Below are 144,179 nucleotides of genomic sequence, written 5' to 3' on the forward strand. Positions count from 1 at the left end.
TACCTCATTTTTTCCACATCTCATTGCAAGCAGGCAGCCCCACAGAGTGACAAAATCCTTGTGAAAATGCCACAAATGTGCCTGGAGGTGTAGGAGGTGTATAGGAAATGCATACACAATCCCTTATTTGCAATACCCAAATCCCCAAATCTGTGAAAAACTGCATTTTATTCTTAACCCATTTGGTGGCAAAACCTGATCTGGACTAATGGGAGGCTATTTATAAATCCTTGTTTAATGTACTTGGTTAAAATATTTATTGTTTTGTTGCAGAAATATTAATCCATGTAATTATGGAGAGTTGCCCTGCTACTGCTGCAGGTCTTTAGGCAACATATTGCTTTTCTAAAATAGGAAGAATTGTGAGTTCTGACACTTATCAGGCCCCAGAGATTCCTGATATGTGGTTGTGAACCTGTGTTCATGCTTTCCTAAATGTCTGGCATTTGAAAGTATGCCTAAAAAAAAATTAAAAATTTTTTTTCCTGGTAACTACAATTTATTTTAAGGACTTTTCCAGGAAGAGACTCAATTTTACGATCTGATTAAGATCAAGCACAGCAGGCCAAGCTGAGGAGGGCATGCATGAGATGCCATTCTAAAACACAGGGCGTGCATAAAAGTCTACATACTGAACAATGAGACCACCCCTTCCCCAACCTTCCTTTTTTGTTGTTTCCAACAGTGCTGGCAACACTGTTGGAGATTATGAGATTTCCCTAGTCATGAGATTAGTCTATGATTAAATTTAACAGCCTAAGAGGAAAGGCCTCTTATGAGATTTCCCTAGTCATGAGATTAGTCTATGAGATTTCCCTAGTCATGAGATTAGTCTATGATTAAATTTAACAGCCTAAGAGGAAAGGCCTATAGATATTGATATTTACAGTTCTTCAAATAAAATGGAGAGATTATTTTCAATCCCCCTCTGGTAAGGCCCACCAGTCCAGCAGCCCTGCCCAAGCACACAGAGCTTCTGGTCAACTTTTTAGTGTATCACTTTTCTTCTTTTTTTTTCCTTCTCTCTCTCTCTTTTTTTTTTTTTTTTTGGCCGTGTGGCTTGCGGGGTCTTAATTCCCTGACTAGGGATCGAACCTGCGCCCTTCCCAGTGAAAGAGTGGAGTCCTAACCACTGGACCGCTGGAGAGTTCCCAGTGTCTCACTTTTAAATTTAAGGTAGAGATCAACTGATATCTGAGAAAGTTTGAAACATGAAAGAAACCAAAAGAGACAAATAACAACAACAACAGCAACATAAAAGTATCATAGAGACAAGTGAAGATATTCCATTAATAAAATAAAGACTGAAATAAAAGGAGTATTCAGAGAATAAGAGAGAACTCTTGGAAATTAAAAGTATGTTAGCAGAAATAAATGAATCGGGAGAGGGTTTGGAATATGAAGTTGAAATCTTATAGGAAGTCAAACAAAAAAAGGCTATGAAGTGAAAAATAAGAAAGGATCATTCTAAGAAGTTCAACATCTGAATAGTAGGACTTACACGGAATGTACACAAAAGGAATTAATCAAAACACACCACATGGCTCCATGGTTCAGGTGTGAACAACAATTTATCTGGTCATAATAATGTAACTTCTGATGCTGACTTAATAAAAAAACAGTCTAAAGCTATTAGGAGAATGTGGGACGGAGAAGAGTTATGTGGGGTGTGGCAAAAGAGAACTAAATCCTCCTGTTCTGTAATAGGAAGTCAGTAGATAATATCTAACATTGAAAAAACAGAGCCATATAAGCATGCTATTTAGACGCACTGATGTAACCCCAGAAATAGATAAAGGAGTTGAAAGTTGTTGCATTTGAGCAGCAGAAATTAGGGGGGTGGAGGGGTGGGACAGGGCCTGAAATCACGTATGCAGAGGGCTTAGCGTCGCCCCGCATATCTGCACTGGCACCAGAAATAAGCACAGTCAAAATGGAGTGGCTGTTCGCTACAGACGATATAGTGACAACACGGTCAAAGTTCTGAGCTAGAGCACCCTCCTTTGAATACTTTGCATACGGCAGTGGCAGAAGAACTTCCCCTTTCTGGTTCTTTGAAAATAACTTCCTACGCCATTTCTCTTTTTGTCAGAACCTGTGTATTCAGTGCTCAACTCAAATTTAATTTCAGCTCTTTTATTGAAAGAGCTTGGCCTAGCTCTCCCCTAACCCACGGAAATAATCCATGAAGTCTGCTGATTTTAACAGAAGTTCTTACAGCATCTTGGGTGTAGTGCCTTCTGATTGGACTGCAGGGCTCAGCAAACTTGTAGTGACCCAGATCCTGGAATGTTTTAGGCCCAAGGATTGATAAAAACTCTTAGCTCACTTAGCTTCCAAGTCCAAACACAATCAGAACAATTGCTCACATCTCAGATAATGTGGATTGATGGATCCAGGGTTAACAGGATTATCTTTTACCCCAAGGCTCCTGTGTGCTTGTGGTGATTGCCCATTTCAGCCGGGGACCTGGGGCCAGGGCCCTAACTCTGTGACAAGTTAACCCATTCTCTCACTCAAAACTGAGTCCTTTAGTAATGGTCTTGCCAGGAGGATACTTACCAGTGGGGATGCTAGGGTGTGAAGTTCTTAGTGTGTGTTCTTGGCTCATTTTATGAACTTCTTTGGATCTGGGTGGGGTCTCTAAATCCTGGCTCTGGTCTGGGGTCAGGGCCTCACACAGTGTACCTCTGAAGGAAATGCTTGCTGGGGGCATGAGGGAGTTCATGAGGACAAGGCAGCCTCTCATGTGTCTGCTCTCTTCCTTAGAGTCATGTTTGGGTGCTTCTGGGTCTGACTGAGCAAAGAGGAGGAAGGGGATTAGCTGAGAAGCTGCCAAGGACTATAAGGTGTGCAGAACTTGTGGGCAGGAGTGATGGCAGGGGGAGATCAAGCAGAGAACAGACCCTGAGTATGAGGAAGGAGGTGGGTGAAACTTCGGCTGAGGGAGAGTAGTGAAACTACATCTTGATGTCAAGCCAGTGACCCTGTAGGAGGGAGGTCAGGGAGCAGAAGTGGTGTCCTGCATTAAATGGGTGCTGTATTAAGACTACAAGGAAGCACATGAGTCCATAGGGGGCTCAGAGACAAGGGGGATGCAAGAAGACCCTGGGATCGAATGTGTAGCACTCGTAGGGTGATAGGAAGTGTTGGCATAAGCCACTTCATAGAAAATTCTTATAATACAATAGAAAAACCTGAAGTTTCTACAGCTCTGCTATTGTTTATTTCTCATGTTTCTGCAATGCACAAGATACACTTGCAATCCAGAACTGTCCTTTCCCGTTACCTCATCTATTAAAAGCCCAGCCACAATGTTTGGAAGAAAGTTAAAAAAAAAAGGCTTTTGAGCAGCCACAATAGATGGCTAACGCCCTATCACAAAGCCACGCACTGGATCATGGGAGAGCCCCTCTGGTCTCACAGCCCCATACGGCTTTTAGTGAGTCAGAGGCAGCTGGGACCCTTGGGCCGGTCTAAACCAAGCTCTTCAGAGGTCTATTGAAGGGATTCAGGGAATGCTTACAGGAACAAAAATAGGAAGTACAGACGAGCCTCAAAGCCACTGGAAAGTTCCTAACCATCCGCCTTCTCTGGGCTGCACGGTTTCCTGTTTGCCTCTCCGCAGGCCTCTGCCCTGTTCTCTTTGTAAGACCAGCTTCCTTTCCTTCTGCAGGGCCTCGCAACCCCATCACCTGATCTTGTGCATGGCATTTGCTTCTCATATTGTGCCCACTACCTTTCCTTTAAGGGAACTGGGTCTACCGCCAGTTCCCTTATTTATGGGTGAGTTGCTTTCATTTGTTTGTTATATTGACGTATAGTTGATTTACGATGTTGTATTAGTTTCTGGTGTATAGCAGAGTGATTCATCTATATGTGTATATATATATATCCTTTTTCATATTCTTTTCCATTATGGTTTCTTAGAGGATATTGAATATAGTTCCCTATGCTATACAGTAGGACCTTGTTATTTATCTATTTTATATATAGTAGTTTGTATCTGCTAATCCCAAACTCCTAATTTATCCCTCCCTCCCTCACCCCCCTTTCCTCTTTTTTTTTTTTTTTTTTTGCGGTACACGGGCCTCTCACTGTTGTGGCCTCTCCCGTTGCGGAGCACAGGCTCCGGACGCGCAGGCTCAGCGGCCATGGCTCACGGGCCCAGCCGCTCTGCGGCATGTGGGATCTTCCCGGACCGGGGCACGAACCCGTGTGCCCTGCATCGGCAGGCGGACTCTCAACCACTGCGCCACCAGGGAAGCCCATTCTGCCCATTTTTTGATTGGGTTTTATTTTTTGTTCTTGTTGTTATTGAGTTGTATGAGCTGTTTATGTATTTTGGAAATTAAGCCTTTGTTGGTCACATCGTTTGCAAATATTTTCGCCCAGTCCATAGGTTGTCTTTTCCTTTTGTTTATGGTTGCCTTTGCTGTGCAAAAGCTTATAAGTTTGATTAGGTCCCATTTGTTTATTTTTGCTTTTATTTCTATTGCCTTGGGAGACTGACCTAAGAAAACATTGCTGTCATTTATGTCAGAGAATGTTTTGCCTATGTTCTCTTCTAGGAGTTTTATGGTGTCATGTCTTATATTTAAGTCTTTAAGCCATTCTGAGTTTATTTTTGTGTATGGTGTGAGGGAGTGTTCTAATTTCATTGATTTATGTGTGTCTGTCCAGCTTTCCCAACACCACTTACTGAAGAGACTGTCTTTTCTCCATTGTACACTGAGTTGCTTTTAGGTCAGAATTCCACCCTTTGTCCATAAGCAGAAGCCCAAGTGTGTGAGTGGGTGGGGTAGCAGCAGGGTAGGCAGGTAGAATGACTTGCCTATTTGAGTAATATTGGAGGTCTACAGGCCATCTTCCAAAGGATTTAAGAAACACTAATGGGACCCTGCATTTCCTCATTAGTCTGCAGATTTCTGTGTGGCTGGAGTGCACGGTACATGGGGTGGAGTGGTGGGGGGGCAGCTGGGAAGGAACATGAGATTTGGGTCCCCAGGGTCTTTGCCTGGGTCACAGGGCCACAGAAATCCATTCAGTCTGTTTAGACAAATTACTCGGGGAATTATCCATTTCTCACTGAAGGTTTGGCCTAGAGCAAAAGGCAGAGGCTGGCTAGAGAGAGATGGAGAGTGGGGACCTGCTTTGTGTTAATGAGGCAGGTGGGTCACCAGCCCCGTAGTCCCCCCATCCCGGGGGCACTTTGCTCCTCTTCTCTGGGGAAGGCTCTTTACTGGCAGCCTCCCAGGTGGCCACCAGCTCAGCTCTGTTTGCAGGTAGAGACCTCTTCCTGGCCTGGCCCACTTTCCCCACAGTGACTCTGGCTCCTGGTGTTTTGTTGGCATTAATTATAGACAGCAGCAGAGTGCCCAGATGCCACAAGTGACTTTTTATTTTTCCATCTCACCTGATGCCTTTGTTGTTTGCTCTATTCTGCCCTGAATCTTTGTGAAATCTTGACATTTGCAACCCCTCAAATGGCTCACTTCACCTTTAGTTTCATCTGATGTCAGTTCCCGTAAGCACCTGTGGTCTCACGGGATGGCTCTTGTTTCTCTTAGCATCTCAGGGTCTCTTTCTCCTGGACACCATCCTTGCATATTACCACTCCTTCTCTCTTCCTTAGTGGATTTCTCACTTTTTCCCTCTTTACCAATTCTTACTTATGCACACCCCCCCACCAAAACTTGATTAGGGGAGCTCATTTTCTCATCATAGATCTTGTCTTAACCTTGGGCTGAGCTGAGTGTGAGCATGAAGTATGAAAACTCAGACTCCCAGAACTCTAACTCATTTCCACTAGAAACGTTACACACGGTGAGCAAGAATGTGTGTGAGGGAGGGACTGGAGGAGAGGAGCATTAGAAGAATGGGCAGAGTTTTCCACTGCTGGGAGTTTATATGGTATAGTAGTCCTGGAGATAGCCTGCCAAGACTGTTCAAAAGCCTGAGAAATTTGGAAACTTTTTGACCCTGCAATTTGATTTCTAAGACTGATTCTTAAGGAAATAACCATGGATTTCCCCCAAAGATTTAGTTTTACGTACTATTTGTAATATGCAAAAAAAGTTGAAGATGACTTAATTGTCCAGGCTTTGAGCACAGGGGCATATACTACAGCTAATCAAATGATGCTGCAGAAGGCTACTAAATCATGTCTAGCTTTATTGGATCCTTGTAAAAAATCTGGATAACAAAATAAAACCAGGAAGGGGGGACTTCCCTGGTGGTCCAGTGGCTGAGACCCCGTGCTCCCAATGCAGGGGGCCAGGGTTTGATCCCTGGTCAGGGAATTAGATCCCCGCATGTGCAGTGAAGATCCCTGCATGCTGCAACTAAGGCCCAGCACAGGCAAATAAATAAATAAATGTTAAAAAACAAAGACCAGGAATGGTGTGTTATCTGTAGTCATCTGGGGAGGAGAAGAGTGGGTGACTTTTTCCTTCTTTTGACAATTATATTTTCTAAAATTTTTAGATTAAACATACGTTTCTTTGGCACTAAGAAAAACAACAGTTGCTTTAAAAACAAACGCTATCCACCCAGCCAACCACAATAATACACAGGTTGAAAATTTAGGTTCAGTTAAAAATCTTCCTCCAATAAATTCGGAATTGAATTCACATTTGTAACATTATAAACAAAATACTACAGGTCAAAGGGAGACCAAGTTGGATGCATTTGTTAATGGACATCAGTTGTCCACAAGCCTTAGATAAACACAAGACTCAGGGCCAGAACTGTTGCTTTCTTACCCTTGCTTTTCTTACCAATAATAGCAAGTAGCACAAGGATTAAGTGATTGTAGTAGAGTTTGCTTTGCTTCATCTGCAGCTCACTCTGAAATTGCTCAGCCCCAGAAGGGGTAGGTCTGGGGGAACAGATGGCCAGGTTGAGCCCTGGGAAGGAGGCTGTAGTTCTGGAAGGGGTTCTGAAGTGGCCGGAGTGACCAGGGGTGGGAGGAGCGAGGGTGTTTACCCTCCTGCGTGTGTTAACATATGTGCCTCTGATGCTTAGCTGCCAACTTGGCTTTGTTTTCTTTTTTAACTTCCTGCAGGCAGAGTAGAGTGAACTGTGTAGAGATCTGCAAAGAGCAGCTTAGAGAGAAGCAGTGAAGTCCTGGACCGCAGCTGAAATGAACTGGTCCACTTGAACCTGCCCAAGCCCTGGGGCAAGGCCTCTGTCCCAGCGCTGAGGTAAGAGCACTCGAATCCCAGCTTGGGGACAGAGAGGGCAGAATGCCTCCTGTTGTGGGGTGGTGAAAACCTCCTCTTCTCAGGCTCAGGAAAGAAGGGGCAGTCGTTTCTGGTTCAAACCATCGGCTTCCATCTCAGCCCAATCGGAGGCAAGGTCATTTGGTGGCTAAAGAGGTTTTGATTTTTCAGACTAGGTCTTTTGGAATCTTAACAGGATGTTGTATTTTTTCAATTGCTGGTGAAATTTGAACTCCAAAGGGAATGAATTTATCCTCCAGGTAAGACTGCACCAGATTCAGGGGAATGCTTAACGTTGGTGCAGCTGCTCTGTTCTGCAAGGGAAGTCAAACTTTCAGGAAACACACACACACTCTCTCTCTCTTTCTCTCTCTCCTATCCAAGGAAGATAGAGTGACAGAAATTACGTGGGGAGGTTGTTGGAAAACATTCCATTAAGCTCACTGAAAAATGACTTTAAGGGACATCCCTGGTGGCACAGTGGTTAAGAATCCACCTGCCAATGCAGGGGACATGGGTTTGACCCCTGGTCCGGGAAGATCCCACATGCCACGGAGCAACTAAGCCCATGCGTCACAACTACTGAGCCTACTCTCTAGAGCCCGCGAGCCACAACTACTGAGCCCTCATGCCACAACTACTGAAGCCTGTGTGCCTAGAGTCCGTGTTTCGCAGCAAGAGAAGCCACCGCAATGAGAAGCACGCGCACTGCAACGAAGAGTAGCCTCAGCTTGCAGCAACTAGAGAAACCCTGCACACAACAACGAAGACCCAACACAGCCAAAAATAAATAAATAAAATAGAGGATACAGGGCATGCAGGTCTTCAAGAGCCTGGCTCAGGTTCTTTTCCATGGCCATGGCAGGCTCCTTAACATCCAGGGTTTTGCCCAGTTCATCTTGGGACAGCTTTTGCATGTCCTGGAAGAGGGCACAGTCACTGTGCTGGTTTTGCATCGTCAAGAGATGCTGGGCGCCCTCAAGCTTCTCCACAGCGGACTCGTGGAAGAAGTGACCCACACCCTCCAGAGCCGCATCCCTGAGGGAATATAGAAGCCCAGAGAGAGATGGCAGAGGAGTAAGATGTGGAGATCACCTTCCTCCCCACAAATACATCAAAACTACATCAACATATGGAACAGCTCCTACAGAACACCTACTGAACGCTGGCAGAAGACCTCAGGCTTCCCAAAAGAGCCGTGTGGCTGACAGGGTCTTGGTACTCCAGCCTGGTGTCAGGCCCGAGCCTCTGATGTGGGAGAGCCGAGTTCAGGACATTGGAACACCAGAGACATCCTGGCACCACGTAATATCAATCAGCAAGAGCTCTCCCAGAGATCTCCATCTCAGTGCTAAGACCCAGCTCCACCTGATGGCCAGCAAGCCCCAGTGCTGGACATATGCCAATCACCTAGGAAGACAGGGACACAACCCCACTCATTAACAGAGAGGCTGCCGCAAATCATACTAAGTTCACAGACACCCCAAAACACACCACTGGACACAGCCCTGCCCCCCAGAAAGACAAGGTCCAGCCCCATCCACCAGAACACAGGCACCAGTCCCCTCCACCAGGAAGCCTACACAACCCACTGAACCAACCTCACCCACTGGAGGCAGACACCAAAACCAACAGGAACTACAAACCTGCAACCTGTGGAAAGGAGACCCCAATCACAGTAAGTTAAACAAAATGAGAAGACAGAGAAATACACAGCAGATGAAGGAGCAAGGTAAAAACCCACCAAACCAAACAAGTGAAGAGGAAATAGGCAGTCTACCTGAAAAAGAATTCAGAGTAATGACAGTATTTTGGAGAGTAAATCCAAAATCTTGGAAATAGAATGGAGAAAATACAAGAAATGTTTAACAAGGACCTAGAAGAACTAAAGAGCAAACAAACAATGATGAACAACACAATAAATGAAATTAAAAATTCTCGGGATGGAATCAATAGCAGAGTAACTGAGGCAGAAGAACGGATAAGTGACCTGGAAGATAAAATAGTGGAAATAACTACTTCAGAGCAGAATAAAGAAAAAACATTCTAATTATAGGGGTCCCAGAAGAAGCAGAGAAAAAGAAAGGGCCTGAGAAAATATTTGAAGAGAGTATAGTTGAAAACTTCCCTAACATGGGAAAGGAAATAGTCAATCAAATTCAGGATGCACAGAGAGTCTCATACAGGATAAATCCAAGGAGAAACACACAAAGACACATTAATCAAACTATCAAAAATTAACTACAAAGAAAAAAATATTAAAAGCAGCAAGGGAAAAGCAACAAATAACATACAAGGGAATCCCTATAAGGTTAACAGGTGATCTTTCAGCAGAAACTCTGCAGGCCAGAAGGGAGTGGCAGGACATATTTAAAGTGATGAAAGGGAGAAACCTACAACCAAGATTACTCTACCCAGCAAGGATCTCATTCAGATTCGACAGAGAAATTAAAACCTTTACAGACAAGCAAGAGCTAAGAGAATTCAGCACCACCAAGCCAGCTTTACAACAAATGCTAAAGGAACTTCTTTAGGCAGGAAACACAAGAGAAGGAAAAGACCAACAAGAACAAACCCAAAACAATTAAGAAAATGGTAATAGTAACATACATATCGACAATTACCTTAAATGTAAATGGATTAAATGCTCCAACCAAAAGACATAGGCTGGCTGAATGGATACAAAAACAAGACCCATATATATGCTGTCTACAAGAGACCCACTTCAGACCTAGGGACACATACAGACTGAAATTGAGGGGATGGAAAAAGATATTCCATGCAAATGGAAATCAAAAGAAAGCTGGAGTAGCAATTTGCATATCAGACAAAATAGACTTTAAAATAAAGACTATTGTAAGAGACAAAGAAGGACACTACATAATGATCAAGGGATCGATCCAAGAAGGAGATATAACAATTGTAAATATTTATGCACCCAACATAGGACCACCTCAATACATAAGGCAAATGCTAACAGCCATAAAAGGGGAAATCGACAGTAACACAATAATAGTAGGGGACATTAAAACCCCACTTTCACCAATGGACAGATCATCCAAAATGAAGATAAATAAGGAAACAAGCTTTAAATGACACATTCAACAAGATGGACTTAATTGATATTTATAGGACATTCCATCCAAAAACAACAGAATACACTTTCTTCTCAAGTGCTCTATTCTCCAGGATAGATCATATCTTGGGTCTCACATCAAGCCTTGGTAAATTTAAGAAAATTGAAACTGTATGAAGTATCTTTTCTGACCATAACGGTATGAGACTAGATATCAATTATAGGAAAAAAAATGTAAAAGATACAAACACATGTAGGCTAAACAATACGCTACTAAATAACCAAGAGATCATTAAAGAAATCAAAGAGGAAATCAAAAAATACCTAGAAACAAATGACAATGAAAACACGACGACCCAAAACCTATGGGGTGCAGCAAAAGCAGTTCTAAGAGGGAAGTTTACAGCAATACAATCCTACCTCAAGAAACAAGAAACATCTCAAAAAAACAACCTAACCTTACACCTAAAGCAATTAGACAAGAAGAACAAAAAAACCCCCGAAGTTAGCAGAAGGAAAGAAATCATAAAGATCAGATCAGAAATAAATGAAAAAGAAATGAAGGAAACAATACCTAATATCAGTAAAACTAAAAGCTGATTCTTTGAGAAGATAAACAAAATTGATAAACCATTAGCCAGACTCATCAAGAAAAAAAGGGAGGAGACTCAGATCAATAGAATTAGAAATGAAAAAGGAGAAGTTACAACTGACACTGCAGAAATACAAAGCATCATGAGAGATTACTACAAGCAGCTCTATGCCAATAAAATGGACAACCTGGAAGAAATGGACAAATTCTTGTAAAAGCACAACCTCCTGAGACTGAACCAGGAAGAAATAGAAAATATAAACAGACCAATCACAAGCACTGAAATTGAAACTGTGATTAAAAATCTTCCAACAAACAAAAGCCCAGGACAGATGGCTTCACAGGTGAATTCTATCAAACATTTAGAGAAGAGCTAACACCTATCCTTCTCAAACTCTTCCAAAATATAGCAGAGGGAGGAACACTCCCAAACTCATTGTGCGAGGCCACCATTACCCTGATACCAAAACCAGACAAAGACATCACAAAAAAAGAAAACTACAGGACAATATCACTGATGAATATAGATGCAAAAATCCTCAACAGAACACTAGCAAACAGAATCCAACAGCACACTAAAAGGATCATACACCATGATCAAGTGGGATTTATCCCAGGAATGCAAGGATTCTTCAATATACACAAATCAATCAATGTGATACACCATACTAACAAACTGAAGGGTAAAAATCATATGATAATCTCAATAGATGCAGAAAAAGCTTTTGAAAAATTTCAACACTGATTTATGATGAAAACTCTCCAGAAAATAGGCATAGAGGGAACCTCCCTCAACATAATAAAGGCCATATATGACAAACCCACAGCCAACGTCGTTCTCAATGGTGAAAAACTGAAACCATTTCCTCTAAGATCAGGAACAAGACAAGGTTGCCCACTCTCACTGTTATTATTCAACATAGTTTTGGTAGTTTTAGCCACAGCAATCAGAGAAGAAAAAGCAATACAAGGAATTCAAATCGTAAAAGAAGAAGTCAAACTGTCATTATTTACAGATGACATGATACTTCACATGGAGAATCCTAAAGATGCTACCAGAAAACTACTAGAGCCAATCAATGAATTTGGCAAAGTAGCAGGATACAAAATTAATGCACAGAAATCTCTTGCATTCCTATATTCTAATGATGAAAAATCTGAAAGAGAAATTCGGAAACACTTCCATTTACCATTGTAACAGAAAGAATAAAATATCTAGGAATAAACCTACCTAAGGAGACAAAAGACCTGTATGCAGAAAACTATAAGACACTGATGAAAGAAATTAAAGACAATACAAACAAATGGAGAGATGTACCATTTTCTTGGATTGGAAGAATCAACATTGTGAAAATGACTCTACTACCCGAAGCAATCTACACATTCAATGCAATCCCTATCAAATTACCACTGGCATTTTTCACAGAACTAGAACAAAACATTTCACAATTTGTATGGAAACACAAAAGACCCCGAATAGCCAAAGCATTCTTGAGAAAGAAAAATGGAGCTGGAGGAATCTGGCTCCCTGACTTCAGACTATACTACAAAGGTACCGTAATCAAGGCAGTATGGTACTGGCACAAAAATAGAAATATAGATCAATGGAACAGGATAGAAAGCCCAGAGATAAACCCATGCACATATGGTCACGTTGTCTTTGATAAAGGAGGCAAGAATATGCAATGGAGAAAAGACAGCCTCTTCAGTAAGTGGTGCTGGGAAAACTGGACAGCTACATGTAAAAGAATAAGATTAGAACACTCCCAAACACCGTATAAAAAATAAACTCAAAATGGATTAAAGACCTAAATGTAAGGCCAGACACTATAAAACTCTTAGTGGAAAACATAGGCAGAACACTCTATGATATACATCACAGCAAGATCCTTTTTGACCCACCTCCTAGAGAAATGGAAATGAAAACAAAAATAAACAAATGGGACCTAATGAAACTTAAAAGCTTTTGCACAGCAAAGGAAACCATAAACAAGACAAAAAAACAACCCTCAGAATGAGAGAAAATATTTGTGAACGAAGCAACTGACAAAGGATTAATCTCCAAAATATACATGGAGCTCATGCAGCTCAATATCAGAAAAACAAACAACCCAATCCAAAAATGGGCAGAAGACCTAAATAGACATTCCTCCAAAGAAGATATACAGATTGCCAACAAACACATGAAAGAATGCTCAACGTCATTAATCATTAGAGAAATGCAAATCAAAACTACAATGAGGTATCACCTCACACCAGTTAGAATGGCCATCATCCGAAAATCTACAAACAATAAATGCTGGAGAGGGTGTGGAGAAAAGGGAACCCTCTTGCACTGTTGGTGGGAATGTAAACTGATAGAGCCACTATGGAGAACAGTATAGAGGTTCCTTAAAAAACTAAAAATAGAACTACCATACGACCCAGCAATCCCACTGCTGGGCATATACCCTGAGAAAACCATAATTCAGAAAGAGTCATGTACCTCAGTGTTCATTTCACACTATTTACAGTAGCCAGGACATGGAAGCAAGTGTCCATTGACAGATGAATGGATAAAGAAGATGTGGTACATATATACGATGGAATATTACTCAGCTGTAAAAGAAACGAAATTGAGTTATTTGTAGTGAGGTGGATGGACCTAGAGTCTCATACAGATTGAAGTAAGTCAGAAAGAGAAAAACAAATACCGTATGCTAACACATATATATGGAATCTAAAAAAAAAAAAAAAGGTTCTGAAGAACCTAGGGGCAGGACAGGCATAACCACCCAGATGTAGAGAATGGACTTGAGGACACGGGGAGGGGGAAGGGTAAGCTGGGCCGAAGTGAGACACTAGCATGGATATGTATACACTACCAAATGTAAAATAGATAGCTAGTGGGAAGCAGCACAGGGAGATCAGCTGGGTGCTTTGTGACCACCTAGAGGGGTGGGACAGGGGGGGTGGGAGGGAGGGAGACGCAAGAGGTGAGAGATATGGGTACATATGTATATGTATAACTGATTCACTTTGTTATAAAGCAGAAACTAACACACCATTGTGAAGCAATTATACTCCAATAAAGATGTTTAAAAAATAAATTGTTGGTGACCTGAAATTGGCTATAGTGGGAAAATTGATACCACAGAAATTAGCTTTTGCTGCAAACCAGGGCTTTTTTGTTTTGGAGATTCAGATTACCAGCACACCTCTGGTTCCAGTGCTTGCTCTACCCCGGACATGCTGGGAGGCATGGGGCAAGTCCCTTCACCTGTGCATCCCTTGATTTCTCTTCTGTGAACAGTAGGTGCTCAATAAGCATTAGTTGAATAGATGAATAAGGCTGAGGTTCTGTTCTTATTATTCCATAAGTTAAGGTCCCATAAGACAGTGAACATGAAGTGTTTTTCATATTGTGAATTTCCCTTCCTGTGGAGGGAGGGCTTTAATTGATTGGTGAGCCTTTTGTGTATTGATGAAGTGAAGTTGGCTGACACTTCCCTTTTTGGCTCTCGCCTCTTGGGAAATCTGTGAATTACTGACACCCTTTCATAAGGGCAGATGAAAACTCTCCATTTACTGACCGACATCTGGGGCAAATTTCCTTCCTGGAAAAATCAAGAAGTCAAGAGTAGCGTGAAAAGGAAGCCCTGGCCCTGCTGGGTATGAGAGCCTGGGCTGAAATCAGAGCTTTGGACTCAAGCTTTGATGGTGGGGTGGGGGTGGAGGAGGAGGGGCAGGTTCAGCGGAGCAGGGGCACTTCCTGCCAAATGTGAATGTTAAACAAAAGCCTCTTTCTTCAAGGCCCTGCTGTCAGCAGATTAGCGCTAATTAAATTAGCATAATGGAGCCCCCGCCTCTGCCCTCTCCCTCTGCTTTTTTCTGAACCTTCTGGCTCCTTTTCCCAACCTCCTTTAAGTATCTTGAAAGAGGGGATGGGGAGAAGGCAGGGCATCAGTTAAGCACCAGTGTACTGTGTGGAAGTGTAGTGTGTAAAATTACAGAAGTGGAAAGGACTATAGGGGCCACCTGGTGCCACACTTTCATTTTAAGAAGCCAGTTCACACAGCCATGGTTATCGGTGCCTGAGGTGAAGGTGTGTGCTCCAGGGGAGGGAGGGACATGGGCTGGTGAGACGGGCACTGCTCCTGAGGCCACTTGCTCACGGAACCTTTGCGTGTCCCTGGCACGGGGACATGGGGGTGTTCTCCAGGTGCCAGCCCTGTGTCCCCCTCCTCAGCCCCTCCCCTGTGTCTGCTGCCCCAGCCCCAGTGCGCTTCATGACGTGCCCCTCCAGTGCACTTGGAGTTAAGTCTTCTTCCTCATCAGAGGCTTGGCTTTCTAGGTCAGTGAAACCAATTGAGAAGATGTTATCTGAGGATATTTAAAGTATATATACACAAGGAGGGGTAGAGAAGGGCGTTGACTGATCTCACAGTGGTTCCAGGATCTGTGCTTGCGATCTGGTCTCTAATTCTGCAATGACCTACCTAACAAGGTGGGTATTTCTATCCCCATGTGGCAGATGTAGAAACTGCGTCTCAGAGGTAAAAGAGACTTACTTGCCCAAGATTTCACAATTCAAAAGTAACAGAGATGTAAACTAAGCCTGTCTGTGCCCTCTGCAGCTTCTCAAAGTTCCTGAGTGTTCTTTATAGTAAGTACTTGCCCCCCAGTACTTGTTCCCCCAGGCTCCTTTCCCTCATCTCTGAGCTATGGGAACAGCTGCAGCTCAAAGTGCTCGGAGTTTTATGAAAAGCTTCACTGTTCCTTTCAAACCCCAATGGCTGTTCCCTGTGCAGTAACATAGCATCAGAGTGAGGGAGCATGCATAGAGTGCTGAAGTGTAGTCCCCTCATTCATGGGATGCCCCAGGCAGTGAGGAGGATTCTCCTGGCCCCAGGCCTCTCAGACAGTGAGAAGTGGGGGGGGGGGGGGCGCTTCTCGGCCTCTGTACTCTCAGTGCTCTTTGCAGGGGAATGTACCGAGTTAGGTCTGTTTGGTTTTCCTCCATGTTTAAACAAGAGATTATTCCTCTGGTAAGAGGGATTTAATTCAGTTTTATAGATATTTACTGAAAGCCTGCTGTGAACCCAGCCAAATATCCTGGCCTGTTTGGGCAAGAGATTCTGGCCCAGCCTTGGGCACATGGATGTGACAAGGGACACGGGAGGAGCTGCCTACATCAGAATATGAATTAGGGCTGAAAGAGTTCCTTGGAGAGCTAGTAGGTTGGCCTTCCCGTCTTATATCTGAGGAAGGGGGGCCCAGAAAGGGAAAGGGCCTTGTCTGTGACACAAGTGGAGCTGGAGTCTGTTCTGAATGTCTGGTCAGGGTCTGTCCCACCAAACCACTCTGGCTGTAGAGGGAAGAATGTTCAGGGGAGGAGGTACAGCCCGCTCTCTGCCTTAGCCTGTCTGGCCCAGTACTTGTGATGGGCTGGGCTTGCCTGTTAGAGGAATTTGTGGCAATGGCAACCCAGCAGGGAGAGGGTGTCATCTCAGTGATGCCGGAGATCCCCTGGCATCCCAGTGATTCTTTCAGATTCCTCCTCGAGGCCTTGCTTAGGACAGGGGTCTTCACGCTGGAAAGTCACTATTGTGGGAAGGCATCACAATGCAGAGAAGAGTGCCCCAGCTTTGAAGACGTTTGATCTGGGTTTGAGCCTGGCTTGACCGTAGCTGCATGACTACCTCGCCCTTCTGACTCAGTTTCCTCATATGTAAAATGGGCTGAATAATACCTACTTTGAGTGAAGATTAAAAATTATTTTTATAATGTTCTTCCCATAAAGTAGATGCTTATTAAATGATACCCATTTTTTTTCCATGCAGCTCTATTAAGGTATAATTGAGAGACAAAAACCTGCATATATTTAAATTGTACAATTTGGTGAGTTTCGACATATGTATACACTTATGAAGTTCTCCGCACAAGTCAGGTTAATGAGCATAACCATCAACCCCCCAAGTTTCTTCCTTCACCTAATCCCTCCCTTCTGCCCCTCTCTATGTCCTGCCTCCCATCCCTAGGCAACCACTAATCTGCTTTATTGCTATAGATTGGTTTGCATTTTCTAGAACTTTACATAAATAGCACAATACAGCATATGTTTTTCTTACACTCAGCATAATTATTTTGATATTCATCCATGTTTGTGTATCAGTAGTTCATTCCTTTATTGCTGAATAGTGTCTCACCATATGGAAATACCAAGATTTGTTTATCCATTCATCCGTTGACAGAGTTTTGGGGTTGTTCCCAATTTTTGGCTGTTAAAATAAAGCCTATATATATATATATATATATATATATATTTGCAGCAACGTGGATGGACCTAGAGATTATCATACTAAGTGAAATAAGTCAGGCAGAGAAAGACAAATATCATTTGATATCACTTACATGTAGAATCCAAAAAAATGATACAAATGAACTTATTTACAAAACAGAAATAGACTCACAGGCATAGAAAACAAACTTATGGTTACCAAAGAGGAAAGTGCGTGGGGAGGGATAAATTAGGAGTTTGGGATTAGCAGATACAAACTACTACATGTAAAATAGATAAACAACAAGGACCTACTGTATGGCACAGGGAACTATATATATTCAATATCTTGTAATAACCTATAATGGAAAAGAATCTGAAAAACAATATACATATATATATACATATACATATAACTGAATCACTGCTGTACACCCGAAGCTAATACAACATTGTAAATCAACTATACTTCAATAAAAAGGTGTTCCGTTTGAAAAAAAGCCACTATAAGCATTTGTGAAAAATCTTTTGTGGGGCATATGCATTCTGTTTGGGTGAATACCTAGGAGTGGAATGGCTGGGTCATATGGTAGGTGTATGTTTAGCTTCTTAAGAAGCTGCCACGCTTTTTTCTAGAGCAGTTGTACCAGCTTATACTTCCACCAGCAGCGTATGAGAGTTTCAGGTGCTCCACTTCCTTGTCAACACTTGGTGTGGTCAGTCTTTTTAGTTTTAGCTATTCTAATAGGTGGGTAGTGATAGCTCATGGGTTTATTTGCATCTCTCTGAAGATTAATGATGTTGAGCATCTTGTCATGTGCTTATTTGGCATCTGCATATCTCCTTTGACGAAATGTCTGTTCAGATCTTTTGTTCATTAAAAAAATTGGATTGTCTTCTTATGATTGGATTGTAAGAGTTCTTTACAGGGAAGCTTTCAGGATGCAAAGGTATGTGACTTGGGTCTTAAAGGAAATTATAAGTGAGCTAGGCAGGGGAAGGGCAGTCTAGGTAAAAGTTTGTATGTGCAGAGGCACGGAGATACAGAATGTCATGGTGCATACCAAATTGTAAGTCATTTGATTGGAGCCCTGGGATTTTTGGAGTAGAAGGATATGGGCTGGAATCCCAGATGCCCTCTCACTGGCTGTGCACCTCGTTTATTTATTTATTTTTAACTTTTAATTTGGAAACAATTATAGATTCAGGGGGAGTTGCGAAGATAGTACAGAGAGGTCTGGTGTATCCTTCATTTAGTTTCTTCCACTGGTTTCATCTTATACAATTATAGTACAATATCAAAACTAGGAGTCTGAGGTTAGTACAACTGTGTGTGGAGCTGTGTCATCTTCTCATATGTTTAGATTAGCGGAGCCACCGCGGTAATCAAGGTATGGAACTAGTCCTCCACACAAATGTCTCTCTCGTGCTACCCATTCATCATCACGCTGGCCCAGCCCTTTCTCCCTTTTCCCATCCCTATAATTTTGTCATTTTGAGAGTGTTCTGTAAATAGAGTCATATGATATGCAACCTTCTGAGACTGGCTTGTTTTCACTCATCATAATGCACTTCAGGTCCATCCGGGTTGTTGAGTGTACCAATAATTTGCTCTTTTTTACTGATGAGTGGTATTCCGTTGTATGGATGGATCACAGTTTCACTATTGACCTAATGAAGAACATTTTAGTTGTTTCTAGTTTTTGACTATAACAAATAAAGCTGCTATCAACAATTGTGTACAGGTTTTTATGTGAACATAAACTTAATTTTTTAATTGATTTTTAAAAATAAATTTATTTATTTTTGGCTGCGTTGGGTCTTTGTTGCTGCGCGCAGGCCCTCTCCAGCTGCAGCAAGCAGGGGCCACTCCTTGCGGCAGTGTGCGGGCCTCTCACTGCAGTGGCCTCTCTTGTTGTGGAGCGCGGGCTCTAGGCGCGCGGACCTCAGCAGCTGTGGCTCGCGGGCTCGAGCACAGGCCCAGAGGTTGCGGCGCACAGGGCCCAGTTGCTCCGCGGCATGTGGGATCCTCCCAGACCAGGGCTCAAACCCGTGTCCCCTGCATTGGCTGGTGGAGTCCCAATTACTGTGCCACCAAGGAAGCCCATATAAATTTAATTTTTCCAAAAAAACAGAAGCCCAAACATTTTTTCTGTATTTTTCCAGGATAAATGCTGAGTTGTATGGCAAGTGTATTTTTAACTTTTTAAGAAACTGCCAGATTGTTTTCTACAGTGACTGTATGGTTTTCTGTTCCCACCAGCAGTGTAGGAAAGATCCACTTTTTCCATGTCCTCATCAGCATTTGGGGTGTCCTATTTTAATTTTAGCCATTCTAATAGGTGTGCAGTGGTAGCTCATTGTGGTCTTCATTTCCATTTCTCTAGTGGCTATAGTTGTGTGACTCTTAGCCTTTCTGCTCTCAGGTCAGGTCGGCTGTATGAATCTAGACTCCAGCCTGTACCTTTTAAGTGTGAGAAGCAAAAGGCCCTAGTGCTGATAGCCCCTTCCCACCATTTCTGGAGCTGCCCTGGAAGGCTGGCTTCCCTTGTTTTCTGATCCAGTTAGCCGGCTACAGGATCTTCCTTCATTGTCCTGGGTGGCTCCAGGAAAGTGATATTTTATAGAGCTGAGTATTTCTCCAGGGGAGGTTTTTTTTTTTTGTTTGTTTCCCATAGAGGAGCAAACAACCTGTAAGTGTTGATTTTTTACCTCCACCCTGTCCCTCCCTGGTCCCTGTGTGCCAGCATCTGTACTTACTGGCAGCTGAGCTGGAGAAACCTCTGGAGCTGACCCAGGATGACTTTTCTCAGTGTTTGGAGGTCTGAGGTGCCAGGGGAAGCTGCCATGGCCTCGGGCCCTCCCTGTGCCTACAATCTTCTCTTCTTTTCACTTACAGATCGAGAGGCAGCTTTAATGCGCTGGGGAAAATAATAATGGTAGCTGAGAATTATATAGCACTTATGATGTACCAGGTACTAAGTGCTTTATGTATATTTACTCATTTAATTCCCACAACAACCTGACAGATCTGGGTTCCAGGTGCAGAGCCTCAGTTTCCTCACCTGTAAACAGGGCGGTAACAATCCCTAGTGGATAGATTGGGAGGGCTAAGTAGGGGTGGTGTAGTGACTTACCCCCCTAGAGAACACTGGTTCCCTCTCCTCTACAGGGGCCCTTAACAATCGTGAACACCCAGCTGTACTGCCGTGCTGCACTGAAAGAAAGTGGGTGTCTGTATCCCTTGCTCCACTTCAGTCAAAGATGAGTGTCCATTCACTCATTCAGCATCCAATCAACTTTAAGAATGAGCACCTACTGTGTGCTTGCTTCTGTACTAGGCACTGTGAGCCCCAGACCTACAGTCCTTGACCTCATGCAGCACGTGGTCTACAGAGAGAGACAAATATGAATTTAATAATAACACAACTGAGTGTAAACTCATGAATTGTGGGATTTCTGTAAAGGCAATTCTCTGGTGCTGTGTGAGTGAACCAGTCTGACATCGGAGGATGCGTCCTCGGGGAAGTGATTCTGGCTTGGAGTCTGATTCCTTAGCCTTGATCTACTGCAGAGGCCCATGTGGAATGTTCTATAGGATCAGCTCACTTTAAGCTGCGTCCTGACTATAGACTGACCTGATGCCTGGCCATCCCAGTGCTCTCCCCCCCATAACAACCCAGACTATTCCATGAGGTTACCCATCCCCAACCATTCACAGCTGCTGCTGACCCCATGGGGACCGAGACTAAGCTCAGGGCCACACCTTACAGGGCTGGGTCATCCTTTTCTGTTGTTTCTTTGTTTTTGAATGTGCTCATGACTCAGTCAACTTATTACACAGTGAGCCACCGTGGTAGAGTTATTCGTCAAACAGATTTTTTAAAAACCATCTTTATTGAGGTATAATTTATATTCCATGAAATTAACTTGCTTTAAGTGTAAATTCAGTGATTTTTCGTAAATTTACTGGGTTGTGCAACAATTACCAAAATCCAGTTTTAGAACATTTCCATCATTGGTTGGGTCATCTTCAAATGGAAAAGGCAAGGGATTATTTTTCACGGCAATAGCTCCGTAACTCCTTTTTATGGAATTAGTTCTGTGCTCCCAGCAGGAGGATCTCATTAATTAATTCAATTAGTATTTACTGAGAGCCTGCTGGAGCCCACAGCTGGGCTAGGTGCAAAAGGCAATAAAGAGAGAAACAAGTGGAGATGGCTGCTTCCCTGTGGCTGACAAGCTTCCTATTGAAGATACATTGTTAAATGTAACCCACCTGCAGCTTACAGTTTGCTTGTGGCTGCTGCAGGGCAGGTGATTATTTTCTACCTTGTGGCTAGTAATTGATGAGGCAAGGGCCTTGCTTTTGCATTACCTGCTATTGTACTGAAATTATTGGCCAAGCAGAAGGAGGGAAGTGTACTCTCCAACATCTGCAAACTGCTGTAGGCGTTGGCAAGCCTGGATGCAGGATCTGGGAAGAGAGGGGATTGGATTGGGTGTGCTGTTTGCAGTGCGAAGATTCGACAGGTGGACTTGGGGTGAGCGGTGAGGTGTACTGAAGGAGGAAAAGAGTGCGGGGAAAGTCAGGGAGTTGCGGCTCACCAGGTGGCCTACAGCTTAGGGGTGCCTCTGCGTGCAGTGGGGTGTTGCTTGGAGGCGTGGCGGTAAGGCGGGAGTGCAAGCTTGGATGCTAGACTGAGGAATTTGGACTTGGTGGAGCAAACAGGGAAGATGCTATTTTAAGTCTTGGAGGAGGGCTGTGACTATTCAGAGCTGGGCTTGGGAGAGTAATCTCGCGTGAGCTGAGAGATGGGAAGTGGGCATGGGTTAGGAGGCTATCGAGAGCGTCTTAACGTTAGGTGACGTGGACCTGATGCGAGCAGGAGAAGGGCGGCAAGGAAAAAAGAAGTGGGTGGGAGAGAAGATCCTGCCAGGTAGGGGAGAAAATCTCTCTGTCCCAACCCCTTCTCCCAGGTTCCATACCTGCCTTACCCAGCTGCCTTTTGCACTTCAACCAACCGCTCAGGCTCAGCCTGTCCAAAGCCCCCTCCACGTCATGCTTTCCCCTTGCCTGGCGTACTTTTCTCTCCCTGTCCCATTCCTCTTGCCCAGGAGGAAGGAGAGGAGCCAGAAAGAAGCGGAACGCTGTCCCTTTGGAAGGCAGCGCCGTAGAAGGTAGCGGCAAGAGATTTCCAGGGAGGGAGGTGCCAGATGCGAAGGAGGTGAGTGAGTGCGGGCGCTGAAGACGGGCCAGGGACTCAGGTACTCGTGTGAGGCGAGTGGGGTGCCTCGGGTGCAAAATTTAAGGAGGCACTGGGTGCCAACCCGGCTTGCACAACCCTGAGAGTGAGGGTCCTGGACTAGGTTCCTGGAGAGAACCGGTAGTTGGGAGGACGCCGGTGACTTTGGAGAAAGCATTAGCTTTCAAAAAGTTAAGGACCGGGCTTCCCTGGTGGCGCAGTGGTTGAGGGTCCGCCTGCCGATGCGGAGGGCACGGATTCGTGCCCCGGTCCGGGAGTATCCCGCGTGCTGCGGAGCGGCTGGGCCCGTGGGCCACGGCCGCTGGGCCTGTGCGTCTGGAGCCTGTGCTCCGCAACGCGGGGTGGGGGGGCAGTGGGAGGCCCGCGTATCGCAAAAAAAAAAAAACCCAAAAAACCCAAAAAGTTAAGGACCAGGTGTGGAACGGTTTCTTCAGAAGAACACCTTCCATAGGAAGCTTCCTGAAGCTGTCTGGGGGCCTGCCTGTCTGCTTTCTCCCCACCCCAAGACAGCCCCTCAGTGTCTCCACGGACTCTCTAGGCTTCCTGGAGCACAATGTGAAGACCACTGATTAAGCCTAGCCCCCCATCTTACCAGAGAATTCTGAGACCCAGAGAAGTACATGACTTTGTCCAAGGTTACACAGGGAGGGGTGACCTTAGGGGTCTTCTTTACTTTGATTTATCACCTTCCGTTGCTTTAGCTTCTCTTTTCATTGTTCCTCCCAATCTCCTCCTCCCTCTTCCAACTGTGAGAATTGGCAACAGTTGATATTCAAGGACTCATCTATATTGGAGGACTGAGGGCTAATTCTGAGAAGTCTGTTTCTAGAGTGCCTGCTGCCTACCAAGCACTCTTGTAGGGGCTTTCCCATTCATTATTGTATTCATATAAGGACTTTCAAAGTACTTGTCATTGTCCCATTTTCCTGATGAGAAGACGGAGGCTCAGAGAAGACAAGGGCTGGCTTAGATTTGCATGGTTACTAACTGGTGCTGCCGGACCCAGAGCCCGTGTTCTTCCTCCACCACGTATCTCTTTAGTTATTCATACAACTGAGTGCCTTGAGGCCAGGCACTAGTTTGGTGCTGGTATGGTACAAAGGAGACAAAAATCCTGCTGAAACTTATTCTGCTTGTCCCCCTGCTTGTGCAGGGGATTGACCTGTGCTTCTTAAGGTCCGCTGCCTCGGGGTCTCTGGGCTGCCTGTGGTGGCTGCTGTGTTTGGGGCTGTTGCTGAGATACTGTCCGCGGCCTAATTCATTCCTCAGCCGTGTCTCACGGACTCCTTTCTCTGTGCCTCTGGGTCACTGAAACATTCCACTGAAATCACTCATAGGTGACATAGGCAGTTTATTCTCCAAGGAACACGGTTTCCCCTACATTTCTTAGCTTTTATCACCAGCCATTTCCTTTGGCCACCACCCGTGTAAAGAGCTCTGACTCAATCCCATGACTTAGCCCTGATAAGGCAAGTTATTTTGGCCTCCTCTGCCCTCAGCCCCAGTGAGAATTTGGACTCAATGTTTGCACTTCTCGCTTTAGACTGTTTGTCAGAGTTTGTGGAAAAAGCCATGTATTATTAATGCCTTGGCCGGGAATGGCTGTGCCCTGCCAGGTTGTCATGTGAGCCCTCTGAAAAGCCCTAGGCTGCAAGGCCCCAAGCTCTCCTGGGCCCAGGGGCTTTGGTGGGAAATGTGATCCTATCCTACAGAAACTGCAAACAGCCACCGAGGGTAGAGAGGAACTTGGAAGGGGTGGATCGGGGTCTCACCCAGGAATTCGTAACTGCTTAGAGAGTGTCTCATGGGGCTGATTCCATTCTGCTTCAGTGGGACCCGCGGTTTGTTGAAGGTCTTTTAGTCTGATGTCCTCCTCCCCCATAAGACAAAAATGAGCTGATTTAAAATCAGCTAAGTAATATTAAATATTAAAATCAGTTGAGTAATATTTAGAGATCTGTCTTACAGTGGGTGATATGCTGGCCACTTGAAATCAGTGATGTAGTTTTAATCCTCAGAACAAGTCTTTGAGGTGGCGCTTGTTATCTCCATGTAATGGATGAGAAAACCACCTCTGAGATGTCAAATGAATTACACAAGGTCATGCAGGTGGTAAGGAGTAGAGATGGGATTCGAACCCTGGTCCATCTGGGCCAAAAAGCTCATGTTCCTTTCAGGACATCGTGAGCCAGCAGACATAAAATATTTCCCTGACCTCCTCTGGTTTATCCCTATAGTTGGTCCCAGCTCCTCTGTCTCTCATCTTTGTGGCTTCCCATCTCTCTGTAAAGATCTTCTGGAGCTTGTATTCCAGTGGAGACCTGACTAGAGTTTAGTATTAGTTGGGTCAGGGTTTGGTGGGGTAGATGATGAGGCTGCAGGCCAGCCCAGGGCTGAGGAGAAATGGTCTCTGGCACCTTCTCCTCTGTCAACTGAAATGGCTCCTCTTCATGCCCCATCAAAGCTCCTTTTTAGTGCTAGGAGCTCAACTCAGGGTTGAGAGAAAATAATCTATCACTTGCTTGCTTAGAAAACCTCCATCAGTCCTAGTTTTTTTCCAGGATAAACTGGGACTAGATACACTTATGTCTGGAGCAGATAATCTTGTTGAACCCCATTTCCCATCCCTGAAGCTCTCATACTCTCACCCTTCACAGCTTCTCACCATTCCTTAAGTACAACAGGCCCACTTTCATGACTGAGCCTTTGCACTGTGGTTTTTTCTTTTTTTTTTTTTCTGTTGGGCTTACCTCTTTCTGCCTGGTAAGCTCTTATTCATCCTTCAAAACCCAGGATGAACTTTACCTTTTCTGACTTCCTCTAGCAGAGTTGGTACCACCCCAGCTCTTAGTTCCTAATGCCTTACTTGATCTTTCCACCTGTCAGTTTATGGGTCTTCCCCTTTCTCTAAGGCCTCAGAGTAGGAACTGGACCCTATTTATTTCTATATCACCTGTACTTGGGGCATATTTGTATGGACAAATGCATGAGGACTCGTTAATTAAACTATTTAAGTATGAGTCGCAGGTGGCCCCACTTTAACTGAAATGCAAGGTCACTGGACTTTAGAGAAAGAGATGCGATAGGGTAAGGCTGTGGTGCTATTAACTGATTGACAGGTGGGCCAGGCAGTGTGCTGCGAGCATTCCTGCAAATGGACCCCATTGCAGAGAGAGAGGGTCCCAGAGGAATGAAGTAATAACGCAAAGCCTGGCAGTTGAGGAGCGAAGCACGGCCTGCCCGACTCCCCAGGCCAGCCTCTTCAACCCTGTTCCCAGCCTGCCTCCCAGGAGAGCTAGGTACAGACCTGGAGAAAAAGTGGGCATTCTGAATGGTCCCAAAAGGAAGGGGAGGCGGGTGGCATATGGGGGGGGGAGCAGAAGCAGAGGCAGGAGGAAGTCCAGGGCAACCTTTCTTTCCTTACTGTGGCGCTGGGGGCGTCTTGCTGGCCAGAGCTCCTGCCTGATGTTAGCTCCTGAGGATGCAGTCGAGCTGAGTCCGAGAGTGAATTTGGAGCCGGGACCGGTCATTCTGTGCCACTGGGCCTCTTGCCCATTTAACTCCTCCTTCCCCTGCGGCTGGGTGTAGGCACTTATACTTTAGAGATGGTCAGATCTGAGCTTAAATCCTTGTCTCACCCATTTTAACTGCAAATTTTGTAGCACTCAGCGAAAATAACAGGGTTGCTGTTATTATTATGTTGCAGTGATGATGACACTATTGACGGGGTTTGTGTTAAGTGGTTTATGGCATTTCATTTATTCCTCTGAATACCCTAAAGGTAGATGCTGTTATCATTCTGAAGTCACAGGTAGAGGACTGAAGCGCAGAGAGGCTAAATAACTTGCCCAAGGTCACATAGTGAGTAAATGATGGAATCAGGTAGTGGACCCAGGTTTGCCTCACCTGATCCACTAGGCCGCCAGTCTCCAATTTGCCTCATCTTAGTCACCTGGGGCTCTCTGATTCCGCCTGGCTGGGGCCTGGGGAGCAGTGGATATAATAGGTACCCAGGATGATATTAAGATCTGGGAAGTTCAGGAAACACTATATGGTACTTTCCTGCCTGTAAGGTGTGACACCGCTGGCCCACAATAAATATTAGCTGTGAGTATTATGACATGAATTGATTGAAAAAATATCATGCAAAGACTTTCATCTTTTAAAAATTCATTAGTCCTAGGACTAGATCTTAAAGGTAGAAGTCAAGGGAAGTAGATTCTGGATCAGTGAATCTACATTCTAAAACTATAAACTCAGAACTATCGGATGGAATGAGCTGCCTTCAAAGATCCCTGTTGCTCCTGTTCAATCAATCTGTGACAGCACATAGCGGGTGTGCTTTAAGGACCTGGGGCCAGGTGTGTGTCTGCCCTCTGCACGCATGCGCTGGGGAGGACTTGGGTGTGTGAAGGTTCCAGCGGAGCTTGAGTTTAGGAGCTATGCAAAGTCAGAAATGATCCCAACTCTGGGAGGGAAAGCAGAGGCCAAAGCATGTATATATTTTGGGGCCATAGCTTCCTGTGTTGTGTCCTGGGCAACCTGCACTGGTCTCCTCCATAGCTTCTGAGCCTCTAGACCCGCAGTCCTGCCATCAGGGCGCTGGGCACTTCATGTTTCTCAGGGACTGCTGGCGGGCAGATGTCTTTCTATCTCTTCCCAGTGTTCCCAGGTCTTCTTGTCTTTGTTTTTTTTGTTTTTTTTTTTTAAATTCTGACTTCCTTGCAGTTAGAAAGTCAGAATTTTTTTAAAAGAAATTAATTAATTAATTAATTAATTTTGGGCTGTGTTGAGTCTTCGTTTCTGTGCGAGGGCTTTCTCTAGTTGTGGCAAGCGGGGGCCACTCTTCATCGCGGTGCGCGGGCCTCTCACTATCGCGGCCTCTCTTGTTGCGGAGAACAGGCTCCAGACACGCAGGCTCAGTAGTTGTGGCTCACGGGCCTAGCCGCTCCGCGGCATGTGGGATCTTCCCAAACCAGGGCTCGAACCCGTGTGCCCTGCATTAGCAGGCAGATTCTCAATCACTGCGCCACCAGGGAAGCCCTTGTCTTTGTTTTTTTTTTTTTTTTTTTTTGCGGTACATGGGCCTCTCACTGCTGTGGCCTCTCCCGTTGCGGAGCACAGGCTCCGGGCGCGCAGGCTCAGCGGCCATGGCTCACGGGCCTAGCCGCTCCACGGCATATGGGATCTTCCCGGACCAGGACACGAACCCGTGTCCCCTGCATCGGCAGGCGGACTCCCAACCACTGCGCCACCAGGGAAGCCCCTTGTCTTTGTTTTTAAGTTCTCAAGGCCCATCCTGTGAGCACATACATTACAGTTCATGGTCAGGGAATGTTGTCCCGTGAGAGCCTGGAGAAAGGCTTGACCCCTACCCTGACCCATTGATCTTCTGTTTCCAACCTCAACCTTGATGATAAAACTCAGCCTAAGCTTTCTTCCAGACTAAGAGCAGTCGGTAAGGCCCTGCTAAAAGCGGAAGGAAACCCACTGAATGATTGCCCAGGATACTTCTGTTTCTAAGATCCATGATAATAGCTGCCACCTTGAACACTGATTGTGTGCTGGGTGTTTCTTTTCTCATTTAAATCTCCCCACAACCCTATGGTAGAGGTAACACTATCCCTGTGTAGAGACGAATAAACTGAGGCCCAAGAATTCAGCTAAGTTGCCCTAGGTGACAGAGCCAGTAAGCAGTGGAGGTGGACTTCAAATCTAGCTCTGTGTGACTCACAAGTTAAAACTTATTATGTATATATAATTTTGGCTTATTGGAATAATAGGAAGTTTTGCTTCTCTTGACGAGGAAACTTAGGGACTAGTTACCCTGACTGGTGACAGAGAGCAAAGCTATATACAGAGCGTATCACAGGGATGGCAGACCCTTATATTCACATTTGCAGTCATCCCTAACCTTTATTAATGTGGACAACCATGACCTTCCTCAAGGCATCTTTTGGTGATTGTGGCAGAGAGAGATTTCTGTTACTAGTGACTCTCCGTGAGGCTCCACTAATGCTAAGGATGGTGGCCGACTATGCTGGGGAACGCTTGTCTGCAAACTTTGGGCTCTGCGGCAGGCAAGTACGTTGAGGTCCAGGAATTTTTCACGAGGAGTGAAAACGTGGGAAGATGAAGTGAGAAGGTGAGAGGAAGGGAGCGTGAGCTGTGCGTCCTTTCATCAACCTTGAGCTTGAGCTCAAAGGGCACCTGTGTGTATTAACTTTGGTAAGGAGACCATCTGAGCCCCCATCTCTGTCGGCCAACACAAAGAGATTGTATCTTCTGATGTACAGATTTGTTGTGTTAGAAGAACAAAAATCATCCAAGAGTGGCGAAGGAATTTGAGGGCTTTCTCCAACTCAAGTTTTATTTTCCGTAACTGTGAACAGTTATTTTTGGTTTTACACATTTGAGTACTCAAGATGGAGGGTCCTCACCACCCTCTCCTTTCTGATTGACTATCTGCCATTGTCTTCTTCCAGCAGCTCCTTTGGGCTCCAGTTTGAGCTGGGCGCCCTTACACACTACCATTTCTCATCTGCTATCCCTGACCACTGACGAAGCCCCCAGGGGTCTGCCTCACTTCTCAATCTTCTATTCAAAACTCCTGCTCACATCTTTCTTCTTGAAGCCTTCTGGTTATAGCCAGCCATTTCAATAACAGCACCTGTCTTCATTTCTAACTCTAGCCAAGATGGTATCTTTTCTTGGGGCTCTTTGTGTAAATATGGTCGATATCATATAGTTTGCTCTGTCATTAATCTCATTACATTTATTCAGCTGTTTTGTTTTCTGCCTCAGGTGCACTAAGTTTGTCTTTCAACCCTTTGAGGGCAGGAAATGTCCTTGATGTGGAGGTGGTGATGACTGGATTTTAATTTCAGTGTCCAGCAGGTAGCCAAAAAAATTGTTTTTTCATCTGTGCAACTGATGTTTATTGGATAATTTCCACGGTCTGGGCATTGGACACAAAGGCACTGGGGCTATGGAGCTAATCATTACTTGGTGGTTGAAATGCTTACAGTTTTAAGGGAAGCCAGACATGTGAGCAAATTAAAATTATATTTTAATTTTATTTGAGCTATAATTGAGGTTTAAGTAAAATTTATTGGGAGCTCACGTGAGAAATAATGAGACAAGAGAGATGGAGACAGATTTAAGAAATGTTTGAGAGTAGTAATAGTAGAACTTTGTTTCCTATAGAGTTTGACTTAATACCCTTAGGGGCTTGTTCTAGGGGCAGTGAGGTACCAGGATGAACACGTGATCCAGGCGCACCCTGAGTAAAGAATGAGTTGAATAGGGGATAAGAAAGAAGGAAAAAAGCTTAGCAAGATAGTAAGTGATGGAGAGACTGAGGGAGAGGATTATAATTACTAACATATATTGCATGCTTATTACCATGTGCAAGGTAATTAATATGAATTGCCTCATTTTTCCCTCATTATAACCCTAAGAGGTAGGTACTGTTCTCTCCATTTCTACAGATGAGGAAACATCATCAGAGCAGTCGAGTAGCCTGTTAAGATCACACAGCTGAGAAGTGGTAGAGTCAAGTTGAAACCTGTGGACTCTTGTTCCAGAGTAAACACCCATATGCTTGGGGAGAGAAAAACTCAACCAGCTGATCAAGAACCTCCAAAGGGCGCTTGGTGCTGATAACTCCCACATTTATACCTCCAGCCTGGACCTTCCTCCTGACCTTTGTAATTTCCTATCAGACTGCCTATTTCCACTCCACCTGAGGGTCTAATCTCAAACTCAGGATGCCCAGAGCTGAACTTCTGATCTGCTCTTCCCTCATCTTCTCTTCCGTTGAAAGCAGCACCATCCTTCAGTTGCTTGGACCCCAAACTTTGGAATCATCCTTGCTGTTTTCCTCTCATGCCCACGCCCAGTCCATCGGGCTTGACTTTTGAAGCACATGTGAATCATATCCACTTCTCACCACCTCCCCTGCGGCGGAGCCACGGGCAGCTGTCACTGGGATCTGCCTGGTGGTCTGCCTGCTTCTGCCCTTGACCCCTATCCTATCCCCACAGGCAGTCCTGGCGACATTGAATCAGATTAGGTTGCTCCTCTGCTCAGACCCTTGCAGTGGCTTCCAGTTTTACTTGGAGTAAAACCCAAAGTCCTCACCTGTTGCCTCTGTTCCTCTAGGATGCCCTCTCCCTGTGCCCTCCCCTGCTCCTTTCCTTCCAGTCAATACACAACAGTGCACGCCTGCCTTGGGGCTTTGCATGGGTCTTACCCTTGCTTTAAATGCTCTTCCCGAGAGATTGCAGGGCTCACTCCTTTGCCATCTTTGATTCTTTGCTCAAATGTCCATTTCTCAATGAGGCTTACTCTGCCCTTTTAAAAATGGAAACCGGCCTCAGTTCAGCACTTGTGGTCCTCCTCTTCCCATACTCTGCTCTGCTTTGTTTCCTATAGCACTTAGCATCTTCCCAGAGACTAAATAATTCACTCATTACATTTATGATTTTGTGTCTCACTCTGCTAGAATGTAAAGCTCTAAGGGTACTGTTCTTCATCTGGTTAAGCATCTTAAGCACTAAGAATTACGCTGAACACGTAGTTAGTGGTTAATACCTTTAAAAAAAATGAGTAAATGTGGGGTGTAAAGTTTCTGTACAGGTGTCTGGTTTAAATTTTGTTTTTAAATGTGGTCTCGAGTCTGGGGGAGGTGCCCATGGGTGTGCGTAAGGGGGTACAGAGTGAGGAGAGACCATGAGGCTGAGACTGGACTCCTGGGGATGTGGACACTTCAGGGCTGGCAGGAATCTGGGCACCAGAGGAGGCTGGGATGGGGAGGGAGGAGGGAAGCTGGGAGGATGCCTGTTGGAGGGAGGGAGTTTGAAGAAAAAGAACCAGGGAGGCCTCACTGAAGTAGGTGCTGGAGAGGAGTCTTTAGATTTTGCAATTAGAAACGCAACTTCAGTGGAATGGCGTGGGCTGATTTCAATGGTCTGAGGAACAAGTGGAAAGTGGGGGAAGTATAAGCATCTCAAGAGGCCCTGCTCTGAGGAAGGAGATATTAGGTTGTTGGTTGAGGAACTGGTTTGTTTGAGGGTGTTTTCTTAATCTGTAAAAAAACACCAACATTTTGAGTGTGGGCCAGTGGGAGAGGTGAGGAAGTGACACAGGAAGGGGTGGGGAAGTGAAAAGTAAGCTAATAACATCCAGACTGGCAAATTATATCTGGTCCTTGCCAAAGAGTTGCTACTGAGTCCCAGCCCCAAGCTCAGGGCCTGGCACATAGTGGGCCCACAATATTTATTGAATACAATATAAAATACAATAGAATTGAGTGACAGGTCACTATCAACAATAACAAAATAACAGGCATGTCTGATGTCGTGAGACTGCTTTTTGAACCACTGACTATGGGCAAGTGGCATTTCTCTCCTCTTATCAGCCCTCTCCTTAGCGTTTTGAGCAGCTGTATGTGGTTCTATTTTTGTTTCCTCTTTTCTGCACCATGGTTATGCTTTTAGGAGATAAATCTGCAGGTGACTCACCTGGGTGACTAGAATGACATGTTACCCAGGAGTTCTGTGTGGATGTAATGGTGACTTAGTCTGTTTGGGCTGCTTATAAACAACAGACATTTCTTTCTCACAGTTTTGGAGGCTGAGAAGTCTGAGATCAAGGCGCCAGCATGCTGGCGTTCTGGTGACGGCCTACTTCCTGGTTCATAGCTGGTGCCTTCTTGCTGTGTCCTCACACGGTAGAAGGGGTGATGGGGCTTTTCTGGGTCTTCTTTAAAATAAGAGCACTAATCCCATTCATGAGGACTCCACCTTCATGACCTAATCACATTCCAAAGGTTCCACCTCATACCTTCACATCTGGGGATTAGGATGTCAATATATGAGTTTGCAGGGGATACAAACATTCAGACCATAGCAAATGGTAAGTCCAGGGAAACAAAAGTGTTGGCCAAGGGTGGCAGAAAGACCATTTGACTCCTGGTCAGCGCCTAGCATTGAACCAGCTCCACCTCACACCAAGTTGTACTACCCCTGGGAGCTGGATTTAAATTTGGCTGTGCTGGGTCTTCGTTGCTGTGCGTGGGCTGTGTAGGGTGCAGGCTCAGTAGTTGTGGCACGTGGGCTTCAGTAGTTGTGGCTTGCAGGCTCTAGAGCGCAGGCTCAGTAGTTGTGGCGCACAGGCTTAGTTGCTCTGCGGCATGTGGGATCTTCCCAGACCAGGGCTTGAACCCGTGTCCCCTGCATTGGCAGGCGGATTCTTAACCACTGCGCCACCAGGGAAGCCCCTTCTTTGGATTTTATAAATAGAATAGTGTCAGGAAAAGAAGAAATAAAAGGAACTATGACTTACAAAATATATCAAGAACTAAAGTCTTTCTTTTTCCTTCTTAAAAAAATGACATGCAAAGAATGCAGGTTTAATTCCCAGATGGTGGGAAATGACATAAAGTTCCCAGATGTCCAGGGAGAAGGCAGAACAATTAGATTCCTATTTTTTTTTAATATTTATTTATTTGGTTGTGCTGGGTCTTTGTTGTGGCACGTGAGCTCCTTAGTTGTGGCACGTGAACTCTTAGTTGCAGCATGCATGTGGGATCTGGTTCCCTGACCAGGGATCGAACCCAGGCCCTCTGCATTGGGAGCGCAGAGTCTTAACCACTGCACCACCGGGGAAGAATTAGACTCCTGTTTTATTCCTACCTTCTCTGAAAAGACATTGGCAGACTGCGTAGGAAAGAATGAAAGAAAAAAATCCCTACTATTTACGAAATATCCTATGTGCCTGGAATTATGCTGGGCACACGTGCACATTACACTCATCCTGATTAGGGAAAGGGCATTATATCAGTGTTCACTGTAACCTACCCAAGGCCACACAGCCAACAAAGGGAAGAGGGGATTGAAGCCCATGTCTAAAGAGGGATGAATCTAAGAAATGTAGCTACTTGAAGTCAGCCAGAGTCCCTAGTGCCCTGCACAGTGTCTTATTCTCAGGAAAATCTTGAGAAATGTTTATCAAAGGATAGTTAGTTGGTTGAATGAATTACCAGGGCCCTGAGAAAACTTGCAAATAGTTTTGCTAAAGTGCTATAGGAAGCCTTCAACACCTTCTAGAGGATGGGAGAAACCCAGGGAGAGAAAAACATTTAAATTTTCAAAAGGAATAATTACAAAGCATCAGGCAGTCACTAAGATGACCTATGTAAAACGCCTGCACACGGTAGCACTCAATAAGTGATAACTGATGGGTAAGGTAATTATTAAATCAGTACATCCTGCTGCTTCTCCTCACCCTGGGACAAAAGACATAGGGTTCCATGACCTGACACTTTCAATTTGGGGTTCATATTGGAAAGCACCATAGCTTTTCTCTATCCATAATGTCTTATTATATAAGATAATGTCTTTCCCAGTTGGCAGTCCCAGCCTGTTGCCCTCAGTTTAGCAGCTCTTTGTGGTGTCTGCACGAGGAAACTTGTGTATTGCCCCAGAAGTTATATCTTAAAGACCATTCCAAGTACCCGCTCAGTGGCCAGTCATTTTTGTGTGATACCGAAGCACAGAGAAACTTTATGTTGATTATGATGATAATTAACTTAGAACTCTTCTATCAGTGAACATATTTGTATCCTTAATAACTGAGGATTTATATTCTCATAAGCAAGATGGAAAATGTGGACTAGATGGTGGTTCATTTGGCTTGAATGTACTGCTTTTATAACTATCACTTAAGATAGTTATAAAACAGACACAGACACAAATGCTAATTTGTGTCTGTTGGGAAGATAGTGCCTCTCTAACCCGTGATTTAGAGCAGTACGTAGACAGGGCTTGCTGATCCCATTTATGGATAATTTAAAGTCAGGAGGGGTAGCGAAGCTTGCGTGTGCCAGGGTCAAAGTTCTGTAAGCTTCACAGGCTAGAAGAGGAGCTGAGTGTGGGAAAATAAAGTGTAGCACCAGGATAAATAGAGGATAAAACGTGAGCTCCAAATACCAATGGCGCACTAAGGCAGCCCAGCTGGGAGGTAGGGAGTAGGGCTTGTAAGAAAGTCTGGTGAGCTTGAGTTCAGTGGATGCTCGACTAACTGAGGAAGTCATTAGCATGAGGCTGCTAAAAACTAACCAGAAACCCTCCACATTTGCATGGTGACGTATAGTCGGTCTCCTGTTCCATATTAGTCAGGCCACATCTGGACACTGTGTGGAGTTCAGAAAACGTGTTATTTAAGGAATGGTTCAAAGAATGAGAATGCTTAGCTCGAAAAAGAGAAGGTTTAGGGGGTGTAATAGTTTTAAAGGATTGTTTTATGGAAAAAAGAACAGACATTTGTTTTCCTCTTGGGAGGAGATGAGTCCAATGTAAGTAAAAAGCTTTTTATAACTAATATTTGGCTGTCTGCAGATGGGCTGCCTTGGAAGAAGAGCTGATCATTATTACAGGTGTGAAAGCAGATGCTGGTAGGCTGGCCATTTTGGGGCTGCTCTTGAATAGGGAATTCATTCGTCAGGTGGTGGGGTGACCACATGACTGTTCACTAAGGTCATTTCCAACTGTGATGGGGCTGCTACACCTCAGAGAGCACTCGGGCGCCACACATCATGTACGAGGGAACCCAAATAAGCATGTACCTGAGGCTTGGGCTTTGGGCAAAGAGCTAATGGAAACCTTCCTATATTTGACTTTCTCGGCAATTAACGAAAAATTTGAATTCTAAAGTACCCACAGGTAGCATTTACTGTTTAAAAAATGGCGGCATAACTACAGGGCACTGGAATTTGAATCTACCTCTGTAACTCTGTTTCTGTATTGTAGGTAAGTTCATTTGTGTCCTTTTTTAGACTCCGCATATAAGCGGTATCTGATATTTGTCTTTCTCTGACTAACTTCACTCAGCTGATGGATTCCTTTTTTTTCCTTTTGTGGGAAGGGACCTTTCCATTGAAGCTTTTAGTTTTTAATATGGGAGAGGTAGGCAGGACCTAGCCAGTCGCCTTCTCGTGGACGTTTTCTGACTTGGCTTTTCAGTCAGGCCAGGCATTTATTTGCTCTTGGGTGGAGTGTGATTCTTGTATAGGCACCTCATACATGACTCCTTCACTCAGGGCATGCAGAAGTCCTTGCTAAGGACCCAGTCTAGACCTAGCAGTGTGGTAGGTGCCCGGGCTTCAGAGAGGACTGGAATGCTTCCTGCACTCTGGAAGGTCACACCCTCTTGAAGACAGACGTAGAAACTGAGAGGATGTTGGGATGGGGTCTGCACAGGGTGCTGTGGGAGCACAGAGGAGGGGCTTCTATCTCAGACTGGGGGTCAGGGAGACTTTGGCTCCTATACTAAATTACCTCATAGTCAGCACGCTCTAAAGAACCATTCAGACCCATTGGTTCCTCCCACATGTTCAGTCAAAGGATGCCTGTGGGCCCTCCCTGGATGGCCCATTGTAGACCTTTCACAGTCGTCCCACATGAGGACTGTCTTCTCTAGCCTCCCCAGGCCTCACCAGTGAAGTGTGTGCTCTTGTGACCTGGGTTCCTTGGAAGCATGGGTTAGTCGCCTGATGGTCTCATCCCATACTGTGTGGGGGTATGAGCTGCCATGGTGCCTTCTATGATGATCCTTATTTATCTTGCTTCCTTTGCTCCTATAACTCCACCACTGGGGATGGGGAGGGGGCGTTGATCTCGTGAGCAGAAGCGGATTCCACCGAATCACAGAGCTTGGCCTCTGCTCACCTTCCCACAATAGAAGCCAGTGTGGATTTCCATTCCCCAGCCACCTCCCCTCCCTTCTGAGATGACAGAGGGTCACTGCCTGTAATCTTTTGGGATATCAGTGGATCCCACTGTTTGAGAGGCCTTCTGGGTAGCACTCTACCATCTTCCTCATCTCCAGCTGACCTCCTATGCTGCCAAACGGAGTTTGAGGACAGGAATCCAGTTCCTCAAACCGAGCCTTCAGATTCTGCTGTGCACCTGCGAACAGTTTCAGTATTCAACCATAAATATCTTTTAAAACTGTAAACATAGTACATGACCATGGTCTAAAATACCCACAACAAATATCTGAGGCCTAATTTCTGGGAATACAAAACCAAATTAGACATGGTCTTTGCTCTCAAGGCATTCACAGCCCACTATCCTATCCAGGTCAGATGGTTCCCACTGCTGGTCATCCCTTACGAGGCGAACCCTTTACTAACCCCCTCCAACACCACCCGTCTCCTCAAATCCTTCTGGGGATGGTAGAATTTGAGGAGATGGACTCGTGTGACAGAGGATGGCTCTGATCCCCCCATGCCAGCTCCCCATGATGCCTGGAGCTACCTGTGGGCTGGGACTCTGACTTGAGTGTCCCTGTCCCCACAGCATCCAGCCTGGGTTGGGGGCTTTCTTTGCAGGCACTTGATAAACACTTTCATGAGGAGTTGAGTCAAGTTGTATCAAGTATCAAGTTCATAAAGGAATCCATTCCAAGGTCAAACTCCCTGCGGGGTCCCTGTGTCACTGCTTGGCTGGCCCTTGGGCAGGGCACATCCTTTGTCAGTTCACTTCCATGAACAGCCAGTCCAACTCAATTATTAAGTTGCCATAAATAACCCAATGGACTTGAGATTTAAAGAAAAAAATTGTCGTACAGGGCCTGTTTTATGCCGGAGGGAGGGTTATTAGGTCACTGGGACTTCTGTCATTCCAAACAAAGAAGTCATTTCCTGTTTTGTCCTTTCAAGTATGTCACATGGAGCGAAGAGATGCTGGAATAGCAAAGGGAATGCCAGAGAAACTGGAAGTAAAGCTCACCAGGGCTGCAGACTTGCAGAAGTCATCCTGTGAGATCATGGAGTGGGGTTTTTGTCTGCTTTTCAGTTAGGCAACTCAACAGGTGTTTTTTTTATTTTATTTTAATTATTTAAAAAATGTTTTAGAAAATCAAGGGGCCTTGTTAAATAACTGTGCCTTAAGGGCCTCATTTGTAGGCAGGGGTAGCAGCGTGGTAGAAAGGGCTAGACTTGGGGAGTGAGATCTGAAACCTTGGTTCTGTCCTTTTCAAGCTGTGTGGCCTTTGGAAACTCACTCAGTTGCTCTGAGCTTCAGCCTTCTCACCTGTAAAATAACCCACAGAGTTATTCAGAAGACTTAAAATAGAGAGTGCCTAGGACATAATAGGGGCTCAGGAAGTGAAACTTACAATCATGGTGATGCATATGGGTAGACGTAGCGATGCTTCCTCATCAAAGATGGTCTCTGGGACCTGAATCACTCTGCATCCTCCTTATCGTCCATATATTCCCACGTGTTAAGATGTGATTATCTTCTTCTCCTAAATATCAACTCTAATACTGGAAGCTTGGTATAGCTTCCTCTCAGGCAGCATATGGGTACCCAGTGGCATGTCAATTCTACTCAGCACATTTTTAAAAAGGGAGACATTGGGAAAGAGAGGGTAATAGAAATAGTGCCCACAGTTCTGACAGCCACTCAGTCAGCTTAATTTGAGGCTTGCACAAGTGCAGGTAGGGAGACATGAACCAGGGTTCCCTCAGTCTCTGTAGAGTAAGCATCTTGTGCTGGATATGATCCCAGTGTTGAAATAGTTGTCTTTTTCTTGCTACATGTTACTAAACTCAAGATAAGTATTTCTTCTGGTCCCCAGAAAAAGAAATCATAATCTTCTCCAGGGCTGGAGAATCATCCAGCGTGTTGGATTCACTGAGTGAACTTTTATATGAGTGTTCCAGGGTTGTATAAACAGACTATGTATTCTGTATTTTATGGGTGATTTAAGATAGTAGGACTTTTTGTCTGTTTCTTTTTTACTGCACATGAATGTCCTTACAAAATAAGGGCTTATTTTAATTGACTTCTAATTCGGATTTATTAATTCAAATTTATTTTTTCATTTTATCTATAAATATTTCAATATGTATTTTTAAAAGGGACTTTTTAAAAATAAAAGCAACTTAACTATAATAGACTATTATCACATTTAAATAATGAACAAGTCCTTTGTATCATCAGATATGGAGTCAGTATTTAAATTTCCCCAACTGTCGTATGTATGTGGACGTGTGTGTGTACACAGATGTGTATGCATATTTATATGTGTGTATATATGTACATATATATAATTTTAGAAACAGTGTGTTTATTCAAATCAGGATCCAAATAAAGTCACTACATTGCAGTAGGTTCATACGACTTTTAAAATTCTTAAAATGCTTTTAATCAGTAGTTTCCCAAGAGAGGGGCGTTCTCGAGCCTCAGCACTGATTTTGTAACCAACCATTGGGTGACGTGTGGCTCCACCGTCTCTTTACGCAGAGATGGATGTGAGGCCCACAGATGCCACCTCCGCTTATTTACTCCCATTGCTCAACTGTCCCTTTCAGAAACACCCACTTCCTGATCTTTTATTCATTCTTAAATGAAAAGATGACCTTTTGAGATTCTTCTTTAAATATTTGAAAACCAATCTGAAGGATGAGTTCAGCTGCCGAAATCTCAACTTCAGATCTTCACCCAAGAAGCTTTCCGTATTTGCTTTTCCTGGGCCATGCAGGTAGAACGCCATGTTTTTGTGGGGTTTTTTTGTTTGTTTTTGTTTTTTTTTGCGGTACACAGGCCTCTCACTGTTGTGGCCTCTCCCGTTGCGGAGCACAGGCTCCGGACGCGCAGGCTCAGCGGCCATGACTCACGGGCCCAGCCGCTCCGCGGCATGTGGGATCTTCCCGGACCGGGGCACGAACCCGTGTCCCCTGCATCGGCAGGTGGACTCTCAACCACTGCGCCACCAGGGAAGCCCAGAACGCCATGTTTTTGATGAAGTGAAAGCTTGCAGCTTAGCTTAACTAGAAATAACATGGATCTCACCTTGGGATTGGGAAGAAGCATGCTGTGATGTAGAGACGCCTGCCTGACCTCCCACACGATGGTGGAGCTTTGTACGCTTGCTGGCCTCAGGAGGAGGTAGATAGAGTGTAGCCGATAAGGAGGTATTTCTGGGTAAAAATAATGACAGGATGTTTTGAAACAGGGCTCCTGTTCTCACAAGCCTCTCTCTGCAAATAGCTGAGGTTTCTGCAGTTGCCGCTGGTGGGACTTAAGTTCCTAAGAGCTCATTGCACACCTCCTTGAGTGGACCGTAGGGTGAGCTGGGCGAACCTGAAGTAGCCAAGTCGGGAGGGCAATGGTGTTTCCATCTGTAGAAAGGACCTCTTAGCCAGGGGCCTCTCACGATCAGACTCAGATTGTTAGATGGCCCATTGTACATCCTATGCTGATGTTCACTTTGGATTAAATACTCTAGAGTTCCATGCTCACTCATATCTTCATGCCCTTCTGTTTTGCAAATGCCTCCAAGGGTCCTTCCTGTTGGCCATTTCATACCTCTTTCCCACCTCCACCCATCTCTGCTTCTCCCAAGTAAGGTGCACCCTCCTCTTGGTCCCTGGTGCACTTACACGTATTCAATTCCTCCATGACCCACATGTCCCATGTTGCGTTGTCAGTTTCTTTTTTTGCCAGGCCATCTGCACTGCTGCACTCTGAGCTCTCTAAGCTTACTACCCAGTACCCAGGATACGCTCAGCTTGCATGGTGGCTTGGGGGGGGTCTGCCTGCAGCACTCTGCTTGGGCTATGTTGTGGGCACATGAGAAGGAGGAGGTGTGTTCTTGGGAAAACTTGTTTCCAGAGACCTGAGACATGGAAAATAGTTAAATCACATTACAGAATGGAAGGCAGAGAATAGCAGGGGAGGCAGACAGGAAGGCCCAACCTCCTTCCTGTGCAAATTATACTACTTAATCCTGGCCCATGCAGTCATTTACAGTTTATCTAGCACTTTCACATGCGTTTTCATCATTGGCCCCTGTTTTGTGAAACTGTGGCTCAGAGAGTGAAATGACGTGCTGAGGGCTATCCAATTAGTAATGGTAGAACCAGGACTGGGGCCCAGTCTTCTGATTCTAAATCTAGTTTCCTTTTTGCTCTTGGTCCCCAGTCTTAGGTTGGTAACCTGGAGCCTGGGAAGGAGAAGGGACTCACCTGGAACTGCAGGTGTGATGAAAGACTTTAGACAGTGCTGACAGTGCTGAGTGCTCTATGTGGCCAATGAATGGGAGGGAAAAACAGAGAAAGAACATTGACCAGTTACTATGTTCAATGAAAATCAAGTCACAAATGTGGGCCACATTTGTAATTTTAAATTTTATAATAGTCATGATAAAAAAGTACACGTGAAATTAACTTTAATAGTATATTTTATGTAACCCTATATATGTTCAAAATATTATGTACTTTCGCATGTAATCAATAGAAAAAGTATTAATCCAACATCTTGCTTTTTTTTGCCACATGAAATTGTCAGACTCTGGTGTGTATTTTACATTTATAGTTCATCTCAACCGGGATTAGCCACACTGCTGGGGCTCTGTAGGCACATATGGCTAGTGGCTACTGTATTGGGCAGTGCAGTATTTTATACATATTTCAGGAATCACATGAAGAATTTATTACAGTACTGCCTAAGAACTGAGGAAATGAAACCGGGAGAGGTTAGGTAGCTTGTCTGGGGTCCTGAAGCTGGAGAGTGACAGAGTTGGATCCTGATAGAGCAGATCTGTCCCTCTGCTTCCCACTGTGGTGGCCTGCCACTCCTCAGGCAGAGAGAAAAGGAGGGGTGCTTGATCCGGGCCTGGAACGATGGCAGAATTGAATAGGTGGAAGTGAGCTGTGTTCTCGATGTCGTGACGTTACCCCTGAGTGATTGAGCTGCTGCTGGTGTGGATAGTATTGCGAGTGGTGGGGGAGGGGGCCCAGGGGCAAAGCAGAAGTAGCCCATTTCCAAACCATTGTTAAATTTGCTTCTGGAGGTAGCTGAGAGATTCTAGGGAAGTAAGGGGAACCATCATCTTCAAATGCATATGCCAGAGTTACGGGAGTCCTTTGAGTAGGTGGAGAGCCTCTCTTCCGGGACATGGGGTCATTAAGGACACTTTCCTTTTAGAAGTTATGTGAAGAGTCTGTTATAATACATAGAGCTCAGCTAGCCAGGGCTGGGTCATCAGGTACATAGTACAGTAAGTCGCCTGCATACGAACGAGTTCTGTTCCGAGAGCACGTTCGTACGTCCAGTTTGTTCTTAAGTCCAGCCAAGTTAGCCTAGGTACCCAGCTAACACAATCAACTATATAGTACTGTACTGTAATAGGTTTATAATAGTTTTAACACAAATGATACATAAAAAGCAAACAAACACAAAAAACAAAAAAACATTTTTAATCTTACAGTACAGTACCTTGAAAAGTGCAGCAGTACAGTACGACAGCCGGTGCTTCTTAGCCGTCGCAGCTACATGTCTGCTGCTTTTACACTTGCTTCCAGACATCCTGGAGTTCAAATAAAGATACTGTACTACTGTACCGTATACAGTCCTGTAAAGAACACAAAAGCACAACCACTTGTAGAGGATGCACACACGTGACAATGTACGCCAGACACATGAACTAACGTACGTGATTGGACGTGCAAACGCACGTTCGCATCACTGAAAGTTTGCAACTTGTAGGTTTGCATGTAGGGGCCTTACTGTAAATGTATTTGCCCTCCCCTGTGCTAAAGCAGAAGGTCCTGTGGAGAAGGCCCGGTTTTATCTTTTTCCAGGAAGACTACCATATCCTAATGCAGGAGAAACTGAATGGGGAGGGCCACGGGCTTCTCCTGTGGGCAACCAAGTTGGTTCTAAGTTTGTTTTTCTTGTTTTATTCATTAACATTACAACAGCAGTAAAGACACACTTCGAAAATCCTGGCATCCTGACACATTGCTGTTCATTTTACAGTGTTCCCTTGCAATCATTGTCCTTTTGTGGAAAAAAATAATTTTTTAATATAATTTTAACATGGACAAAGTTTATTTTATTGCTCCTGTTATCATAAACGTTTTTCCATCTTTATAAGGCATGTAGTATGTTAATGGATTCAGAGAATATGACTAAATTCTATATCACAGTTTGCTTATTCCTGTGGCTAGATATTTGGGTTGTTTCAAGATTTCTTGAGATTGTATTTGATGCTACTGCCTGCAGCCTCATGCTTATTTTCTTTTATATCTTTTATAATTAGATTGTGAAATTATAAATTTATAGTTGTCACTATATGTTATTTATAAATATAGATATAATTACAACTTTAAAACTATTTCTTAATAAGAAATTATCCAGCCTTTGAATTCTAAGCCAGAAGGCTTACAAACATTTTAAAATGTATTGGTTCTTCTGGCATATTACTTCTGTTTTCTTGAGGTGTTGTTTCTGTTCCTCCTGCCTCCCCCCAGTCCCCAGTTTTATTTGAAATGTAACTGACATACAGCATTGTGTAAGTTTAAGATGTACAGCATAAAATTCTGTTTTCTCAGCAACAAGTGACGTGTGAGCTCACCAGTCTTGCCACAAAACTACCAGCACTGGGTATGAAAATTTACCTAAAGTTTTGCTAAATTTCACAAAGGTCAAAATGTGTCAAGTGTTTGTGTGTTCTTCCCCACATGCTTCTTAGAACACCACTGATGTAACTGACCAGAGGAATAGGTGAGGCTACTATCCATGCAGGGTGCTTCCTTGGAGGAAGCTTGGTTAAACAGCTTTTTTTGCAGACTGATGGTGAGGGCCAACCCCAGATACCCACAGCCTTTAAGTCCGGACACGGCACCTCGCCAAAGCTCAGCCTCAACCTCTCACAGCTGCAAAAAGCACAGAGCTTCAGTCCGAACCGCATAGAGCCTGTGGGAAAGGGATGACCTTCCTGTTTTCTTCCACACCCCGGATTGCACATGGATCTATCACAGGCTTTGGAGTCAGGAAGATGTGTGACTCTGGGCACATTATTTAATCTCCCTTTCATCTAAAGGGGACAACAGTGGTAGTTCCCTATAAATTTGCTGAGAGGATTCAATGTGTCAGTACTTGAAAGGTGCTAAGCGCAGGGTCTGACATAATTAGTACTCAATAAAATGTTGTAAATGTGGGTTTGAATCTCAGTTTCAACACATTCTAGATGCCTTCTTCAGGCAAATTACTTAATATTTCTGGCCTTGAGCTTCCTCATCTGTAAACTGGGATTATTTAACAACAGCCTCACAGAGATATCAGGGGATTTTAGTGAGATAATGTATAGAGAGCATTTAGCAGAGTCCTGCACAAAGAGGCCCTCCCTGAATGTAATATTAAGAAAAACATTGCTTTTTAGTTTTATTTTCTGTCCTTACATTGGTCTAAGCAGCAGTTCTATTGTAATTAGCTCAGATTTTGACATATGTGTGGTTACAGTGTATTTTTATTGTCCACGTTGTAGGTTTGGGGCCATCCTGAAACAAATGGGAGGCAGTTTCATGTCCCTGAAGCTTTTAACAGGTTTTAATGAAATCTTGTTTTTAAGGTTAGCGAGAGCATAATTTCACAGAGAAGGATGATACTTCATATGCTTATTAATTTTGTGGCTTTCCCCTACAGTTGGCATCAAAGGAAACTGTCAGGTTTATGGAAGGTATCAAGTGTTTCTTTATGCTCAGCAACACAAATCAAGTCTGTCTAAATGATAAGGTAAAAACCCAGTCTTAGGGAAATGCAAAAAAATGACCAAGGAGGTACTTGAACACAGCTCATCCCGTTCACCTTCCTCTTGTCCGTCCCAATTCCTCCTCCTCTTCATGTCTGAGTTGAGATCAAACATGGGAGGTGATCCCCAGGCTCCTCGAACCATCCAGACTGGGTGGCTGGCTTCTCCGTGTGGCACATGCTCTGCGGCTGTCATTCCTTCTTCCCTGTCTCTCTCCCTCCGCAGTCACCCCTGCCTTCTCATTGCCTAGCGCCAGGCCTGACCAGCATAGCACTCCATAAGTCTATGTTGGCTAAGTGGAGAAACTGCAAAAATCTGCCTGTGAAGTTAGAAGGTGTGTGTAGAGTAATGACAGGTGCATCTGCAAAGTGAGGCAAGTGGGCTGAGGAAAAGGAACGCAGTGATATTTACATTTGGAAAATGCAAAGGACTTTTCCCTTGCCTACACTTTCCTGGACCCTGTGAGGCATCAGTGTTCCCTAATCCCAGCTGTTTCTCACTCCTAAGCAGCTTCTCTCTTTCAACATCTCGCCAAGTCCCATCTGCTCCATCCACCCTTGCCAAGGATTTGGGGTGAGGCTAGTTCTGTTCCTGTCCAATTTATATCCTTCCATTTTTGGGGGCAAAATCTGGACTCCAGGCACACCAGCAGAAAGGAAGAATGTTTCCTTTTTTAATCCTCATGCCCTGTGGGTTTGAGAAGGGCCAGGGCCTCCCTGGCCTTCCTTGGATGGTAGTAACTGGTGGCGTGGGGTGCTAGGCAGGTGGAGGAATAGTCTTGGTATGAAATGAGCCTTTGCTATTCAAATGTTGGCTTCAGGGCCTTCTGCTTTGTCACTGCTCATCTGGGAAGTCAAATCTAACCTAGTAACAGTATTCTTTACTGAGCATCTACTATATGGTGACAGTATACTGAGAGCTTCACAAATACTGGCTCAGGTGCTCACAATTGTAGGACCAGTGTGAGTCCCCTACAACTTCTGAGAAGCCTGGCCAGACCCTGAAGCCAGCAGCATGACACAGACTCAGTGGTAGAAGGAGAATTTGTCCGGAAGCCAAGAAATCTGAGTTCCACTTTAGTTTTGTCACAAACCAATACTCTGTAGCAGTGGGCCTCAGTTTTTCCAGCTATGAAAATAGGATGGGGAGAGTTTGATCAGATGCGTTTAAATTTCCTTCTGTTTCATGCCATCAGTGTGTCGACTCCAATCCAACCTGCTCTCTTCTTTGCCTGAGTGAATTTTGGATTGTGGGTTGGAATTATATAATTCGGTAGTCTGAGTGAGTCTATCTCCTAGTGATACTCTGATCTCCCAGTGACAAAAACCTTGTTCTCGTAAATGCTTCCTAGCCCTGGGCCTACCATATTAGTGAGATACGAAGCTTTTCCCCTTGTGTGAGGTCCCGAAACATCTTGGCTGCAAGTATTTATCCTGGGACAGTTGTTTCCAGGCCTGGATCTTAAGTCTTTCTCACACTGAAAACTGAAATCAGTTGTCAGGGCCACTTTTAAATAACTTGGCCTTTAAATGTGTTGAAGTTCTTATTATTCTCCCTTTTATTATTAATGCTTTTGTGTCTGGTCTAAGAAATCTTTGCCTACCTCATGATCATGAAGATATTCTCCTATATTTTCTTCTAGAAAAATATATAGTTCTTTATAACTATATAGTTCTTTATAACTATATAGTTCTTTATATATATAAACTATATAGTTCTTTATAACTATATAGTTCTTTATATATATAAACTATATAAAGAAAATATATAGCTTCTTTATAGTTTGAATTTTCACATATAGGTCTAGGATCCACTTCAAATTAATAGGGTGAAGGACAGTTCAAGATTCATTTTTTCCCCTGTATAGAGGTCCAGACACTCCAGAACTATTTATGAAGAAGACCTTTCTTTCCTCCATTGAATTTCACTGATACCACGATAAAAAAATTAAGTTACTGTAAAAACTTAAGTTACTGGTATTTCCAGATTCTTGTCTTTTTCATTGATCTATTTGTCCTTACATCATTGTCTTGATTACTGTGGTTTTATAACAAGTCTGGTAATTTAAGTCTTTTAACTTTGTTCTTCTCTTCTCAGATTGCCTTTGCTCTTCTAGGTCCTTTGAGTTTTCTTGTAAATTTTATAGTTAGCTTGTTAATTTCTACAAAATGCCTGTTGGGATTTGGATTGAAAATGCACTGAAGCTATAGTTCACTGTAATAGGGTTCTCCAGAGAAACAGAACTAATAGGATACATGCGTGTTAATCTTATTAACACCCTTACAGACATACCCAGAATAATGTTTGACCAAATAAATATCTGGGCACCCGTGGCCCAGTTAACACATAAAATTAACCATCACAATCTATTTGGGGGAAAATGAACATTTTAACAAAATTGAACCTTCCAATTCATAAACATGGTATATGTTCCCATTTCTTTAGGTCATCCTTAATGTCTATCAGTAAGGTTTGTAGTTTTCAGTAAGAAGTCTTGTCTATCTTTAATTTAATTTGCTTCTTGGCATTTGATGTTTTGTTATTATAAATTGTATGTAAGATATATTTTCCAATTTTTTGTGTACTCGTACTTTTAAATAATACAGAATTTTTGCAAGAAACATAATTCCCAATTTGTCAGACAGCAGTGATGTTTAGGAGCTGTCATTCTGGATGTAACCATAAATCATCACTAAAATATCCTATTCATCTCTATGCTACTTTACCATTTCCAAAGTATTTCCTTCCTTTGGGCCTCACGAGGGCTCTCAGAAAGAGACAGGGGAGCTATTATTATTCCTATTTTCATATAAGAAAATTTGGCCTCAGGGATGTTATCTAAAGGTCCTGTGACTGACAAGTGACAGTGCCAGCCCCAGAACTCAGGACTTTCCTAAGAGAGAGGTCCTGCTCCTGATACTAAAGTCATTCTATATAAAGGTGACCTTTTATTGAGAACGCACTGCAAAGGCCTCTGGCTTTATGGAGAATCTTCTGCCTGTGGCCTCTGTGGACAGCGTAGAAGGCAGGGAAGAATTCAGCAGAGGGAGAAAAGCGGACCAAGGTACCTATAAACCACTAGATGACGGAGGGAGGACAGGGTCACCGTCAGCCCATAGAGCACTTTTTTGTCTATTGGGAAAGATGCCCTTCCACCAGTGCAGCTAGAATGTGAGGGCTGTATGCAGTGCACACCTTGCACAGTCATGTGTGGCATCCCAGAGAGAAAACAGCAAACACAGAAGCCTTAATTATTCAGGAATTAATTAATGTTGACGAACCTAATTTAGTGAGTATTTTGGTTTTTTCCTTTTGAGAAGTTCAGCAGAAATTGATTCATTAAAAGGGAATTTGCTAAAAGGGAAGACACTCTCTTCCTTTAATTTTCCTTTTACAACCTTTCCAGTTTCCTTCCTTTCTCCCTCCTCCTCTTTCCTCTGTAGTAAGTGCCAGGCCCTGTGAGTGCAGAGGTAAATGAGGGGGCATTTCCCCCTGGGAACTTAAAGTCTTACAAACTTTCTGGACTGTCATCAACAATAAGGAACGTAGTTTATGTTATTATAGTTATTTAAAAAAAACAAAACTTTATTTTTTAAAAAACATTTATTTATTTATTTTTTTTATTTTTGGCTGCATTGGGTCTTAGTTGCAGCACGTGGGATCTTCGTTGAGGCATGCGGGATCTTTCGTAGCAGCACGCCAGCTCTTCTTTGTGGCGCGCGGGCTCTTCGTTGTGGCGTGCAGGCTTCTCTCTAGTTGTGGCGCGCAGGCTCCAGGGCATGTGGGCTCTGTAGTTTGCAGCACACGGGCTCTCTAGTTGAGGCACGCGAGCTCAGTAGCTGTGGTGTGCGGGCTTAGCTGCCTGACAGCATTTGGGATCTTAGTTCCCTGACCAGGGACCAAACCCGCGTCCCCTGCATTGGAAGGCGGATTCTTTACCACTGGACCACCAGGGAAGTCCCAAAAGTCTTTATCTTTTAGAAATATATACCGAAGTATTTACAAATGAATGCCATGTTATTTGGGGTTTGTTTAAAAATAATCTAGGGGGTAGGAATGGGTAGAAATATAAACAAAATAAGATTGGCCATAGTTGATAATTATTGAATCTGGGTCATGGGTCCATGGGAGTTCATTATCTGTCATCCATCCATATCCATCTTTCTAATGATCTATTTCAGACAGAAGTTTCATGAAGCACAGTTATTACATGCAGTGAATTCTGATACTTTCAAATCTAGTTTACTCTATTTTTAAAAAGCTGGTAGTGATGTTTTAAATTGGTTTTGAGACTCATTAATGTAAAATAATATGTATTTTGAAAAACACTGCTATAGTGTGGGAGAGAAGGACTGTAAAATAAGTGATTACCATCCACCCCAAAGTGGTACTAGGGTGTTTATAGAGAGCTATGGGACACAAAGGAGAGAGAAGGACTGACCAAACAGGGTCCTGGAGGGTCCAGGAAAGCCTCAGAGACGTCCTTGAGCAGTTTGCATGGAAGAGGAGGCATTTATGTGTTGACAAGATGGTAAGGAGAGATATTTGAGCTCAAGGATGAGGGCATTGGTGCACGTGGGAATTGGTGAGGTGGGCTGGGTGAGTCTTAGTTAGGTCAGTGCAGCTAGAATGTGTGGGCTGTGGAGGAGTGGCCAGAGATGAGGTTACAGATAGCAGCAGAAAGCACAAAAGGTCTACGGGACAGCTTAAGGAATTTGGAATTGATTCTGTGTGTTTCAGGAAGACATTGCATGGTAAACTGAGAAATGACCCTGTACCATTTGACTTTTACGAAGATCGCTATCAGCTATGTGGAGGTAGACCAGCCTATCTTATACAGTCATGGTTTACAGTAGAAAACACAGACCCAAAGGAGACCCGGTCCTGGAAGCCAAATCTCTCAACGCATCTCATGTAGTTATCTTCCCACTCTGCCACATGCTTCTCAGAAGATCCACACAGATACACATATTGGGCTCTTACAAGTATTTACTAAAGCAAAAATTATAGTCACTTTCAGGACACAGTGAGAGTTGGGAATAGAGCAAGCGCTGTCTGTTCTTTCCTCTTCCCGCTGCAGGGTTCTCTCATCTGCAGAGTAAAGTTATGGTAACTGTGAGAGATTGATAATAATCACTTACACTTACAACATGGAATTTCTCTAGGTGCTTTACAACTATTAACTCAATGTTCACAACAATTCTATGTGGTAATTATTATTATTTCCATATCATAGACGAGGAAACTGAAGTACACAGAAGTAAGTGATGTGCTTATGGTCCCACATCCAGCAATTAGCAAAGCTGGAATTTAGGTGAAGTCCCCTCTCTTAACCACCATGATGCTTCTTGGCTAGGTTTGATTTCATCCCTTGAACCCAGATGTTTGAACAAAGATAGTCATGAAAAGATTTGGCTGTCAGCTTGATTCTCAATATTGCTAAATCTGAATCTTCCCTAATTCAGAGGAAAGAGGAAGTTTTTCTAGCTGGGAGAAGAAGGATGGCTTCTTGGAAGGAAGTGGTATTCTAATGGAGCTTTGAGAGATGGGTGAAATTTTGAGAAGTAAAAATTGCTGAGAACAAAGGACATAGCACCAGCCAAGGTGAAATAATCCAACTGCAACCTCTGTCTACCACTGTTTATAATGAAAAACTGGACTGAATGCAAAAGCCAACTGCATGGGAACTTGAAAAGTAATAGGCAGATAAGATACTGGAGTCAAAACTTGAACAGTGACCCATGATGGCCCTTGTCACGTGGAACTGCACAATTGTTTGGGAGGCTAAAACTCTAAGATAACCCCATCTTTCCAGTCAGAGGAACTAGGAAAATGAGCCGCTGGAAGCCAGAGAGTGTGAGGAAATTCCTGAGAGGAAAGAGCTGGCAAAGGGGAGCCACTAGTTCTGTGTATGGATTGGCACAAGTCCTGGGTGTGCTACAAGGTGTGCATGTGTGGAACAGATCCCAGGGAGCACAGCAAAGGTTTTGAGAACCTATCTGTGTTATTAACCACTAGCCGAGTCCCAGATAAATCCTTGAGTTGCCTATGTGACCGGCACACCCAACTGGCTTAGCAAAGCCTTTGAAAACTGAACTGACATCAGAGCTACCAGTCACAAAAGGTAAGACAGAATTTTCTATCTGAACCTAAGTGGGCTACATGCCTGCTAAAACAAATAAACAAAAATATCAACGTTTCAGAAGAATTTAACAGAATTCAGAGCCTCATTACATAATATCTAAAAGTCCAGGATGCAATTCAAATTTACTAAATCTAAGAAGTACCAGGAAAATCTGAACAATACTCAAAGGGAAAGACTATCACCAGGTGCTACCCCTGAGATGTCTCAGATGGTAGAACTCTCAGAGACTTAATGTAGCTCTTAGAACCATTTTCCACTCTTGAAAGACATGAAAAGATCGAGGTTTTCAGCAGAAAAATGGAAATGATACAAAATAACCAGATGGAAAATTCAGAATTGAGGAGACAACATCTGAAGTAATGAATTCACTGGGTGGGCTCAGTGGCAGAATAAAAAAAAGTCAGTGAACTTGAAGAGGGAACAAAAGAAATTATACAATATTTTAAATATATTTGTAAATATATTTTTTATTGGAAAGAATGGATAGAATCTCAGGATCTGTGGACCAATATCAAAAAGATGAAAATTCATGTTATTGGGGTCCCATCCTAGAAGGTGAAAAGAAAGATTTTCATGCAGACAAAATATTTGAAGACAGGATGGCTGAAAGTGTCCCATATTTGGTAAAAGGCATAAATTTACAAAGTATAGAATCTCTGTGTGAATCCAACACAGAATAAACCCAATGACAACTACTCAGCCACATCATAATCAAACTGCTGAAAACCAAAAATAAAAAAATATTGAGAGCATCCAGGGACAGATGATATATTATATAAAAGGGAAACCTATTCAAGTACTGTGGAACATCTTTAAAGTGGTAGAAAAACAGAATTGTCAACCCACATTTTTTTTTTTTTTTTTTTTTTTTGCGGTACGTGGGCGTCTCACTGTTGTGGCCTCTCCCGTTGCGGAGCACAGGCTCCGGACTTTGTAGTATAGTCTGAAGTCAGGGAGCCTGATTCCTCCAGCTCCGTTTTTCTTTCTCAAGATTGCTTTGGCTCTTTGGGGTCTTTTGTGTTTCCATACAAATTGTGAAATTTTTTCTCTAGTTCTTTGAAAAATGCCATTGGTAATTTGATAGGGATTGCATGGAATCTATAGATTGCTTTGGGTAGTATAGTCATTTTCACAATGTTGATTCTTTCAATCTAAGAACATGGTACATCTCTCCATCTCTTTGTATCATCTTTAATTTCTTTCATCAGTGTCTTATAGTTTTCTGCATACAGGTCTTTTGTCTCCTTAGGTAGGTTTATTCCTAGGTATTTTATTCTTTTTGTTGCAATGGGAAATGGGAGTGTTTCCTTAATTTCTCTTTCAGATTTTTCATCATTAGTGTATAGGAATGCAAGAGATTTCTGTGCATTAATTTTGTATCCTGCAACTTTACCAAATTCATTCATGAGCTCTAGTAGTTTTCTGGTAGTATCTTTAGGATTCTCTATGTATAGTATCATGGCATCTGCAAAGAGTGACAGTTTTACTTCTTTTCCGATTTGGATTCCTTTTATTTCTCTCTGATTGCTGTGGCAAAAACTTCCAAAACTATGATGAATAACAGTGGTGAGAGTGGGCAACCTTGTCATGTTCCTGATCTTAGACAAAATGATTTCAGTTTTTCACCATTGAGAAGGATGTTGGCTGTGGGTTTGTCAGTTATGGTCTTTATTATGTTGAGGTAAGTTCCCTCTCTGCCTACTTTCTGGAGCGTTTTTATCATAAATGGGTGTTGAATTTTTTCAAAAATTTTTTCTGCATCTATTGAGATTAGCATATGGTTTTTATCCTTCAGTTTGTTAATATGGTGTATCACATTGATTGATTTGCGTAGATTGAAGAGTCCTTGCATCCTGGGATAAATCCCTCTTGATCCTGGTGTATGATCCTTTTACTGTGCTGTTGGATTCTGTTTGCTAGTATTTTGTCGAGGATTTTTGCATCTATGTTCATCAGTGATGTTGGCCTGTAGTTTTCTCCTTTGTGCCATCTTTGTCCGGTTTTGATATCAGGGTGATGGTGGCCTCGTAGAATGAGTTTGGGTGTGTTCCTCCCTCTGCTGTATTTTGGAAGAGTTTGAGAAGGATAGGTGTTAGCTCTTCTCTAAATGTTTGATAGAATTCGCCTATGAAGCCATTTGGTCCTGGGCTTTTGTTTGTTGGAAGATTTTTAATCACAGTTTCAATTTCAGTGCTTGTGATTGGTGTGTTTATATTTTCTGTTTCTTCCTGGTTCAGTCTCGGGAGGTTGTGCTTTTCTAGGAATTTGTCCATTTCTTCCAGGTTTTCCATTTTATTGGCATAGAGTTGCTTGTAGTAATCTCTCATGATCCTTTGTAGTTCTGCAGTGTCAGTTGTTACTTCTCCTTTTTCATTTCTAATTCTATTGAGTTGAGTCCTCTCCCTTTTTTTCTTGATGAGTCTGGCTAATGGTTTATCAATTTTGTTTATCTTCTCAAAGAACCAGCTTTTAGTTTTATTGATATTAGGTATTGTTTCCTTCATTTCTTTTTCATTTATTTCTGATCTGATCTTTATTATTTCTTTCCTTCTCCTAACTTTGGGGTTTTTTTTGTTCTTCTTTCTCTAAGTGCTTTAGGTGTAAGGTTAGGTTGTTTATTTGAGATGTTTTTTGTTTCTTGAGGTAGGATTGTATTGCTACAAACTTCCCTCTTAGACCTGCTTTTTGCTGCATCCTGTAGGTTTGGGGTCATCGTGTTTTCATTGTCATTTGTTTCTAGGTATTTTTTGATTTCCTCTTTGACTTTTTCTGTGACCTCCTGCTTATTTAGTAGTGTACTGTTTAGCCTCCATGTGTTTGTATTTTTTACAGATTTTTTCCTGTAATTGATATCTAGTCTCATTGCATTGTGGTCAGAAAAGGTACTTGATATGATTTCAGTTTTCTTAAATTTACCAAGGCTTGATTTGTGACCCAAGATATGATCTATCCTGGAGAATGTTCCACGAGCACTTGAGAAGAAAGTGTATTCTGTTGTTTTGGGATGGAATGTTCTGTAAATATCAGTTAAGTCCATCTTGTTTAATGTACCATTTAAAGCTTGTGTTTCCTTATTTACTTTCATTTTGGATGATCTGTCCATTGGTGAAGGTGGGGTGTTAAAGTCCCCTACTATGATTGTGTTACTGTCGATTTCCCCTTTTATGGCTGTTAGCATTTGCCTTATGTATTGAGGTGGTCCTATGTTGGGTGCATAAATATTTACAATTGTTATATCTTCTTCTTGGATTGATCCCTTGATCATTATATAGTGTCCTTCTTTGTCTCTTGTAATAGTCTTTATTTTAAAGTCTATTTTGCCTGATATGCAAATTGCTACTCCAGCTTTCTTTTGATTTCCATTTGCATGGAATCTCTTTTTCCATCCCCGCAATTTCAGTCTGTATGTGTCCCTAGGTCTGAAGTGGGTCTCTTGTAGACAGCATATATATTGTTCTTGTTTTTGTATCCATTCAGCCAGTCTATTGGAGCATTTAATCCATTTACATTTAAGGTAGTTATCGATATGTGTGTTCCTATTACCATTTTCTTAATTGTTTTGGGTTTGTTATTGTAGGTCTTTTCCTTCTCTTCTGTTTCCTGCCTAGAGGAGTTCCTTTAGCATTTGTTGTAAAGCTGGTTTGGTGGTTCTGAATTCTTTTAACTTCTGCTTGTCTGTAAAGGTTTTAATTTCTCCATCGAATCTGAATGAGATCCTTGCTGGGTAGATTAATCTTGGTTGTAGGTTTTTCTTTCGTCATTTTAAATATGTCCTGCCACTCCCTTCTGGCTTGCAGAGTTTCTGCTGAAAGATCAGTTGTTACCCTTATGTGGATTACCTTGTATGTTGCTTTTCCCTTGCTACTTTTAATATGTTTTCTTTGTATTTAATTTTTGATAGTTTGATTAATATGTGTCTTGGCGTGTTTCTCCTTCGATTTTTCCTGTATGGGACTCTTTGTTTTTCCTGGATTTGATTGACTATTTCCTTTCCCATATTAGGGAACTTTTCAACTATAATCTCTTCAAATATTTTCTCAGGCCCTTTCTTTTTCTCTTTTTCTTCTGGGACCCCTATAATTTGAATGTTGGTGTGCTTAATGTTGTCCCAGGGGTCTCTGAGACTGTCCTCAGTTCTTTTCATTCTTTTTTCTTTATTCTGCTCTGAGGTAGTTATTTCCACTATTTTACCTTCCAGGTCACTTATCAATTCTTCTGCCTCAGTTATTCTGCTATTGATTCCTTCCAGAGAATTTTTAATTTCATTTATTGTGTTGTTCATCATTGTTTGTTTTACTCTTTAGTTCTTCTAGGTCCTTGTTAAACGTTTCTTGTATTTTCTCCAGTCTATTTCCAAGATTTTGCATCATCTTTACCATCATTACTCTAAATTCTTTTTCAGGTAGACTGCCTATTTCCTCTTCTTTTGTTTGGTCTGGTGGGTTTTTACCTTGCTCCTTCATCTGGTGTGTATTTCTCTGTCTTCTCATTTTGCTTAATTTACTGGGCTTGGGGCCTCCTTTCTGCAGGCTGCGTGTTCGTAGTTTCCGTTGTTTTTGGTGTCTGCCCCCAGTAGGTGTATTTGGTTCATTGGGTTGTGTAGGCTTCCTGGTGGAGTGGACTGGTGCCTGTGTTCTGGAAGATGAGGCTGGTCTTGTGTTTCTGGTGGGCAGGACCGCGTCTGGTGGTGTGTTTTGGGGTGTCTGTGAACTGAGCGTGGTTTTAGGCAGCCTTTCTACTAACGGGTGGGGTTGTGTTCCTGCCTTGCTAGTCGTTTGGCACAGGGTGTCCAGCACTGTAGCTTGCTGGTTGTTGGGTGGAGCTGGGTCTTAGTGTTGAGATGGAGATCTCTGAGACAGCGTTTGCCATTTGATATTAAGTGGGGCCAGAGGTCTGTGGTGGACCAATGTCCTGAAGTTGGCTCTCCCACCTCAGAGGCTAAGGGCTGACACCCGGCTGCAGCACCAAGACTCTGTCAGCCACCCGGCTTGTCTTCTTAAAGCTGGGCTGCCTGCAGCAGCCTGACCAATGTAATATTCAAATTGCAAGTATTACCTTTGCACCGGGTGCTAGAGGAGATCTCCGTCGTTCCACACCAGAAATAAAAAAGGATGAACAGGTCTTCTTATCCGTGATGCGAAGTTAAATTCTATTCCTCCAGGGAAAATTTCAGGGCACTGCCCCTGCCACCACCAGTGATAGAGATGGCTTGGGAAACATTGGAACCACCTCTAAGCTGGGGTTTTTATGAATGTGACGTGGCTCCTCCACTGTCTCTTTCCCTTTCTGCCAACGGAAGCAGAAGACTCTGAGGCTTTAGAACAGGACAGTGCTCCTCAACATTGTCGAGGTCGTCAAAAATGAGGAAAGTATGAGAAATTGTCACAGCCAAGAGGAGCCTATGGAGACATGAAGAGTAAATGTAATGCTTGGCCACCTGTGGCTGCCCAGGTCTGCGTCCCGGGCAAGAATTTGCTCCCGGGCCCGAGCTTGTTATTTTACTGTGTATTTTTTTGATTTTCTGTGACATTGAATCCCCAGCCTTCCACTGAGTTGGTCCCCACCCTTTTCGGGAGAAAGCAGGGAGAAGAGTAGAAGAAAAGAGATTTATGACTCGCTCCCCATTCATCGCTTTGAAGATGAGAAGCAAATGCAGACACAGAGAGCCCTGGGTTCAAATCGTATCTCTGCAACTTCCTAGCTCCTGACTTTGTGCAACCTTCACTTCTCTGAGCCTCAGATTTGTTCACTGAAGGATAGAGCATTCGTCCTGTCCTCCATGAGGGTGAGGTAGTAGAGGTTTATAAGGAAAGAGTCTGGTGTGCAGTCTGGTCAATCTGAAGACAGTAGCTTTTGTTGTCTGTGGGGAGCTGAAGCTCAGGATATACAAGCACCTCCTGGTGCACAGAGGCAGCGAGGAACTCAGAGCTGGCTCTCCCGTCCAGGGACGGCCCCTGCAGGGACTGCTGCTCATGTTTAGGTCACCGCCTCTTCCCCTTCATTCGTCGCAACCTCCCTGTGGGGTGGTCTTCTAATCACCTCTGGGCCATGGAGGCATCTATCCCAAGCCAGGAAATTAATCCTGGGGAATTGGGTGACCTTGGGGGAGTGAATTCTGACTGCGATTGTATTTATCTGGTTCTGCGGGAATCCACCTTTCAGAACTTGGCTCGGGACCAGGGTGGACTTCAGGTGGGTTTGTTTGGCCGTGTCTCCCCTTATTCTCTGGAGCAGAATTCAGAACAGGAGCATGCTCTTTCCAGGACAGCCCAGCCAAGCTGGGTCTCTGCCTCAATTCATTATCCTTCCCTGACCCCTCATCTAAACTGCACATGTTCTTTTCTTTTTTTTTATTAATTAATTTATTTATTTTTGGCTGCATCGGGTCTTCTTTGCTGCGCATGGGCTTTCTCTAGTTGCGGCGAGCGGGGGCTACTCTTCGTTGCAGTGCGCAGGCTTCTCATTGTGGTGGCTTCTGTTGTTGTGGAGCACGGGCTCTAGAGTGCAGGCTCAGTAGTTGTGGCATGCGGGCTCAGTAGTTGGGGCTCACGGGCTCTAGAGCGCAGGCTCAGTAGTTGTGGTGCGCGGGCTTAGTTGCTCCGCGGCATGTGGGATCTTCCCGGACCAGGGCTTGAACCCGTGTCCCCTGCATTGGCAGGCGGATTCTTAACCGCTGCACCACCAGGGAAACCCTGGACATGTTCTTGTTACGCACCTATAGAAGGTTAAGAGCAGCTGATACAGAAGAGGCGGCTGTGGCTCCAAATAAGCTGTCCGCCCACAGCACAAGAGAGAACCCACGGCACTCTTCTACTACTGCTTTGATTGGTGGTGGGGGGCTCTACTCTTCAGGTTATTTGAACGCCAGATGAGTAGGCCATCTGGACCCAGGCTCACAGTGAGGCCAGAAAACCCTACCACACTCTCAGCTCAGTGCGGCTGACTGGGCTGAGAAGTATTTCTCCTGAAATCAAGGTTGGGTGCCTAGGCCCCGGTGCTATCAGCCTACCCTGGTTTTGCTCTGGAAATACCTCATCGATTTCCCGTTTTCTTACCTGGGCACATTCCACTTGCAAGAGACCTAAGGGTCGAGCTGGGAGGTGGAGTGAGTTTGGCTTATTTTCTAAGTTGAAGGAAAATTCAGAAAAAAAGTCAGCAGGCTTTCTTGTGAGAATATGGGTCTACTGACTGTTTTTGTGTCGGGCAGCAAGCCAGCCCTCTACTCTGTGGCTGTGAGAGTAGAACTTCTCCAGGCTTTTGTCTGCAGAAGGCTCTCAGGTGTATCCATGCTTGGAGAGAACTGAACCATTTTGTGTTTTCGTTTTGATGATCATCGAGAAATGATTCTTATACCAGTTATAATTCACATCAATTCATAGTTGAATGACCCTTTAGTAGAAGAAAACCATTGGTATCTTAAGTAAAGGTTTGTCAAACAGCAAGCATTTCTTTTTCCTCTTTCAAATGGAAGGGTGCTTGATAAAACACAAGCTTCGTTTCCTATGGCTTTACAGAAGTGGTGAACTCATGACACTGTCTTGGAGCTTTAAAGCTACTTTTCATCTCTTATTTCCCTTGTGTTTCCACCACAACCGTGTGAAGTAAAGATTATTAAGCCCCTTTGATCATGAGGAAACAGTGGCTCAGAAAGGATGAGTGACTTCCAAGGATATGCAGTGATTTGGCTGGAGGGCTGGGGGACTTCACATCTGTGTTACAATTTCGGGCTTTTCCATGAGTTTAGCCTTCCCAGTAACACCCCCTTGTCTCTGACTCCTTTGAGAGTCCCAGATTCTGGTTCCCATTGCTGTGGGGCAGTGTTTGAAATGGTTAATAGTGAAAGAGGCTGATACCAGTTTTGTTGAGATGGACATCAAGGTCCCATGCTTCACGAGACAAATATTGAGTCGTGCACTTCCGGAAGGTTTATCTCCTCTTCTCAGAAATGAATACTTCCTCCATCCACAGCAGATAAGCCATGATCAGCCTCTGGTCCCTCCTCCTCGATTCCTGGCAGGTTCAGGATTACCAGGCACCATTTAATAAGCACCTACTATGTTCTGGGCATGGCAGGATCCTTTTTTCTAACCCTTACAGCAATCCTGTGAGGTAGGTGGCCTTGCACACATTTTACAGATAAGGAAACTGATGTCCAGAGCACTCATGTTATTTGCCTAAGGTCATACGGTGATGACAAAGGAAGCTGGGATCCAAATCTAGATTTGTCTGACTCCAAGGCTGGTTCACAGGAAATTTAGCACCACTCTTCCAAATGGGGCCTTGTGTGGGGTCTTCCTCATCTCAGTCCTGGTCCCTCATCTCATCAGTGCGTGGGGTGGAGGAGTACAGGAGGGGGGCCGCACCTAGGTTTTCTTGGCCTCTGGGCCCTGAGTCATATCTGAGTTGAGGTCCTGGCTCTGTCTCTTAACAGTGGGGTGATTGTGGGAAAATCCCACAACCTCTCTGAGCCTGTTGCCTCATTTGTAAAATAAGGTCGGCAATCATGGTGTTATTCTGAACACTAAACGGGTGCTTGGCACAGTGCCTGGCCCTAGCAGTTGCGTAAGAAGAAGTGGCTCTTATCTGTTTGTTGGTCACGTACTTTCAGGGAGTGGAGAAGGGGGTTGCGGGAGGGCCAAGGCTGCTGAACTCACACAGCCCCCCACCGGCTCTGCAGCACCCTTCTCCGCTCTGGAACTTTTGATCTGCTCTCCACTGCGCCCCTGGTGAAGGCCAAGCTCTCCCACCTGACACTCACGGTGCCGCATAGTGAGGCCTGACGCTCCCTCTCAGCTTCACCTCCCGATGCTTGGCTTTGCGTACCTGCTTGGGCTGACCTGACCCTCTCTGTGCCCCAGTGCCCCACCCTCGCCCACCTCCAGGCCATTTCCCTCCCATCTCACAGGTCTTTCCCATCTACGAAGGCTTCTTTGATCCTAGACTGGATTCAGGCCCCTCCTCCTGGGCTAAGATTCTTGAACAACTTCTTTTCAAGAAGAAAACATTCACTTATTTGGCAAAGTAAGCTGAGCCACAGGCCCTGACTCAGGTCCTGGGAACACAGAGGTAACTACGTGGTTCAGGAGCCCACTGTCTAGTGGGGGGAACAGACAAAGTAAGTAGTGCATTAGGTATTTGGTCCTTGTCTGATTTCTTGTGGTATTTAAGACGATTAGCATCTCAAGGGCAGGGGGAGTACCAGTTACCTCTGGGCCCGCTGTTCTGAGCTCACAGTTACCTATGTCTTGGTTGAATTGATTGATCTGAACAGATGTGGTCAAAGGTAAGCTCACAGTTCTGGCACGCCCCGGCTAGCACCGGTGGGGGGCTTCGAGGAGGGTGGGGAGCCCAGGGGCAGCCTTCTCCCATCTGTGGCCTTCCCTTCTCCCCCTCCATCCTCCTAAGACACATTCTGTGATGGAGTCAGCATGCAGGGTTTGGCACTTTTTTTTTTTTGACAATTTGCTACTGGCTTCTAAGGAGGGAAGCACACTGGCTTTAGAGCCAGACATTCCTGGGCAAGTCATATGACCTCCTCCAGCCTCAGTTTCCTCTTGTATAAGATGTTGAAACGGGAGACTCGACATTCATATGCGAGTTCTCTGGAGATCTTTGAAAATTCTCCAAATCGTCTTCATCATTCTTATCAAGTTCTCATTTGTTGACAATGGCCCTAAGGTGAGGCATTCTGCTGTCATTTGACAGATGAAGACATGAGGCACACGCTACAAGAGCACATAATTTCCCTCATTTATGCAGTCATGCACAATCGAGCTATGTTAAGTGACTTCTGTATTGATTTCATGAATATGGAGCTGTAGGTGTTTGTAAGTCTATTAAAATAAATTCATTGTTGGGTATAAACTCTTCTGAACATGCACTAGCACTCTGGTTTCTTTGGGAGCTGTAGCTCACAAGCAAGTGGTTATTTCTATCACGTCCTGATACATGAAGGGCATGGAACTCCCTGTGCCCTGGGTCGTGGCCTGGGGGAGAGCTCTCTCGCAGACTAAGGGACGGGCCCCTGCCACCTTGCTGTTGCACATACCTCACTCCTGAGCAAAATCAGGAGACCTTTGGGGTTGTTCTCAAATAGTCAAAATCCCAAATGTTGACTCTGTACATGCCAAAGGTCAACTGTGAGGACAACCACCGTCCAGGGCTTGGTGAGATATGGCACGTGTCTAGCGCTCTCAGTGTGCCCTGGGCTTGGAACTGCAGCACTGTTGCTTTCCCTTTAACTGAAACCGTTTGCTTCTAGCGGCATTAGTGGGCTTTGCCGTGGCTGAGGGAGTCATGAGTCAAACAAGATGAACCTCTGAGCACAGGCATTAGGAGCACAGTCCTTATATTCAGACAGTTCTGGATTTAAGTCTTGCTGCTGCCACTCACTACCAGAAGCACTTTAACGTCTTTAAGATTCAGCTTCCTTATCTATGAAATGGAAAGGATAGCAGTGCCAACCTCAGAGGACAGTGAAGCGAGGGAGGTTTAAGGGTGGGATTAAGCAGTGAGTGCTGAGATCTGGCCTCTAAAGAAAAAGATCCAAATTTTCCACCTGCCAACATAGGTGCACATATCAAGTGGTCTTTCTGTATGGGAGGCGGGCAGGGAGGTGGATGTGAAAAACCCCAGAAAACCAGCCCTTGCCTTCTAGAAGGGAATGACTGGGGGGCAAAAGTGGACTGGAGTGTATAATCTCTAGGTCCATCCATGTTGCTGCAGATGGTAACAGTTCATTCTTTTTTTGTGGCTGAGTAATATTCCATTGTGTGTGTGTGTGTGTGTGTGTGTGTACCACATCTTCTTTATCCTTTCATCTGTTGATGGACACATAGGCTGCGTCCATGTTTTGGCTATTGTAAATAGTGCTGCTATGAACATTGGGGTGCATGTAGCTTTTTAAAAAAATTTTATTTATTTTTATACAGCAGGTTCTTATTAGTTATCTATTTTATACATATTAGTGTATATATGTCAATCCCAGTCTCCCAATTCATCATCCCCTCCCCACCCCGGCTTTCCCCACCTTGGTGTCCATACGTTTGTTATCTACATCTGTGTCTCTATTTCTGCCTTGCAAACCGGTTCATCTGTACCATTTTTCTAGGTTCCACATATATGTGTTAATATACGGTATTTGTTTTTCCCTTTCTGACTTACTTCACTCTGTATGACAGTCTCTAGGTCCATCCACATCTCTACAAATGACCCAATTTCCTTCCTTTTTATGGCTGAGTAATATTCCATTGTATATATGTACCACATCTTCTTTATCCATTCATCTGTTGATGGACACATAGGTTGCTTCCATGTCTTGGCTATTGTAAATAGTGCTGCTATGAATATTGGGGTGCATGTATCTTTTTGAATTATAGTTTTGTCTGGATATATGTCCAAGAGTGGGATTGTTGGATCATATGGTAACCCTATTTTTAGTTTTAACCATTTTCAGTAGTGGCTGCACCAATTTACATTCCTACCAACAGTGTAGGAGGGTTCCCTTTTCTCCACACCCTCTTCAGCATTTATTATTTGTTGACTTTTTGATGATGGCCATTCTGACTGGTATGAGGTGATACCTCATTGCAGTTTTGATTTGCGTTTCTCTAATAATTAGCAACGTTGAGCATTTTTTCATGTGCCTATTGGCCATCTGTATATCTTCTTTGGAGAAACGTATATTTAGGTCTTCTGCCCATTTTTTGATTGGGTTGTTTGTTTTGTTATTGAGTTGTATGAGTTGCTTACATATTTTGGAAATTAAGCCCTTGTTGGTCGCATCATTTGCAAATATTCTCTCCCATTCTGTAGGTTGTCTTTTTGCTTTGTTTGTGGTTTCCTTTGCTGTGCAAAAGCTTATAAGTTTGATTAGATCCCATTTGTTTATTTTTGCTTTTATTTCTATTGCCTTGGGAGACTCACCTAAAAAACAGTGCTAAGATTTATGTCAGAGAATGTTTTGCCTATGTTCTCTTCTAAAAGTTTTAAGGTGTTATGCCTTATATTTATGTCTTTAAACCATTTTGAGTTTATTTTTGTGTACTGTATGAGGGTGTGTTCTAACTTCGTTGATTTATGTGAGGCTGTCCAACTTTCCCAGTACCACTTGCTGAAGGACTGTCTTTGCCCCATTATGTATTCTCGCCTTCTTTGTCAAAGATTAATTGACCCTAAGTGTGTGCGTTTATTTATGGGCTCTCTATTCTGTTCCATTGATCCATAGGTCTGTTTTCATGCCAACACCGTGCTGTTTTTATTACTGTAGCTTTGTAGTATTGTCTGAAGTCTAGAAGGGTTGTGCCTCCAACTTTGTTCTTTTTCCTCAGGATTGCTTTGGCAATTCTAGGTCTTTTGTGGTTCCATATAAGTTTTATGATTATTTATTCTAGTTGTGTGAAAAATGTCATGGGTAAGGCATCTATATTTTTAAAATGCTCCCTAAGTGCTGTTAATGCTCAGGCAGGATGGAGAAGCACTGATTTAAGTGGTTTCCTTCACTCACACTGAACTTCATGGCTATGGGACTAGGGGTGGGGAGCACCTCTGAGGACAGACTTGCTCAAACTCTTTCTCTTCTATATTCTCTTCCCTTTTCTCTTTGCATGTGGCCTATTTGGCCTTGGACTGGTTCTAGGAAAGAGATCAGTTTGCTAAGGTGAGAGGGGTAAATTGTTGTCACCTTGGTAACCTTAAGGAGAGGCCAATCACTTCAGTGATACTGGTATTTAGGAAATGTTAAGGAACTCTGGCCCTGACTTCCTCCTGCCGAACAGGTAAAACTACATGGAAGGAAATAACAAACAGCCCCTGACACAATACCCAGCTGAGGAGTTTCTGGAGGAAAATACGTTTAAGACAACATTAGCAGAATCATTGTTCTCACTAAAGATAGTTAAACTGGGGTTTGAAGAGAGAGATGTAGGTCATCAGACTCTTGTTATCAAGATTTTGTGGGGTTTTTTTGTTTTTTGTTTTTAAAGCATCCTTCCATATCTAGCCAACCAGTAGAACCTGTTTGTTAGGAGGCCAGCTGGGATCAGAAGGTTCTAATTTTATTGGGGTAAGTTTCAGGCCATGGACAAACCAGAATTCCTTGCCCAGGGTTTCCAGAGACCCACCAGACACTTTCAGGATTTCAGAAAGCCAGACAGGAGAAGCACATTTATCCCAACAAACCTGCACAGGCCAAGGAAATCATCAAGTTTCTTTGTATTAAGGCTGAACTTGTATCACCTGATTGTGATAACAATGAGCATCTCATGCTGGTCAGAACCACTTACTGGCAGCAACATCCTTGTCCATTTGATAACAAACGAGAACTCAGATGATTACTTAAATTTGGCTGACAGCACTTTCAAAACTTGGGGATCATAGCAGGGGGAAACAAATACAAGATGTACTAGATGTGGAAGAATTTAGGAACCGGTGGCTTTGGCTAAGTTAAGGGGCGCTTCTGTTATTTCACTGTGCTAACGTCACGCTGGGATGAAGAGAGAACTGTGTGGATGGTGAAAAATCTATACTGAACATTCTGATCAATTCTCAGAATTCTACTTAGACCAGTAGAAATAAAGTCTCTACTTAGTAGTTCACTTAGTTACAGTAAACAAATAAACTCACAACAAATAAACTCACTTCTTACCTTGCCCAGAAGTGACACGTTATTTTTGCTCACACTTTCTTGCTGATAACTAGTCAGACAGTCCCAGTTCCACTGAGATGCAGGGTGTGTGTGTATGCACACTTGCTGAAAAATATAATGCCCGGCTGGACCACCAGTTTAAGCAACAACTCTATATGGCAGAGAGCACATCTTCTGTCAGGCGGCCAGTGTTTCCTCACTGACATGAGGAAACAGGAAGAGGAGTCATTGCAGAATTAAGTGGCAACTCAGGAGACACAAATTAAGAGTTCGTGGTCATAAAGAAACGGGAACCCATTACAGGGAGGTTTTTTTTTTTTTTTTGCGGTATGCGGGCCTCTCACTGTTGTGGCCTCTCCCGTTGCGGAGCACAGGCTCCGGACGCGCAGGCTCAGAGGCCATGGCTCATGGGCCCAGCCGCTCCGCGGCATGTGGGATCTTCCTGGACCGGGGCACGAACCCATGTCCCCTGCATCGGCAGGCGGACTCTCAACCACTGCGCCGCCAGGGAAGCCCCTACAGGGAGGTTTTTGGAGGCTGGGACACACAGACTGCTTCTTCTTGGAGGTATTATGGTTAGCCAAGGGCAATATGGTGTCAAAGTTTCTAGACTAGGGACAGAAAATTTGGGTCCTAAAGTACAGATGAGGGTGAAGTTTGCACACTGAGAGGTTAAGGAGGTGGGGATCCGGGCAAAGTATGGGTTGGCTAGAAAGTTCGTTCAGGTTTTTCCATAACATCATATATATAAAGCGATGTCACCAGAAGGTCCAAGATGGTCACTGGCAACTCTAGTTGGCCTGGTAGAGCAGAGAGGCGCTCAGGGGCCATTTCAGGGGCCCTGAGTAGAGAGATATATGTTGGAAAGCTGGACCAGGCTTGCAAGTTAGAACAGTCTGGCTTGCATCCCAGTTTTGACCATTTGTAATATCTTAAGCATATGGCTTCAACTCTCTGAGCCTCAGTTTCTTCACTCATAAAAGAGGATCATTAATACCCCACCCCACTGGGTGGTGGTAAGAATTAAATATGGTAACATAAAATGCTAGCACCCAGTAAGAGCTCAGTAAACGGGATCCTGGGCCTTCCTCACCTGAATTGTTGCAATAGCCTCTCGAAAGGTCTTTCTTTCTTTAACCTTCCCCAACCTGCCACCTACCACAGTTGATTCTCAGTGTAGCAGCCAGAATGATCCCTTTCAAACATAAGTCAGCCAAATCTTCTTTAGAGTGAGAGCTAGAGTTCTCACACCAGTCGAAGACCCTCCATGCTCTGTACTTACTACTTCCCTGCTCTCCTCTTACGCTGCTCTCCTCCTCCACCTCTGTCCTCCAGGCCTCCGTCCTGTTCTTCAAGCAGGTCAGGCATGCCTCTGCCTAGGGATTTTGCTGTTCCCTCCACCTGGAACTCTCTTCCCTCAAAAATCTGCATGAGCCCTCCTTCACCTCCCTCTAACGTTTGCTCAAATGCCTTCTCAGTGAGGCTTTCTCTGAATATGTAATTTAAAATGCATACCCCCAGCCCCGCTGTCCCTCTCCATCTACCCTGCTTTAATTTTCTGGGTAGCAATTATCCCCTTACAAACACTACATCTGTGTTTATTTTGTTTTCCTCTTCACTTACCCTGTCACTGGAAGGCATATTCTGGGGGCTGTTAGATTTCTGGCTGGTTTCTGCACTGTCGAAACTTTTTCTGCATCTCCACTTTGGCTCACCATAGAAAATAAGCATTTGCTGGATGAATGAAACTATTATGAGTATCAGAGTATGTTGTTCTTATAAGCTCTGGGGCCTGCAACACGGAGGTCTCCCTGTTCATTTCCCCACCCCAAACTTCCTTAGATGACCAAGGCTTAGCTCCTCTTAGATGTAAAAACATTGGGAGAACCACTGAACTTGAAACCACTGATTCTCAGGAAGCCTTGAAATCGAACGCTAAGTTCACAGGAAACAGAGCAAAGGGGAGTAAGTTAATACCTTGAGGAAGTCGTCAGCCAGATTCAGTACGTGGCACCTTCCACAGGACAAATGACTTAGTTTTTTCAACAAATTTAATATCATGAAAAAGAAAAATAAGGGAGTGGGGAATTGTTATAGATTAAAAGAGAGTTGAGAGTGGCATATCGTCCAAACAAAATGTGCCTACCTTGTTTGGGTCCTCATTCAAGGAATTTAGTGTAAAAGACATTTTTGAGAGACTTGGTAAAAATTTGCAAGTGGAGTGGTTATTGGGTGATAACGGCATCGTGGTCATGTATGTGGGTGCGTGTGTTTGTGTGTATGTGTTCCCATGTATCCTCTGGCAGAACCCAACGTGTGGGAGGTGGGGGGGAGTACTATTATAGAGAATTCAGCTCTGCAGAAAATGATTTTGAGGGCCTATGTTCTCAGTTTTCCCAAGGATGGTGCATAGCTAATACTGTTCTAGATACCAGGGAGGTAAGTTAATTCATTACATAAATGGATGTCTTAGGACATTAAGGCTTAATTTTCTCATGGCACGCCAGTCGGGAAGAGCTGGGCGAGGGGTAACTGACATGAAGTCTGGTGTTTGCTTTAAATTATTCCAAGAAAGAAAGGGGGGTGCGGGATCAATTAAATGAGATTAGCAAAATGTTGATAATATCTGGAGCCGGGTTATGAAAACATGGAGGTTCATCGTGCTATTCTCTGTACCTTTTCATTTTTTTATTTTGTTTTTAATTTTTGGCTGGGTTGGGTCTTCGTTGCTGTGCGCGGGCTTTCTCTAGTTGCGGCAAGAGGGGGCTACTCTTGGTTGCGGTGCACTGCCTTCTCACTGCGGTGGCTTCTCTTGCTGCGGAGCACAGACTCTAGGCGGGCGGACGTCAGTAGTTGTGGCACGTAGGCTCAGTAGTTGTGGCTCGTGGGCTCTAGAGCGCAGGCTCAGTAGTTGTGGCTCGTGAGCCTAGTTGCTCCACAGCATGTGGGATCTTCCCAGACCAGGGCTCGAACCTGTGTCCCCTGCGTTGGCAGGAGGATACCCAACCACTGTGCCACCAGAGAAGCCCTCTGTACCTTTTTGTATGTGTAAAAACTTCCATAATACAAATGTCATTTTTTCCCCAAGATTAGGGAGAGGTGAAACAGTTCTTTCTGAGGAGGAAAGAGGCCTATTTTCTTTTCTCTCTACATCTCTGTGGGGTGTGGAGGAGAGAGGTGGGTGGGTCTATTGCTTGGGCGGGGCGTGGTGTTTATTCAGCCCTCGTTATGGGCCCTTTTTTGTTCCTTCCTCCTCGGCTTACCCCTGACTGTTGGAGTGGAGCAGAGTGGTCTTAGTTGGTAAGACTGGGGGGATGCCTGCTGGGGCTGGGGCTTCTACTGCTTGTACTGGGGAGTGCGCATGATACAGAAAGGGAGCTGATGGGGTGTGAAGTGCATGCTTTCCGCCAGGCACCTGTCAAATTGGAAGGCAAAAATCGCTACAAGTACGTGTCCGCTAAAGGCGCAAGGTTGAAGACAAAGCACAAGCCAATGGCCTGTGGTTTTTCTTTGCCCTGGCTCCCTGAGTCCTGAGTCCAGAGCTCTCCCTACCTGTTCTGAGTGGCTGGCTCTGATCCAGGACCATGCAGCAGCTGCCCTGTCTGCGGTGGGGACTCAACATCCCGCACAGAAAAAGTTCTGTTCTCCACGTTTTTAGATAACCTCAGGGAAATGTACTCGGCCGTTTCACAGTCTTCTCCTTCAGTGCCTGCCTGGCTGGGTAAAAGATCTAATCTCTGTTAAGAGACCGTGTTTTTTTTTTTTTTTTGCAGCCTGGGTCTGGAACAGCTGGGGCAGCAGGAATGAAGGCCCCTTTGTCTTCAGGGCTCTGATGTGGCAGGATTTCCCCCTCCCTCCCATTAGCCTGGCAGCCGGGCTGGTCCTCAGGTAAACACTTGTCAACGCGGCCACTCAGGCACCTGGCAAAGTCTTTCATGGTTTCCTTTCACTCCCTCCTCAGATTCACCAACTACAGATTGGTTTCCGTTGCTTATCTGACTTTTTCTGTCCTTTCGAGTAAAACTGGGACTTGTCAGAAATGTTTTGATACAACTACTAATGTTTTGACCTATGCCGGCTCCCACTGGTAGGTGGCCAGGAGCTGTTAGGCTGTTTCTGACGGCAGCCTGGACCAGCTCCGCCGGAGCCCCTGGGAGGTGAGCCAGCGGCACCCACCTCAAGCACTATTGTTGCCGCAGGGATTAAATGAGTTTTACCCAATTACAGGAACTTTACCGTTTGTAAAATACTCAGCACGTGGTAAAGATACAATAATTCTTAGCCAGAACAAAGTGATAAAGTCTATCAGTAAATTGTCGGCACAACCCTGCAGGGGCAAATTTTAAAGTATTATTATCCATACTTCACAGATGAAGACACAGGCTCACAGAAGTTGACCAAACGGCGCTGACATGCAACTGACAGATAGAAAAGTCAGGATTTGACTCTGGGCTTTTGAGATGCCAGAGCCCGAGGTCTTTCTCCAAAGCTTGAGCTTCTCAAACTATTGTTGGTAAAGGACTGGGTTTCTTCCCCAACCTCTCACGCATCCATAATTTTAAAAATACAATAAAAGGGAGTTATTAGAATAATGAAATGAAAAAGACATTTAAAATACAAGCCATATTTTTAAAGTTATTAGACTCATCAGGCATAAAACTACTCTTTCCAATACCTATAAAAGTTGATTACACTCAATTTCTATGCTTTTCCCATCCTGGATCTAGAGAAAGCTTTCTCAGACTAGCACTTCTGATTGCGTCAGAATCACTTGGGGGTGCTTGCTAAATGCAGGTTTCCGAGCCCCGTCCCAGACCACTTGGAACAGAATGACTGAGGTAGAATTCAGGAATCTGCATCTTGACAAGTAATTTTAATAATGTGCTCTATATCTGATCAGCATTGTTCTCTGCAGTGCTGCCTCCCCTCTACAGATTATAGAGGGTAGTCTGAATAGTGAACACAATGTTTTATTCTACTGTCTCCCAACCCCAGCCCTACTATTTTGTTTTTGTTTTTAATTATTAGGGACTTCCTTTCTGTAGAAACTCAGCAACAGAAACTGCTTCCGAACTCATTTTAGTGCACGTCAACAAACGTGTTTTGATTGCAAACTACAGGCTGAGTAGAGGGGGAACAGATCACAAGGTGCCCACATCCAGTAGGAAGCAAGTGTCACTAGAACAAAGTCCAGAACCTGGGGCGCTTGGGTGTGTAGAGGTAGGGGAGATGTGGAGGAACCAGCATCAGAGACAGCTGAGGAGGAGTGACCAGTGAGTGGAGAAAAACCAAAAGGGTGTGGGTTTTGGAAGCCAGAAGGGGGAAGTGGCCAACTGTGTAAAGTACGGCTGATGGGCTGAGTAAGAAAAAGACTTAGCCCTGACCATTTGATTGGTAGCATGGAGGTCACGGAGGTCTTTGGGGACATGACAAGAGCAGTTTCATCGAGATGAGGGAGGTTTGATGGAGTTGGTTCAAGGGAGAATGGGAAGAGGGAAATTGGAAACAGTGACTACAGATAGTTCTTTCAAGGAGTTTTACTGTAAAGGGAAGAAAAAGGGCAGGGGAAGTGAAATGAGGTCAAGAGGTTTTGTTGGAGGGACAGGGAGATGGAGTTTCTTTAGACCTCATGTAATGGCTAAATATGTGACTTTTGTAATGTCATGTATCTTTTTCAGTTAATTCCTTCAGTAACACGAAAACATTGTCAACGTAAGTTTTTTCTTCATGCTCTTTCAAACGCTCCCTAATCCCAAATGATATTGTCAAGAAGGGTCTGCAAATCACTCTCGTTCCTTACATAGCTTAATTTGAATATATTTGAAAAAAATGATGCTGCTTTTTTTTCATATTTGCTTTATTTTTGGCTAAAGTATTTTTAAAGTAAATTTCATCTCTACTTCAAATGTGTAGGACTTTTTTCTAACATGACCACATATATAATCATAATATAATAATACTATTATTAAACCTAACAAAATTAACAGTGATTTCTTAATATCATATATAATACCCAGTCTATATTCAGATACCCCCATTTCTCCCCAGTGTTGTTCTGTTCAAACCAAAGGTCTGCAGACTGCATGTGATTGTTGTGGGTTTTTTTGTGTTTTTTAAGTCATTTGTTTTTTGTGCTCATTGACTTGTTGATGAAACTAGTTCAATCGTTCTGTAGAATGTCCTGCTTTCTGGATACATCTGGTAAACTAGGGTGTCTTTTAACTTGTTCTTCTTTCTCTTGTATTTCCGAAAAACTGGAATTGCCTATAAAGGCTTGATCACTTACAGATTAAACATTTTGGGCAAGAATTTTTCATTCGTGGTGCTGTGTGCTTCATACTGTCTCACTTCAGAAGGCAGAAGCTGTCTAGGTGTCCCATTGTTAGTGATGCTGAGACTGATCTGGGTCATGTGGTGTCTGCCTCAATCAGGAGAGAGTTGTTTTTTTTTTTTTAAACATAGGAGAAATAATAGCATACCTCTATGCTGATGAGCATGATCTCTGAGAGAAAGATACCTACTGATGCAGAAGAAAAAAGGGGGACTTTTAAGAATGTCCTTAAGTAGACAAGAGTGTGTAGGATTTATGGAAAAATGTTGGATATTGCAAGTGTTGGACGCAGCCAATTAATTGATAGTAATGAGATCATTTGGGCATAAGTGCAGGTAAGGTGAGTAGCGGTGGTACAAAAGCATGCGTGTGGAAGTTCTACTCTGGTAGCTTCCTTTTTTTCTATGAGTAAGTAGCAAGTTCATCAGGCGAGGGTGAGGATAAGAGGAGTTTTTAGTGGGGAGGAAGTCACACAGTCCTCTAGGACAGTGGCAGATGAATTGACTGGAAAAGTAGCATATCGTTGCTGTGGAGCATTAAGGAGCTATTTGCAGTTAGTGATCATGAACTTGAAGTGACATCATTAAGCATCGTTGCATGATTTTCTCTAGCCATGTTCAGCTGCCTGCTTGCAGGTGTGGAGTAGGACAGAGAGTTGGATTTAACCAGGATTGGGGTTTATCCAAACATGTGTGATGAGAGAGGTCAACTGAATGACTGACCGTGGAATTTAAGCTGGATAGGAAGGGAAAGGATGGCAGGGAGGAAGTGAGAGACAGTAGGAAGGTAGTAGGATCAAACACAGAAGATTGTTAGAGTTGGGTACTGGTTGGACTAAGCTGCAGAGATAGGAGTGGTGATTAGAGAAGGACGCCTGAAATCGAGGTATCCCTTGATGAAGGGAGTATATTTTTTGGAAATGACAAGACCAAAGCTATGACCTTGGGGGTGAGTTGCTGATGTCACAGTCATTGGAGTTGACTAGGATAATTCTATAAGTGATTGTTAATGCCACCAAGAGTTATGACAGAAATAGCGTTGGAGAGAATTCTAGTGAGCCAGGAGCTAACATATTCAAGGAATGAGGAAGATTGTCCTGGGTGGAGGAGAAGATACAGCAGCAAGGTGGTCTGCACAGGGTTGCCACAAGGATGAAATGAGTGGGTGCACGTGGAGTTCCCAGCACTGAGCATGGGCTGAGCACAGGCTCAGCAAGTGTTACTGGTTTTCATTCTGAGTCTATATGGCTCCAGAGAGCTGAGCTTAAACTGCTGGGTTTATTTTTACAGGGAGATTGATTTCTTTTCATTTTAAGACCTTTCTAAGAGGCAGAGCTGCTCACATAGCCATGTGCAACCTGGGGAGGTGGTGAATTTCCTGTCACTCAATGTACTCACCAGATGGAATGAATACCTGCCACGGCAGTGCTGTAAAGGGGACTCCGGCAATTGAAGGTGATGGGTGGGTAGGTGGTGGGGGTGATTCTAACAACTGAAGGACGTGGGGAACGGGAGGAGTGGGGTCCGAGCTATCCTCATTCTTTCGTTCAAACATGACCGAGCACTTCCCAGTTAGGGCGCAGAGCCTGGCTTGATGCAGGGGACCAGAGATAAATCTTAAAGCTTGGGACAGACCTGCAAACGAGTAAGTGTCATGCGGTCTGATGAGAGCCAGCACAGGCACAGCGGAGCTGTGACCATCTCCGTGGGGGTCAAGAAAGGCTTCAGCGTCCAGGGGCACTTGAGCTGGTATAGGAGGCTGAGTGGTCATGGCCCTGTGTGAACAGGGCAGGAAGGGACATTTCAAGCAGAAGGTATTCTATGTGCAGGGCTACAAAGGCATGAAAACGCATGGGACATTTGGAGTGTCACGAGTGAGTTACTCTGGGCAAATTGCTCATCACACCTGTCTCAGTTTCCCATTTGTAGAAATGGGGATAGTAGTGGTATCCACACAGTAGGGGATGGGGAGGGGTAAATGAAGTGACATGGATGATTTTTGTCACAGTTCCTATTGCAATCCCTTTGGGTGTATTATCTAACTTGATTATTTAACTAATCCCATGAGATGGGCTCTGTTATTATTATTCCCATTTTACAGATAAAGAAGCTGAGTCCTAGGGCGTTGAGTAGCTTGTCCAAGGTCATGTAACTGGGGAAAGGCAGAGTTTGGACTCTTGCCCAGCTCAGTCTAATTCCAGAGTTCTTACTCTTAACCCCTAAGCTATAGTCAGTGCTTTGAACAGAGCTCGTATTAAATACTTGGTAGCTGTTGTTGTCGTGAGTGCTAAAGTTTCTCCCCCAGAGAGTTGAGGATTCTGTTACCACTTGTGTAGCTGGTTGAAGATCACCACTGCTACTCTCATGAGCAGCGGTGACTATTTTTGGAAGGCCCTCATCAGCTACAACAGATATAGATCAACAGTTATACCACTTGTTTCAATTGGTTGATTTTTGGAAATCAACAGTGGGGAGTGATCTTAAATCTCCTTAGAGGGCAGGTTGTTCCGAGCAGATGCGACATGTGGGAGGAAGATACGGGTTTGCTGCACTCCTCTGATGTCTGTGCACTGAACCCAAATAAAAGTCTCATGCCCCAGCAGCTCATGCATTGAGGGAATGGCAGTGAAGCAGCACATACAGGCAAGAGGCGGCATCCAAACTGCCGATGACTGCCCAAAGTGTTCTCAGTGAGGCTGCTAAGAAAGAACCCTGTCCATCAATGGTGCCTGAGGTAAGCATAGACCTCTTAAGGGCTGGCAACACTTCCCTCATTCATTCATTCAACCAATAGCTATTGAGTACCTACCATATGCCAGACATGCATCTAGGCACTGAGGGTAGTAGTGAAGAAAGGCCAATACTTACAGAGGTTACACTTTTGGTAGGAGGAGACAAATGGTAATCCTGCTTGCATAATCACAAACCCCCTGCCTCAAAGGAAAGTTACATGGCATGAAAAGAGGGATAGCTTTCAGAGACATTTTTTTTTTTTTGGACTCTACCAGGAGGCTGCTAGGCAGGGAGTAGAAATTAATTTAACTTTTTAAGAAAGTAATCATGCCATAGAATTAAGAGCTCGTGACTATGAACCAAGTTATTGTACTTCCAGGAAATAAAACTGAATAAATAATTCAAAAGGATAAAAGGTTAATAATTAAGCTTCCAGCAGTAGGGAAATAATACGCTACATCCACCAGATAGAATATATACACAATGGTGTGTGAATTTAAGTAGCAACATGAAATAAAATGCTTAAAATATTATTAAAAAAAAAGTGAAACACAGAATGTTACCTGTACATATTTAGTCACATTGCGACTAAAAGTTATGCTTGTCCAAATATCTAGAAAAAAATGTACATGGCTGAGACCTGAAAACAGATGATGAGCAAACTGAGAAGAGATAAATTCTCATCTTTCAGTTTGACTTTCTTCATGTTGAGTAATTTAGGCAAAACTGTTGGGGATATTGAATTGGTTATAATATTGCATCTGTTTTATGTTTTAGTTCTTTGGCCGTGAGGCATGCGGGATCTTAGCTCCCTGACCAGGGATTGAACCTGCACCCCCTGCATTGGAGGGCAAAGTTCTGTCTGACCACGGGACTGCCAGGGAAGTCCCTTAACTGTAGATTTTTCACCATTATAAATCATTTTGAAACTGAAAGCTATTTTTCTTTTTGCACATGCATATTGCTTTATAAAATTCATTCTTTACTTCATGAATCTTCTTCCAGTTCTCACTACAGCCATGTAAGGTAGGGAATTATTTTATATATGAGGAAACTGAAATAATATAACCTTTTCTCCCTTTGAATTATTTATTCAGTTTTTTTTTTCCTGGAAGTACAATAACTTGGTTCATAGTCATGAGCTCTTAATTCTATGGCATGATTACTTTCTAAAAAAGTTAATTTCTACTGCTCTCTTGAAATATACCAACTTCATTACAATCTGCCTGGCAATGAGTATTAATCTTTTTGAAAACTGCTGGTTAATGTTAATTTTACAAACTAGTATCTTAATGTTCAGTTGCCTCTTTTGAGTTTCTCTCAAGAGTAATCATAATTTCATATGCTCATTAATTGTATTTTCTGTTTTGTGATTTGTCTGTTCATGTTGATTGCCCGTTCATTTCTAGAGGCTTTTACTGTTTGAACCCTTTGCACACCTTGAGTTTATCTTCCTTTTTATTACAGTATTTTTTATTGTATACAAGTTGGAATTTTCATGCAACTGACTATTAAACTTTTCCTTTGTTATTTTTCTACATTCCATCAGAAAGAAGAGAGCTAACAAATATAGAGTTCTATTTTTAGCTTTCAAAAATTATATTTTTATAATTTTTTCCAACTCTAAGAGTAACACGTGTACACTTTAGAAATTTTGGAATATACAAAAAAAATTATAAAAAATGAAAACCCTCATTACTCCTTATTCTACCATCCAGGGTGTATTTTTTTTTTTTTTTTTTTTGTCCTTTCTCTTTCTCACATGTGAATTCTAAAAAATGTATTTTTTCTGAATTTCAGTTAACATTATACTGATAGAATTTTCACGTATCATTAAATATTCTTTGAAAATAATTTTTAAAAAATTTGTTTAGAGTTCATTTGGGGATGAACTGAACCCTCTCTTCCCCAAATTGCTGTTTATGTTATGCTCAAACCAGTGACTAAACAATCCTTTCTTCCCAGGTTGGTCTGTGGTGCTTGCTCATGTTCTTATGTAGTATCGGACTATTTCTAGGCTCTCTGTGCTGTTTATGGACCCAGAGCACTGCACCTGTAACTGGCTTTTGTCTCTCTTTTTCTGAGCCCTTGGGGCTTCCAGGGCCCGCACTGGAGTGTAGCAGACGTCCCTGTCTATCTTGTTAATCTTTAACTCTGCCCCTGCTGGAAAACGGCACTTAACTCATCTTTTTTTTTTCTCCTTTGTAGATGCTTTTTGATCATCCTGAGAAAAATGAGCCTTGGCCTCCAGACCCAATAAAGCAAACATTCCTCCCATGGGGAATAGTGCTGGCTCCTGAGGACCTGGAGGGCCTGCAGCCCCAGGGGGATTAGCCAGAAGCAGGTAAGGAACACCTGGAGGCGTGGGATATAGAGGCAGCACCGGGGTCCATTTTCTATTTGGGATCGGCGCGGCAGAGTGCGCTGGTGAGGAGCCACAGAGGGGCTGCAGGTCTGGCTACAGCTTTGCTGTTTTCTTCTTCTTTTTTTTTTAGTCCTTAGTCAATGAGGGGTGGAGATAAGTGATTTGCCTATTTTGCCTATTTCTGTAAACTATAAATATAAGATTTAAAGTGATTCTGTAATTCAGTCTACCTTTATAAAGCACCTACTATGGCCAAGCCCTGCATCTGCTACTGGGCATCTAGTGATGAGTAGCCTAGGGTGGGAGCCCTATTTTGGCTGGGATTTTTCTTTCTGTTGGTTCAGTGTTGGCTTGTTCTCTGTACGTGATAATGTGAGTTGTTACTTATTCTTCTGGAAACCTGGTGGGCTCGTAAGTGTTCGTTGATACAGTCCCATTAATTCAAGAACCCTTTATTGAATACCCACTGTGTTCCAGGCATGGTGCCGGGCACTGGAGTGTCAGAAATGAGCCAGGAGGAGTTTCCCTCTAGCAGGGGGTCAGCATGAAAGCAAGCATTACTAAACACTAGAGGCAAGCAGCAGGGAGCAAGAACAAGAAGGGGAGGTGGGCTCCACAGGATGCCAGAAGCAGAAAGGTAATGCTGTCTGGTTGCCAGGCAAATGGACAAGGGGAGAGATTACAGCAGTGCAGAGTCCTAGAGGCTTAAGAAGGCAATCTGGGATGTGACTGGAAAATTAAAAACTTGGACTGATTTCCCAAAGAATCTGGGGAGAAATATTTACTACTCCTTTCCTTCAGTTTGGGCTGCTTAGATGAAACTTCTTCAAGTCCTTGTCTCTCTAGAGCAGCTTGAGAGATGAGAGTGAAGCTCTAAGTGCCTATGACCAGAAGCTCCAGCCAGCTGGTAGACTTGGAACCTCAACAGAGGGTGGTGGTCAAGAGAATTGGGAGCCCTGACATGAGGTTTCACGTGAATGCCCTCACGACCGAGCACTGGCCTTGAAGGCTGAGGCTTTCTTAAAGTTGTAAGACTGTGTTACGGTTGAAGGTTTGGGGAATTCTTCTTTCCTGGGAAACTCAACCTTGGAGAGTAGGTGCTGGCAGGTAGTCAAACACAAACCCCTCTGAGCCTCAGCGCAGTGAGACAGTGAACCGGGCGCCCCCTCCCTAACTCCTGTCTTATTTCACTCATACACGTAAAAGTTAAGTCCCAACTCCCTCATTTCCAAATCACTCATGCAGCTTTGAAAATTATCTATATTTACAAAACCGTAGTTTCTTCAGTTGTAAATGGAACTAATAAAATTTTCTCTGCTCATCTCACAGGGTCGTACTGGGTCTCATAAACCTAATTGCTGTGAAAGAGTTGCCTGACTGGTAAAACAGTGCACATTAGTAGTGTCAGTGCTGATAGTGAGGGTGTTTATTCTGTAACTTTCCAGCAGTTGTGTCACTAGAGATCCTGATTTCTGAGTCCTAGTTGCTCAACACTGACTATTCACTGTGCTTTTTCACAATGCCTGTTCTTTGGTCCAAAGACCATGGACTTTTAGTCAGATAGACCTGGGTTCGAATCCTAGTTCTAGCACTGATTAGCTATTGACTTCAGAGAAGCCCTGTGTCCTTGCTAAGCCTGTTTCCTCATTTTCTCAAGAGGGGTTGTTAATACCTATCCCATAGTGGTATAGTAAAAATTAAATGAGATGAAGCAGGTAGAGTGCCTACCGTACAGTAGGCGCTTCTCAAATGCTACTTTCCCTTCTTTTCTAGTTTTTCCTCAGCTGTCTTAGTGTCCTATGATTAGCTGTGTTGGGTGTCTGGGGAAATTGAATTGCTTAGTTTTCTGATGATGCAACAAGCGCCTGCCCCATTTCATGATCTCATGTTTGAATTCTCCCTCTGTGTACATTTCATCACTTCCAAAACTTTGGTGGCCCAAGGTAAGCACCCATCCTCCCTAAAGTCACTGGTTCCTGAGGTCTGTGGCGGTAGGAAGCACTGTTTGGTGCTTAAATTAGAGTCTCAGTGAGGTGGGATCAAGATGGTGGAGTAGGAGGACCCTGAGCTCACCTCCTCCCACAGACACAGCAAAACTACAACTACATATAGAACAACTTTCTCTGAGAACGACCTGAAGACTAGCAGAATAGCTCTTATACAATTAAGGATATGAAGAAAAAACACATCAAGATGGGTAGGAGGGGGCAGAGACGTGATTCAGTCAGGACCCACACCTCTGGCAAGTGACCCACAGAGGAAGAGGATATCACAAACTTGGAGGTCCTTCCTAAGAGCAAAGGGTTCAAGCCCCACATTGGGGGCCCCAGCCCTGGGGACCAGCACCAGGAAGAAGTCAAACTTACGGCTGGGCGAGCTGGAGGGCTGTAGGAAACTGAGACTATGCTCTTAAAGAGCTTGTGCACAAACTTAACTTGCTCCCAGTCCCAGTGCAGAGGCTGTGGATTGAAAAGCACTTGACATTCTAGCCGGCCAGCCAAGACCACACCAGCACACCCCAGGCTACCCCTCAGCCTGTACGTGGCTCCTCCAACTGTCCCCCATTTGCCAAGATGGCAGCCCCTGGTGCACCCTGGGAGAAGTCCTGGCCCACACCAGGCTGTAACTCTAGCCCCTGCAGTGACAGCACTTCCCAAGATGGCGGCCGCTGGTGCATCCTGGGGACAGAGTAATATGTTCCAAATGAGAAAAACAAGATAAAACCCCAGAAAAAAAAAAAAAAACAATGAAACTGACATAAGTAATTGTAATTTACGTCATACACCATACAGAGTTCAAAGCAAGGGTCATAAATATGCTCACCAAACTCAGGAGAATAGAGGAATATGAGAACTTCAACAAATAATTAGAAAATATAAAAAATAACCAGTCACAGATGAGGAATACAATAACTGAAATGAAAAAAAATACACTAGAGGGAATCAGCAGCAGATTAGGTGATACAGAACATGTAAGTGACCTGGAAGACAGAATAGTGGAAATCACCCAATCAGAGCATCAAAAAGAAAAAAGAATTAAAAAAATTGAGAATTGTTTACTGGAGCTTTGGGACAACATCAAGCATACTAACATTTGCATTATAGGGGTCCCAGAAGGATAAGAGAGGGAAAAAGGGTAGGAAAAAAAAATATTTGATGAAATAATGGCTGAAAACTTTACTAACTTGGGGAAGGAAACAGATATCCAGGTCCAGGAAGCATAGAGAGTCCCAAACAAAATGAACCCCAAAAGATCCATATCACAACATATATTTTTTTCACACTGCAATAGAGATTTATTACTTTAAAAATTTTTTATTGAAATATAATTGAAACTAATACAATATTGTAAATCAAGTGTATAGCAAAGTGATTTAGTTAATTTTTTTCAGATTTTATTCCATTAGAGGTTACATATCAAGAGGTCATAATTAAAAGGGAAAAATTAAAGACAGAGAGAATTTTGAAGGCAGCAAGAGGAAAACAAAGAGTAACGTACAAGGGAACCCCCTTAATACTATCAACTGATTTTTCAGCAGAAACTTTGCAGGCTAGAAGGGAGTGCCATGATATATGTAAAGTGCTGAAAGAAAAAACCCTACAACCAAAGATACTCTGTCCGGCAAGGTTGTCATTCAGAATTGGAGAAGAGATAAAGAGTTTCCTAGACAAACAAAAATCTAAAAGAGGTCACCACTAAACTGGCCTTACCAGGTATGTTAAGTGAACACCTTCTTTAAGTGAAAAAGTAAGGTTATAGCAAGAAATAAAAAAATATACAAAGGAAGAAAATCTCACTGGTAAAGGCAATATATAGAAAAGGCAATGGATCAACTACTAGTATAAAGGTTAAAAGACAAAATTTGTAAAATCAACTGTAACTGCAATAATAGTTAAGGGATACACAAAAGATGTAAAATATGACGTCAAATATATGAAATATTGGACAGTAAAAAGCATAGAGCTTTTAGAATATATTGAAAATTAAACAACTACCAGATTAAAATAAATCTATATCTATGTATCTGTCTGTATATAAATATATGTGAACTTCATGGTAACCATAAAACAAAACTTACAATAGATACACACACACACACACACCACACACACATGAAAAAAAAAAGAGAGGAAAAAAAAGAAACAGCACCAAAGAAAAGCATCAGACCATAAGAGAAGAGACTAAAAGAAGAGAGAAGAACTACAAAAACAACTTGGAACAGTAACACTGGAAATAAGTACACACCTATCAATAATCACTTTAAATGTAAATGGACTAAATACGTCAATCAAACGACATAGGGGACTCCCCTGGTGGCGCAGTGGTTGAGAGTCCGCCTGCTGATGCAGGGGACGCGGGTTAGTGCCCCAGTCTGGGAAGATCCCACATGCCGCGGAGCGGCTGGGCCCGTGAGCCATTTCCATTGAGCCTGTGCGTCCGGAGCCTGTGCTCCGCAACGGGAGAGGCCACAACAGTGAGAGGCCTGTGTACTGCAAAAAAAAAAAAAAAAAAAAAAAAACACGACATAGGGAAGCCAAATGGATTAAAAAAAAAAAGACATATATATGCTGCCTACAAGAGACTCACTTCAGAACTAAAGACACACAGACTGAAAATGAAAGGATGGAAAATAATATTCCATGCAAAAGGAAATGGAAAGAAATCTGGAGTAACAATACTCATATCAGACAAGATAGACTTTAAAACAAAAATTATAACAAAAGACAAAGAAGGGCATTACATAATGATAAAGAGGTCAGTCTAAGAAGAGGACATAACATTTGTAAAGATAGGAACACCTAAATGCTTAAAGCAAATATCAATAAACATAAAGGGAGAAACTGAAAGTAACACAGTAATAGTAGGGGGCTTTAAACCCCACTTACATCAATGGATAGATTATCCAGATAGAGAATCAATAAAGAAACACTGGCCTTAAAACACATTAGCCCAAACGGACTTAATAGATATTAATAGAACATTCCATCCCAAAACAGCAGAATACACATTCTTTTAAAGTGCACATGGGACATTCTCCAGGATAGATTACATGCTAGTCCACAGAACAAATTTCAATGAATTTAAGAAGACTGAAATCATATCAAACATCTTTTCAAACAATGGTATGAAACTGGAAATCAATTGCAGGAAGACTGGAAAAACACAAATATGTAAAGACTGAACAACATGCTACTAAAAACCAATGGGTCAATGAAGAAATCAAAGAAGAAATAAAAAGGTACTTTGAGATGAGTGTCAATAGAAACATAATCCAAAATCTATGGATGTAGCAAAAGGAGTTCTAAGAGGGAAGTTTATAGTGATACAGGCATACCTCAAGAAATAAGAAACATCTCAAGTTAACAACCTAATTTTACACCCAGAGGAATCACAAAAAGAAGAACAAACAAAGCTCAAAGTTAGTAGAAGGAAGGAAATGATAAAGATCAGAGGAAAAATAAATGAAATAGGGACTAAAAAATCATAGAAATGATCAGTGAAACAAAGAGCTGGTCCTTTGTAAAGATAAATATAATTGACAAAACTTGAGCTAGGCTTATTAAGAAAAAAAGAGAGAGGGCCCAATTGAATGAAATCAGAAATGATAGACAAGTTACAACCAATATCACAAATACAAACAATCAGAATACTTTGAACAATTATATACCAACAAATTGGACAACCTATGAGAGATGTATAAATTCCTAGAAACATATAGTATTGCAAGACTGAATCAGGAAGAAATAGAAAATCTGAACAGTTCAATTTCTAGCAATGAAATTGAATCAGAAATCAAACAAAAAAACCAAAAAACCCAACAAACAGAAGTTCAGGACCAGACAGCTTCACAGGGGAATTACCAAACATTTAAAGAAGAGTTAATACCTATCCTTCTCAAACTATTCAAAAAAAAAAAAAAAAAATAGAAGAGGAGGGAACACTTCCAAACTCCTTCTAAGAGGCCAACTTTACCCTGATACACAAACTAAAAAAGACACTACAAAAAAAGAAAATTACAGGCCAATATCCCTGATGCATAGATGTAAAAGTCTTCTTCAAAATATTAGAAGCCGAATTTAACAATACATTAGAAGAATCATACATCATGATCTAGTGAGATTTATTCCAGGGATTCATGGATGGTTCAGTATCCACAAATCAATCTGATACACCACATGAACAAAATGAAGGCTAAAAATCACATGATCATCTCAATAGATGCAGAAAAAGCATTTGACAAAATTTAACATCCATTCATGATAAAAAAATCTCAACAAAGTGGGTATAGAGGGAACATCCCATTTATAATAATAATTATTATTATGATAAAGGCCATTTATGACAAACCCACAGCTAATATCATACTCAACAGTGAAAAGCTGAAAGCATTTCCTCTGGGATCCCCACTCTCATCACTTTTATTTAGCATAGTACTGGAAGTCTTAGCCACTGAAATCAGAAAAGGAAAAGAAATAAAAGGAATCTAAATTGGAGGTGATGAAGTAAAACTATCACTATTGGCAGGTGACATGATTTTATGTATAGGAAACCCTAAAGATGCCACCAAAAACTTAGAACTAATCAATGAGTTCAGTAAAGTTGCAGGCTAAAAAATTAATATACAGAAATTTCTTGCATTTCTATACACTAATAAATTATCAGAAAGAGAAATCAAGAATCCCATTTACAATCATATCACAAGATTAAAATACCTAGGAATAAATTTAACCAAGAGGGTGAAGACCTATACTCTGAAAATTATGACATTGATAAAAGAAATTGAAGACAACACAAACAAATGGAAAGATATACTGTGCTTGCTCATGGATCAGGAGAATTAATATTGTTAAAATGTCCATGCTACCCAAAGCAATCTACAGATTCAATGTAATCCTTATCAGAATACCCATGACATTTTTCACATATCTAGGACAAGTAATCCTAAAATTTGTATTGAACCACAAAAGAACCCAAATAGCCAAAACAATTTTGAGAAAGAACATAGCTGGAGGTGGTAGGCTCCCTGACTTCCAACTATACTACAAAGCTGCAGTAATCAAAACAGTATGGTACTGGCCCCCTCCCCCAAAAAAAAAAAATCAGACACGTAGATCAATGGAACAGAATTGAGAGACTGAAATAAACCCATGCACATACGGTCAGTTAATCTCAGACAAAGAAGACAAGTGCTCACCATCACTAATCATCAGGGAAATGCAAATCAAAACCACAGTGAGATAGCACCTCACACCTGTCAGAATGGCTGTCATCAAAAGGACAAGAAATAAGTGTTGGCAAGGATGTGGAGAAAAGGAAACCCTTGTACACTGTTGGTGGGGATGTAAATTTGTGCATCCACTACAGAAAACAGCATGGAGTTTTCTTAAAAAATTAAAAATAGGGCCACCATACAATCCAGCAATTCCACTCCTGGGTATTTATCCTAGAAAACAAAAACCCTAATTCAAAAGGTTTATGCACTCCAACGTTCACTGTAGAATTATTTATAATTTGCAACTGCCAAGATATGGAAGCATCCTGAGTGAATGGATAAAGAATATGTGATATATACATACATATACACACACAATGAATATTAGCCATAAAAAAGAATGAAATCTTGCATTTTGAGATATGGATGGGCCTAAGGGGTATTATGCTAAGTGAAATAAGTCAGACAGAGAAAGACAAATACTGTATGTTTTCACTTATATGTGGAATCTAAAAAACCAACCAAACAAAACAGAAACAGACTCACAGATACAGAGAACAATCTAGTGGTTGCCAGAGGGAAGGGCAATGGCGGGGATAGGAGAAATAGGTAAAGGATATTTGAGGTACAAATTACCAGTTATAAAATAAATAAGTCACAGGGATGTAATGTACTGCACAGAGATTATAGTCAATAATATTGTAATGGTGGGACATAATCTATAAAAACATTGAATCACTAAGTTTCACACCTGTAACTAATATTATAACTGCACTATACTTCAATTATAATTATACTTTAGTTATACTTGATGAAGGACCTGAAGTTCAGGTTGATGAGCCGTGGCCAGTGCTCCACTCCACCATCGTTTGCTGTCCCACATTGCCTCAACGTGGCCCTCATGCCTAGGGGCTGCTCTAACCTTCTGTGCCTTTACTTTACATTTACCTAGTTCAAAGCCCATGAACACCATTCTCGTTTGGTCTTCCCAGCACTCAGTGAATGAGACAGGGCAGAGATGGTTACTACACAGAAACTTAGGTGCAGAGAGGTGAAGAGGCTTGCCTAGGGTCACCAAGAATGGGGACAAGAAGCCAGGTTTTGTGATACCCAGTTCAGTACTCCTACCACTTTATCCCTGATATCCTTAGGAGCAGGCTTCATTGATATGGGCTATAGATTTTTATTTTCCTGAATTTTTTTAAATTGAAGTATAGTTGATTTACAGTGTTGTATTAATTACTGTTGTAGAGATTCCTAATCAGTTAGCAAAACCCTGGGGGTGATTGCTTAGACTCATTACGGTAAATAAACCTAGATACTTAGGGAAGAATTTAATGTTTTCCAGAAGATACAGACATTGTTTGAGTTCAAAGTACTTCCATTTTCCGTTCAGTTTCACAATAAATTCTGGGAAAACTAAGTAGGTCTTTACCCAGATATAAAGGGGCCTGTTCAGGCTCTATTTGCTTAGTGAAATCCATTTTCCAGAACTTTCAGCAGTTGTGTACAGGATACAGTGAAAGGGGTCATGGATTAGGGAATCAAGTGCACTTGGATTTGAATCTCAGTGCTACCATTCACTCAGCTCTGTGATCCTAGGCATTTCTCTTAATTTCTCAGAGCCTCAGGTGGCTTAGCTATAAAAATCGAGATTATAGCACCTTCATGGGTGGTAATGGTCAGGGCCTTTCTGCACAGCTCAGGAGATGCCCTTCATATTAGATTATTATAAACACAGTGCTCACTGAAGTTGTACATCACAGTTTATGATGAAATTGAATGAAATAACCTCTTGTGTGCTTAATGCATTTTTATTTTCATTTCCTTAATTGGTCACATATCTGCTATTTTATCAGGAGTTCCCATCTTCCACCGTGAGGTCAGTCAGTTTCCTGCCACTTGCTAGTACTCATGCAGAACTCCATAAACCTGAATGTTATATTGTGAAGCTGACCCTTGGCTTTCTTCTCACGCAGGAGTCTAGCACCAGAGCCCTTAGAGCAGTGGTCCCTGACCTTTCTGGCACCAGGGACCGGTTTCGTGGAAGACAATTTTTCCATGGATGGGGGGGAGGGCGGGGTGTGGGGGGATGGTTGGTTCAGGCGGTAATGCGAGCCACGGGGAGCAATGGGGAGCAGCAGATGAAGTTTCGCTCGCTTGCCCACCACTCACCTCCTGCTGTGTGGCCGGTTCCTAGTAGCGGTCCTCGGCCCGGGGGTTGGGGACCCCTGCCTTAGAGAGATGCATCACAAACCTATGACACTGTCTATGGCAAGAGGTCTCTTTCTGGCAATTTTAAAAGGAGGCTGGGTCTTTTTAGGGAGTTTGGCTTCTTGTGATGTAGACCCCTCAGCCTGCTCTGCCTTTTTCTTTTAGTTTTTCAAGCATTGTATCCCTTCCCTGAACAAATAGTGTAAGGCCCTACAAACCGAATGTGTCAAATGTGATTCCTGACCTCAAGCAGCTCAGAGAGCAGTCAGGGAGCTAGACCAAGACGACAGGAAACTAAGGTTCAGGGAGTACAAGGAGTGGTGGGCGAGTCCATAAAGTGCTCACAGCTCGGAGAGGAAGACGGGAGTGTCTGAGCGCTACTTTCTACATTACAAGCCCAAAATGAGGGTGATTTTTTTTTTTTTTTTTAAGACTTGCTGAAGGTTGCAGACCTGGTGGGAGATAGACCTGGACTGGAATTCAATTCTTGTCACTCTAAAGCCATTGCTCAGCCCATCATTACTTTTAGATATACTTTACATCATTTTCTGCCTTGTCTCACTTTTTTTTTAGGCCTGTTTTCCTGCTCGGGACAGCGTGGCTTCCTTGAACATGTCTTTCGTTATGATTCACACTAACTTGAAGAAAAAATTCAGCTGCTGTGTGCTGGTCTTTCTCCTGTTTGCAATCATCTGTGTATGGAAGGAAAAGAAGAAAGGGAGTTACTATGAGTCCCTTAAACTGCAAACCAAGGAATTCCAGGTGTTGAGGTCTGGTTCCCAGTCTGTGTCTTCAAGCGGCACCCACAACCCCCAGAGGGGCAGCCAGGCCCTCAGTGGTCCCAAGGCCAAGCCGGAGGCTACCTTCCAGGTGTGGAACAAGGACAGCTCCACCAAAAACCTTATCCCCAGGCTGCAAAAGATCTGGAAGAATTATCTGAGCATGAACAAGTACAAAGTGTCCTACAAGGGGCCAGGGCCTGGTGTTAAGTTCAGTGCAGAGGCCCTGCTTTGCCACCTTCGGGACCACGTGAACGTTTCAATGGTAGAGGCCACAGATTTTCCCTTCAACACCTCTGAATGGGAGGGTTACCTGCCTAAGGAGAACATTAGGACCAAGGCTGGGCCGTGGGGCAGGTGTGCTGTCGTCTCATCAGCGGGATCTCTGAAGTCCTCCCAACTGGGTCAAGAAATAGGTGGGTTCTGGGGTGTTAAGACTGTTATCTGAGCAGCCAGTGCTCACTCACTTGGAGCGTCTGGGCATGTAGACAGTACTGGAGACTAGGAGTCCCAGTGTGGCTCCACCGACTGGTGGAGCGGGCCCAGATCGGTGTTACTCAACTGTCCTTCGTGAGTTAGAGGTGGCACGGGGGCAGTGGAGAGGGTGGGGATCCAGTCTTCCAGCACCTTTATCAACTAGAATGGCTTTATTTTGATCTGTCTTAAATATTGGTGTTCCACAGAAGATTTTGTTTGAAAAGAAAGTTCCACTGCTACCAATAAGCAAAACACTACATTGACATTTTAAAATATTTAAAGCATAGATCTCTACTTTTCCTTCAGGTCCTGAAATTCTGTAATGTACTGATTAATTAACGACTAATTGTCTCTTTTGGCCTCAACTACCTGGGTAATTTTTAGTTTTTCTCTTTGAAAAGAATTAATTGGGGACTCTGGACCAACTTCAGGAAGGTCCATGAATCCCTAAAATCATGTGCTGATTAGGAGTGTATAACATGTGTGTATATGTGTAAATCTGTGCATTTTTCCAAAGCGAGTGTCCATAGCTTTCAGTTGTGACCCAAAAAAGGTTAAAAATCACTGGTCAGAATATATCAATTTGCTTTTCTTGAAATTCTTCACAGTTAATAAAGATTTAGGGATAAATTAGGAGCTTGGGATTAACATATACACACTATTATATATAAAACAGATAACCAACAAGGACCTCCTGTATAGCACAGGGAACTATACTAAATATTTTGTAATAACCTATAAGGGAAAAGAATATGAAAAAGATTCACTGAATCACTGTGCTGTACACCTGAAACGAACACAACATTGTAAATCAACTATACTTCAGTAAAAATAAACAAAAAAAAAAACCAGAAAGTTTATCCAGATTTGTAAACATGTGTACAACACAGAGCTATGGATTTGCCTAACGCTCCTTAGTTCACTTATTTTGAGAGAATGTGTTTTCCTTGACTGCGAAATGAATCAGGCTAAAGAAAGCAAAGCACAGGAAGCCTAGCTCTTCTGTCAGGCTCTGGAAGGTGCTGGAGCAGGTGAGGTCATGTGTCTCCTTTTTTATTTCCTTCATATGACTGCCAGGAAAAATGGTCTGAAACCAAGCACAGGCTCTCAAAAGAAGAAAAGGAGAAGCAAATTGGATTCTCTAGAGCAGGAAGAAGTGGTGAGATCATATTTCATAACTCTCCAAATAGGCAGCACTTTGGAAGACGAGCTGCCAGGATAACCAGTCCCACCCCAACTTCTGCTTCTGCTTCTGCTTTTCTGGTTTCTTTTGGACTTCGTTTTCTAGAAACTAAATGTAATTGGTTTTTGTTCATCCATAATGGAACTACATTTCTTTCTTTCTTCCCAAGTCATTATAATCTGCCTGGCCGGAATCATGTTGCAGTTTCAGGCAGAGCTTAATACTCCCATGAATTGGAACTATAATCTTTATTTTTATGCACTCCATAAAACGTTGGAGTTTTATGGATTTAACTAAACATTCATTAAAATAACCTTTCTCTATAGACTGGAGTTATAATTTCAAATATGTATTTCCATGGAAGGATTTTGATCCTGAGATCTAACAAAAATTGCATGCTACACTTCAAATGTTCTGCCTTTGATAGGGTTATTTCCTTTGGGCATTTAGTCTAACAAAAATTTTTAGGAATTCATTCATGTTTTCTTTTATTCAGCCATGGACTCATCAACAATACCAAAGAGGAACTTAGAATACAAAGAGGAGAGGGAGAGGAAGGCCCTTTGTTAAAGCCTCTGAGCTCCACAGGCCCCAGCCTTCCCACCACACCTGGAATTTGTCCAGCTTAGTCCCAACTGTTGAACATATCAAATGGTTTCAGACTGTTTGCTCTTATAAATAGTACTGCTAAGGAGGTTGTGGGGAAGACAACTTAAGTAACTACTACTGCCCTCCAGAGGGGAAGTATCCTCAGGAGTGGCGGTAGAAGACCAAAGTAAGATATGTTTTATGGCTCTTTTTTTTTGGTCCATTACACAAGTGTTTACCAGAGGGACCGTAACAATGTGTTGTGTCTCCGGCAGCCCCACAAACCAGCCAATGGTGGGCACAGTCATTTTCAATTGTTTTTGATACGCATACATGTAAAGTATCTTAGGTTTGTTTGACTATTCATTTCAAGCAGTAGCACATTTTTAAAATATTAGAATGAATAGGAGTAACATGTATGGTGTACCTGCTGTGCGTATAACAAGCCTTGCTCTCTTAATCCTCCCAGTAATCCCACGCGGTAGGTACGGTTATTGCTCCCATTTTACTCAGGAGCTAAGTGCGGACACTCAGAGAGGTTACGCAGCTGGTTAACGGTAGACTGGGACTTGAAACTGGGGTGTTTGAGTCCAAGGGGCCCACACTTAGCCTCATCTCTGCTCTTGCGCCTCATGGTGATTATAGCTTTGTAATAATGAATGAATCCCTTTCCAGGTTAAAATAATCCCTTGATACTCTTCCTGACTTGCTCCCCTGGAAGAGAGGAGAAGAGCGTTCTGAACTGAGGCAAAAGCAAGAAGCAAAGGCTGTATGGAAAAACGTGCAGAGTGTGTTTAAGCATCACAGATAATCCTGTTTGCCTGGGCCGTAGGGCCCCACAAGGTGAAGAGGGCTGAGCAATGAGGTCAGAAAGGTAGCCGGTGGTAAGTTCTTAGAGAACGTTGATGGTCTTAAGGACTTTGGCTTTCATTCTTTAAGCCACAAAGAGCCCTAGAAGGTTTTTGAGCAAGCGAGTGATGGGATCATGTGTGTTTTGGAGAGATTTCTCATTTCTCTGAGTCCCCTTCCCCATGGGGACTGCTGTATAGCCTCTCTGCTGTTAGGGACTATCGTCATATCCAAGTGAGAAGCACCAGGCCTGTTGAACAGTGGTAGTGGAGGTGGGTTGAAATGGTCTGACATGAGAGGCCTCATGAGGTAGAAGAGACAGAACTCGGTTCTAACTAGAAATGACCTCGAGTGAGAGGCAGGAGCCAGGGTCTCTGGCTTGGGAGCAGGCTATATTGTATCACAGGGGAGCATGCTCCTGGAGGAGGACAGGTTCCATCTTGGATGTGCTGAGTCTGAAGTGTTTGTGGATTTCCCTTCATAGATATCTATGCAGTTGGGTATTTTCTTCCAGGAAAAAGTGTCAAGGTGGGAGATCAGATTTCGGAGTCATTTGTATCAAGGTGATAGTTGTAGTCCAGGGAAGAGGACTGATGAGAAAACATAGAAAAAAAGTTTACATTTGAAGGACAAGGAAAGAACAGGGACAAGATAGATAGATAGATAAATAAATACAAATTCTGAAGGGCCCGTGAGAAGGGCTGGAAGAGAAGTAGGCATGTACCATATGATGGAAGGCAAAGGTGGGGGATGGAATTTGGGCATATTTGGGGGCAGATGGAGTTCTTGGGCAGAGTGAAGACTGGGTTGAGCAGCTCAGAGAGCATGACTGTTTATATCAGGGGTGAGCAAACTTTTCCTATAAAGGGCCAGATAGTAAATATTTTTGCTTTTGAGGACATACAGTGTCTCTTACAATGACTCTGCTATTTTAGTGTAAAATCAACCCTACACAGTAATAAATGAATGTGCCTGGCTAAGTTCCAATAAAACTTTATTTACAAAAACAAGGCAGGTCAGATTTGGCCTGTGGGCCATAGTTTGCCAAACCTGATCTGTATCATATCTAGTTTTCCTGACCAGAATCAGAATGCAGTCTTCCATACATGGTTATATGATTCATTAAGCTGACTGGAAAATGTAAGAAATGTTTGGTCCAAATAATGATAAAATTTCTTTCACCACAATTTCTAGCTATTTAGAATTCTTATACCTGGACACAGTAGATTTTGATGTATTTATGAATTTACTAACAAGCTGATTCTATTGAATTTTCTAGGCATGCAGTTATATCATGTGCATGTCGTGGTGCATTTATTTCTTCCTTTTCTAATTTGCATCTTTTTCTGCTAATTCTAAGTTACAGAGAAGTGGAGGCCCCTGTTTTCTACAGCCTTCCCCCTTCAAGGCTTGTTTTCTGGGATCCCAGTAGCTGTGGATTTTTCCGAGGGATTTCCTGGAGACCTATTTGAGGTTGAAAGTCTTAGTTTTCAGTAGCAATAGCAAAGGACAGTTTGGCAAACAAGGATCTGATCCCTTTTTTTATAAGCTCACATTTAGTGGTCTGTTTTAAAGTTCTCTTCTTTGATTTAAAAATCTTAGAATAAAATCCAAACTTCATACCTGGCCTCCACAGCCTGCATGATCTGCTTCCTGCCGACCTCTTTCATTGCACTTTTTATTTTTTCTTTCCTTCACTCACTTGTCCCCAGCCAAGTCCTTACCCTCCTTGGGGTCTTGACACTGCTGTGTCCTTCGGCTGGAATTTACTTTCCTGGGCCCTTCCCATGCCCTGTGGGTCTCAGCTCAGACGCAGTCCCTGAACAATCCCTCTATCTAAAGGAGATTCCCTCGGGGTCTCTGTTACACAGCTCAGTTTATTCGTGTCATAGTATTTTTTATTAATTTTTATTTTTTTATGGAAGTATAGTTGATTTACAATGTTTCAGATGTACAGCAAAGTGATTCAGTTATACGTGTGTGTGTATATATATATGTGTGTGTGTATTCTTTTTCAGATTCTTTTCCATTATAGGTTATTATTTTGTGCCATAGTATTAACCACAATCTGTAATTATCTCGAATGTGGGTTGTTGTGCTTATCTATTGTCTGCCTCCTTGCAGTAGATCTCGAGGTCTCTAAGGGCAAGGACCTTGATTTCATGCTCACAACCATTGTCTCCAGCACCTAGAACTGTGTCTGGCAGAGAGTACGAGCTTTATTAGTATTTATTGAAGGAATAAAAGCATTCTCCTTTCTCATGGTCAACACCAAGGACCTATCTCAAGCCTCCTGTGCTGGGCGTTCTCCATCTGCCCCCCGCAAATTCACTCTCCATGCTTTCCTATGACTCTGTGCCCGGGGAAATAGAAATTTGGACTGTGTCAACTGGATGTCCTTGCTCTCTGGCTTTGATTTGGGACTGGACAGTAGTAACGCTGGTACAAAACTGAGAAGAAGAAGGAGAGTGAGGCCAGGGTGTCTGTCCCCCTCTTCCCCGCCCTTGCAGAAGGAACCTGTAACCACAGGCTCCTTCTCTCCTTTGACTGTAAGTTTCAGCCCCTTTCAGGCAGCCCTGTCTGTGTCTCCCCTTTTCCCTCCAGGCCTGGAAGTCAGAGGGGAGGAGGAGAGGCTGGGGTAATGATTCCCTTCGCAGTTCCCACCAGGTGGGCTTCCTCAGGGGGGGTCTCTGCTCCTCCTGCTGCCTTAGGTGTACAGGTGGGATTGGTTCCCTGCTGTGGCCAAGCCTGGGGTATGGTCCCTTTCCTTGTTCATCTCTACCTTGTTAAACTCGACCTACAACTTTGTAAATAGTCCTTTTATTTCGACCCTCAATGACTCCATTTGAGCTTGTCATTTTTGTCTGCTGGGACTCTCAGGTTTTTTCACCTGTGAAATGGGAAAGTTGACCAAGTGGAGTTTCTGATAAATCAACATTTCTAGTGGTTACTACTGGTCACTTTTGAAATCAGTGACTGATTCTGACAAAACTTGTTGCAATCCGAGTTGTGTAAAGATAAACTTCGCGCTCGATTTGCAGTTCTGTGTGCCTGTCCTGTTATCTGATAATGTTTGGACTATGGGCATCTCATGTAACTTTTAAACCATTTTGATAAAAATTTTGTCCTGGGATTGAGGATAGGGTTGTTTTTGTGAATGAGATGTCTAGATTCCTGAGGTTTGGTATATACGTTAGAATTGAAATAAAGAGGGAGGCCTTCTTCCCTTAATTCTGTGGGTATTTTCCGTTAGGTCCTCTTACATTGAGCTAAAATCCACTCCTACCCCTCTTCTCCTGATGCCACCTTTGTGCATGAAGAACCACCCAAAACAAACCCGCACAGAGAGAAACAGAACAACAGAGGTTTGGGCTGACCTCCAGATCTTGTGCAGATTTCAGTGGCGAACCGAAGCTTGTTTGATCAAATAAGCTTGAGATGAGCTCTCACAGGATCACAGAGGCTCAGGGTTAGGGTGGATCTTAGAAGTCATCAGTTCCCTCCCCCATCAGATTGGTCATTGCCAGGCAGAGAATCTTCTCCAAGTCTTCCAAACCCTGCTTAAACAGCTAGAAGGACAGAGAACCAGAGCTGGGGAGTGAGTAGATCTTTAAAAAGATTGTCTGTTTGATCTTGGCTGGATTTGAGACATTGTTTCTGACAAAGAGCTTTTTAAATTTTTAATAGAATATGTGGGGTTTAGTTTAGCTCTATGACCTCTTTTCCACCTCTGCCACCACCCAGGTTTGTGACCCTTCCTGGGGCTCGTGTTCCTAAATGGGACACTTCAGGATGCCATAGTGAATCTCTTTCATTTGCCATGCACTGCAAGCTTTTCAGAATGCCATGGGGTACTTTGCACTTGTGGGTTAGACCAAGCTTATGGTAGGATCTTCATTTTTCTGACAGGGATAGAAGTATGACCTACTGGTAATACCAAGAGAATCTGATTTGCTCCTTTGGTAACTGGAATAGTGATTCCACTATGAGTAGTGCACTGGCCCTGTCCACGTTGCCCCTGTGCCCGGGCACACTGGCATCATCGAGTGGATTTCAGGAACACCACCATATGGACCTCTTTAGCCTTCGCAGTGGTTGGGCAGAGAGTTGGTCACCTCTGTCTGTGAACTTTACCTGATTGCACTGTACAAATATGATCGTTGTCCCCTGTGTACCAGGATGAGATAAAGATTAGGATGTATTATTCTCTTGCCCCCCCCTTCCTCCTGCCCTCTCTCTCTCCAGACTGCTCTCTGCATATTGCTGACGCTCGCATCGTCATCACTGCTGATGTGTTCTGTTTCCTTGTGGTTTATAGATGATCACGATGCAGTCCTGAGGTTTAATGGGGCACCCACAGCCAACTTCCAACAAGATGTGGGCACGAGAACCACCATTCGCCTGATGAACTCTCAGGTAAAATTTCTTCTGTGCAGAAGTACAGTGAGAGAAGTTTCCTTCCTAACACAGTCGTGGACGGCGCTGAGTAGAGTGCAGTGGTCAGTACAGAGACTCTGCAGTTAGCTTGCCTGCCATCTAAACCAGCTTTGCCTCTCTTAGCTAAAAGATCATGCCTAAGTTACTCATGCCTCTGTTTACTCATCTGTAAAGAGGGGAGAATAACAGTACCTTCCTCACAGGGTTGTTGTGAGGAACACACGAGAAAATCCATGGGCTCTGAAGTAGAATGTATTTACTAGGAGCACATCAAAGCCACCGGCTTAATTAAGTCCCTTGCCCTTCCTGCGTCCCGGATTCCTCATGGAGAAAAAGACAGTGATTCCATGATCCAGCGTGGTACTTTGGTCATGGGAAGGCCCCTGTGGCATTAGTCTGCATTACTGGAGGTGTCCAGTGTCCAGAGAAAGCCGAGTTCTGCTGTCCCCGTGGCCGCAGGTCACATCCAGAGTGTTGCCCAAGGGAAAACAGAGGATATCCAGGGAGAGAGAGGACTGTCGTGAAAAGTAAATGAAGCAATGAACGTGGGTGTGCTTTCTATGCTGTAAAACCTTATCCAAGTATTATAAGACAGCATCACAGTGTAATTTATGTGTAATACAGCATTACAATTCAGGTATTACCTCATGAATCCCCCTAGACTATTCATTTCCTGAAGTATTTCCAGGTAGCATATGCTGATTTCTCTATACTAATGGGAACTTAAGAAGTACTCTTGCCACAAAGTTCTGCTAATGGATTGAATTAGTGGAAAAAGCTGGATTGCACATATAACAAAAATAGCATGATAGGGCTATAAACCCACTCACCTCACTCCCGACCACCAATGTCTGTCTTTTTTCTGAGTATACGTGTAAGCCTTGGGGGGTTTTATGTCAGCGTTTAGACTCTGTACACTTTCTAGGGCTCGTGGGTGTGGACTGGGTCCTGGAAGTGACCCTAAGTGCCCTTTCAGCACCGTCCCAGCAGAATATGCATTTCTCCTCCCCGCTGCCAGGCCTCCACTTCCCTGTTTCTCCCAGCAATCTCTTCACTGCCTGACCTTCAGGAACTCACCACCTGGGCAGAAGCTGCTTCCTGCATGGCCTGCTTTCCATCTGAGGCCCACAGTCCTAGGAACCTTTTCGTGATGGGACTTAACTCCTTTGCAAGAGGCCACCATCTTGTTTTCGATTCTTCTAATCCTTCTGTTATTATTTGGGTGATGATGATGTTGTCACTTTCTAACACTGTAACATCCTCCAGCAGCCTCTCTGTGCTTCTAATACCTGTTTCTGTTCAGCCTTACGTTTGGGGGTTCTACATTACTTTTATGATAAGCTATAAGAGGGCAGGTTAAAAAAAATAGATTCGTCGGCAAGAGAGTCTCTGGAGCAAGTGGTACTTGAGCTAGACTTTGAGAGATGGGCAGAATCTAGAGAAACAGCACTAGGAAGGCATCCAAACAGTGGGATTGGCAGGACAGAGCCGCACAGGAGACGAGGGGGCACTCAGACAGCCCTGGCAGGGTGGGGATGGGTCTGGACTCGTGCTGCATCGCAGAGGGAGGTGAGGCTGGGGCTTCATGGCTGCTCAGACTCTGGTGAGTCTGGAAGATCAGGCAGAGGGGCTGGGATGAGCTCGCCCTTCTCTCTCCTGTCCCTTCTTGTGCCGCAGTCACAGAAACCTGGAGCTGGAGGGCTCCCCAGGGAATGCAAATGCCTAACTTCTGCTTCTGTTTAAGATGGTACCTAAATACCCAGGAGAAAGGTGTACTTACCCTTGCTTCCTAACACAAACGGGGACGGTGCTGCGCAGAGCACAGTGGTGAGGACAGAGACTGCAGCTAGCCTGACTGCCGTTGAAACCAGCTCTGCCTCTCTTAGCTAAACGATCACGCCTAAGCTCCTTATGCCTCTGTGAAGAGGGGAGAGGGGAGAATAACTACCTCCTCACAGGGTTGCTGTGAGGAGTAAGTGAGAAGATCCACGCAAAGCATTTAGCGGCCGGCGCTTATGCATAAGTGTCACCTGCTCTGATATTTATGTGTGCGGAACTGAGGTGGGTGTGGGGGGTACGTTGGTGAGCGAAACAGACTCAGCCCTGTTCTCGTGACACCATCCAATAGTCATACAAACAAATATAAAGTTACAACAGACAGCTACAGAGGAGAGGGTTAAGGTGCTACCAGAGCCCATAAAGGGGCATCTTCCCTAGGCAGGGAAGTCAGGAAGAAGTGAGGAGGTGATTCTCCACCGCACCTGAGGAGTAAGGGTAGACGGCGAGAAGTGGGAGAAGAGGCAGCAGCGTGGGTGAGGCCTGTGTGGAAGGGAGCTGGGACGCACCAGGACCCGGGAAGAGGTGAGTCTGGGTGGTGGGGATGTAGAGAGGGACGAGGCTGAGGGTGAGGAGGAGCCAGGCCATGGTGCCTGTTTTCTTCTCTGAGGCATAGCCAGACTTGCGTTTTGTAAACCCCTCTGGCTTCCATCTGATCAGTGCAGTGGGTGCGGTGGATGGACAGACACACTTAGGGGGCTCTTGCAATCGTGTGGACTAGCAATGCTGGCAGTTGCGCCAGAGTGGAAATGAAGGGGACTGTGAGGAAAGAATGGATTTGAGAGCTACTCAGAGTGTGCAGCCACCAGGCTGTAGTGTGTGGTTGGGCGTGAGAGGTGAAGGGAGGGGGGCCACAGGTGCGCCTGGGTTTCTGGCTTGCGTAACTGGCCAGCTAGTCACTGAGAGGGGAAGGAGTACTGGCAGATGTTTTGGGTTGTGAGGGGCGGGTAGGGTCAGAGAGGCGGGCAGGGATCAAAAACGTGGTTCTGCATATGGTTGATCTGAGCTGCCTTTTACGTGTCTGTGAAGAGAGGTCCAGTAGGCAGTTATAGAGATGGGACTGGAGTTCAGTGGAAAGGTCTGGGCTGCAGATGAGGGTTTGTGAATCGTCTCTATCTATGTGGCAGTGAAACAGTGGGACCAATTGAGGGCACTAGAGGGAGTGTAGAGAGAGGAAAAGTCCATGCAGGGGGTTTGGGTAATGAGAGCAGCGAGAAGGAGGTGAGAGCCATCAGACGCTGCTGAGAGGCCAATTTAGATGAAGACTGAAAAGCATCGTTCTCTCCTTAGCAAAATGGAGGCCACCGTTGGCCTCAGCGACAGCCATTGGGGAGAGCGGTGAAGCCAGATTGGAGACTGTGGAGGAGTGGGGAGGGAGGAAAATGTGGAGAGTTCTTGCAAGAAGGCTGGCTCCGATGGGCAGAGAGAAATAGGGCAATAGCTATAGAGAGTTGAGGGTTCCGGGGCCAGTTTTTGTTCTTTTCATTTTTTAGATTGCAGAGAATTGAGTATGTTTAAAAGTCAATGGGGGGCTTCCCTGGTGGCGCAGTGGTTGAGAGTCCGCCTGCCGATGCAGGGGACACGGGTTCGTGCCCCAGTCCGGGAAGATCCCACATGCTGTGGAGCGGCTGGGCCCGTGAGCCATGGCTGCTGAGCCTGCGCGTCCGGAGCCTGTGCTCTGCAGAGGGAGAGGCCACGACAGTGAGAGGCCCGCGTACCGCAAAAAAAAAAAAAAAAAAGTCAATGGGAAGACAGTCACAAAAGGAAAATCACTGTATGATTCCACTTATATGAGGTCCCTGGAGTGGTCAAGCTCCTAGAGACAGGAAGTAGAATGGTGGTTACCAGGGCCTGAGAGGAAAGAGGAATACTTGTTTAATGGATCTAGAGTTTCAGTTTCAGAAGAAGATGAAAGAGTTCTAGAGATGGATGGTGGTGATGGTTGTATAACAGCATGAATGTACTTAATGCCACTGAACTGTACACTCAAAAATGGTTAGAAGAGTGCATTTTATGTTATACATATTTTGTCACACACAAATTTAAGTCAATGAGGAGAAAACCAGTTGATAGAGAAACTGAATATACTTAAAAGAGGAGATAATTAAGTCAGTGGTGGGAGTGGTGGATCCAAAGCCTAGTGGAGGATTAACCCCAGCAGGAGGGGTCAGGAGGGGTCAGAAGGGAAGAAGGATGCAGGGGAGTAGCTGGAGGCCGTCTCTAGTGGAAGGATGACGGGACTTCAATTTTCTCTGCAAAGTAGGGTACAGAGAAAAGGAGGCTTTTCATAGGGAGGCTGAGGGGAAGAGAGGTTTCAATAGAGGAGGTTTGAGCCAAGAAGGTTTGAAATTGTCATTGAGGAAAGAGTAAACCAGAGGAATGGAGTAGGGTCTCCAGGCCGTGCTAGCCGCTTCGAGGTTGGGGAGCGTGGATTCAGAGAGAAATCCAGCTGTTTGCTCAGGGGTGGTATGGTCTGCAGATCAGTAGGAAGCTGCAGGCAAGAGAGGGAGCACGGAGGAGGCCTGGAAATTCTCTTGGATTCGGGAGGCCACTCCCTTCTCGGGCATCTCTTCCAGGTGTTTAGTGAAGGACTAACCCTCAATCCTCAAAGATTCTGAAACTTTAATTTCTAGCAATTGCTCTCCTGGGTATATATCCAAACAAAACAAAAACAATGCTGAGAAAAGACACATGCACCCCAATGTTCACTGCAGTACCATTTACAATAGCCAAGACATGGAAGAAACCTAAGTGTCCATCCACAGATGAATGGATAAAGAAGATGTGGTACATGTATACAATGGAATATTACTCAGCCATAAAAAAGAATGAAATTTTGCCATTTGCAACAACATGGATGGACTTGGATGGTATTATGCTAAGTGAAATAAGTCAGAGAAAGATAAATATTGTATGATATCACTTATATGTGGAATCTAAAAAATAAAACAAACTAGTCAATGTAACAACAACAACAAAAACAGACTCACAGATACAAAGAACAAACTAGTGGTTACCAGTGGGGAGGGGCAAGATAGGGGCAGGGGATTAAGGGGTAGAAAACTACTAGGTACAAAATAAAAAGCTACAAGGATATATTGTACAGCGCAGGGCATTTATTTTATAAGAACTTTAAGTGGAGTATAACCTTTAAACATAGTCACTATATTGTGACTGAAACATATAATACTGTTCACCAACTATACCTCAATGAAAGAAAATAAAGCCAAGGTAAGGTTGCCTGGGAATTAAGAGACAGACCTTGATCGAATTTCTCCCTCAGTACCTAACTGCGTGAGTGACTTGAGCAAGTCGCCTTATCTTTCTGAGCCTCAGTTCCCTTATTTGTAAAGGGAAATAAGAAAAGTTGCCCTGCTGGGTCTTTGTAGGATCCAGTGAGATTACTGAGCGTGGAGCATGTCACTCAGAGGCCCTCATGCTGAAGCAAAGGCTGTGTAAAGGGTGGCCGTTGTCCCTAGTGCAGCGTGAAGGCCTGCCTGTGTCTGCTGGGCAGTCACTGTGCCCTCCCATTTCCCAGGCAAGTGGGCATCTTGGCTCCCAGCAAGGATGTCAGCCAGCTTGGGGACGCTTCAGAGGTGCCCAGCAGAAGGGAGAAAATTAAAGGATAATTTTCAGGAAAAAGTAAGCTCATGACTATCATAGTGTCTATTTTATTCATATGAGGAGGGAACCAGGCAGATGTTATAACCGGTTCAGAGGAAAAGTCAAAACAGTACAAAATCTGAATAAAGGAATGCAACTGTTTTTTGTCACGAGGTGGGCAGGAGGAAGAGGGAATTTAACTGAAACTCTACTGGGCAAGGTTGAATAAGCGTGTCTGTAGTTCACTACAACTTACAACGCGCTGCAAAACAGCTCTCACGGGATTAGAATCTGATAAAGAGGAAGGGAGTGCTGCAGACAATGCATAGTTCTCCACTGAGGTGCAGCATGTTTTCCTGCACTTCTGCATGGCTGTGGTCCCTTTGCCAGGGCTGAGAGGGGGTGGATGGCTTCCCAGGGTGCCCAGTCCACTCTCAAGAAAGCCCTTCCCATCCTCTTCAGGCACGCTGACCCTCCTTCCTCTCTTCCTGTAAGTGGCTCTAAACATCAAGCCTGTTGCTTTGACACTGGTCACGGGCAGCCGCGTGACCTTGCTCCTTGTGATACTGACATGTGACTGATGCCCTTCTATTATGGCCCTTTCTCATATTGGTATCCTAGGAAGCTGGCAGTCTGTCTCCTCTATCTTTTGTCCCAGTTGGTTATCCCAGCTGTTTTGTGTCTGTTTCTGGGCAAACTGAGTCCCCACCATCGCACCCAGACAGCACCTGGCACCCCAGAGTTCCTGGGGGAATAGCTGTGGGTTTGGTAAATTGTGCCTTTGAGCAGCTCATTTTCTTCCCAGAGGGAGAGCTCCTCTGGACGGCAGCTGGGCCCGGTTTTGTTTGTTCAGCTCCCAGCCTCCTCACATGCAGAGGACAGACTTTTGTGCATCTGGCCTGTGACAAAGCCATGGAAAACAAAGAGGTGGTTTCTAATTGAGAAGATGGCTTTTTAAAGAGAATGGTGTCATACCGTGAAGTTTCAGCAGCTCTACGCAGGCATCTATGTACCAGGTGTTGTTATGAGATTCCATAGGGAAACCACATAGAGCTAAATGTGGGTCTTTAAACAAATTCAATTGTGACTCTAAGTGTAAAGGTTTCGTGAGACTCAGCTGAGCCCCTGCTGGGCCCAGTGGCTTCCTTAGAAGCTCTTGTACAGGTTTGGGAAGAGAAAACCTACACCCTGTGCATAGTGATACGTGGACTGGACTTCACCCAGGGCATTGCCAGATCACTTAATGGGGCTTGAGATATTAGCTGATGCCACTTACTAAATACTTCTGTTGTCTAAGGGCCATACCTGTCTTACCACATTTCATGACAACTCTGTGAGGTGTGGCCACAAAACACCATTTTAGATAAAGACACTAAGGTTCAAAGAGTTGAAGTGAATTACTCAGGGTAGCACAGAAACTAAGCAGTAGAGGTGGATCTGGATCTAGGTTTGTTTGCCGGTGGTACATTAACTCCCCTGAGCTTTCTTTAAGCGTTTCTAGGTCGCTGATATTTTTCAGAAACACAGAAGGGGCTCGACTTGATGATATTGGACACAGGGTGCCTTCTTACTCCAAACCTCTGGGTCATAAGTGGCTTTCAACGTGCCAGAGCTGCCCTTGGTCTTCTCTTCCTTGTGTAGCCCATCCATCTGGTGTGCAGCCAGCTACCTAGATTCCATTCAGTCAATCGAATAAGCTCCCTCGAGACCCTGCCTAGTATGGGGGAAGAGCAGGAGAATGCAACGCTCTCCTCCTCATAAGGGCTTCCGTTTAGGTGAAGAGAAGAAGACACACCCCGCTCCCCAACATACACACACACACACAAAGCCAGTAAAGGTGCTGTGCGGAAGCAGAGTATATTCTTTTTGCATGAGTTTGACTATTTGAGATACCTCATGTAAGTGGAATCGTGCAGTATTTGTCCTCTGTGTCTGGTTTACTTCACTCAGTATAATGTCCTCCAGGTTCATCCATATTTGTCATATTTGGTAGAATTTCCTTCTTTTTTGATGCTGAGTAATATTCTATAGAAGCAGATTGTTGAATGGTGGTTGCCAGGGGCTGGGGTGAGGGACAGATGGGGAGTTGCTATTCAATGGGTATAAAGTTTCAATTGTGCAAGATATATAAGTTCTTAGAGATCTGCTCTACCTTGTGCCGATAGTTAACAGTACTATATTTTGCACTTAAAAATTTGTTAAGAGGGTAGATCTCATGTTAAGTGTTCTTACTGCAATGAAAAAAAAGCAGGGTGTACTCCAGTGTGGGGCCGATACCCCCGGCCTGGAGTTCTTTGGCATGGAGTTCTTTCTGTGAGGGCACTACTGAATCTTGAAGGGAACATTCAAAACCTATATTTAATTTGTGGAAAATAGCTATCTTTAAAATAACCTGCTATCTGACCTCACACCACATTTCAGCTCAGTCACCACGCACAACCAGTGCTTACATCAGAATCTCACTCAGTCATCAAATGTCTACACTTTGAGGTCATTTGCTAGGAATTTTTGCATCTGTGTTCATGAGGGATATAGGTTTGTAATTTTCCTTTCTTGTTATGTCTGTCTGTATTTTTGATATCAGAGTAATGCTGTCTTTGTAGAGTGAGCTGGGAATGGTTCGTCTAAAATTTTCTGGAAGGGTTTGTGTAGAACTGGTATTACTTTTTTCCTGAGTGTTTGGTAGAGTTTACCAGTAAAGTCATCTGGGCCTAGAATTTACCTTGTGGGAAGGTTTTTAGCTACAAATTCAACTTCTTTAATAGACACAGGGTTATTCACGTCACTTGTTTCTTCTTCCCGAGCTTCGTTAGTCTATATCTTTCAAGAAATTTGTTCATTTCTTCTACGTTATCGACTTTGTTAGCATAAAGTTGTTCATATTTCCTCATTATCCTTCTAATATCTGTGGAATAAGATGTGATGTCTGAAGTGACATGACATCCTTTAAGGTGATCCAAATGGTATTGGAAATCCCAGAGCCGAAAAGACTTCGGAGATCAACTAGCCATTCATTTCAGAATGAATTACTGATCACCTGCTCCATGCCAGACTTTCTGAACAGGGCTAGAACTCAGCTGCCAACAACAGCAGTAAAACAGAAACAGACATGCTCCCTGCCTTTGTGAAGCTCAGGGTCTTGCCTGATTGTTTCATTTTACAAATGAGATAACTGAGGCCTGAGAGGAGAAGGTGAGCTGTACAGTTGCACAGAGCACAATGGCAGGCCCATGTAGGCTGAAGCCTTCGTAACGGCCTGTCCAGGACTCTTTCCTGGCTCTCTGGTGACACGTTCTAAGTCCATGTTTTCTCACTCCCATCATATAATTTATCCATCTCATTTATCACTTAGCTCTCCCACTATGAGAGGAGGCATTTTTGGCCTGTTTTGTTCATTGATGCCCAATGCCCAGGTGCCCAGGATAGTGCCCATTACGTAGTAGATGTGCAAGAAATATTTGTTGAATGAAATATAGTCCAAAGAACCTTCTGTTCACTCAGTGGATTGCCTCCAAACTTCGTTTTTTTAAACTTTTTATTTGAAAATACTTGAAAACTTCCAGAAAAGTTGCAATAATATGACAAATACAAAGAATGCCTATATACCATTTATCCAGATTCACTTATTTTTTCATTTTACCCCATTGCTATATCATCTGATCTATCCATCTTTCATATTTTTTTTCATTTGAGAGTAAGTTGTATACATTGCAGACATCAAGCCCTAAATATTTGTTACAGACCGAAAGTTTACAGCTCTCCCACAAATTTTATGTTGAAGCCCTAACTATCCAATATGATAGTATTTGGAGGGAGGTGGGGCTTTGGGGAGAGAATTATGTTTAGATGAGGTCCTGAGGGTGGCGCCCCCATGATGAAGGGATTAGGATCCTTATAAGAGGAGGAAGAGGGACCAGAGCTCGCTCTCTCTCCGCCATTAAGGACACAGTTAGAAGGTGGCCATCTGCAAGCCAGGATGAGGGCCCTCACCAGGAACCAATCTGCTGGCACCTTGACCTTGGACTTCCCAGCCTCCAGAACTATGAGAAATAAATATCTGTTGTTTAAGTTACCCAGTCTATGGTATTTTGTTATCGCAACCTGAGCAGACTATGATTTTTTGGTACCGAGAAACAGAGTGCTGCTATACAAATACCTGAAAGCGTGCAAGTGGCTTTGGAACTGGGAAACTGGTAGAAGCTGGAGGAGTTCTGAAGGGCACACTAGAAATACAGACAGAGGGAAATTCTGGTGAGGACTCAGAAGGAAAAGAGGAGAGCTGGAGAGAACGCCTCTTTTTTTTTTTTTTTTTGCGGTACGCGGGCCTCTCACTGTTGTGGCCTCTCCCGTTGCGGAGCACAGGCTCCAGATGCGCAGGCTCAGCGGCCATGGCTCACGGGCCCAGCTGCTCCGCGGCGCGTGGGATCTTCGCGGACCGGGGCACGAACCCGTGTCCCGTGCATCGGCAGGCGGACTCTCAACCACTGCGCCACCAGGGAAGCCCGAGAACACCTCCTTTTAGAGAAGACAAATAATCATGAACAGAACGTTGGCAGAAATATGGATGATAAAGGCCATTCTGGTGTGGTCTCTCAGATGGAAATGACACGAGGAACATGTTATTGACCAGTGGAGAACAAGTGACCCTTGTTATAAAGTGGCAGAGGACTTGGCTGAACTGTGTTCTAATGTTTTGTGGAAGGTGGAACTTGTGAGTGAAGAAACTGGATATTTAGCTGAGGCAATTTTTAGAAATTGCCTTAGGGAAAGCACTGAAGGAGTGGCTTGGTTCCTCGTGACTGCTTTTAGTAAAATGTGAGAGGAGAGAAATGAATTGAAGAAGGAATTGTTTAGCAAAAAGGAAACAGAACTTAAAAGATTTGGAAAATTCTCAGCTTATCTATATTGCAAAAAATGAGAAAACTTGTTCTGAAAAAAACTAAGAGGATGGCCCAACAAGCATTTGATAAAAAGGTCAGTGTGGGAGTGAACCACAGACCTAATCAGCCACCCCAGCAGAAACACTGCTAGTGTGAACTGAACGAGTGTGGATACAGGACAAAATGAAGGCAGGCTGTCAGACTTAGATTCTACAGGACCAAACTATAGAGCTCTTTGCCCGCAAACATATACCATTCTTCAAGACAAGGGAAGAATGAACCCAATGGTGATTCAGAGACCATCAGGGCTGCCTCCTTGGTTTCAAAGGGGGCAGGGCACTGCCTTGACCTCAGTAGGCCATATGGCAGCTGCCCAGGGCCTTGGGGGAGTGACTCCTACCTGGCAGAGCCACGCAGGTGGGACTGATGCCCCACCACGTCTATAAGGCAGAGCATCAAACCAGAGAGGATTATTCTCAAGCCTTAAGATCTAATGGTATGTACTTTGCTAGGCTTAGACTTTCTTGGAACCTGTCACTTCTTTCTTCCTTCTAATTTCTCCCTTTTGGAATGAGAATCTCTACTCTATGCCTGTTCCACCACTGTATTTAGGAAACACATAATTTATCCAGTTTCACAGGTTCACAGCAGGAGAACAGTTTAACTTCAGGTTGAATCGTTTTGCTCTCTTCTGGTTTAGATAATAATATTTAGATAAGACTTTGGACTTCAGCCTTTAGAGTTGATACCGGAATGAGTTAAAACTTTTGGGGATGTTGGGGTAGAATTAATGTGTTTTGTATGTGAGAAGGACATGATTTTGGGGGATACAGGGGTAGAACGTTATGGACTGAATGTTTCTCCCCCAAATTCATATGTTGAAGTCCTAACCCCCAATGTGATGGTATTTGGAGACGGGGCAAATGGGAAATAATTAGGTATAGAAGAGGTCTTGAGGGAGGGGCTTCCACGATGGGATTGCTGTCCTCATAAAAAAATAAGGAGAGAGACTAGAGCTTGCTCTCTTTTTACCATGTGAGGACACAGGGAGAAAGCAGCCATCTGCAAGCCAGGAAGTGGGCCCTCACCTGGTAGCTGAATCTGCTGGTACCTTGATCTTGGACTTTCCAGCCTCCAGAGCTGTGACAAAGAAATGTCTGTTGTTTAAGGCATCCAGTCTGTGGTATTTTGTTATAGTAGCCTGAACTGACCAAGATAATACTTTAATGTGTACTTCCTAAGAATATGTCTTATGTAACCAAAATATAGTTATCAACTTCATACATTTACACTGATACCATACCTTAATCTGGCTGCATTGCAGTTTTGTTAATTGACCCAATAATGTCTTTTATGGCATATTTTTTCTTCTAGCACAAGATCCAGATTAGGATCACGTGTTGCATCTAGTTGTTACGCCTCTTTAGTCTCCTTCAACCTAGAATATTTCCATATCCTCTGTCGTTTAAGACACTGACATTTTTGAAGAATAAAGTCCTTCTTTAAAGTTTTTTAAAATTTAGGGTTTATCTGATGCTTTCTCAGTATTAAATTCAGTTTCTGTATTCCTGGCTGGAAAACTACACAAATGACACTGTATCCTCCTAAGAGCATCATATCAGGAGGCATCCAGTGTCCATCTGCCCTTCAGCTTGGATATGGTGTTGTTTGATTTGGCCACTGTATAATTACATTTTTCCCTTGCGGTCTATGAGTGAACACTTTTACTACTGTGCCATTATTCTGCTCCAGATCAAAATTCCCTCCTACGTTTAACATTCATCGATCACTTTTGCCTGAGCCAGCCTTTACTATGATGGCTGAAAAATGATGGGTCTTTTAACTTCAGCTCTCCCTTCTCCATGTAATCCAGCTGGCACTCAGAATTTTATTATAAGCAAGAAGCCTCCCTTCTCCTCCTCCATTTATTTCCTTCCTCCCTCCCTCCCTCCCTCCTTTCCTCCCTCCCTTTCTTTCTTTCTTTTCTTTTTGTATTTGTTATTGGTAAGAACTCAGAGATTCCTATATTTTCAATGGTTTCTAATTCATTACGGTTCTGAACTACTTAGGTGTTCAACTTGTCCCAGATCTGGCTAGTGGGAGTTCCGTCAAGCTGGCTCTTGTTTCCCCATGACATGCATGCCCTCATCGTTTTTTAAAATACTTCTATACTTTCTGGCTTAACAAGATGTTCCAGTTCATTTTGTAACCTATCTGTTGGGTTTTTAATATTTCATCTTTATTAATTTTATCCTGAATGCACAAAGTGTTCTGGCTCAGAGACAGATTTCTTATTTAAATACCTTAGAGTAAGTAAGAAGTGCATTAGTCTCCACTTACATTCTTATTCCTAGTGCAATGCAATAAGAGCCAGGCCAATTATCCTACATGAGTAGCCAGGTACCCTATAAGCAAGGGACAAAAAATAAGTCATTTTTTTCCCTTGCTTATAAAAGGCAGGAGGTAGCTGAAAAAGAGTCCCCTTCTTACTCCAGCCCTTTGGAATATAAATAAACTTACCTAGAGCTGTCCCTAAGTTCCTGGGCTCTTTCCTCCTGCTCCGGTCTTCCTGGTCTCTTAGAATATATTTGTATTAACCTAGAGATATAGTCTGAGCTGTAACCATTTAGCTTCTTGGGGGAGATAAGCGAAGTTTTACTATGTTTTGAGTCAGAGAAGAGCAATTAACTAGACAAATAGCTATAGATTTTATTCTCATTGTTTATAAAGTCTCAGGAATCTGGGGCTTTCTGCAGGAGTGCCGAGAGATCCTGGGAAGTTTTATTTCCCCATACTATCCTACCCTACTTCTGGGATATGCCAGTTTTCCCCAAGGAGCCCTGGTTCCTTTAAGTGAAAAATGGTATTAGAGACCAAGATCTAGGTACTAGATATGTTCATGCCTAACGAGGTTGTCTTTGCTTCTTGGCCCTTTCAGCAGGTAGAGGAAATATATGCATGTACACACACAATACTCATACATGTGTATTCATTCATTTACACATATGCATACGTGTATATGTATACACACCTACATAGACACATGTATATACATGCAAAGATACCTATTTTAGAAATGACAGACTTAAATTGATACCTCAGTCTTTCCACATGAAGGTATTCCTTGCCTTCCCCATTGTGTATTTGTAACCCCCCCTTCTTTCAAAGTGAGAATCCCCCTTCTAATAACATCAGCACACTGATTTATTTGCTCATATCTATAGTACATCTAAAGTAATTTGAAAATTGTTTTGCATATCTCTACATAAAACAAACCTATCAAAGTTTAGGATTTGTTTGCAATTCTCTTTCACACCCTGCCCAAGACTGAGGGGATATGGCCAAATAATGAGGTAACCCTAAGTTACCTCGATTAGTCCTTCTGTTTCTCTTCACTTCGATTATGAATTCATTTGAAATTCAACTGTATTCATTTTGTTCCAGTTCTAGGTTTTCCTTTTCCTTACTTAAAAAAAAAAAACACAGAATATTAACATGCTTCCAAAATTCAAAACTATCCAAAAAGGTATCCAAAAAGGTGAGTGTTACTCACTCCTGAATTCCTTCCACCCTGTTTCACCACCACCCTTTGTAGGTAACTCACTACTGTTGTGTGATTTATACTTATATGTTTCTATTTGTAAAGACAAATATATATATAAATATATATGTTTTAATTCACTTTACTCCTTACAAAAATGTAGTAGACTATATATGCTCTTTTACAGTCTGCCTTTTCCCAGTACCTTCTGGAAACTACTCCATATCAGTTCATAGAAATCTTCCTCATTCTTTGTTGCAGCTGCATAGTACTGCTTTGTGGGGGAGTTTCACAGCTTATTCTTTCAATCTCCTTTGCTTGAACATTTAAGTACTTTCCAACATTTACTTCCTCTAATATATTATGGTTCTTTGGATGACCTTTCCTGTGATTCTAGGTAGAATTACGGGCCCCTCTGATTTGGGGTTTGTGGTGGGTTTCAATTTGTGGTGCCCTTCTGTTTAGCACTTCCCTGTCCAGGTCCAGTTTACAATGGTCAGGCCTTCCCTTAAGGCCCAGAGCCTTCATATCATTTTTCAGGTCTACGGAAGACCTTGAAGACCTCTTTGTCTTCCTAGAGCACTAGCTAGCTTTGCAACTGTGGCAAATTTGCAAATCTGGTGGCCAGAACACAAACTTTACTTTATCGTCCCTTAACATTTTTGAAAGATTGCCTAGTACAGTGGGAGGTCAGACATACCTTGATTTGCAACCCAGCTCCATCCCTTCCTAGCTGTGTGATCTTGGGCCAGTTTCATAACCTCTCAGTTTCCTTTTCAAGCCCTGTTTGGGGCTTGGAAATATTGTGAGGGGTAAGCGAGAAGACATCGAACTGGACTGTTGTCTGAGTTTAACAAAATCACTAAGCCTAAGCTCTATAGTTAAGAGATATCAATATCTACACATACACACACACACACAGTGTATTAGTTTCCTAGGCCTGCCATGACAAAACACCACAGATGGGGTGGCTGAAACAGAGAGATTTATTTTCTCAGTTCTGGAGGCCAGAAATACTAGACCAAGGTGTCATCAAGGTTGGTTTCTGACAAGGGCTCTTCCTGGCTTATGGATGGCCACCTTCTCTCTATGCCATCTCATGTGCATGTCGGTTGGGGGGAGAGAGATCTCTGCTGTCTCTTCCTTTTTCTTATAAGGACATCAGTTTTATTAGATTAGGGCCCCATCCTTATGACCTTGTTTAACCTTAATTACCTCTCCAAAGGCCCTATCATCTCCAATATAGTTACACTGGGGGTTAGGGATTCAACATATGAATTTGGTGCAGGGGAACATAATTCAGTTCATAACAGAGGGGAAGAAAGATCTGGTAAGATAAAAGACTCACATATTCACAGTGGGAATATCTGAAGAATGCAGTTATGCATGATTATTTTCTTCCATATGTATGTAGATAGATTGTGTATGTGTGTGTGTGTGTGTGCGGGCACGTGCACGTGGATTCCTGTATTTTCTAACTTTCTGCAGTGACTATTTCTTACTTTATGACTGCAAAGTTTACTTTAAACAGGTTGCTAAACAGCAACAGTCCATCTCCCAAGTGTAGTCTTTTCCTGGCATATACTGCCTGGGGGCTCCGTTGCTCTGGCAATGACTTGCTTTCTTCATCATGAGGCCCTGGGGATCCCTGAACTCAGGTCAGACTGTGCATGTGGGTGAGTACAGGAGCATCTGAGAAGAGCTTTATTTTTAAGTCACTTGTGCTGCAGTTGGACAAATGACAGACTGAGATGTTGTCCAGACATGGCTGGTCACCCAGGCAGGGACTTACAGGATGGTCATGTCCTATAAATAAGGCACCTGGGGCCCAGAGAAGGTAAGTGAGTAGGGATAAATCACCTGGTGTCAGGTCCTCTGCACAGAAAGAAGCATAGCTTAAGGCTTAGACTTTCAATATACCAGCAGATTTTTTTTTTGAATGGGGGGTGGAGTGGGATGGGACAGGGAGTGAAATTGTAGAGTTCAGTCATGAAAGTCATGTAAAAAATAGTGTGAGGGTGTCCCACTTCCCCCTGGGGCCTCCCTGTCACCCGCTCAAACATGTCTACCTTGCAAAGCCCTGTCTGCCAGGATGCACACTCTGCCTTTGGACTATAGCGCTGAATTCCTGTGCTGTGAGTTACCGTGTTCTCCACAGAAAGAGGACAGTGCTTAATGTTGGAAGGTGTGGGGCCCCTCCTAGTTCCTATGGCCGCTCACCTGTGGGACTCCAGGTCAGTTGCCTCATCCTTGAACTTCAAATCCCCACTCCACTCCCAAAGGCACATACCAGCTGCTCTTTCCAAGTTCTCATTTTAGGAAATGGCCTGAGGTCCAGGAGTCACCTTGACCTCTTTTTTCTTCACTTTCAACAACCAGTTAGTCTACAAGCCTGCAGCTGACAGTTGTAACTCTTTTTCATTTCCCCATCATTTTTTACTTAGGCTATAGCAGCAGCTTCTATCTGATCTCCTTTTCTGTAAAAACTCTAGTCCAGAACACGGGTCAGTTTGGATTCTTCTCACTTACAAGCCTTCACTGGTCCTGTAATCTACTGAGGAAATGCTAAGCTCCCTGGTGTGGCCCCTGCCTACACTTCTCTGACCCCTTCTGGCCCTCCTTTTGTATCTAAGCCACTGGACAAACTGCAATTCCCAAAAAAGCTATTCACTCTACTAATTAGAATTAGGTTTGGCTGCAAGTGACAGGAATACTCTGCCCGCCTCTCAACACTAGCTTAACAAGATAAAAATGTATTTTTCATGTAAAAGAAGTCTAGAGTTGGTATGGTGTTCCAGAGAGTCAGGAACTCAAGCTTCTACTCCCTTGTGCATCTGCCATTCTAACACGTGACTTGCACTTCATGGTCCAAGATGGCTGCTCAAGCTCCAGCCATCACATCCACTTTTTGCCAGCAGGAAGGAGGAATGAACAAGGAAGGGCATAACCCTGACTCTAAGAACAGTTCCTGGAAGTCACACTTGCTTACACACCTTTGGCCAACATTTTGTCACATGGCCATACTTAGCTGTAAGAGAGGCTGGGAAATTTTTATTTCAGGTAGTCTTTATTTTAGGTAGCCATGTGTTGAGGTATCTGTTACCAAGGAGGAAAGAGAGGATGGGTATGGGGTGACACCTAGCAGTCTCTGCCATGTATTCTCACATCTGGGGATTTGCACACGTCGTTTCTTCTGTCCAGGTCCTCTTCCCTCTCCCTCCTCACTCCCTTGACTTGCCTAGTCTTATTTGTCCCTTAACATTCACTTACCTCATGGCCATCCTCACTCTGGCACCCTGTGACTGCCTGGGGGCTCCTTAGCACGCAGTACAACTGCACAATCTCTGGCCAGGGTGGGCCCACCACCAATAGTTCTTGTTTCAAAGATACACTGAGGAAATGAGATGATATTCTTCAGGCTCCCAGGACCTTCCTACGTCTGGGGGAAGGTGTGGGGACGGGGTAGCTGAATGACCTTAGAGGCTCTTGGCAAATTGCCATCCTTGGTTGTACAGACCACCCATCTTCCCATAGTCATTCTTCAGATACTGCAGGGACATTGATTAAGTCTCAGCCCCCTCGTGATGGTGAGTGATCGAGGTGGGGAGGGATTTTTTTGGAGGGGAGCCATGCTGTGCGGCTTGCGGGGATCTTAGTTCCCCAACCAGGGACTGAACCTGGGCCCCCAGGCAGTGAGTGCGCCGAGTCCTAACCACTGGACCGCCAGGGAATTCCTGGGGAGGGATTATTGTTGTGATTCTTGCTTTCAATTCCAGTCAATTCTTGTTTTGATTTCTGCCATTTGTTCATTTTACACCTGGGCAACATCATCTCCCACCTGCTTTTTAAGGTGACTGACAGCAGATCACACAAAACAACTCTGTCCCTTAAGAGGGACACAGCTTCTTTCATTGCTAAGCCTTCGGGGCCCCTTCTCTCTCTTTCTCACTCACTCCTGTGCCGCATTTGATCCTCAAGACACCTCCTGTTTGAGACAGCAGGGCAGTGTTACCTGCACTAGGCCTAGGGCGACTGTCTGACCTTCTCACGGTCATCAGACGAGTGGCAAAGCCAAGAACTGAGCCAGGTCTTTCTGTAATAAGTCTAGTAGTTTTCACCTTCTGCTGCCACACTTTTCATGTTTTGATAAGTACTTTAATTAACATTTCTGTTCATAATTTTTTCCCAAATTTAGCTTCTCTTAGGATAAATGCCAAAATGTAAAATTACTGAGTCAAAGGGTATACAGTAAATACTTTATTTTTATTTTATTTTATTTTTCATCTTTATTGGAGTGTAATTGCTTTACAATGGTGTGTTAGTTTCTGCTTTTTTAAAAGGCTGTTAATGGATTTTGCAAAACTGATCTGTCCCATGGAGTCTTATCACAGTCACATTTTGCCCAGGCCAGCCTGACAGCAGGGGAGCCTGGGAGTGTGGGGAGGAGAGGAGCAGTAGCTGGTTCCCCAGCACGGTGCACGTGATCACTGCCCCAGCCTGGTGAGATTCTCACATTTAAGCGTATGTTTCTGCATATGCCATGGTCCCTCCACACGAGCCGACCACTTCATTTGGTGCTCAACCACAGATACTGGCATCTGGTCCAGTGCTGCAGAAACCATGGCCTGTATTAGATTCTGAGATGTCCTGTGTCCGTCTCCATCATGCTTTGTAATAACTACGTGCTGAACTTTATAGGTGACTGAAGGGCTTTTCAGAGATCATTTTGGTTATATGAGATTCTGACTTTAAACCTCACCCCCCCGACTCCCATATAAGGTATGACTGCAGGGGACTATACCCAGAGCCATTTTCACTGTACCCTTGGCTCCAACAACCTCAAAAGTCTGAGTGGAACCCTTTCTACTCTATGGCTGATGAATTATGACAAAATGTCCTTTCAGGCCCACACAGTTCTGGCTGGCATCTTTGCCTTCTTCTTAAGTTAAGTGCTGCACCAAAACTCAGAAGCTTCATGGGGCTCTGGGGCCTCAGGTGGTACTTATAATGTGTCAGGTATTACTACAAGCCAACAGTCACATGTAAATGTCCAGGTGACAGCTTGTCTGTTTCTTCCTGCAGTTGGTCACCACAGAAGGGCGCTTCCTCAAAGACAGTTTGTACAATGAAGGAATCCTAATTGTATGGGACCCGTCTGTTTACCATTCAGATATCCCAAAGGTAAGTGGGTGTCCATGGGAAATTGGGATTGAGTCACCTGTTTGTCTATAGATTTCCCTGAGGTCCTGGGTTTTAAAGTCACGGCTGACCTGGACCACACTGAGGGCTGGCTATTTCCATTTTAGGGCACCCCACTTCTGGACTAGCAGTTCAGAAGGATTCCTGTCCTGTACCAGTGCTCTCCATGCCCACCCTGCACTGCCATGTATTTGTCTCCCAATTATGGTCTGCACCAGGTGTAACAGTGGCTGGATTTCCCACCATCTGGGGTGGATTGTGTTCATGTAATACAATTATTATTCCTGACGGGCACCAGCAGGAATAGACAGTGGTTACTATCACTTCTATACGTAATATTACCACACTCTTCCCACACTTCCAATTTCCAGATGCTTCTCATTTCACTCTCGTAGCTACATAAAGTAGTAGATAGGCAGAAGCATGGCTATTCCCATTGTACAGAGGAGGAAAACAGAATACGTGTGCATGTCGGGGGGTCACCTTCCCTGGGACTTGATTGCTAAGCAGAGGGCCCAGATCTGCAACATCAGCTTTTCCAGGGAAGGAGAAAGAGTCTCAGTCCTGCTGGAGTCTAGCTTCTCCAGAATGACCCTCTCACCGTTACACACGTCAGTTGGCCTCTCCCTGATACGGGCCTCTCCCTGATACGGGCTGTGGCAGTGGCCACAGGAGAATGGCTTTAGGGAGGAGGGACAGAGAGCACTGTTCTTGGGACACTTAATTCTTATGCTGGACACACCAATAGCTGATGGGCTCTGGTATCCCTGGCACTGTCCTCTCACTACCTCAGTTTCCAGTTTTGTGTTGATCTCACTTAGAACTGAAATTTGCCTGGGTCAGGTCAAGGACTGTGAATCCACAGATGTGGCAAGCTGTGCCCCCGTATTCACCCCTTTAAAAGAGAGGTGGGGTTAGATAGGGCCAAGAGGCCCTCTCGGCTCTGATATCCTTCCCAGATTCTAGGATCCTGAAGTCTGAAGCCGTTCCAGGGTCAACAAGCTCAAAGCTTGGTGAGCACAGTGCTGGCTCCCCCACTATCGAGTGAGAGCTTGAAGTCCGGAATTGTCTGTGCCTCAGGAGTCTGCCTTGGTCCTTCCCCACCTCCCCTCAAGTCCTCAGACGAGGATGACCCCCTGGGGGCAGCAGTGGCATTGGCACGTTGCTCTCCTTGAGAAGACCTCTTCCTTCTTTTTCAGTGGTACAAGAATCCCGACTACAGTTTCTTCGATAGCTTCAAGAGTTATCGTAAGCTTCATCCTGATCAGCCCTTTTACATCCTCAAGCCCCAGATGCCTTGGGAGCTGTGGGACGTCATTCAAGAAATCTCCCCCGAGCAGATTCAGCCAAACCCCCCCTCTTCTGGGATGCTCGGTGAGTCCATGTCTGGGGAAGGACCTCTTGTGCTTGATTCTAGAACAGATTAGCCTTCTACTGGGGTCTCATTCGTTCATTCGTTTGTTCGTTCACCACACAGTTGCTAGGTTTTGGCTGTGTTTGTACGCTGAGGCAAATTCCAGCTAAGACACAGAGGTCGATAAGATAGACTCCGCCTCCTTAATTTCAGGGTGTCCAGTGGGAGAGTTCAGTCAGGTGTCTGCGGCAACGTTCAGTTTGTGCCAGGAAAGAGTGACCAGCCCGTTGCCATAGGAGAGAGGACCCCCTTCCAGAGGGACAGTTTGAGAACTTGGCCCAGGCCTGGGAGAGGGGAGGATCTGGCAGGTGGAGATGGAGAAACGGGAAGCACAGACAAGAGGCGGCAAGAAAACAGGAGGAGCAGGGCTGAGACTCGGATGAGGCCAGCGAAGCACTTGCTTCAGGTGTCGATTTAAGGAGGTGCCAAGAAATTCAGAAACAAATGATATCTTAATAAATACAGTATCTTTTTTAAAAAAATCACAATTACTGCAAAATTTTATGATAGACAAAATATCAAAATTTTAGATAAAGACAGGATCAATAATAATGTCATTATTGTCCTGGGCCATATTAAAATCTGTGGAAAAAGGAAGAGTCAATAATATTTTATTCAGAATTTCAAAAATCTGTTCACCCTAGTGACCACCCTAGTCGTGGCCCTGAGAGAAGCCTGAGCGGTGAGGCTTAGCCGGGTTTGGGGGCCACGAATGGAGCTGTGGGTGCTGACGTGGGGGTGGGCTGGGGTCAGAGTGCTGGGGGCCCTGCATGTTGGCTACAGACTTTCTTCTTGGACCTACTCCACACCTCTCCACCCTGATGGCCCATCTGCCCTTCCCTCCCTTTCACTTTGAGTTCAGCTGGACCACGGGCACTTTCCACGAGCCTCCAGGGCTGCCTACGGCTCCCCGCCCCCCCCCCCCCCACCTCACTGGACTGCAAAGTCCCTCAGGGCAGGGACTGCGTTTGCCTCATCCTTGTGGGTCTGGTGCAGGATAGCCCTGAGCTAAACGTTCCTTGAGCAAACGAACAAATAAGTGTTTACTATCAGACGCATTTCCTGATAGAAAGAGATGGAAGCGCTTTCAGCATCCCATCGTCTTCATGCCTTTCTCTTCCACTTTTGGATGGGTGCATTAGGGGGCTCTCCCTGGACCCCTTTTGAGCAGAAGTAGATGGAGAGCTTCCTGGGACACTTTCTCATTGCCCTACTGCCTGCCTTTGCCCATGCTATTCCCGCCACCGCCAGGCTTTCCCCCTTGCCCAGCCCTCATGGCCAGAGCCCCTGCCAGGCCCCATAGCAGTGCTCCGGGAGGTGCACCAGGACCCTCTCTCATGGAGGGCTCCCTCCCATCATCTCTAGAAGCACTTCTGCTGTGCCTTCATCAGTTAGTTGCAGAGGTGTCTTTTCTCCCCCACTGAACCAGGAGGCAGCCAGAGGGCAGAGGTGGGGCTTTTCCCATGTCTGATTCTTCTAGAACAGAGTTGCTGCTAGCAGTTTACAGTTTTGCTGTTAGTGAGGACTGTTCATAAAGATTCCCTATATTTATGGTTGACAAAAGCAGTCTAGAGCCATGATGTTATTGCATCCTAACGATAGCCTATGTGGTAGGAAGCGTGGGTAAATCACCCCCTTGGGGCAGATGAAGAACCTGAGGCCCCAAGCAGATGAGCAAGCCAGGTGGGGACAAGCGTGGGTGGTGGCAGGCGTCTCCCACCTCTTGCTGGGTTTGCACCCTGAGTGTTCTGTACCCTCCCTGAGAGCACAACCTGGCCACACCCTCCCGGCTCTTGTCTCCCGCCTGACTGAGCAGAGCGCATCAGTACAGACCACGGCATGCTCCTGTGCCAACGGTCCCTCCTCCCACCTGAGGCACGAAGCCTTCCCTCCCCACGCTGTTCCTCCGGGTACTGATATAAGAAACGCCTCCCAAGTTACCATCTACAGAGCTGCCAGAAGGTAATATCTGCACTGAATGGTTCCGTCTCCTCAGTCACGTTGTCCTGTCTCTTCACATAGCTTATGGACAGTCATCAGTTCATTGATGATGGAGCCCTCCAACCCATTAGTGTTCAGGGAGGACCTGCTGTGCACCAGGCCCTGACCTGGGTGCTGAGCAGGGCAGCACGAACCCTACGAAGGTGCACAGGGCCCTGCACCCAGAGGGACAGCCCGCTGGACTGGCTTCCCAGAACAGCTCAGACTGGGAATCACACTCAGGAACTCCAGCCAGACCCCTCCCCAGATGTGGGGGCGTAAGCTGCTGGGCTGCCTGGGCAGCACTCTGGGGAGCTGGGGCGGGCTGCCGGGCAGGACTCACCTCTGCTCGCCTCTCCAGGCATCATCATCATGATGACGCTGTGTGACCAGGTGGACATTTACGAGTTTCTTCCATCCAAGCGCAAGACCGACGTGTGCTACTACTATCAGAAGTTCTTCGACAGCGCCTGCACGATGGGCGCCTACCACCCGCTCCTCTTCGAGAAGAACATGGTGAAGCACCTCAACCGCGGCACGGACGACGACATTTACCTGCTTGGAAAAGCCACGCTGCCTGGCTTCCGAAGCATTCGCTGCGGAGCGTAAGCTGCCGGCCGGGCCCCCCACCCTTCTCCATCGGGCATTTTACAGCTGGTCTCCTGGCCGCCCTGGGCCCAGGAAGGCTGTTCCTGAATGATCACCGCCTGCAGTCCAGGTAGCAAGAACCTTCAGGAATCCAAGGGCAGGGACCCAGGCCCAGCCTGCCCTTTTGTCGTGGGGCTGTGTGAATCGAGAGCTTCCCACCACACTCACGTACACACGCCTAGGATTCCTTCCAGTCAGAGTCTTCTCTGCCCCTCCCCCGCACAGGTAAATGCGAGATCCACCTTTCCCAGCAGGGCTGCCAAAGCTGGGCTGCTTTCCCCACTGGAATGGTGTTATTCTTGCAAACCAGTGCTCTGTCACGCTTGAAATCTACACCTAGACACTGATTTCATGTTTTAAACAAACTCTCCCATATTATGATTGTGCCCATTACAAGGTGCCTCTGAGGGGCAAGTAAGTGTCACAAGGCATAGGAAACACAGTCAGTTCCTCCAGAACTACTAAGCTGCTCCTAAGGTCCACGCCCTGGGAGAGGCAGTGTTCCTATCACTCCGCTGGTCTGGCGGCCCTTGGCCTTGGTGCTGGTGAGCAAAGGGTCTTGATGCACCCACAGCCCTCTCCATGTGTGAGGAGATGAGAGTACAGAAAAGAAGGTACAGTCTCCATCCTCAAGTTGCTTACAGCTCAGTGCGAGTGACTGAATGGATTCGGCGTGCTCAGTGCCCTGGGGGATTGCAGGGTGGTGGGCTTGCTGTGCTGCCATCTTTGCACCAGCAGGGGCCACACACTTCCTGTGTCAGTGGGTCATAGAGGGCTTCATGGAGCTGGGGGCTGTGGAGTGGATTTTAGAAGAGGAAGAACATGTCAAGCAGATTCTGTCCGAGTCATCTGAGATGTGTTTTCCTTTCTGCCTTTATTACCCATATTTATCCGCTAAGATCTGCCTGAATTTACATGAGCTTCAAGTTAGTTTTTGAGGAAGCCCCTCCCTCATGTCTGAGGCAGCAAGTGCAGCCCCGTGACAGATGCCAGGCAAGCCAGATGCCAAAAGCCCTATCTCCCCAGGCTCGCCTGCTCTGAGCCTAGCCTACCCGCTGGGCGTGCACACCATATCCAGGTCTTCCTGTTGGATGCCTACCCCCACACCTCCTCCTGCAATCTTGTTTTTCCCTTTACTCTTCCTCCTCCAAAATTACTTTTAAGCATTTTCCACTTTAAAATACCCTCACCCTTTTTTTTTTTTTTTTTTTGGACATACACGGGCCTTTTGTGAAAGGTCTCTCAGGGACTGGGAATGGGGTTTCCTAGGACTTAAAAGTAGCTCTCAGAGGTCAGAACCCTGGAGATCATGACTGATTCTCACCAGGTGTATCAGATTGCTGTACCCTCCACCCCTCCCTGCAAGGGAGCAACACCAGAGTCTCCAGGCAGAGGCCTACCCACTGTGGTCTGTCTACTCACTCCCTGGACCATTGTGCTAAGTCCCCTCCCCCGATGGGGAGCCACACTGGACTGGACCAGGCTTCTGGACTCCCAAAGCTAGCCCTGTGTGCTCAAGGGTCTCGAATGTTTGAGCTCCAGACCAGCTGTTTTGGAGCTGGAATCCTCGTTCGCTGCCAAACCACTGGCTTGAGGAGGCAGTAGAAAGAGCTCTGGAGTGAGAAGCCCTGGGTTTTCAAAGTGATGTTCCCCTATTACTCGATATGCCACCATGGGCAAATTCTCCTCTCTGAGCCTCTGTTTCCACATCTGTAAAATGGGTGATAAGCCTGCTTCACAGGTGCTGTGACGGTTACCTGGCATATTGTAGGTGCTCAGTACATGCTGCATTCCTCCCTTCCTTTACTAAGGACCTTCTCTGTGCTCACATCTGGGCATGACCCTGCTTTGAAGGCCAGAGAGGGGGCCTTGTCCTGAGGGAAGTTAATGTCCTATTGGGAGACTACACCTACCCTGCTTAGAACACCCTGGAAACCATCCGAGGGAGTGGAGGGTGCAGAACGTGCCCCTCCTCCTCCCTGCCTGCAGCTTAGGCCTGATCTGCTCGGGGATGGGCAGAGCACTGGGGCCACTGGCTGCTGTGCCACATGAGTCTTTTCCATGTCTCTGGGCCCATGAATTCCTCACAATCTCTGAATCATGAGCACTGAGTGCAGAGGAAGGTGGCATTCCATCATCAGGAGAGAGATGTTGGTGTGGACACTAAGACTACACTGGGTAGATGCTAGCTTTTAGTTGTTGTTATTAAGGGATCAAGTTAATTTCACTCTGTGCTTTCTCTACATGGAAACTGGTAGAATGCAAATAAGATGTGGATATTATCATTAGTCTGATAAGATGTTTAATATTTGTGACAGGTAATTTAAAAATTATGACCGAGTCCTTTAGGAAAGCCACTGTCTCTAAGGTGTTCTGTTTTCTTCAGTAGCCATCTGTTCATTCTATACCATGAGGTCCTGAAATCCTTCCATCAATCAGATAAGCTATTGATATTGGTTTGGAGTTGAGACGTCAGTCTCAGAAACTTCTGAATCATGACTAAGCTAATTCTGAATTACGCAAAGATTATGTAAAATTTTAAAATAAATGTTTTTGAAAAAGCTTGTCCCTCTTTTCTTACTTGCTAAGGGAACAACTGCTCATTGTCAATTCTTGTCTCCAAAGAGGACACAACTGGAATTCCAAACCCCCAAATCCTCCCCCACAAGCTCCTCTGGCCTCCTAGCCTCTCTTTTCAACACTCCAGGAAAAGGAATGCTTACTTACATGGCAGGACAGCATCTTTGAGATAGTGACTGGTTTATTTTCTTCCTTTTGCTCTTGCTGGGATTCAAATGATGAAGTGTGGTTCATCCAACACCTCAGGGAAGGGCTGCAGTAGGGCAGAAAGCAGAATGAAAAAAAGGTTGGTTTCAAAAGCCTAAAACCGTTAAAGGAATGATGTCCCAAGGGAACAGCCAAATTGTTTACATACAAATCCTGAGGAGGCGCAGGAGTAAGTGGAGAAAAGAATCATTCCTCTTCCCCATGAACTGCCCTGCCCGCCTCCTGTTATGGGCTGAATATGTCCTCCTAGATTCATATGTTGAAGTCTTGACCCCTAGTACCTCAGAATGTGACCTTATTTGGAAATAGACAATTGGTTAAGATGAGGTCATACTGGAGCTAGGTGAGCCCCTAATCCAGTATGACTGGTGTGCTTACAAAAGGGGGAATTTAGAGGTAGGCGTGCACACAGGGAGAACGCCATGTGAAGATGAAGGCAGAAGTCGGGGTGATGCTTCTCCAAGCCAAAGGTTGCCAGTGAACCACCAGAAACCAGAGGAGAGGCATGGAAGATTTTCCCTCACAGCCCTCAGAAAGAACCAACCCTGCTGACACCTTGATCTCAGACTTCCAGTCTCCAGGACTGTGAGACCAAAATTTTTACTGTTGAAATCACCCGGTTCGTGGTGCTTTGTTATGGCAGCCCTAGCAAACAAATATTTCCCCACCCCTGCTTATAACTCCTGACCTACAACAGAGTCCCCTGGAGTGGGGCTGGAAAGAACACTGAGAGGAACCAGGCTGTCTCAGGACCTGGAGAGAGGGCCCTGTGCCGTGTCCCCAGCCAAAGCTCTAGGAAGGACCAGCAAATCCTTGGAGAGCAAGGCTTTCACGGGGCTCTAGTCCAGGCAGATTGGACCTTAGGCAGCCTTGAAAAGCTCCCGTGCCTGGAGAGGCAAAGAAGCAGCTGAGTGATGAGATCGTGAATGAGGGACCCCTGAGTAGTGTTGAGAGGTCAGATAACACGGAAGACTACTCCCCGACCCCTGCACGTAATGCCTTAGCGTTGCAAGTTCCCTGGAACTCAGATGTAACGCCATCTCGACTGAGATTGGGTTTCTGCCTGAATCTCAGGAGAATGGAAGCTCAAAAGAGGAGTGAAAGAAAAATAGATTTCAATTAGTTTGGAAATTGAGATTTGTGCTTGCCAAATTTACAGTGGCCTTAAATCTCTATAAAGTCCTTTCAACTGGTGAGCTGGGCCTTGGGGTGGCACTAGGCTTCCCCGTTTGGGTCTTGGGGGAGCTTCTGCAACCTCCCCAGGCTGCCTTTCCCCTGGTTCCTACTTTGCTATCTGCTGGTTATTTTAAGGTGTGTATGTTAGGGGTGAAGGAGGAAAAATGAGACCCTGGCTTCTCTTTTCCTCACCAGCTGCTTAAGGAGAAGAAAGACACAAGTCACAAAGAGAAAGGGCCAATAGAGAGAGAGATTCGTACCTGCATCCTCCATGCCCACCCCACCCACAGATCCCCTTACTGACTGAAGCCCAACTCCAGGCTCTGTGTTCTTGCAGAACGCTTCACACCTTGGCAAGTGTGCGTTACCCACACCAGTAATGGCTCCAGTCATAAGCAGGAGGCAGAGAAGCGGTGCACTGGGCCTCTGGGACTGCCACCCCCACCCTATTCCCAGCTCCCTGTGTGGCTTTGGTTTCTACTTCGTCTGTGACTCTCACGGCAGCCTTCGAGGATGTTCTGTGATGTGATGGGGAGTGCATTATGGCCCCAGAGACACTTTCCACTCTAACTGGGGCAGGAACACCCTAACCCAGAAAATTCATCCTTATGGGCTTGGGTAATGGCATCAGTTTCAGGAGAGAGGAAAAGGCCTCACGTGCACCCATGAAATCCCATCACCCAATGCATTTATGCTGCCATCCAGTCATCCTCAGGATTGACTGGAAAACAAGTTTATAATGGGGAGAGGAATTCTATTTAGTCCAGCAAGTGCACAGTGAGCACCCACTGTGGCTGGCATTGGGAGACAGTGACAAAGACTCCCAGCACCTGCCCTCCAAGAAATCAGAGCCTGGGAGACTAGACCTGCCCTGTCTGTGTGTAGTATTATCAGGTTCAAGTGAGAGAGCTGCCATTTTTTGAAAAGCTAAGCCTGGAAATTATGGTTATTGTTGTTAGGCATGAATTTATAACTGCATAGAAGAAAAATACTATGCAAATGCCAAATATGAAGGAATATGATCATACAAGGTAAAAGCACAATAATGAAGTTATAGAAGATTCATTTTGGCTGGGATCTGGGGAGTCTTAGTGGGTGACAGTCTTGAGGGACAGGCAGGATTCCCCCTTTTTTCTTTAAGGAAAATGCTTTTCCTGATTATAAAAGTTACACATATTTACTGTCAATACACAAAATCATGAAGAGGAAAAAGTCCATCTCCACCCAAAGATAATCCCTACTAGCAGTTCCCAAAGCTATAGTAGTCAAAACAGTATGGTACTGGCACAAAAACAGAAATACAGATCAATGGAACAGGACAGAAAGCCCAGAAATAAACCCACACACCTATGGTCAATTAATCTACAACAAAGGAAGCAAGAATACACAATGGAGAAAAGACAGTCTCTTCAATAAGTAGTGGTGGGAAAACAGGACAGCTACATGTAAAAGAATGAAATTAACCATATACAAAAATAACAACCCAATCCAAAAATGGGCAGAAGACCTAAACAGACATTTCTCCAAAGAAGATATACAGACTGCCAACAAACACATGAAAGAATGCTCAACATCATTAATCATTAGAGAAATGCAAATCAAAACTACAATGAGATATCATCTCACACCAGTCAGAATGGTCATCATCAAAAAATCTAGAAACAATAAATGCTGGAGAGGGTGTGGAGAAAAGGGAACACTCTTGCACTGCTGGTGGGAATGTGAATTGGTTCAGCCACTATGGAGAACAGTATGGAGGTTCCTTAAAAAACTACAAATAGAATTACCATATGACCCAGCAATCCCACTACTGGGCATATACCCTGAGAAAACCATAATTCAAAAAGAATCATGTACCAAAATGTTCATTGCAGCTCTATTTACAATAGCCCGGAGATGGAAACAACCTAAGTGCACATCATCAGATGAATGGATAAAGAAGATGTGGCACATATATACAATGGAATATTACTCAGCCATAAAAAGAAATGAAATTGAGCTATTTGTAATGAGGTGGATAGACCTAGAGTCTGTCATACAGAGTGAAGTAAGTCAGAAAGAGAAAGACAAATACCGTATGCTAACACATATATATGGAATTTAAGAAAAAAAAATGTCATGAAGAACCTAGGGGTAAGACAGGAATAAAGACACAGACCTACTAGAGAATGGACTTGAGGATATGGGGAGGGGGAAGGGTGAGCTGTGACAAAGCGAGAGAGAGGCATGGACATATATACACTACCAAATGTAAAACCGATAGCTAGTGGGAAGCAGCCGCATAGCACAGGAAGATCAGCTCGGTGCTTTGTGACCACCTAGAGGGGTGGGAGGGAGGGAGACGCAAGAGGGAAGAGATATGGGAACATACGTATATGTATAGCTGATTCACTTTGTTATAAAGCAGAAACTAACACACCATTGTAAAGCAATTATACTCCAATAAAGATGTTAAAAAAAAATAACACCATATACAAAAATAAACTCAAAATGGATTAGAGACCTAAATGTAAGACCGGACACTATAAACCTCAGAGGAAAACATAGGAAGAACTCTCTTTGACACAAATCGCAGCAATATCTTTTTTGACCCACCTCCTAGAGTAATGAAAATAAAAACAAAAATAAACAAATGGGACCTAATTAAACTTAAAAGCTTCTGCACAGCAAAGGAAACCATAAACAAAATGAAAGACAACCCACAGAATGGGAGAAAATATTTGCAAACGAAGTGACCAACAAGGGCTTAATCTCCCAGATATACAAACAGCTCATGCAGTTCTATGTCAAAAAAAAAAAAAAACCAATCAAAAAATGGGCAGAAGATCTAAATAGAAATCTCTCCAAACAAGACATATAGATGGCCAAAAAGCACATGAAAAGATGCTCAACCTCACAAATTATCAGAGAAATGCCAATCAGAACTACAATGAGGTATCACCTCACGCCGGTCAGAATGGTCATCATCAAAAAGTTCACGAATGATAAATGCTGGAGAGGGTGTGGAGAAAAGGGAACCCTCCCTACACTGTTGGTGGGAATGTAAAGTGGTACAACCATGATGGAGAACAGTATGGAGGTTCCTTAAAAAACTAAAAATCGAGCTACCATATGATCCAGCAATCCCACTCCTGGGCATATATCTGGAGAAAACCATAATCCAAAAAGATACATGCACCCCAATGTTCACTGAAGCACTATTTACAATAGCCAAGACAAGGAAGTAACCTAAATGTCCATCAACAGAGGAATGGATAAAGATGTGGTACATATAAACAATGGAATATTACTCAGCCACAAAAAGGAATGAAATAATGCCATTTGCAGCAACATGGATGGACCTAGAGATTATCATACTAAGTGAAGTAAATCAGACAGAGAAAGACAAATATCATATGATATCTCTCATATGTGCAATCTAATTTTAAAAAATGATACAAATGCACTTACTTACAATACTGAAACAGACTTGCAGATATCTAAAACAAACTTATGGTTACCAAGGGGGAAACATGGTGGGGAGGGATAAATCAGGAGCTTGGGATGAACATGCATACGCTACTACATATAAGATAGATAACCAACAAGGACCTACTGTATAGCACAGGGAACTCTACTCAATATTCTGTGATAACCTATATGAGAAAAGAATCTAAAAAGGAGTTAATATATGTATAACTGAATCATTTTGTTGTGCATCTGAAACTAACACAGTAAATCAACTATACTCCAGTAAAATTTAAAAATACATACATACACACACACACACACACATATAGAAAATGCAAAAAAAGACCATATCCCACTTTTTTTTTTAATTTAAAAATATATCATAAAAATGCCTCCAGATCATTTAGGCAGCCAGCTGTGTCAGGAATCAGCCCCATCCACCAGCAGATTAACACTAGATCCAGGACCCCCTGGCCCTGCAACCACCTACCCCAGAACCTGGCTCTGCCCACTAGTGGGCCGGCACTAGCCCTGGGACCCCCTGAGGTTCTGCAACCAGCCAGCTCATGACCTGGTCCCGCCTGCCAGTGGCCGGCAGCCACGGCACAAGGTAGGGCCTGGCAACCGACTGGACCGGGGACCAGCCACACCTAACAGACTACCAACAGTAGTCAGGAGTTTTCTTTATGTTTCCTATGCTTGGGGTTATTTGAGCTTCTTGGATATGTACGTTTATAGTTTTAATCAAATTTGGAAAATTTTTGGCCATTATTTCCTCAAACCTTTTTTCACTTCCTCTCTCTCTGCTCCTTTGAAAACTCTAATACAGTAACAGATTGCTTAATGCTCACTGATGCTCTTTCCATTTTTTATAATTCTTATTTTTTCTGTTTCATTTTGTATAGTTTCTGGTGTTACATCTTCAGGCTCACTAAACTTTTCTTCTGCAAGGTCAAATCTGCCGTTAATCCTATCCAGAGTATTCTTCATCAGATATTGCAGTTTTCATCTTTCTGCTACTTTCTTGAAAATATACTTTTAGCAACTTTTAATGTTCTTATCTACTAATAATATCAACTTTTATTTCTGGGTCAGTTTTTGACAGACTTTGCTCCTCATTATGGGTAGCTTTTTCCAGCTTTTTTGAATGTCCTGCTAACTTTAGATTGGATGCCAGATATAAATATTTTCTTTTTGGGTGTTAGATACTTTTGTAGTCTAATAAATATTCTTGAGTTTTGTTCTGGGATGCAAGTAAGCTTCCTGGTAACCAATGGTTCTTTTTAGGTACTGCTCCTAAGCTCTGTTGTTTCTCATTTCTCACGGATCACTGTTCTTTGTTACCTGATTTCCAATGTCTTCAAAACTGTATTTTACATTTTTTGTAGTTCTTTAGCTGTTTCATGCAGGAGGGTAAATCAAGTCTCTTTTACTCTATCTTGGCCAGAGATTGAAGTATCTCTTCATTAAAAGTTGAAGTGAATAAACGTTATAAGAGTTATACTTAAGCTGAATCCGGACTCACTCGGCTCTGTCTCAGAGACTGGAGCAGGGATACTATGGGCCTCTATTTCCCTCATTGGTAAAGAGCCTCCAGAAAAGGGCCTCATCCAAAGGGGAGGGGACAGAGCTGAGGTGAACCTGCCTGGCTTAAGGTCAAGGGGCCACAGTAGGAGGGGATCAGATGCTGATTGTTCTATAGCCCTGTCCCGTGGAATAGGAAGAGAGGACTGTAGTGACAGTATGAGAAGACCTTGTAAGTTCATACTCCCCAAAATATCTATGGGATACTGAAAACGCAGTGTGGCATGAGCACGTAAGGAGAGGCAGCCAGAATGGCTGGTGCCTGGCACTGGTGCTCATAGAAGAAAAAAGAAGAGGAGAGTGATGGCTGTCATGAAGACATCCACTTCCTCTCAGCCCTGTTTCGGTAGAGATTTGTGGTAGCTGGAGCTTCTATTAAAGGGCCAAGGCCAAAGCATGAAGCGAGATTTGGGGAAGCAAAAATGGCCTCTGACAGAGAAGTTCCACATAAGCGTGTGTGTACATACACAGGTCAACCAGGAGAGGGGTGGGGGGCAACACGATCGTGGGAACCGCAGGGTAGTGTGGCTGCTTTCAGTAACTGCATTTTCAAAGACTTTAGCTACCAAAGTGACCCACTCTTTCCAGACATGAGATCTGGTCTTTCTGTGGTGCTGAGGTCTGTGTTTGTCTCTAATGACTACATCCTTGCCCTGGGCAGCCTACAGGTGGGCCTCTCCAGCGGAATAAACAGGGTCAGGGCTGAAAGCCCAAAGCTCTCGCTGTGCTTCCTCAGAGGTTTGTTTTTACCACTTGCCAAAAACGATTGAAGGAGTCTTAAAACAGGTGGGAAAAACTTACATTGAGTTCTTTATCGGGAAGCTCTGAAACCCACTTGTCAAAGGTCTATCCCAAGGCATAATTAAGTAAATGGAAAAGGACCAGTCTTAGGCACAGTACAAAAATAGCTGAACGTCTGTTAAATTCTGCAGCTTAGGTTGAGACAAAGGCTGTGAACCTTGAATGTCTGTGGAAGTAGATCAAAAGGGAAATGTGTGCTAGGCCTTTACATGAATACCGTTTTTCCAAATAGGAAATATCCCATTCTTGGAACATATTGCACAGCGCAAGTGGGTGGCCCTGGGCAGCACTGAGTAATAAGGTAGTATTCAGCTGAGAGCTCCAGGTGAAAGGAAAAGCTTAGAGAGACCCTGAGCAGCCGCTTTTACAATAAAATAATCCAACCGTAGTAGACCATAATGCTCCAGGCGGCGCTCACCAAGAGAAGGGAGTTGGTGGTTTGGCCTGTGGTGACCATGCTGATCTCAGTGTCTGCCATACTTGGCTAGCAGTTAGTAATCTCAGCTTTTTTCCCTTCAGTTTCACTCATGTGAGTTATTTCTCATCAGACCACGGTAAATTCCATCAGAAGCCACACAGCAGTATTTCATGTTTACCAGCTAGAAGAACACCAACAGTGCTAGCCCACGACTCAAGAGTGGTAACACTTTCTAAATCTACCCTTACACTGAAGTTTCTACTATGGCCTAACTCAGCAAGCTTCACTTAGGACAGACTCTCTAGCCCGGAGCTAAAGTTCACTTAAAACTCTATGAGCCTAGTGCCCACCAATCCTGCCAGCTATCTCTTTGCACCCTCTTCTTTTAGAACTTAAAAAAAAAAAACCAGTAAATTTGTTCCTTCGTTCATCTATCCATCCACCCATCCACTCATCCATTCAACTAATGAATATTGGTGCCTACAATGGGCCCAGTTCTCTGATGGAGTTACACAGATAACATTGACGACAATAGTGATAAGGAGAGAGATGGCACCAAAATGGCAATATAGGAGCCCCCAAGCTCTATCCCTGCCCAGAGACCAATAATTAGACAGCTAGCCGTGAAGAAAAATAGCTCTGGGAGAGCTCTGGATTCCACTTAAGAAATTTTCGCACATAGTGGAACAAAAACCCTGAGAATAAATGCACAAGAAGAGAAGAAAATTAGTCTCATCTTGCCTGCATCATCCCATCCCTCAAGCTGGTACTTCTAAGTACCAAGAGGGAACTTCCCAGATAGAAAGAATTCTCCTTTCTAGGAAAGGAACAGTCAGGTGAGCAGCTTCTCCAGCCTTTCTGGGTGCCACACAAAGGATCTGCTTAGGTTTCACCCCACAGACAGGAAAAGCTGAGATGTACAGAGATGGCTAGGAACAAAAAGAAAAGTGGTCATAGAGGGGCAGCCATCACAGTTCACAGTGACCTGCTCTATAGACAAACCCAGCAAGGAGCCTTTGCCACTGAAGAATCAATGGCTAGCACAGCTGCCACAGACCCCCTGCAGATTGCACCAGCTTTTGCCCTATAGGTATCTGTGCTTGCTGATGCCAGCTGCCTGAGTCCCTCCCTGATCCATCACCTTCCCCAACCCCATATCCCATCTTCCTCCAGAGCCTGCGAACTGCACTGGCAGCTAGCTCAGGCCTCTGAGGCTGCACCAGTGTGAAACACCAGCTTAGACCCCTGCGGATGACCCCCACTGTTGAGCGTGCACTCAGAGCCAGCCCCCCCAGCTCACTTTTATGCTGCCAGCCTGACATCCATCACTAGCCTCCACCCAGCTGCACACCTGGGGGAGATTGTACAGCCACTAGGAGAGCATGCTGACAGCCAGGGCTCCCATAGCTCCTTGTGGGCCCAGATCAGGCCCTGTCTTATGTCACTGGCCTGAACGACTGTACTTACCTATAGCTAGAGTTCCTCCCTCCAGCTGTGCACCTGTGCACCTCCAGCCCAATCCCCTTCACCGTGAAGTTCACACACCCAGGGGAGGACTGTACAGCCACGGGAGAGCATGCTGATAGCCAGGGCTCCCATAGCTCCTTGTGGGCCCAGATCAGGCCCTGTCTTATGTCACTGGCCTGAACGACTGTACTTACCTATAGCTAGAGTTCCTCCAGCTGTGCACCTGTGCACCTCCAGCCCAATCCGCTTCACCGTGAAGTTCACACACCCAGGGGAGGACTGTACAGCCACGGGAGAGCATGTTGATAGCCAGGGCTCCAGTAGCTGCCAGTGAGATTATAGTTGTCCCTGACCCTTGCTGCCTACACTGGCCCCCACCATGTTGTGTGTGCCTGCAACTGCCACCTGCCATGATATAGGCACCTGCAGCTGGCCCCTACAGCCAAGTGTGTGCATACTACTGCCACTGCCTGCCCTGGTCCCTAGCTGCTGGACCTGCAGACACCACTGAGGACCCCAGCAGCTCTTGCAACCATTGCAGACTCCCCACAGTCCTTGCCAAGGACATACCGTTGTTGACGCTGGGAACCCCAGTGGCCTGAGCTGAAGAGACATAATGCCCCTGATGGACCTGTGTGCTGCCACATGCCCCCAAACTTGGCACCCTGCACCACTAGACCTGACATCACAGCATGCTCCAGTGTGCACCCACCCACAGGTGAAGGTCTTTCCTTACCAAAGTCAGTCCACAAAGTTTGGAAGAGGCAACTGCTTCTTTAAATGCACAGACACCTAAACAAGGCTACCAGAATCATGAAGACTCAGAAAAACATGACTCCATCAAAGGAATACAGTAAACCTACAGTAACTGGCCCCAAAGAGATGGAGTTCCAGGAACTGTCTGATGAAGAATTCAAAATAATATTTCTACAGATGCTCAACGAGTCAAAAGAACACGGATTAAAAATTTAATGATAGGGGAGGACCTTCAAGATGGTAGAGGAGTAAGACGTGGAGATCACCTTCCTCCCCACAAATACATCAGAAATACATCTACATGTGGAACAGCTACTACAGCACACCTACTGAACGCTGGCAGAAGACCTCAGACCTCCCAAAAGGCAAGAAACTCCCCACGTACCTGGGTAGGGCAAAAGAAAAAAGAAAAAAACAGAGACAAAAGAATAGGGAGGGGACCTGCCCCTCTGGGAGGGAGCTGCGAAGGAGGAGAGGTTTCCACACCAGGAAGCCCCTTCATGGGCAGAGACTGCGGGTGGCGGAGCGGGGGAGCTTAGGAGCCACTGAGGAAAGCACAGCCACAGGGGTGCGGAGGGCAAAGCGGAGAGATTCCCGCACAGAGGATCGGTGCTGACCAGCACTCACCAGCCCAAGAGGCTTGTCTGCTCACCCGCCGGGGCAGGAGGGGCTGGGAGCTGAGGCTCGGGCTTCTGTCAGAGCACAGGGAGAGGACTGGTGGCGTGAACACAGCCCGAAGGGGGCTAGTGCACCATGGCTAGCCGGGAGGGAGTCTGGGAAAAACTTTGGACCTGCCGAAGAGGCAAGAGACCATTGTTTAGGGGTGCACGAGGAGAGGGGATTCAGAGCACCGCCTAAACGAGCTCCACAGTCGGGCACGAGCCCCACCTATCAGCGTGCACACCAGAGATGGGCATGAGATGCTAAGGCTGCTGCTGCCGCCACCAAGAAGCCTGTGTGCGAGCACAGGTCACTATCCACACCTCCCCTACCAGGAGCCTGTGCAGCCCGCCACTGCCAGGGTCCTGTGATCCAGGGACAACTTCCCTGGGAGAACACATGGCATGCCTCAGGCTGGTGCAACGTCACACCGGCCTTTGCCACCGCAGGCTCGCCCTGCATCCGTACCCCTCCCTCCCCCAAGCCTGAGTGAGCCAGAGCCCCCTGATCAGCTGCTCCTTTAACCCCATCCTGTCTGAGTGAAGAACAGATGCCCTCGGGCAACCTACATGCAGAGGCGGGTCCAAATCCAAAGCTGAACCCCAGGAGCTGTGCGAACAAAGAAGAGAAAGGGAAATCTCTCCCAGCAGCCTCAGGAGCAGCGGATTAAAGCTCCACAATCAACTTGATGTACCCTGCATCTGTGGAATACATGAATAGACAACGAATCATCCCAAAATTGAGGCGGTGGACTTTGGGAGCAACTGTAGACTTGGGGATTGCTGTATGTGACTGACTAGTTTCTGATTTATATGTTTATCTTAGTTTAGTTTTTAGCGCTTGTTATCATTGGTGGATTTGTTTATTGGTTCGGTTGCTCTGTTTTTTTTAATATTTTTTTATATTTTTATTTTAATAATTTTAAAATTTAATTTAATAACTTTACTTATTTATTTTTTCTTCCTTCCTTCCTTCATTTCTTTTTCTTTCTCTCTTTTCTTCTGAGCCATGTGGCTGACAGAGTTTCAGTGCTCCAGCCAGGTGTCAGGCCTGAGCCTCTGAGGTGGGAGAGCTGAGTTCAGGACATTGGACCACCAGAGACCTCCCAGCTCCACGTAATATCAGTTGACGAGAGCTCTCCCAGAGATCTCTGTCTCAATGCTAAGACCCAGCTCTACTCAACGACCAGCAAGCTCCAGTGCTGGACACCCCATGACAAACAACTAGCAAGACAGGAACACAACCCCACCCATTAACAGAGAGGCTGCCTAAAATCATACTAAGTTCACAGACACCCCAAAACACACCACCAGACTCAGTCCTGCCCACCAGAAAAAACAGATCCAGCCTCACCCACCAGAACACAGACACAGTCCCTTCTTCCAGGAAGCCTACACAACCCACTGAACCAACCTTACGCACTGGGGGCAGACACCAAAAACAACGGGAACTACTCAGCCTGTGAAAAGGAGACCCCAAACACAGTAAGTTAAGCAAAATGAGAAGACAGAGAAATACACAGCAGATGAAGGAACAAGGTAAAAACCCACCAAACCAAACAAATGAAGAGGAAATAGGCAGTCTACCTGAAAAAGAATTTAGAGTAACAATAGTAAAGTTGAACCAAAATCTTGGAAATAGAATAGACAAAATGCAAGAAACATTTAACAAGGACCTAGAAGAACTAAAGAGGAAACAAGCAACAATGAACAACACAATAAATGAAATGTAAAATTATCTAGAAGGAATCAATAGCAGAATAACTGAGGCAGAAGAATGGATAAGTCACCTGGAAGATGAAATAGTGGAAATAACTACCGCAGAGCAGAATAAAGAAAAAAAAATGAAAAGAATTGAGGACAGTCTCAGAGACCTCTGGGACAACATTAAATGCACCAACATTCGAATTATAGGGGTCCCAGAAGAAGAGAAAAAGAAAGGGACTGAAAAAATATTTGAGGAGATTATAGTTGGAAACTTCCCTAATACGGAAAAGGAAATAGTCAATCAAGTCCAGGAAGTGCAGAGAGTCCCGTACAGGATAAATCCAAGGAGAAACATGCCAAGACACATATTAATCAAACTATCAAAAATTAAATACAAAGAAAAAATAATAAAAGCAGCAAGGGAAAAGCAACAAATAACATACAAGGGAATCCCCATAAGGTTAATGGCTGATCTTTCACCAGAAACTCTGCAAGCCAGAAGGGAGTGGCAGGATATATTTAAAATGATGAAACAGAAAAACCTACAGCCAAGATTACTCTACCCAGCAAGGATCTCATTCAGTTTCAACGGAGAAATTAAAACCTTTACAGACAAGCAAGAGCTAAGAGAATTTAGCACCACCAAGCCAGCTTTACAACAAATGCTAAAGGAACTTCTTTACACAGGAAACACAAGAGAAGGAAAAGACCTACAAAAACAAACCCAAAACAATTAAGAAAATGGGAACATACATATCGATAATAACCTTAAATGTAAATTGATTAAATGCTCCAACCAAAAGACACAGACGGGCTGAATGGATACAAAAACAAGACCCATATATATGCTGTCTACAAGAGACCCACTTCAGACCTAGGGACACATACAGACTGAAAGTGAGGGGATGGAAAAAGATATTCCATGCAAATGGAAATCAAAAGAAAGCTGGAGTAGCAATTCTCATATCAGACAAAATAGACTTTAAAATAAGGACTATTACAAGAGACAAAGAAGGACACTACATAATGATCAATATGGATTGATCATAGGGATCAATCCAAGAAGAGGATATAATAATTGTAAATATTTATGCACCCAACATAGGAGCACCTCAATACATAAGGCAAATGCTAACAGCCATAAAAGGGGAAATCAACACAATAATAGTAAGGGACTTTAACACCCCACTTTCACCAATGGACAGATCAACGAAAATGAAAAAATAAGGCAACACAAGCTTTAAATAATGCATTAAACAAAATGGATTTAATTGATATTTATAGGACATTCCATTCACAAACAACAGAATACACGTTCTTCTCAGGTGCTCATGGAACATTCTCCAGGATAGATCATATCTTGGGTCACAAATCAAGCCTTGGTAAATTTAAGAAAACTGAAATCGTAACAAGCATCTTTTCTGACCACAACGTTATGAGACTAGATATCAATTACAGGAAAAAAACCCATAAAAAATACAAACACATGGAGGCTAAACAATACGCTACTAAATAACCAAGAGATCACTGAAGAAATCAAAGAGGAAATCAAAAAATATCTAAAAACAAATGATAATGAAAACACGACGACCCAAAACCTATGGGATGCAGCAAAAGCAGTTCTAAGAGGGAAGTTTATAGCAATACAATCCTACCTCAAGAAACAAGAAACATCTCAAATAAACAACCTAACCTTACAACTAAAGCAATTAGACAAAGAAGAACAAAAAAAAAAACCCCTAAAGTTAGCAGAAGGAAAGAAATCATAAAGATCAGATCAGAAATAAATGAAAAAGAAATGAAGGAAACGATAGCAAACATCAATAAAACTAAAAGCTGGTTCTTTGAGAAGATAAACAAAATTGATAAACCATTAGCCAGACTCATCAAGAAAAAAAGCGAGAAGACTCAAATCAACAGAACTACAAATGTACAAGGAGACGTAACAACTGACACTGCAGAAACAGAAAGGATCATGAGAGATTACTACAAGCAACTATATGCCAATAAAATGGACAACCTGGAAGAAATGGACAAATTCTTCGAAAAGCACAACCTCCCGAGACTGAACCAGGAAGAAATAGAAAATATAAACAGACCAATCACAAGCACTGAAATTGAAACTGTGATTAAAAAACTTCCAACAAACAAAAGCCCAGAACCAGATGGCTTTACAGGCCAATTCTATCAAACATTTAGAGAAGAGCTAACACCTATCCTTCTCAAACTCTTCCAAGATATAGCAGAGGAGGAACACTCCCAAACTCATTCTACGAGGCCACCATCACCCCGATACCAAAACCAGACAAAGATGTGACGGAAAAAAAAACCCAAAAACTAAAGGCCAGTATCACTGATGAACAGAGATCTAAAAATCCTTAACAAAATACTAGCAAACAGAATCCAATAGCACATTAAAAGGATCATACACCATGATCAAGTGGGGTTTATCCCAGGAATGCAAGGATTCTTCAATATACGCAAATCAATCAATGGGATACACCATATTAACAAACTGAAGGATAAAAACCAGATCATAATCTCAATAGATGCAGAGAAAGCTGTTGACAAAATTCAAGTCCCATTTATGATAAAAACTCTCCAGAAAGCAGGCATAGACGGAACTTACCTCAACATATTAAAGGTCATATATGACACACCCACAGCCAACATCGTTCTCAATGGTGAAAAACTGAAACCATTTCCACTAAGATCCGGAACAAGACAAGGTTGCCCACTCTCACCGCTATTATTCAACATAGTTTTGGAAGTTTTAGCCATGGAAATCAGAGTAGAAAAAGAAATAAAAGGAATACAAATCGGAAGAGAAGTGAAACTGTCACTGTTTGCAGATGACATGATACTATACGTACAGAATCCTAAAGATGCTAACAGATTAACTGCTAGATTATAATTAATGAATTTGGTAAAGTAGCAGGATACAAAATTAATGCACAGAAATCTCTTGCATCCCTGTACACTAATGATGAAAAATCTGAAAGAGAAATTAAAGAAACACTCCCATTTACCATTGCAACAAAAAGAATAAAACACCTAGGAATAAACCTACCTAAGGAGAAAAAAGACCTGTATGCAGAAAATTATAAGATACTGATGAAAGAAATTAAAGATGATACCAACAGATGGAGAGATATACCATGTTCTTGGATTAGAAGAATGAATATTGTGAAAATGACTATACTACCCAAAGCAATCCACAGATTCAATGCAATCCCTATCAAATTACCAATGGCATTTTTTACGGAACTAGAACAAATCATCTTAAATTTTGTATGGAGACACAAAAGACCCCGAATAGCCAAAGCAGTCTTGAAGGAAAAAAATGGAGCTGGAGGAATCAGACTCCCTGACTTCAGACTATACTACAAAGCTACAGTAATCAAGGCAATATGGTACTGGCACAAAAACAGAAACATAGATCAGTGGAACAAGATAGAAAGCCCAGAGATAAACCCACGCACCTATTGTCAACTAATCTATGACAAAGGAGGCAAAGATATACAATGGAGAAAAGACAGTCTCTTCAATAAGTGGTGCTGGGAAAACTGGACAGTTACATGGAAAAGAATGAAATTAGAACACTCCCTAACACCATACACAAAAATAAACTCAAAATGGATTAGAGACCTAAATGTAAGACTGGACACTAAAACTCTTAGAAGAAAACATAGGAAGAATACTCTTTGACATAAATCACAGCAAGATATTTTTTGATCCACCCCCTAGAGTAATGGAAATTAAAACAAAAATAAACAAATGGGACCTAATGACACTTAAAAGCTTTTGCAAAGGAAACTACAAACAAGACACAACGACAACCCTGAGAATGGGAGAAAATATTTGCAAAAGAATGAACGGACAAAGGATTAATCTCCAAAATATATAAACAGATCATGCAGCTCAACATTAAAAAAACAAACAACCGGGCTTCCCTGGTGGTGCAGTGGTTGAGAGTCCGCCTGCCGATGCAGGGGACACGGGTTCGTGCCCCGGTCCAGGAAGATCCCACATGCCGCGGAGCGGCTGGGCCCGTGAGCCATGGCCGCTGAGCCTGCGTGTCCAGAGCCTGTGCTCCATGGCGGGAGGGGCCACAGCGGTGAGAGGCCCATGTACCGCAAAACAAACAAACAAACAAACAACCCAATCAAAAGATGGGCAGAAGACCTAAATAGACATTTCTCCAAAGAAGACATACAGATGGCCCAGAAGCACATGAAAAGCTGCTCAACATCACTAATTATTAGGGAAATGCAAATCAAAACTACAATGAGGTATCACCTCACACCAGTTAGAATGGGAATCATCAGAAAATCTACAAAGAACAAATGCTGGAGAGGGTGCGGAGAAAAGGGCACCCTCTTGCACTGTTGGTGGGAATGTAAATTGATATAGCCAGTATGGAGAACAGTATGGCGGTTCCTTAAAAAACTAAAAATAGAACTACCATATGACCCAGCAATCCTACTACTGGGCATATACCCAGAGAAAACCATAATTCAAAAAGACACACGGACCCCAATGTTCATTGCAGCGCTATTTACAATAGCCAGGTCATGGAAGCAACCTAAATGCCCACTGACAGAGGAATGGATAAAGAAGATGTGATACATATATACAATGGAGTATTACTCAGCCATAAAAAGGAATGAAATTGGGTCATTTGTAGGGATGTGGATGGATCCAGAGACTGTCATACAGAGTGAACTAAGTCAGAAAGAGAAAAACAAATATCGTATATTAACACATATATGTGGAACCTAGAAAAATGGTACAGATGAACCGGTTTGTAGGGCAGAAATAGAGACACAGATGTAGAGAACAAACGTATGGACACCAAGGGGGGAAAGTGGCGGGGTAGGGGTGGTGGTGGGATGAAGTGGAAGATTGGGATTGACACGTATACACTAATATGTATAAAATGGATAATTAATAGGAACCTGCTGTATAAAAAAATAATAAAATAAAATTCAAAGAAAAAAGAAACAAACCTATCCCCCTCCCAGGAGTTAATGATTACATTTTTGCTTGCTTAGTGGGTTTTTTTTTTTGGTAGTATAACCAGTTTATCCCCAAATTCTGACAGAGCTGTAAAACTTTTCTCAGTATATTTATTTATAAATATTAGACATTCTATTACCTTCATTTTTTGAGGAGGGGTTGTGAGGGAGTCATCCCTCCTGAGCTGGTGATCTCTAATCTTACACTAAACAAGGTGTTGCCATAGAATTTCATTTCATCATCATCATCTCAGGAATTCCCTTTGCCTTTCTTCTCTGTTAATTCTGTCCCTTTTTTTCCCTATGAGTGCTTTATTGTTGGTTTAAGCCTGCTTGCTTTTGTGAGACATACCTAAACAGTGGTTTCCAGAGGCAGAGGGCACATGGAAGGAGAGAAGGAAGTAGGGAGTAAAGTTGGGGATGGCTTAGAGAAAGCATCCCCATAAGGAAATGTGAAGATAGCACCCTGGGGTAATGCAAGAATACTGTGTGCTTCTGCTCTTCCTGAGACAGCAATAAGCTTCAATCATACTGAACTGGAAAGGTGAGGGTCTTAAGATAAATCTTTACATTCTTCCATGCACATAATAGGCTTAGATCTCAAATACAGAACATACAAAAAACAAGCATTAAAGAAATTGTACTTTGCCATATTGACAGAAGAGGGCATCACTAAACTAAGAATCTTGTAAACTATCACAAATCTGCAAAAACAACTGAAGAAAATGGAATAAATCTATGCGAAGCTACTTAGAAAGACAGAGAGAATCAAACATCTCAAGCAATGAAACTCCTCCACCATTCCAAGAAAGATAAAAAACAAAACAACAGGTGGATAGCTAGTGGGAAGCAGCCACATAAGCACAGGGAGATCAGCTCGGTGCTTTGTGACCCCCTGGAAGGGTGGGATAGGGAGGGTGGGAGGAAGGGAGACACAAGAGGGAAGAGATATGGGAACATATGTATATGTATAACTGATTCACTTTGTTATAAAGCAGAAACTAGCACACCATTGTAAAGCAATTATACCCCAATAAAGATGTTAAAAAAAAAACACAAAAAAAACCCAAACAACCATGAAGTGAAAGAAAATTGCAACACCGTGCAATTTTCTAAATAACCCTAAAACGAGTATTTGGAAATAAGAAAAGCTATCTTCAATCAGAAATTAAAGACATAAATGGATTTGGAAAAAAATAGGAAGATATTTTAAAAAGTTACTTGAACTCAAGGAATAAATAGAACAAGAAGAAAAATTATCTCAAAATTGAAAAGTAAATTTTAAGCATTTGTTTCCTAAGGCTGCCTTAACAAATTACCACAAACTGGGTGACTTAAAACAATAGAAATTGGTTCTCTCACAGTTCTGGAGGCCAGAAGTCTGAAATCAAGGTGTCAGCAGGGCTGGTTTCTCCTGGAAGTGCTCTCCTAGTTTTCATCCCTCTCTCCTAGCTTCTGGTGACTGCCAGAAATCCTTGATGTTCTTTGTTTATATATGCATTATTCTAATCTCCACCTCCATCTTCATATTGCCCTCTTTTCTAAATGTCTTCTCCCCCTTCCCTTCTCTTCTCTTCTAGGGACAATTGCCATTGGAATTCGGGCCCACCCAGCTAAGCTAGGATGATCTCATCTCAAGATCCTTAACTTAATTACATTTGCAAAACCCCCTTTTCCAAATAAAGTCACATTAATGGGTTTGAAGTGGACATATCTTTTGGGAGGCCGACATTTAACTCACTACAGCACCCAAGGGAGAATGGACTCAAACAGAAATTTAATAAGCAGCACCGAAGAAAGACAAATAATTAGCCAAGAAGAGGAAATAAGATAAAGTAAAAAGAGTCAGGAAGGAAATGATTGATACAGAAGACAGGCAATGCAATTTAGATATAACTGGAGGCCTTGAAGAAGAATTATAAAACAATGGAACTATTATTTAAAATTATAGTTGAAGAAAACGTCCCAGAAATAAAACATGAATCTACAAATTGAAAGGATTTGCTATATAGATAAGAAAGTTAATCTGAAATGGTCAACTCCAAGATAACCTAATAAAACAATCTCATTCCTTCACTGTACATGTCTATTTTTTCACCAAGCCCACACTGGCTTGATTACTATAGCTTTATCATAAGTATCAGAATCAGGTAGTACAGAGTTCTTCAACATTGCTGTTTTTTTCAAAGCTGTCTTGGGTATTCTAGGTCCTTTGTATTTCCATATAAATTTTAGAGTCGACTTGTCTACTTCTACAAGAGAGCCTACTATGTTTCTGATTGGAATTCTGTTGAAATTATAGATCAATTTTAAAATGACAATTTAACAATATTGACTTTTCTAATCTATGAATACAGTGTATATCTCCATTTATTTAGGACTTTGCTTTCTTTCATTGGTGTTTTGTAACTTCCAGCGTATAATCCTGCACATATTTTGAGATTTATATGTAAGTTTTTCATGTTTTGGTATAATTGGTACTATTTAAAATTTTTAATTTCTAATCATTTCTACAATATATATATTCAATTGTATCTTGACAACTTCTCTTATTACTTTCTAGTATCTGTTTTGTAGGATAGTTCATAGAATCTTTGGGATTTTCTACATGTAAAATCATTTCATCCATGAATAGAGATGTTTTATTTCTTCTTTTCCAATATGTATGGAATTACTTTTTCTTGCCTTACTGAACTCCAGTTTGATGTTAAATAGGAGTTTTGGGAGTAGACATCCTTGCTTTGTTTCTGATCGTAGCATCAAAGAAGTCAATCTTTCACCACTTAAGTATAAGACTGTAGGGTTTTTGTAGACTTCTTTATCACAGAGGGAATAGAAATACACTGAGTATTTTTTTTATCATAAATGCATATAATATTTTGTCTCTTACCATGTTTTTTATTTGACTCTTTTTTCTAGTTTTCATTTTTATGCTGAAATTCTCCCTCTGTTCATACATGTTGTCCACCTTGTCTGCTAGGCCCTTCAGTATATTATAGTTATTTAAGCCCAAGTTCCCAAATCTGAGTCATATATGAGTCCAGTTCTGTTGATTACTTTGTTTCTTGACTATGAATTATATTTTTGTTTCTTTTTGTTTTTGCTTTTTGTGTTTTATGTATTTTGGTTGAAAGCCATACATTGTGAGTACGACAGTAGAGATTAAGGTAAGTATATTTATGCCTGGAATTGGGTGATCTTCTTCCACTAGGCCATAAATATAGGAGGGGTTGAGTCAATGTAGTCAGGAATTGAGCTGGGGTTGGGTTTGGTTGTTCTATGTTCACTTTCAGTTCACCACTGGCATCCAGTTCTAGTGTTACTTTGTTATTATGGAGAGACAGGTTTACTTGAGCGTTTCCCTCAGTGTTCCTGCTCCACTCTCAGCTTTAGGCCTTTACTGTTTGCCTTTGCCTGCATTTCAGAGAGAAGGTCTCTCCACCCTCAGTAGTAGTTGCCTCGCTTCTTACTTACTACCAGCGCTTGGTAGGCTGCTTGGGGCAGGATGATTCTCTCTTGTCTCGCTCCCACCTCAGTCTTAGGTAGGCCCTATGTCCCTGGGTTTTGGAGGTGAGACCTTCTCAGTGATCCTGCCCTCCCCCAGTGGTAGAAGACCTATAGTAGTCTGAGCCCAGGATTTTTTTTCCTTCCCTTCCTCCAGCCACAGTTTTCCTGCCCTTAGCAGTTTAAAAGCAGTTTCTGCCTTTCCTGTAGTAGTGACTGCTCCCTTCCTTCAGGCTTGTACCTCAAGGGATGCTGTCTCCTCTAATCTCCTGCCCTGCCAATCAGTATTTTTTGTGAATAAATACCTTCTGGGAGTCCACGGAGAAAAGCTTCCAAGTAGGGACAAACTCACTTATTTCTATGGCTCCTAGGGATACTGTCCTCTCAGATTATCCTAGAGTCATATTCAGACTTTAGCAATTAGTTAAAAATGTTAGCTGAATTTTTCTTCTCTACTTATGATGTGGCCTCATTTTCTTCCTGTGCTTTGCCACAACCGAGTCAGTGTTTGTGTCTCTTTAGAGACTCCTGTATTTCCTTAGAGTTAAGATAACCAGTCATTCTGTAACCTTGGTTATCTAATGAGTTCAAGAAAAGCTGCAATTTTGTACACTGTCCTGCATTTTCTAACTGTAATAATGAAAGTGATTTTTATTTTCATATTTCTATATTCTAAGCAGATGTTGGTAAGCTTTTTGTTAGTTAACCTGGCTAAAGGCTTATCAATTCTATTGATCTTTCAAAAACCTAGTTTTTAACAGTATGGAGGGTTCCTTAAAAAGCTAAAAATAGAGTTGCCATATAATCTAGCAATTCCATTCCTGGGCATATATCTGGAGAACACTCTAATTTGAAAAGATACATGCACCCCAATGTTCATAGCAGTACTATTACAATAGTAATAGTTTCCAAGACTATTGTTCCAAGGCATGGAAACAACCTAAATGTTCATTGACAGATGAATGAATAAAGAAGATGTGGGATATACACACACACAATGGAATATTAGCCATAAAAAAGAATGAAATAATGCCATTTACAGCTACATGGATGGACCTAGAGATTATCATACTAAGTGAAATAAGTCAGACAGAGAAAGACAAATATTAAATGATATCTCTTCTATGTGGAATCTAACAAAAGTGATACAAATGGACTTATTACAAAGCAGAAATAGACCCACAGACAAAACAAACTTATGGTTACCAAAGGGGAAAGGGGTGGGAGGGATAAATTAGGAGTTTGGAATTAACATATACAGACTACTGTATATAAAATAGATAACCAACAGGATCTACTGTATAGCACAGGGAACTACACTCAATATTTTGTAATAACCTATAAGGGAAAAGAATCTGAAAAAGAAAAAAATATATACATGTAGAACTGAATCACTTTGCTGTACACCTGAAACTAACACAGCATTGTAAATCAACTATACTTCAATAAAAAAATCTTAAAAATAAAAACAAAACAAACTTATGGTTACCAAAGGGGAAAGGGGGTGGGGAGGGATAAGTTAGGAGTTTGGGATTAGCAGATACAAACTACTATATATAAAATAGATAAACAACAAGGTTCTACTGTATAGCACAGGGAACTATATTCAATACCCTGTAATAAACCATAATGGAAAAGAATATGAAAAAGAATATATATGTATAACTGAATCACTTTGCTGTACACCAGAAACTAACACAACATTGTAAATCAACTATACTTCAATAAAATTTTTTTTTAAAAAAGCAAAACAACAGTAAATAGTTAAAAACAAAACTCCTAGTTTTTGGTTTTGTTGATTTTTTCTATTGATTTTCTGTTTTCAATTTCATTCATTTCTGCTCTAAATCTTATTCTTTCTTTTATTCTGCTTACTTTGGATTTAATTTGCTCTTCTTTTTCTAGTTTTCTAAGGTGGAAACTTAGATTATTGATTTTAGGTATTTCTTCCTTTTTAACATATGCATTTGAAGCTATAAAATTTCCTCTAAGCTCTGCTTTTGCTGAATCCGACAAATTTTGATGAACTGTGTTGTTATATTCATTTAGTTCCAAACATTTAAAATTTTTTCTTGTGATTTCTTTTTTAACCCATGTGTTATTTAGAAGTGTGTTGTTTAATCTCCATATATTTGGGGATATCCGCTAATCTGTTACTGACTTTTAGTTTAATTCCATTGTAGTCTGAAAGCATACATTGTATGATTTTTATTATTTTAAATTTGTTAAAGTGTATTTTATGGCCCAGGATGTAGTTTATCTCGGTGAATGTTTCATATGAGCTTGAGATAAATGAGTATTCTGCTGTTGTTGGATGAAGTCGTCTATAGATGTCAATTATATCCAGTATGATGATGCTGTTGAATTCAACTATGTTCTTACTGATTTTCTGCCTGCTGGATCTATCCATTTCTCATGGAAGAGTGTTAAAAGTCTCCAACTATGATAGTTGATTCATCTATTTCTCATCTATCAGTTTTTGCCTTACATAGTTTGATGCTCTGTTGTTAGGTGCGTACACATTAAGGACTGTTACATCTTCTTGGAGAATTGACCCCTTTGTCCAAATGTATTGCCCTTCTCTATTTCTGATAGTTTTCTTTGCTTTGAAGTCTGTGTCTGAAATTAATATAGCTTCTCCTGCTTTCTTTTGATTAATGTTAGCATGTTATATTTTTTCCATCCATTTACTTTTAATCTATATGTGTCTTTATATTTAAAGTGGGTTTCTTGTAGAAAACATACAGTTGGGTCTTGTTTTTTAATAATATACTCTGGCGATCTCTGTCTTTTAATTGGTGCATTTAGACCATTGACATTCAGAGTGATTATTGATAATAGTTGGATTAATATCTACCATATTTGTTACTGTTTCCTATTTGTTGCCCTTGTTCTTTGTTCCTATTTTTGTCTTCCAGTTATACTTCTTTTTTAACTTTTTAAGAGGTTGACTCAGGGTTTGCAATATACATTTATGACTTATGCAAATCTACTTTTGAATATCACTTAACAGTAGTGTCAGTACCTTATAACAGCAGAATAATCCTAATTCCTCCCTCCGGTTGTTTGTATCACTGTTGTCATTCATTTCACTTATATATAAGCACAACTAAGCATATTTGTGTGTGCATATATTATGTATGATATATCTGTAAGCATACGTAATTTACTACATTGTTGCTATATTATTATTTTAAACAAACTGTTATCTGTGAGGTCAATTCAGAATAAGAAAAAATGAAAGTTTTTCTTTTACCTCCACTGACTGCTTCTTCAGTGCTCTTCCTTTCTGTATATAGATCCAAGTTTCTGACCTACATTTTCCTTCTCACTAAAGAACTTCTTTTAACATTTCTTGCAAGGCAGATCTACTGGAAACAAATTCCCTCAATTTTTGTTTGCTTGAGAGAGTCTTTGTTTCTCCTTTACTTTTCAAGAATAATTCCATTGGGTCAGAATTCTAGGGTACAGCATTTTAGGGTGGTAGTTTTCTTCTCTCAACAATAAATATTTCACTCCATACTCTTGCTTGCATGGTTTCTGAGAAGTTGCATGTAATTCTTATTTTTATTCCTCTATAAATAAAGTATTTTTGGGACTTGCCTGGCAGTCCAGTGGTTAAGACTCTACGCTTCCACTGCAGGGGGTGCAGGTTCGATCCCTGGTCAGGGATCCCACATGCCGCACGCTGTGGCCAAAATTTTAAAAAGTATTTTTTCCTCCGGCTTCTTTCAGGGTTTTTTCTTTATTTTTTATTTTGTATAGTTTGAAAATGATGTGCCTAGGTATAGTATTTTTTGCATCTATCCTACTTGGTGGTATTCCCTAGGCTTCCTGGTTTGGTGCCTGACATTAATTTGGGGGAAATTCTTAATCATTATTTCATATATTTTTTTCTGTTCGTTGTTTTTCTTCTTCTGATATTCTCATTACATGTACAGCTTTTATAGTTGTCTCACAGTCCTTGGATATTGTTCTACCTTTTTTTTTTTTGTCTTTTTGCTTTTCAGTTTTGGAGTTTTCTTTTGACATATGCTCAAGCTTAGAGATTCTTTCCTTAGCTGTGTCCAGTTTACTAATAAGCCCACCAAAAGCATTCTTCATTTCTGTCACAGTGTTTTTGATTGTTAGCATTTATTTCTTAGGGTTTCCATCACTCTGCTACATTGCCCATCTTTTTTTTTTTTTGTAAAAACATGATGCAATTGTCTTCTAAATTACAGTGTTTATAAGATAGCTACCAAACTTGTTCCTGTTTTTTTAAATAAATTTATTTATTTATTTTTGGCTGTGTTGGGTCTTTGTTGCAGTGTGCAGACTTCTCATTGCAGTGGCTTCTCTTGAGGCAGAGCACCGGCTCTAGGTGCGTGGGCTCAGTAGTTGTGGCTCACGGGCTCTAGAGCACAGACTCAGTAGTTGTGCCGCAGAGGCTTAGTTGCTCTGCAGCATGTGGGATCTTCCCAGACCAGGGCTTGAACCCGTGTCCCCTGCATTGGCAGACGGATTCTTAACCACTGCGCCACCAGGTAAGTCCCTGCCCCTCTTCTTACATGCTGTCTACTTTATCCTTTAGAGCCCTTAGCATATTATTCATAATTATTTTAAATTCCCTGGGCTGATAATTCCAACATTCCTGCCATGACTGGGTCTGATGCTTGCTCTGTCTCTTTAAATTGTGTTTTTTTGCATTTTAATATACCTTGTAATTTTTCTCAATAGCTGAATGTGATATACTGGTTAAAAGGAACTGCTAGGGCTTCCCTGGTG

At 43.5% G+C, this 144,179-nt stretch overlaps 1 protein-coding gene across 2 annotated transcripts; it reads left to right on the forward strand.

The window, feature by feature from the left end:
* Nucleotides 1–3,655: 3,655 nt before the first annotated feature.
* ST6GAL1 (ST6 beta-galactoside alpha-2,6-sialyltransferase 1) lies at nt 3,656–118,611 on the forward strand. Of its 2 annotated transcripts, XM_082654242.1 has the most exons (8): nt 3,656–3,786; nt 7,067–7,205; nt 75,088–75,223; nt 85,245–85,866; nt 92,866–92,963; nt 111,927–112,025; nt 113,243–113,417; nt 115,799–118,611. In XM_082654242.1, the coding sequence occupies exons 4-8, from the start codon at nt 85,284–85,286 to the stop codon at nt 116,044–116,046; spliced, it is 1,203 nt and encodes a 400-aa protein (XP_082510368.1). In that variant the 5' UTR covers nt 3,656–3,786; nt 7,067–7,205; nt 75,088–75,223; nt 85,245–85,283; the 3' UTR covers nt 116,047–118,611. The 2 variants fall into 2 exon arrangements, with proteins under 2 accessions (XP_082510368.1, XP_082510369.1); XM_082654243.1 differs by lacking the exons at nt 3,656–3,786; nt 7,067–7,205 and adding an exon at nt 73,842–73,905.
* Nucleotides 118,612–144,179: the final 25,568 nt, after the last annotated feature.

This window comes from Grampus griseus (assembly GCF_964374135.1).
Source record: "Grampus griseus genome assembly, chromosome: 5".
In the NCBI taxonomy this organism is placed as follows: Eukaryota; Metazoa; Chordata; class Mammalia; order Artiodactyla; family Delphinidae; genus Grampus; species Grampus griseus.

Bases quoted from the DNA above. Each gene is read 5' to 3' on its own strand.
- ST6GAL1 (XM_082654242.1), top strand. From the start codon at position 85,284: ATGTCTTTCGTTATGATTCACACTAACTTGAAGAAAAAATTCAGCTGC. The intron at 85,867-92,865 runs GTGGGTTCTGGG...TGTGGTTTATAG, and splicing joins CCAACTGGGTCAAGAAATAG to ATGATCACGATGCAGTCCTG. The intron at 92,964-111,926 runs GTAAAATTTCTT...TTCTTCCTGCAG, and splicing joins TTCGCCTGATGAACTCTCAG to TTGGTCACCACAGAAGGGCG.